Genomic DNA, 144179 nt, shown 5'->3' on the forward strand with positions numbered 1-144179 from the left:
TGCTCACACATTAATTGTGCAAAGTGCTTTTGAGTCCAGAAACCAGCGAGCAAGCCTAACACAGCTATTTGCCCACACCATCTCTCTGTAGAAATTGCCAAGCTTTCTAGAACCCAAAGCCTTGAGCCTATTTCATAGGACTTACCAATTGTAGTTAGCATAGTATCAAAAGAGTGTCACTTCCTTTATAAACTTTTCAGGTAAGTTCAATGCCTCTAAAGTAAGAATCCATATAAAATTAAATTGAACCACATGAAACTGCAGGTAGTTGTGACTCACAAAAATAATTTAATGTGGCTGAACCTGATACTTTGGAAAAGATTACAGAAGTAACTCAAAAGAATTAAAAAATCAAATCAACAAAAAGTTTAACTGAGCAGATTTAATTTCCCTGAGGTCATATTCCATACAAATACTGTCCATTACAGCAGTGGTTTTCAAACCCAACACAACAGTCTATACAAAGCAGTCATACACCTTGTGAAAATGGTCCGAAGGGGTTTGAGGTGGGCATGTCTAGTCTAGGGGATCCTGACATTACTGGTCCCCAGAACTTACCCTGAATAGTAGCAACATATTAGACTATTTAGGAGGAGTCATAAGAAAATATTTATCTAAAAAGAAATTAGGTGAAAAAAACACTAACATCACTAGTAGAGAATAACCAAAATGTTTCTCTAATCTCTATACTAGAGCAGTCTTTGGTTTTCAGTATTTCTATTGATCTGATTAATTGTAAAGCCTCATTAAATAAAGGCTTTAATTTAAAAAATAAAGTGCTGTGATTTAAAAAATAAAAACTAGGCTATATTTAAGGGCTTCTAAGAAACTTGTTTACTTTTGTTTTGTTTTGTTTTTGTTTTTGTTTTGTTTTTTTAGAGAGGAGAGGGAGACACACACACACACAGAGAGAGAGAGAGAGAGAGAGGAGAGACAGAGAGAGAGAAGGGGAGAGGAGATGGAAGCATCAACTCCCATATGTGACTTGACCAGGCAAGCCCAGGGTTTCGAACCGGCGACCTCAGCATTTCCAGGTTGACGCTTTAGAAACTTGTTTACTTTTGAGTGAAGAAAAGACAATCTTTAGATATATCCTTCTGAAATTCTACTTCATTACAAAAACCCTTGGTTATTTATTGTCCATTGAGTCTAAACTCCATGACAAGTTGATACAGTCCATAAGGGCAAGACCATTTTATATCATATTTCAGTCTCCTCAAAGGGAAAGAGTATTTGTTTAAAAGTCCAGAATTACAATAATAAGTTTATATTTCTCTTATAGTTAGACAAAGGAAAGAACAATCTTCAAACTTCCAATTAATTCTTTATCATAAATATGAGTTTGCCCCACATCCAAATTCTAAAACCACAGAAATATTTTTCTTCTTTACATACAATAAGTACTGAAGTTATAAAATGTTAGGTTATAATATTACTTATGTGTATATTAGGTGAAAACAGGAATAATCCTTGTAGAATGATTAAGAAGATTGACAGGAATGTGCACTTTTGTACTTTGTGTGAGGAAAAGAGGGGGAGTTCCTAAATAATTTTTATTAATAACATGTCATCCAAATAGTCTGGAAGTACCTTACAAATACCTTCCTGCGAGCCTGTCTAACCTCACTCTGGGCACTAATTTTGGAATGGCAGCTCCGTCTAGGCCAGGAAAGGCACCAAAATGTGTCCCTGTAGACCATACAGCTCATCAGTTCACAGGTGTGATAATAAAATAAAATGGTTTTCAACACTAGACACTGTAGAGGTGTGTCCCTCCAATAAAGCCCATCACTTGACACTCTCTATTCTGCATAAAACATTATGGGGTACAATGCTGAGAGCTGGTGAAAATATGACACATCATGATTGCACGCTTTTAACACATACTCCAAATTGAGGTAACTACTAATCAAAACAACCAAGTCTCTCTTCTGGGTTTTATAATAATCAAAACAAGTATGTCTCAGAATGATCCTTTCTCTACCTCCATGAGGAATTGGGAAGGGCTCTTAATGAGGACAAAAGATCCCTGGGCCTCATGTAGGCCCATGGAATCAGTCTCCGGGGGTGCGGCTGGGCAACTCATTTTTAACCAGGTGTTAGGACTTAAGAAATGTCAGACTGGCTTTAAGAAATCTGGTTCTTCACTCTCAAGAATTTTGACAACAGAAGTTCCCTCTTCACTTATACAATTGAATGGGAACCCCAGATGACCATCACTTTTTAAATGAGTTACTTTATTTTTATTTAGAAGGAAAATCCTTGGGTTTCTTCCCTTTTGACACATATCATGTTCTCTAACCCTGTCACTGTTTTCCTAACCTCCAGCTCTTTCCGCTGTGATTTAACCTCACTAGCCAACCTGGGGAGGGAAGACTTTCAGTGTTCTGTTTAGTATCTTCCCTTTGGCTAGGCTCTGACTTCTGATCATCCCTCAGGCCTAAATGCAGAGTTGGAGGCTGACCTGGCCAAACCCACTTGGAAATAAATCCTTTCACTTAAGACTACCCACCCCTTACAAAACACCCTTCTCACATGGCCTCTGTCCCTCATTCACACACCATATATTTTGCTTCTTTGTGTTGTCCAAATCCATTCTATTCACTCTTTAATCCATCACCACCATAGCGAGGTTTGTTTAGTGACATTATGAAAATAGCCACAAAGACTAATGCAGCCCCGAGACTGGGGGGGCCACAAGGGCTGACCTCCTGGGCAACTCCAGAGAGAAGGGGGGTGATGACCCGGCCCACTGCTGTCACTGACTGCCCCACACCTATGAGGGTACCCTTGGCCTGGGGCCCGCCAGCAGTTAGCTGGAGGTCTGTGATACAAGTCCTACCAATGGCAGTGGAGAAGGACAGGAGTGTGGAGGAGAAGATGACAGCTCCCACAGTGGGGGCCAGACAGTAGAGCAGCAGGAGCAAGAAGGTGAGCGCACTGGAGTGTAGCAGGACCTTGTAGCAGTTGTGCTTGTACAGCCACATGACAGGCCCCAGGACTAAGCCAGCCAGGGCCCCCAGTGCACTGCTGTAACTGATGAGGTAGCTTGTCACCTTGGGCCTCATCCCAAAGCGCTCCTCAAGGGCCAAGACAAAATTACTGTAGTACAGCATGACTGCCGTGGCCATCAGCAGGCGCACCAGAAATATGTCCCACAGTTCAGAAAAGATCAGGCTCTTCATGTTTTGCAATGTGATCATAACTTCCTTCCAGGGCGGCCTCGGGCTCTTCTCACTCACCATGCTCCCTGGGGTGGGGCTCGCCTCTTGCACTTCACAGTTTGTCTTTTCTAAAGGAGCATGGTTCTTATGCAATTGCAGCACGTTCTTTGTGCTGCTGACCTTCCCTTCACTCCATGGAAACAGGCAGATGAGACCTGTTAAAATGTATGACTTGTTAAAGCAGGCTGAGTTAGGGCATGGACTGGCAAGAGGTCATTCTACCAAATTCTCTGAATTCAGTGTCTCTGTGGGGGATAACCAGTTACCGGTATTAGGTTACTTCTATATTTTATTATTAGCAGATTTACTAATCTGTATTTTTGAATCTAGTTTTTAACCATTTCCACAGGAGTTCTACTCCATTTCAGTATCAGAATTCAGCAATTCACCTTAAGGAAAAAAAAATCTTTGCCTACATAATACTCACAATTTTTATCCCAGCCCAAGTCTCTGAGGGTTTCCTTTATCCCACCACTTCATATCTAAATTCTTAGGTTTTATAGTTAAAGGCTCTCCTCAATATTTTGTTAATTCTCTATCTACCATCTGACTACTTATCTATTCATCACCAATCCAAACATTGATTAGTAATGCTTTCTAAATGATGAATCCTCTGCTTAACACTAGAAATAACATATTAGCAAACAAGACAAGGCCTATAACAATTCCTGTTCCCCAAGGAACTTAAACCTAAGAGGGGGTGCACAAATGCAAACAGGCAATTAGATTACAGGGTAGGCATGATGCTATGGACAGAGACAACCAGCTTTGATGGGGTATGTGTGTGGATAGGGGCAGCTTGACACTAGGACCTGTGAGAAAGCACCGGCTTGGATCTGCACTTTTGCAAGACTCACGCTGAAACCTGTGGAGGCACCATTCTCAGGGACCATGACACACACCTAACCCAGCAGCTGTTACCCTATTCAGATAATCCCATCTCTGTCCTCATGTGACTGGAAGTGACTGGCACTTTACTGCCTCAGTTGTTTTATTGATCCTATGCCATTCAAGTAGAATGACCCATTCCATGCTCCAAATTTTCTAAAACTAAATTCAAGCTTGTCATTCTAAGCCATCTTTCCTCCCTCAACCCTGTGGTTTTGGTCAGCACATATGTTCCACTTGGGTCAGTCAGTGCTGCTTTATGCTGTTTGCAGCAACTAACCCTGTGTGTGTGGACTCTCCAAATATAGTTCAAGTGGACTACTAACCAGGGGCTAATTTATGACAGAAAACCAATAACACGAGAAAGCTAACGTGGAACTTTCATTTGCTTTTATCCATAAAAGGGCCCTTGAATACATCACAGAAGAAGCTTGATTGCTGATGAATAAAAAGTAGAGTATAATTAAAATAATAAAAATGATAGTGATCACAACAATTAACATTTGTTGAGTGGTTGCTGTATGCGTAGCAGTGGGATAAACAGCTTATATGCAAAATCTCTTCTAGGTCTCATAACAAGTCTATGAGTTTCGTTACTCCGTTTTATAGATGAGGAAACAGAGATAATTACTTAAGGCCCACCCACATGAAAAAGCAGCAGAGCAGAGATTTGAACCCAAGTCTGTTGCACTACAGTTTGAGTTCTTAACCACACACACACAAAAAAAAGTCACTGACAAAAAAGATATGAAAGCCCTTTTTCAGGTGAAGTGGCAGGTCAGAGCAAGGACATAAAAAGCTGAAGGGAAGGATGGGTTGAAGAAAACAGACATCATTGTTGAGGAGAAAAGTGTGACACATGAAATAAGAAAAGAGACACCCACAATGCTCAGCACATGAGAAGGCCCAGTGCTTTGAGACACTGTCATCCAGCCCGTCACTCTCTGCTCCCTCTGCTAGTCTCTGCACCCGCCTCAGCCCACACTGCTTAAGTGAGAAAAATAAATCCCTATTACTTGAAGTGACTGGAGTTGGGGACACTTGCAGCTGAATGTGTTTCTGACTCAGATCCATCGACAGGCTTAGGTGAAGGTAAAGCATTAAACATCACTGTCACTGAAGAATCCAAACCAGAGCTCCAAGCTCACGCTTCGTTTATATACTGACTCTTAACTCCCAGCAGTCACATGTATGATCCTTCCTTTTTAGGAAGGAACCTGGTCACATCAACTGGTCATGTGCTTGAAGTCATATAACTCACATTCACATTGATTCAGACCTCTCCTCCTGGTTGAGGTTAAAGGTTAAACTTCTGGCAGAAAATCATATGAGGACTGAGATTAAACTCATGAACTTTGCTTCTCGAGTCTGATAACCCAGCCCATCCGGGAATTCATCACTCAGCCTGAATCCTGGACTATGTAGACTCAAAAGGTTGTAGTAAAGTAGATCATTAAATTAAGGAACACTGAACAGCATGAATCCCCTTGTTAATAAAGCTGTTTACCTAAAGGTCGGCCACCAGTCTCTGGGCAAAGAGGTCTAGCCTCTTTGCTTTAAGCTTCTGCATCCAAGGAGCTCACAGTCCAATATGTATTCTTTAATTCATCAAATATTATTGAACAGTGGCTATATATGCCTGGCTTCTTGTGGGCAGAGGTGACAGCAGTGAGTAAATCCAACCTTTGTGGGGTTTACTTTCTAATTGTGTATGTTCAGGGGAGTAAGAAAACACACTAAATCATATAAATTCAGAAGAGCTATTAAAAATTAGTTACTTTAAACAGAATGATCAAAGAAGGCCTCTTTAAGAAAGAAAACATTTGAGAATTGAGTGATAAGAAGGAAGAGTCCGTCAAGAAATGTGAGACAAAGAAGATGGTGACGGAGGGGGACATTCCAACAGCCATCTCCCAGGACCAAATCGGATTACAACTTAATTTAAGAACAATTATCTTGAAAAACCAATTTTGGACAAAACTAAGAGGAGTTTTTAACCAAGGATCACCGAAGAAGCCACACTGAGACTGGCAGGAAGGGCAGAGATGGGGAAAGGGCTGCCCCACTCCTAGAAGCAAATGGTACGGTGACTGAGGGTCTGGAGGGACTCTCACTGTGGGGTGGGTTGCCCTGAGAAATGTGAGTCCTCAGCCCCAGGCCCAGAGTCCCACCCTAGATCCCCAGAGCCTAGAAGAGGCACCCAGACAGCATTCAGCTGTAAAAAGAGTTGGGTTTCTGTCCGCAAGAAAGAGATACAGCTCTTGGATGCAGACTCTGTTTTAAAGGGCCCACGCAGAACACCTTGTTGACAGCCACTTACCCAGGGCTCTGATGGGGGAGAGCTGAGAGGACTAAAGTTGCAGGAGTACTGTGTAAAATTGGAGGCCCAAGGAGATACACTGTTGCTGAACCCCTGTGCTGAATCATTCTCCAGGACTACAGTCCCTATCTTTCTTGGTTGGAGCAATCCCCTCTGAGTGGCATCAGCCTGGGGAAAAGCAGCTGCCCCACACTCAGGAGTCTCTCTTACCCCAGGGATGGCAACTGGTCATTCTGAGAGGCCAGGAAACAGGGGCCGTGTCAGTGACTAAGGTTTCTGGTATTGAGACTGGAGCTCCACCTCACGGAAGACTTAGTTGAATCTGTCCAGAGGGTGGGCAGACCACACCTCTGGGTCTCAGAGGCCACACCCACCAGACTCCTGAGGCCTCGCCCTAATGGTCTGTGAACAGTCAGCACAGACTGACACCTAGGGTGAAGGGGCGGAGCCACACCCACCACCCTTCTTAATTGTTAAACTGCCACAGGCTCTAGACTCCACCAAAGGTTTTTTTCAGCAGCTGAGCCCATCAAGCAGCCAGCAGACAGGCTGCAGGAGGCAAGACTCAGAGGGAAATTTGACCGTTTGAGCAGAATTTCCCCTGTGGGTAAAAGCCAACCTAGGAGTGCAGCTTGGTATTTGCATGTGAACCTGGGCACAGAAGAGGCAGCCACAAACTCTGAATTGCTTGTAGCTCCAAAATGGTTGCTGAGGGCCAGTCACGGGCAGTGTCTCCCACTGGTCTGCCCTGGGTTCCTGCTTGGGATGCCCAGGGCTGGCATATCCAGGGGTCAGCTGCAGAAAGAATTGGTTCAGGACCTAACAACCCTTGCTAGAGTATTATCCTAAGGAAAAGCTCCTCACACCTGCCCAGCTGAGGTGAGTTCTATTTTCTGTGATCAGCACCGGCAAAGAGGCTGTCAGGCCATTAGCCGCGGCAGCCATTACAGCTGCCTGGCCCATGCAGGTTCGAATTTGATAAAGACAGACGGTAATGAAACAACAGAGCCAAGAACTAGTGAGCCATTACCTTTAATCCTAGCTCACACCCGGCGGGTGAGAAATACACACAGTGGGAAAACACTTCCCTTTCCATTCAGGGCTCCCAAAGCTACTGACTTATTCGAGTATTCCTAGAATCAAAGATTTCTACCTTACCAGCCTTATTCACCTCTGTTTCCTATCTCCCTTCTCTCTGCACAAACTGGCTTCTACTTCAGCACTCTGCCATCTTGGCTACCTCTCTCCTGCAATGCCAATTTCAGAAACCCAGAGAGAGCAAGCCCCTGGTCTGCCCCCATTCTACAGTGTAAAAATCAAAACCTTTAAGCCAGGGATTGGGAACCTTTTAGGCTGAGAGAGCCATGAACACTATATAGTATTTTAAAATGTAATTCTGTGAGAGCCATACAACAACCCGTGTATGTTATGCATTATCCAATAAAAATTTGGTGTTGTCCCAGAGGACAGCTGTGATTGGCTCTAGCCACCCACAACCATGAACATGAGTAGTAGAAAATGAATGGATTGTAATACATGAGAAAGTTTTATATTTTTAACATTATTTTTTTTATTAAAGATTTGTCTGCGAGCCAGATGCAGCCATCAAAAGAGCCACATCTGGCTCGTGAACCATAGGTTCCCAACCCCTGCTTTAAGCCAAAATACAAATAAGAAACTCTCTGATACAAAGTCACTTATCTGAGGCATAAATGGAATCTTTATTATATGCGGCTTAAGTGTCTGTTTGTCATCGATAGCTTATTGGTTGCTTGTGTAACTGTACTAGCCAATGGGGTGAAGTTGCCACAGGTGAACGCAAATTGAGCGGGTCAAGGGGAAGGTGAACATTTGTTTGCATTGGCAATCATCTGTTTTACATAAAAACTACGTCTTAACATAATTTCTTTTAAGAATGCCTCCTAGAAAATACAGCACTGAAGAGGAGAGAAAAGGAGCTAAAGCTGCACAAAAACGGCTTTCTCGACAAAAAGAAACCACTGAGCAGAGAAAGATAAGGCTTGCTTCAGTCGCAGAGCAAATGCGTCTTTCTCGGCAAAATGAGACTGATGAGCATAGAGAAACAAGGCTTGCCTCAAATGCAAGACAAAAAAGCCTGTCTCGACAAAATGAGTCCCTTGAACAAAGGCAGGAGAGAAATGCAAAAAAATGACAGAGTAATGTTGACCGAAACGCTCTTAAGAAATGTACCACCAGTGGTTTCCTTCATTGCACTCTACTTTAAGCAATTAAGCAAGTAGAAGGGGGAAACCCCGTGGGGCACTAAGCAAAGGGGCATCCTCGCCGCCTGCCCTGGGTAATTCAGTTTGAATTAGCAGACACCTTTGCACAAATCATTTTAATTACAATTTATAATATCTAGAACAGCAGTCATTTCGTATGACCACCAGGCTTTCTAGTTCCTCATAAGAGTGCACCACCCACATCATGCAACAGTTAAGGGTGTGGGGAAAAGCTTAGTGTTGAGAAGATCTTAGTATTAAAAGGGTCTTAAAACTAAGCCTTAGGCTATAAGGATCCTGCCTGTTTACAGCCTGTCTCCCACACCCAATGCAAACTATAAGCGAGCAAACATATACATTATATTTGCGAACTTATTTGACCCATAGAGGCCCATGTGCATTGGATAGGGTGGAGCTTCACAGTCAGCCAGCTTGGGCATTGGATATTCTGTCCTGCCGGGCTAGATTCCACAGGAGGAAGGGAGAGAGGCTTGGAGCATGAACATTTAAAGTGTAGGTCCCTGTGAGTCTATTGTTGGATCTGGTCAAGGGGCTTAGCCACCTTTGGTAGGGGCAAAGTCAGCCCCAGGAGAGGACTCTCTCAGTCTTCCTCCCTGAGACCTGGGTATCAACAGCTGAAAGAACTTCTGCAGAGGGGATTGTTGGCCACACATGGTCAGAAATTGCAGCTCACTTTGTTGGGGAGAAATAAAATTTGAGTATCCAGCAGTGGCTGAGGGATCAAGCTCTGCAGTAGGGGCCACATTTCCTGTACTGAGCTCCTGACCAAGAGACTCCTGAAGTAGGAGGTCCCACAAATGTTGTATTCACAACCACAGCTGCCCTAACCCACCTAGCATGCAACCTATAGAGGTGTTGGTTCGGTGAGGGCAATTTGAGCCCACACTAGTCTTACTATAGAAGACTCTGTGGGAAGACCAGGAAGCTGCAAGAGAAGAAGCAGCTGAAAAGTGGAGACAAATCATACAGAGCTTAGGGCATTTACGGAGCTATGGTCATTTCTAAGCAGGAGGAAGCTGATCCTTATACAGAAGTTGGCCCCTCCCACAGTACACAGACACAGAAAACGCAGACACAAACAGCAAAAAGTGCAGTAGCTGCAGACTGGTAGCCCACAGTGGGCTACCAGCAGCACACTCAAAGGTGGAGTCTAGCAGGCACCAGACACTATGGAGAATAAATATACCCAACAGGACAGACATTGCACAGTGTGTAATACACATGATCAAGGTTGACCCTTAGAGCCAGCCAGCCTGAAGGGATTAACTGTACCCACAAAAAGACCAACTGTATCTAATACATGCAATAAGAAGGAAAATAGTAACCTCAAGAAGCATTACTAGAACAAGGAAAACAAGTGGCCTGGAGGACAGTACCACAGAGCCCATCTTCTTCATGAAGACCACACAAAAACTTGAAAATCAGACAGTGCTACCTAATACACACACAAAAGGGGCAGAGAGAGAAATGCAACCGAAATGAATCAACAAGAGAAATCCCCAGAAAAAGAACTGAATGAGATGGAAGTAACCAAAACACCAGATGCAGAGTTTAAAACAATGGTTTTTAGGATGCTCAAGGATCTTAGAGCAACAATAGATGGACAATAATGAGCACCTAAATAGAGATAGCAAGCATCAAAAACAAGACTGAAATCATAAAAAAGAACCAGTCAGAAATCACAAATACAATATCAGAGATGAAGACTACACTGGAAGGAATTAATAGCAGGCTGGATAAAACAGAGGACTGAATCAGTGATTTAGAGGTCAAGATAATTGAAAGCATTGAAGCACAGCAGCAAAAAGAAAAGAGGCTCAAAAAGCCTAAGGAAACTCTAAGAGAGCTCTGTGACATGAAGAGAAACAACATCTGTATCATAAGGGTTCTTGAAGGAGAAAAAACAAACAAAAATAGAGAACCTGTTTGAAGAAATGATAGCTGAAAATGTTACTAAATTGATGAAAGAAAAAGTCACGCAGGTTCAAAAAGCACAGAGAGTTCCATTAAGAAGAAACCCAAAGAGGCCTACACCAAGACACATCATAATTCAGCTGTCAAAGAGAAAAAGAAGGAATACTAAAAGGTGCAAGAGAAAAACAGTTAATTACCTACAGAGGAGACCCCATAAGGATGACATCTGACCTCCAACAGAAACACTTGAGGCCAGAAGAAATTAGCAAGAAATATCCAAAGTAATGCAAAGCAAGACCCTATATACAAGATGTCTTTATCCAGCAAGGCTATCGTTTAAAATTGAAGGAGAAATAAAAAGATTTCCAGACAAAAAAACACCTCAAGGAATTCATTACAACCAAACTAAGATTGCAAGAAATGTTAAGGGGCCTGCTGTAAAAAGAGGTAATAAGGAAAAAGAAATCAAGAAAAAGAAGAAAGTAGATTTAAAGAATAAAATGGCAATAAACAACTACATAACAATAATAACCTTAAGCCCTGGCCAGTTGGCTCAGTGGTAGAGCATCGGCCTGGCATGCAGGAGTCCCGGGTTCGATTCCTGGCTAGGGCACACAGGAGAGGGGCCCATTGCTTCTCCACCCCTCCCCCTCTCCTTCCTCTCTGTCTCTCTCTTCCCCTCCCGCAGCGAGGCTCCATTGGAACAAAGATGGCCTGGGCGCTGGGGATGGCTCTGTGGTCTCTGCCTCAGGCGCTAGAATGGCTCTGGACGCAACAGAGCGACGTCCCAGAGGGGCAAAGCATCGCCCACTGGTGGGCATGCCGAGTGGATCCCGGGCACATGCGGGAGTCTGTCTGACTGCCTCCCCAATTCCAGCTTCGGATAAATAAAAAAATAATAATAATAATAACCTTAAATGTAAATGGATTAAATGCTCCAATCAAAAGACATTGAGTAGCTGCATGGATAAGAAAACAGGACCTGTACATATTCTGTCTTCTACAAGAGACCCACCTCAGAACAAAAGATACACATAGACTAAAAGTGAAAGGATGGAAAAAAGTATTTCATGCAAATGGAAATAAAAAAAACGCTAGGTAGCAATACTTATATCTGACAAAATAAACTTTAAAACAAAGGCTATATAGTAAGGGATAAAGAAGGTCACTACATAATGATAAAGGGAGCAACCCAACAAGAGGATATAACCATTGTAAATATCTATGCACCTAATATAGGAGCATCTAAATATATAACTCAGATGTGTTGATGGACATAAAGGGCGAGATCAACAGCAATGCTGTAATAGTAAGGGATTTTAACAACCCACTAACATCTCTGGATAGATACTCCAGACAGAAAATTAATAAAGAAACAGCACTTAAATGACACACTAGATCACCTGGATTTCATAAATATCTTCAGAACGTTTCACCCCAAGGCAGCAGATATACATTCTTTTCAAGTGCTCATGGTACATTCTCTAGGATAGACCACATATTTGGACACAAAACAAGTCTCAATAAATTCAAGAAGACTGAAATCATATCAAGCATCTTCTCTAATCACAATGGCATGAAGCTAGAAATCAACTACAAAGGAAAAACTGAAAAACATTCAAATGCTTGGAGGCTAAATAGCATGTTATTAAATAACAAATGGCGTAACAATGAGATCAAGGAAGAAGTAAAAAATTTCCTTGAAACAAATGAAAATGAACATACAACAACTCAAAATTTATGGGACACAGCAAAGGCAGTCCTGAGAGGGAAGTTCATAACATTATAGGCATACCTTAAGAATCAAGAAAAAGCTCAAATACATAACTTAGCCCTGCATCTAAAAAAAAAATGAAAAAAGAACAAAAAATAAAGCCCAGAGGAAGTAGAAGGAAAAAAATAATAAAGATCAGAGCAGAAATAAATGACATATAGGCTCAAAAAACAATACAGAAGACCAATGAAACCAAAAGATGGTTTCTTGAAAAGGTAAACAAGATCAATGAACCTTTAACCAGATTCATCAAGAGAAAAAGAAAAAAGACTCAAATAAATAAAATCAGAAATAAAAGTGGAGAAGTAACAACTGACACCTCAGAAATTCAAAGGATTGTAAGAAAATACTATGAAGATCTGTATGCCAGAAAAAAGGACAACTTAGGTGAAATGGATAAATTCCTAGAAAGATATAATCTTCCAAAACTCAGTCTGGAAGAATCAGAAACCTAAGGCTCCACAGGCAAATTTTAACAAATATTCAAAGAAGAACTAACACCTATCCTTCTCAAGCTATTTCAAAAAATTTAAGAGGAGGGAAGACTTCCAAGCTCCTTTTATAAGGCAACCATAATCCTCATTCCAAATCTACAGAAAGACACTACAAAGAAAGAAAACTATAGGCCAATATCCCTGATGAACTTAGATGCTAAAATTCTCAACATATTAGCAAACTGGATCTAGTATTACATGAAAAAAATCATAATCATGATCAAGTGAGATTTATTCTGGGGAGGTAAGGCTGGTACAATATTTGCAAATCAATAAATGTGATTCATTACATAAACATAAGGATAAAAATCATATGATAATACCAATAGATGCGAAAAAGGCATGTGATAGAATCCAGCACCCATTTATGATCAAAACTCTCAGCAGAGTGGGAATATAAGGAACATTCCTCAACATGATAAAGGCCATTCATGACAAACCCAAAATCATACTCAAGGGGCCAAAGTTAAAAGCATCCCCTTAAGATCAGGAACAAAGCAGGGGTGCCCCTTTCACCACTCTTATTCAACATAGTTCTGGGATTTCTAGCCACAGCAATGACATACGAAGAAGAAATAAAAGGCATCCAAACTGGAAAAGAAGAAGTAAAACTATCATTGTTTGCTGATGACATGATACTGCACATAGAAAACCCTCAAGTCTCAGTCAAAAAACTACTAAACTCGATAAATGAATTTGGCAATGTGACTGGATATCAAATTAATACTCAGAAATCAGTGGCATTTTTATACACCAACAATGAACTGTCTGAAAGAGAAATTAAGGAAACAATCACCTTCACTATTGCAACAAAAATAATAAAGTACCTAGGAGTAAATTTAACCAAGTAGGAAAAGGACTTGTATGCAGAAAAGTATAAAATATTGATAAAAGAAATCAAGGAAGATACAAAAAAGTGGAAGCATATACCATGTTCATAGATAGAAAGAATGAACACGAATATCCTCAGCAATCTTGAAAAAGAAAAATAAAGTGGGTAGTATCACACTCTGGACATCAAGTTATACAACAAGGCCATTGTACTCAAAACAGCTTGGTACTGGCATAAGAACAGCCATATAAATCAATGGAACAGAACAGAGAACCCAGAAATTAACCCGCACCTTTATGAACAATTGATATTTGACAAGGGTGGTGATAGCATACAATGAAGTAAAGACAGTCTCTTTAACAAATGGTGTTGGGAAAATTGGTCAGCTACCTGCAAAAAAATGAAACTAGACCACCAACTTACACCATTCACAAAAATAAACTCAAAATGGATAAAAGACTTAAATGTAAGTCATGAAACCATAAGCATCCTAGAGAAAAATATAGGCAATAAGCTCTCCGACATCACTCGCAGCAATATATTTGCTGATTTATTTCCATGCGCAAGTGAAATAAAAGACAGGATAAACAAATGGGACTATATCAAACTAAAAAGCTTTTGCACAGCTAAAGACAAAATGAACAAAATAAAAAGGCAAACCATACAATGGGAGAATATATTTGACAATACGTCTGATAAGGGGTTAATAACCAAAATTTATAAAGAATTTGTAAAACTCAACACCAGGAAGATAAACAGTCCAATCAAAAAATGGGCAAAAGAGATGAATAGATACTTCTCCAAAGAGGGCATACAGATGGCCAATAGAAATATGAAAAAATGCTCAACATCACTAATCATTAGAGAATGTAAATTAAAACCACAATGAGATATCACCTCACACCAGTCAGAATGGCGCTCATCAACAAAACAACACAGAGTAAGTGCTGGCGAGGATATGGAGAAAAGGGAACCCTCCTGCACTGCTGGTGGGAATGCAGACTGGTGCAGCCACTGTGGAAAACAGTACGGAGAGTCCTCAAAAATTAAAAATCAAACTTCCTTTTGACCCAGCTATCCCACTTTTAGGAATATACCCCAAGAACACCATAGCACAGTTTGAAAAGGAGAAATGCACCCCCATGTTTATGGCAGCATTGTTCACAATAGCGAAGACCTGGAAACAGCCCAAGTGTCCGTCAGTGGACGATTGGATTAAAAAAATGTAGTACATATACACAATGGAATACTATGGGGCCATGAAAAAGAAGGGAATCTTACCTTTTGCAACAACATGGATGGAACTGGAAACTATTATGTTAAGTGAAATAAGCCAGGCAGAAAGAGAAAAATATCATATGACCTCACTCGTATGAGGAATCTGATGAACAATATGAACTGAGGAATGGAATAGAGACAGAGGGGGGATCACAGGATCCAGAAGGAAAGCGGACAAAGGGAAAGGGGATGATAGGGTGATAGATGGGATGAGAGCAGAAAAGCAAATCCTGGAGTGAACGAGGGAGGGTAGTACAGGGAGGGAGATGAGGGAATGTACTGGGAAACATGGGTGACATTAAAATCTATGTAAACACAATAAATTAATAATAATAAAAAAGGAACATCATTAAAATGTCTATATTACCAAAAGCAAACTATAAATTTAATGCAATTCCTATTAAAATACCATGGCATACTTTAAAGATATAGAACAAATATTCCAAAAATTTATATAGAACCAAGAAAGAACACGATTGCCTCAGCAATCTTGAAAATGAAAAATAAAGTGGGTAGTATCACACTTCCTGATATCAAGTTATACTACAAGGCCATTGTACTCAAAACAGCCTGGTACTGGCATAAGAACAGGCATATAGATCAATGGAACAGAACAGAGATCCCAGAAATTAACCCACGCTTTTATGGACAATTGATATTTTATATATATATATATATATATATATATATATATATATATATATATATATATATAATATATAAATATATAGTTTGACAATTGATATTTGACAAAGGAGGTAAGAGCACACGATGTAGTAAAGACAGTCTCTTTAATAAATGGTGCTGGAAAATTGAACAGGCATATGCAAAAAAATGAAACCTAGACTACCACCTTACACCATTCACAAAAATAAACTCAAAATGGATAAAAGACTTAAACGTAAATCGTGAAACCATAATCATCTTGGAAAAAAAAAACATAGGCAGTAAACCCTCCGACATCTCTCGCAGCAATATTTTTGCTGATTTATCTCCATTGGCAAGTGAAATAAAGAACAGGATGAGCAAATGGGACTATATCAAACTAAAAAGCTTTTGCACAGCTAAGGACTCCATGAATAAAATAAAAAGACAACCCACACAGTGGGAGAACATATTCACCAATATGTCTGAAAAGGGGTTAATAACCAAATTTATAAATAATTTCTAAACCTCAACACCAGGAAGGTAAACAATCCAATTTAAAAATGGGCAAAAACTGAATGCTTCTCCAAAGAGGACATACAAATGGTCAATAGGCATATTAAAAAATGTTCAACATCACTAATCATAAGAGAAATGCTAATTAAAACCACAATGAGATACCATCTCACACCAGTCAGAATGGCGCTCATCAACAAAACAACACAGAATAAGTGCTGGTGAGAATGTGGAGAAAGGGGAACCCTCCTGCACTGCTGGTGGGAATGCAGACTTGTGCAGCCACTGTGGAAAACAGTATGGGGGTTCCTCAAAAAATTAAAAATGGAACTGCCTTTGATCCAGTTATCCCACTTTTACGAATATATTTTAAGAATTCTAAATCACTGATTCAAAAGAAGATATGCACCCCATGTTTATTGCAGCGTTGTTTACAATAGCCAAGATCTGGAAACAGCCCATCAGTGGACGAGTGGATTAAATAGCAGTGGTACACACACAATGGAATACTACTCGGTGTGAAAAAGGAAATCTTACCTTTTGTGACAGCATGGATGGACCTGGAGACTATTATGCGAACTGAAATAAGCCAGGCAGAGAAAGAAAAATATATGATCTCACTTATATGTGGAATCTAATGGACAAAGTGAACTGAGGAACAGAATAGAGGCAGAGGTGGGGTCACAGAGAGCAGAGGGACAGCTGACAAAGGGAAGGGGGATGAGGGGATGGGATCAGAGAGGGTGAAGGGATTAGTGAAACTATATATACATAACACAGAGATACAGGTAACCAGACAGCAAATCCTAGAGGGAAGAGGGGAGGGAGTTAGGGGGAGGGGGGCTAAGGGGTATAAAAAGGGACACAGGGATGGGGGTGAGGGAGTTATATTCAGTGGGACACTTGAATCCATGTAAACACAATAAATTAAAAATTAATAAAAATTATAATAAAAATTATAATAGTTCAAAAAAATAAAAAAGAAACGTGAGAAGAATGTTGCAGATAGAAGAACAAATTACAATGCCCTCCTGTGGGAATAGGTCTGGCATATGTGAGGTGGACCAGTAGCCAGTGCAGCTAAAGCATGTGGAGGAAGCAGAGGGAGGGGCTGGGCCAGCCCAACACTGTGCAGGCTGTGAGACAAGCACATCCTTTAGCATGCCAGGAGCCCGCTGGGAGGTCTGCAGCAGGAATAACATGGTCTTTTATTTTTCAATAAGGAGTCTGTCTTATTCTGTTTTAAGAAAAACAAATTATAAGGAGATAAAATAGGCACTGGTCAGTATGAATGAATAAACCAAACAATCTTTTCATGATATAATGGCAACTTACCAGCATTGAAAATGAAGACAGAAAAACAGAGGATGCATGTTAGATAAAATCCACCATCTAGTTCAATAAGATAGCCACCGACCATGGGCCCCAAGATGAAGCCTACACTAGATGCTGTGTTTAATTGTCCAATGACTAATGGCCGTTCCTTCTCTGGAACCAAATCAGAAAGTAGAGCCCTTGAAATGGACAGTGTGTGTTTAAAAATACCTGCAAGGAGACAAGAAACATGTTCCGTAACATTTTCAGGATTAAACACATATTGCTTGTGATCCAGCACTTTACCTCTCTCCCTGATGAAGTTCTGATCCATTTTTCTGAACCTCTAAGGCCAGCCAACAGGTTCCATGCCACCATGACTGGACTCCTGGTCTAGCCCCACCATTCTGGTTTGTCACCTTGTCTCTGCTAATCAAGCTCCTGAATCCTCAGCCTGCCCACCTCCCGTCATAACATCCCAGTGTCTCTAGTCCTCTCTGCTATCCATGTATAACTCATGGTGGGTTCTAAACAGAAATTTATTATTAGTTATTCATGAACTCAGGGAATAAACATTTTTCTGCACCCCTACTGTATATCAGCATAGACCCTGACCATGAGAGTAATACTACAAGGAATAGAGAAGGGAAAGAAAAGGCAAATATCCCTGTCCTTGCAGTCTGCAGCGGTTTGAAGGCCAGAGGTGCTATGGTGAGAAATGGAGCAAGGAGGAAGGACAGTGCATGAGTGAAAATGTAAAAATACAATGACAGAGTAGTCATTGAACCAGTACCACTGATTTTATTCCAGCAAGAAGCTTGTGAAAGTGTTGACTAAACAAATTGAGAGCTGTGATAATACTTAATAAGGGATTAAAGTGTATGTAACAACTTTATATTTCTCATACTTCTGCTGATGTATGTGACTTGTATGCACCCATACATAGAACAAACACACTCATCAATGAAGACTGGCAAATTCTGGTGACATCAGTTGCTTACTTTTTTGATCAAGACATAGTAGGTTCTACTAATAAATGCTGCTGGCAGGTCTGCCTGACAGCTCCTAACCATGATGGGGCGCAATGGTTTCCAGTGATCTCCTTGAAGGAAAGCACTACTCTGCATATCATTACACAAAGCAGGTCATTCCATATTAATATAACCCTTTGAGTAGTATGAACGTTCATGTAGGTCCTTGTGCCTCCTGACCATCCAGAGTAAAAAAAAAAAATAATTTTTAAAATGTGTAAGGCAACATTAAAAAAAGACAAATGTATGTTCTTCTTGTTTCCATAAGTTGGTTATCAAACAAACATGATTTTAAGTTAATAAAACTGGAACTGGAACTAATATCGTTTTTTGAAAGAAAAAAAAAACAACACTCCCAGTGGTCAGCGAGCATGAAAAAAACTCACTACTCAAAGTGATAATAATTCTCCATATAAGTCTCCGCATTTCATGACAAATACAGGTTCTATTTATCTCTCATCTGTTTCTTTTTAATTATGAACAGTCTTGCCACTGAACAGTGGAGAATATTATACTGTAGAAGGACACACTGCCACCTAAACCAAGAACATAAAACAACTTGTGACATCAAGTGCGCACAAAATAGCTATCAGTTGGATTCCCTGTTAGTGGCAGGGTTTGTTAGGATGATTGATCACATTTAAGGCAAACACCTTCATAAACCATTTTCTTAAATAAACAATGACAACAAATAAATGACATGGATTTTGAAAGGCGAACACAAAAGATTCGCCCATTCAGGTAGCAGTGTCTGTCAATGCTCTAATGAGTAAGGTGAAGAAGAAACACAGAAACTCTAGGGCTCTAACCACTAAGAAAGGTAGAGGGAATTAAAAGTTCCCATAGTAACCACCTACCCACTTCACCACCAAGCATTCACAAGCAGTATTTTAATGAATGAATAATATAAAAGCTATTTCAAAAATGGAAGAGACACTCAAGAGCAGTTTGGAGACAAAACTAAGCCATGAATCACAACATCATCATCCTAGTGTCTGCCCACAAAGTGATGGCCAGGTTTACAGAAGGCTGCAGGAAAGCTACCACGGTCAGGATCAATTTGAAGTCAGGAAATTCAAAACCATAAGCCCACTGAAGCCAGAATAGTAACCACAATGCTAGTCAAAGACATTTAACAAATTCTAGATGCTGAGGGCTTTGCACTCTGTCTCATACAAGGTTTGAAGCTATGGACAACTTAGCAAAGTCTGACTGGTGCTAAGTGCTCAATCAAACGTGGCTGTTGGGAATTACTGTTCTAGTCTGAATCATCTTAATGCCCTCTGTATGTAAGTTCTAATCAAAGAGGCACTGATAAGCAGGCCCAGCCTTTCTCTATACCTATAAGTGACTTATTTTGAAGGAAAACACAGAGCAGCAAGAACTCACCAACAGGGACTCTGGCGAGGGCAAACAGAAACAAATTGGTAGATGCTCCAAGAATAAGATAACCCAGGGCACTGAAAAGAATGCAAAGCAGCAAGGAAAATCGTCTTCCAACCACATCACTCCAGCATCCCTGAGAAAGGAAACACAATGAGTCCTTTGACTCACTATAAAATAATCACCAAGAAAATGCCCCTCCCCCAATACAATCCAGTGGAAAACAGCAGGAAATTTGGGCTAAGATCATTACATGCTCAATTCTATTATACCATTATTCAGTAAATTATTTTCTCTGGTCTTATACAAGTTGAGTGGGAAAGTATAACAGTTTTCTTTACACCCCCCCCCCCCAAAGGCTAAAGTAACAAAGAAAGCATCTGTGATAATCTGGGAGCTAAGAATGGTTGGAGAAATGGCAAAGTATACTTTTTAAAGTCTTATTTTCAGCCCTGACCGGTTGGCTCAGTAGTAGAGTGTTGGCCCAGCATGTGATGTCCTGGGTTCAATTCCTGGTCAGGGCACACAGGAGAAGCAACAATCTGCTTGTACACCCCTTCTATCCCCACCCCTTCCCTTCCCACAGCCATGGCTCAAATGTGAACAAGTTGGACCTGGGAGCTGAGGATGGCTCCATGGCCTCGCCTCAGCCACTAAAATAGTGGCTGAGGCCCAGACGCATAGAACAGCAGCCCCAGAAGGGGGTTTCTAGGTGGATCCCAGTCAGGACGCATGTGAGAGTCTGTCTCTCCACCTTCCTGCCTCTCACTTGATTTTTTAAAAAAGCCTCATTTTCATTTTCATTATCACTTTATGCATCTCAATTCCTCAGTAAGTATCTTCAGTTTAGAAATCTAGAAAATACTGAAAAATTAAATATCAAAATACTTCACAATCCTCAAATCTACAAATGTTTCTAACAAAATATACTAATACAGTATTTTGTAACTTTTTCCAATTAATAATAGATTTTGAACATCATTTCATGTCATTGAAAATTTGCCCTAATGTTTTTCTGTTCTCTAATGTCATGACAACCAGGAATTTTATCATTAATTTTGTCAATTCAATAGATTAACATGATTTCTCATTGTTCTAATGTGAATTTCTTTGATTACTATTGAAAGGCAACATTTCCCACATTCTTTTTCTTTGTTTTACTGATATAACTGACATATAGCACTGTTTAAGTTTAAGGTATACAGCATGACTTGACTTACATATATTGCCAAATGATTAACACAATAAGTTTAATTAACCCATTATCTCATCTGGATATAAAGAGAAGGAAAAAATGCTTTTTCCTTGTGCTGAGAACTTCTAGAATTTACTCTCAACAACTTTTTTTTTAAGTTTTCCCCTCTTTTACGTTTTAAGATTTTATTTATTCATTTTAGAGAAGAGAGGGAGAGAGTAAGAGAGAGGCGGAGGACAAGCAAGAAGCATCAACTCCTGTCAAGCCCAGGGTTTTGAACTGGCAACCTCAGTGTTCTAGGTTGATGCTTTATCCACTGTGCCACCACAGGCCAGGTCATGTTTCAAATGTACCATTCAGCAGTGTTAACTATAGTCACCACGCTATACATTACATCCCCAGACTTAATTATAACTGGGAGTTTGTACCTTTTGAACACCTTCATCCAATTTGCTCACCCTTGCCTCTGTTAACCACAGATTTGATATCCTTTTGTTAAAAATCTCATTCAAAATTGAATGTTTATCATTTTAAGATTCCATATACCATACATGTGAGATCATATAGTACTTGTCTTCCTCTGTCTTACTTTACTTAACTATAATGCCTTTAGGTCCATCTATATTGTCACAAATGGCAGGATTTCCTTCTTTTTATGACTGAATAGCATTCCACTGTGTGTGTGTGCAGACATGTGTGTGTATGTATAAATACAAACACATCTTCTTTATCCATTCATCTTTTTTTTAAGCAAGAGAGAAAGAGGGAGAGGGACAGACAAGAAAGTAGAGAGATGAGAAGCATCAACTCATAGCTGTAGCACTTTACTTGTTCATTGGTTGCTTTCTCATATGTGCCTTAATTGGGTGCTCCAGCTGAGAGCCAGTGACCCCTTGCTCAAGCCAGCGACCCTGCACTCAACCAGGTGAGCCCACTCTCAAGCCAGCGTCCTTGGGGTTTTGAACTTGGGTCCTCAGCATCCCATGTCGACATTCTATCCTCTGCACCACCACCTACCTGGTCAGGCTGGATGAACACAAGTTGTTTCCACATCCTGGCTACTGTAAATAACGCTGCATTAAAAATAGGGGTGCAGGGACCTCTTCAACATAGTGATTTAATTTCCTTTGTAAATATTCCCAAAAGTAGATTAACTTGCTGGATTATATGCTAGTTCTATTTTTAATTATTTGAGGAACCTCCATACTGTTATTTTCACCAACAGGGCTTGAAGGTTCCTTTTTCTCCATATCCTCATCATTATTTATCTTGTGTTTTTGGTGACAGCCATTCTATCAGGTGTGACATGATAGCTCATTGTGGTTTTGATTTTCATTTTCCTAATTAGTGATGTTGGGCACCTTTATTCAGGTATTTTGCCAATTTTTTAATTGGATTATTTTTCTGCTCTTTGGTTATTTGAGTTCTTTATATTTTTTTTGGATATTGATCTGTATCAGATATATGGTTTGCAAATATTTTACTTCCATTCCAGAGTTGCCTTTTTATTTTCATGATTGCTTCTTTTGCTGCATAGAGGCTTTTGGATGTAGTCCCACTTGTTTATTTTTTATTTTACTGCTTGTGCTTTAGGTATCATATACAAAAAATAATGGGCCTTTTTTCCTGGTTTTTATTTTCCCATTTTTTTTTTCTATGAGTTTTGTGGTTTCAGGTCTTTCATTTAAGTCTGCCAGTTATAATTCTCATATGTGGGACACTTCAGAGTCCTGCCAAGCATGGCTGCCTTCTGAACCTCTCTTATTGCAAGTAAGGAGCTTGGTGACACCACAGAAATGGTTCAGAGTGAAGGTGGCCTAGGGGGAAGCTTGGTAGGTGAGTGACTAGCTAAGCTCTCCTAGTGCCCCTCTATGGAAGTCTGAATGTGAGGCACACAGAATGTAAGAGAGTGCTCACAGGGAGAAGTTGAGAGACAGAGAAGACCTAAGCAGAAGGCAGTGAAGAAGAAAGGACAGAGGAAGGTGGTGGTTTGCTCTGTGCTCTTTGGTACCTAAGGGGTAGGTGTGTGTGTGTGTGTGTGTGTGTGTGTGTGTGCACGCGCGCGCGCGCGCATGCCTGTATGTGTAACCTCAGATACCTCAGGAATAAAGGGCTACCTTCCTAGCTCATTCTTTACTTATTTTTAGTATTCCACAGAAACAGCTTAGATAAAACCAACTTGTAGGCTAAAAGTTGTGGCCTTTAATGATGCAACCAGAAGTCACTGGAGAGGCTTCTGAGAAAGTTCTTTTAAAAGTGGGGTAGGGTACTCGCAAACACTCTTCTCCTCTTCCTCCTTCCATCTTTCCTACTGAGAACATTCCCACAGTGCAGGAGGTTGAGCAGGACAACGCAGGAGGCTGTCTCCAGCAGCACCTCAGACCCTTTGGGCAGCCTTGGTGGTCAGCTGCATGTTTTTCTGCTTAACTTTTGAAGTGCTCTGTTCTGTGTGGATGGACAAAAGCCTGACGGAGAAGCCCCGCCCAACTACAGTACCTCCACACCGAGCCATTTTATACACTGATGTTCTGAGTCACACTTTTTTGAAAAAACTATCTAGATAAGAACCACTAAACGCTATCATAGTGATAGAGTACTGTCTGAGGGAAGTCAAGAACAGGGTCTCCAGCAATGTTTTTCTGGTCTGGCTAGAAGTGGTCAGTACAGCATCCTGTTTCTTCATTCCTCAGTGATACTTAATGACTTTCCCCACTTTCTCAAATTAACCGTGTCACAAAATTGAGACTTATGGATATAGATAAGAGTGCAGTGGTTACCAGAGGGAGAGGGTGCTGGGATGGGAGGGGCTTAAAGAAAACCAAATGAAGGGTGACGGAGGACAATTTGATTTTGGGTGATGGGTATATAACAATCGAATGTCAAAATGATCTGGAGATGAATTCCCTAAATCTATGTGCTCTAGTTGACTAATGTCACCCTGTTAAAATTAATTGTCTAAAAAAAAGTATAAAAAAAATTAACCATGTCATCTGAGCCTGCCTCTCAGCCTTGCAAAAGCCAACTACTGCTGTTTGTGCCCCTTTTCCATTTTCATGTGTTTTTCTTTTTCTTAAAGATCCCAAACATCTCTTACATAGGATATAAATAATTATAAAATTCCTTTATAAAATATTTGAGGGTAAATCTTCCAAAACACTTTCAGCCCTATATAAATAGCATCAATCCTTTTCCTTAGTTTTCATTTCAATGGACTTTAGAAATCCCCCATGTTATTTCTACCTGGATATTTCCTTGTGTTCACAGGGCAGTGAGTGATATAATCTGGTAGGTACAGCCTGGGCCCTGAGCTAGGCTATCTGGGTTAAACTCTGAACTCTGAACATTCCTCATGCCACAGATATATTAGTTGACATAATTACACATGGCAGCATATCTCTAGGCCTGTTTCTCTATCTGTAAAACTGTAATAATAACAATATCTGCGTCAAAGATTCATTTCCCCCCTCAGTACTTGCTACATGCTCTCTATAAAATCAGTCATTAAAGATACACACCACCAGAGATGTTGTTATGAAGACTGAATGAAATAAAGGGCTCAGAAAAGGGTCTGACACATAATAAGTAGTTAGCAAACACTAGTCATTTTTATTAAAACTGATAATATTAAAATAGCCAAATCTGACAGCATATATTTTCTTCATAAAGATTTATTTTTAAGAGTAATATTTTAATAAAACTTACCATTAAAGTATTTGTAAAAGCATTAATTGAAAAGAAAATGTTTGCTTGGTATTTCACCTGTATGATTTCTAAGGAGGTTATTAAATTACAGCTACTAGGTAAATAAAATGTGCTTTGTAAACCCAAATATGAGGATAAAGGATTATTTGAAAAAGACGGACAGGCAACAGCTGGCAATAAAAATACATTCATAAAATGCTACTATGTGCTAGGTGCTCTGATTACTACTGGTGACAAAGCCTGGTCTTTATTCTAAGGAATGTTAGAGTCTAGTAGGAGAAAGACACTTGACTGATTAAAATACTCTCTGACTTAACTGATCTAATATAGATACACATAGCAACTATTTTGGTAGTGAATTTCCAAATAAAAGAGAAAAGCTGTTTACTTAGCTTCTGTAAATTCTTCTTTCAGAGGGAAGAATATGAAATATGTCATGGTGTCCTACAAGTAAGTGCATCAGGCTCCTGTGCAATCTGATAGTCATTATTGATTTAATGTTTTAGATCTTTAAGGTAATGACAGGTGACTTAGATTCTGGATACTGAGATGAGGTGTCTTTGTCAAATTATTTAGTTTGTAAGTCTAAATTTCCTTCTGTATAATAAAGAGAGATAATTACTTTGAAAATAAAATTATTAGTGTTACACAAATTTAATCTAGGAAAGACTTAAAAAAAGATAAACCATGGAGTAGCTATTTAGTTACCTAAGAATTCATTACATAGCCCTGGCCGGTTGGCTCAGTGGTAGAGCGTCGGCCTGGCGTGCAGAAATCCCGGGTTTGATTCCCGGCCAGGGCACACAGGAGAAGCGCCCATCTGCTTCTCCACCCCTCCCCCTCTCCTTCCTCTCTGTTTCTCTCTTCCCCTCCCGCAGCCAGGGCTCCATTGGAGCAGGGTTGGCCTGGGTGCTGAGGATGGCTCAGGCACTGGAATGGCTCTGGTTGCAGCAGAGCGAAGCCCCAGGTGGGCAGAGCATTGCCCCCTGGTGGACATGCCGGATGGATCCTGGTCGGGCACATGCGGGAGTGTCTGACTGCCTCCCTGTTTCCAACTTCAGAAAAGTACAAAAAAAAAAAATTAAAAAAAAAAAAAAGAATTCATTACAAAATCTGACTGAATTTCTTTTCTTTTTTAAAACATATTTAACGTGCAAGCCTTTCTTGGGAAGCACAGTACAGCAATTTAGACCAAGGTCATGGCTGATCACTCCATGGGAATAAACTGACTGTTTTCTCTGAAGTGCCCAGACCAGTAGACACTGAGGTCAAAGACCAGAGTGGCATAGCAGAATTCAGAAAGGAGAGAGAAGGGGAGAGTCAGTTAAGAATTCTGAATTTCAAACAACTAAGTGGGCAGAAGTGGGAATTGCAAACCCAGCTGTAGGTCTTTCGTCCTCATGCTCTTGATATATAATCAACCACTACGAATGGCTCCTTCTGTCCATACACTTTAGTTTCATAATTAATAAGCCATGTAGTCCAACATGTACAACTTCAAACAGAATCCTAGAAGCATAAATGAATTTTGACTATTGTCAAGTAATTAAAATGAAGGATAAACCTGATAATAAACATTCTTTATCCAAGTCAAAAATTAGCAGGGAATCATAGAAGGACATGGTACAGTTTAAAAAGTGGACTCTTGTTCTGATTCAATGTGTTCTTTTCAGAAGATGCCATCTGACTCTTATAAGTCAATGGCAACTAAGATGCCAAATGAGAAAAGAGGTGACTGAGGAAAACTTTTTGATATAATAACAGTAGATACCACAATCATCTGCACCTCTACTCTGGTTAACCTCCAGTTCCGTTTTACCACAGCCATGCTGGCTGGCACTCAGAGCACATGAGTATGCCAGATAGATGACAACTTACCACCAATGGACTAGAAAAGAGCTGCAAAATGCCATAGGAGGAGCCTGCAAGAAACAGGAACAACATCAGTAAAATCAGCTAGACCTATCACAAAACAGGATTAAAGGGAGTAAAAACTACATAGTAATTAACAGAAAAATCTTAGGGGAAAAAACAGATAATTTCTAAAAATGAAATTACCTCATACTTTTTTTTTCAATTGAAAAATGTATAAGTAATGTAATTGTTAATAAAAGGTCTTCAAAATAAAGTTAAGCGGAAGAGAGACAAAAATGCAAATGTTGCTCTTAGGGACCTAGAAAGATAGCCTTTCCACTATGTGATGAGTGTGTAGTTTCAACAGAAAAGACTATAGAGAGTACACAGTGAACTCTAGGGAAATTGTACTAAGTCTTAAATTTTTCACATTTTCACATGTCTCTAATATGATATTTCACAGTTTTCTCAAAATGCTTTAGTTTTATAAAGAACTTACAGAGTTTTATAGAGTGCTTTGACCTCTATTATATCACATGTCTCTTCTGCTCTTCATAAAAATCTTAATGCTGCTGGATGGTCCAATATGTAATTCTAAGTACAATTTTGAGCAAATACAAATCATGGCATGGACCAGGACTTACCAGATATTATGCACAAAACTGTCCCAAAACATCTGCTTATCCAGCTTATGAATTATCAAGTCTGAATTTTTCATTAATTAGCACCACAGCCCTAAGCCCTGCTAGTTCCCATCTCTTTGGTAAATCAGTGAGTCCTAGATGGAGATTTTATGCTACACAGGTAGAAATACCTTACTGCCTTCCAAGGTGGTGTGGGAAGAGTGCAACCAATCTGTGAAGGCTTAAGCCAAATCCCCTTCCTTTACAGTATCGATTTCTGTAGATTACATGTCTTTGGTCTCTCACATTAGGTGACAGGTTCCTGTAGGCAGCTCACTCCTGGGAGAGGCTAAATAAGCACTTGCAACAGCACTGCTGATATGAGGCATGAGGATAACAAGAAATCTCAAAACTTCTCAGAACGTGGGTAGTCTACGAAAAGACTAATCACATTCGTTCTAGGGTAATATTTTTAAATATTTCAGAAACTCATTCTATTGCATTTTCAATTGCCTTTGTGTAGTATTTAGCTATAAGACTGATATGTTTTCAGGTACTTAGTTCAGGGGACTTAAAATTCACTGCTATGAACATGTGCAGTATTAATTAATCACTCACCTACTATGCCAGCAACTGTTGGGCTCGCTCCAAGAGACTTGATGTGAAGGCTCAATAAAGGGACAACCATGCTGACACCAAACAAATCCTAAATAACAAAACACTGATGCACTCAAATTAGAAACAACAGTCTAAATGTTTTTTTAAAGTGGTGACCTTATTACAAACTGATTTTCCTAATAAAACCACCATCTAAAACTTTGAACACATACGACATCACAATTGTAGTCTGTTCTATGATACTCATCAGGTTCAAGTGATCAAGGATCCAAATACAATGTTCTAGAGCAGCCGCTGTCTGTAAATGTGTGGACCACCCTGACCTAGAATGCACGTTAACTTTAGCTTCTTTGTAATAATTGCTCTTTAATGCTAAAAGAGGATGTGCTACTATTAGTTCCTCAAAAAACAAACAACAACAAAGAAAAAACAATTTGTATGGGTAATGAAGTAGGAAAGGAGGTAGGGATGACCTGTATTTCTTGACAAAGCAACAGTTTCTTCCTGCATTTAGGAAAGGGACCTGATCAGTGCTTTATAGCAGTGGTCCCCAACCCCGGGGCCACGAACCGGTACTGGTCCGTGGGCCATTTGGTACCAGTCCACAGAGAAAGAATAAATAACTTACATATTTCTGTTTTACTTATATTTAAGTCTGAATGATTTTTTATTCTTACAAAAAATGACCAGATTTCCTGTTACATCAGTCTAAAACTCACTCTTGACGCTTGTCTCGGTCACGTGATACATTTATCTGTCCCACCCTAAAGGCCAGTCAGTGAAAATATTTTCTGACATTAAACCGGTACATGGCCCAAAAAAGGTTGGGACCACTGCTTTATAGGGTTAAAAGGTATGATCTGGAAACAAAGTCTCTGCGCTGAGGTCTCACAGCAGGTGCCACTCGCAGCCCCACCACCGCTCCTGGACTTCTAGGAAAAACCCCGGTAACCTGGGCTGCCCGCGACCGCACTCACCAGGAAGCCCACCAAATACAGGCAGGGCAGCAAGAGGCGGGCCTGCTGCGCACTCAAGCCGGGAGACCGCACCTTGGCCAGGGTCTTCGGCTTCTGCTGCACAGCTCTCCTGTCGTGGAGGCCAGCCCCGGGGCGAGCCCAGGCTGCGGTCCCCAAGCCCATTCCCACGGGAGGAACACCGCAACACGTTCCAGAAGCAGGGAGCCCAAGTCTCCAGGCCAGCCCCGCCCAGCCCCGCCCCGCGCGCCAACCCCGCCCCCAGCGGCAGCAGCGCGTGGGCCTGCGCAGAGGGGAGCACCTCTGGGTGCCTCTCTAGCCGAGGAAGGCTGTACGGAGGGTGTGTGGATGATTGTGAGGGTTTTGTTTGTTTGTTTGTTTTACAGGGACAGAGAGTCAGAGAGAGGGATAGATAGGGACAGACAGGAACGGAGAGAGATGAGAAGCATCATCAGTTTTTCGTTGCGACACCTTAGTTCATTGATTGCTTTCTCATATGTGCCTTGACTGCGGGCCTTCAGCAGACAGAGTAACCCCTTGCTGGTGCTAGCGACCTTGAGTCCAAGCTCTTGAGCTTATTTGCTTAAGCCAGATGAGCCTGCGCTCAAGCTGGTGACCTCAGGGTTTCGAACTGTGCCACTGCCTGGTCAGGCCGGATGATTCTTTGTGTTTTATTTTTCACTTCAGTATTGTATTTTCTTAGCTCTTATTGCTTCTTTTTTTAGTGCTTTTGAAACAATGAAATTTTTGAAAGTCTGCTTAACTAAACATACAATACAGGTGATGTATGATAGAATTGTACATCTGAAACCTGTGTAATTGTAGTCACCAATGTCATTCCAATAAATTCAATAGAAAATAGAAATAAAAACTTGCAGAAAAGGAGATCTGGGCTGAATGCCAGGCCTACCTCTTCCAGAATGGGGGTGTACTAATGTTTTGAACAAAACAAGAAATTATTTTGTCCAATAATGTTTGGCATAATTGTATTGTTGTTTTCATCTTCTAAACACTCAAAATGACCACTTCAGTAAGCATTGAATTGAGAGTGGCAAGAATGGGTGGTGCCTTGGGTCTCTAAATGGGTAGGGAAGGGCCCTGAGACGCAATCCATCAAAGGCCCCCCCAAATCTACCCCCATTCTTTCTTCCACCAATCTTTGGAATTAGGAAAGACCAGATTGAAGCTAAATTCTCACTCTATTACCTTTGGGGGTGCCTGCTGCCCTGCCCAACCCTTCTCTAAAATCCACCTGGTTACTGCTTCCGCAGCCAGCTGCAGGAACTACACCAATGGCCAGGAGGCTGCTTGGTGGTACCAACTCACTAAGAAAATAGGTGGTTTGCTGAAACCAGCTCAGCAATGGGTGTGTGCAAGAGGAAGGTGCTGCAGGACTTAAGAAAAAGCACACAAGACACAACATAAAGAAAAGATGGGTACAGGGGACTCCCAGATCTCTGCAGCCCCATCATATTTATTTGTTTCTTTACTCATCAAGTAAATTAGCAGAACATGGGTTCAGGTGCAAAGAAGAATGATTAACTAAAACCTTTCAGTATTGCAGGAAATGGCTATAGGGATCAGCTGCTTCCTTTAAACAATCTTATCAGTGCTTGCCTGGGCAGCGTTCTGACCCCACAGGACTTGGTGTTCCAAAGTCCGAACATAAGACTTGTTACAAGGCAGCATTTCAATCTCCTGCCATTATCTGACAGGTGGTATGTTGTCTCTGTTAAGAAGGGGATCCTTTTAGTGGTTTGGATGCTTTGCAGAAGAAGTTTTTCCCCTCCTAAACTTCCTTAACCTTCAAGAGTGAGAATACCATCAGTAGGTACATAGGGACTTAGCTGTATTCAGTCATGCAAGTAGCTTCCAATTGTGATACCTGGTTGTTAACTACCCAGCCCATTCCAGTACAGTACTGGAAATGGAAAGTTAGAACATGAAGGCAGGATGTGAGTATGGAGGAGGGAGGGAGGCACACATAGAAGGGCACATCTACTCCTCAACTAGGCTTCTGGCTATTTTTTTTTTTTTTGTATTTTTCTGAAGTTGGAAACTGGGAGGCAGTCAGACAGACTCCCGCATGCGCCAGACCAGGATCCACCCGGCATGCCCACCAGGGGGCGATGCTTTATTGCAACCAGGGCCATTCTAGTGCCTGAGGCAGAGGCCATGGAGCCATCCTCAGCGCCTGGGCCAACTTTGCTCCAATGGAGCCTTGGCTGTGGGAGGGGAAGAGAGAGACAGAGTGGAAGGTGAGGGGGAGGGGTGGAGAAGCAGATGGGTGCTTCTCCTGTATGCCCTGGCCGGGAATCGAACCTGGGACTCCTGCACACCAGGCCGACACTCTACCACTGAGCCAACTGGCCAGGGCCCTTCTGCCTATTTCTATAGCCAGCTTAGATATTTTAAAGACTCTTTGTCGGTCAACCATACTTGGTAACTTCAGGTTAACTATAAATTACAAGCCCAAAGCAAATTCCACCCTTCAAGCAAGAGATTTCCTACTCCTCTTTGGGGTGATGTGTGAAGGAAGAAGGTGCATGTACCAGGTGGCTGGGTTCCCTGTAAGGCCTGATGCCATGGCCATGCAGGTTTACAGTGGATTTGGGCAGACAGTAAGGAACTGTGGAGCCAGAAAATGATGGGCCATACCATTTATTAGTCTTGCAACGGCAGAAGAGCAGTCAGGGAAAACCGCTTCCTTCTCTCTGTCCAGACTCACAAGCCAAAAACAGGAGCAGGGGTTTTGGGAGGGACCCCCTCCCCGACAAACAATGGCCCCTCCTAAAGGCAGCAGGCAATCTGCAATTTGCAATCTGCCATGCTGAGGGCAAGCATTCACAGCCTTGCATAAACTATACACACATGGCGCTGCCCTGTGCTCATGCACCAATCAGGCAAAATATGAAGTGAGCAAGCCTAACACACAGAGGCAGATTTAATAATGGCTGGTGCACCAGTCACACGCTCTGAGCCCCGACTTCTGAAGGGCCCTGCAAAACCCAAACTTTACACTTTTTTCTAATGACACCAAGTTTGGTTTCATTTGTGCAATTTTTACATTAAGAGTGCATAGAGAGGGGTATGCAACATAATTTAATGACAAAATAACCTAGACATGTTTTCTTTGAATATATGTACCCTGATTTATTAATGTCATCCCATTACCATTAATAAAAATTTATTTAAAAAAAAAAAAAAAAAAGAGTGCATAGGGTGGGGGGAGGGGGAATGGGGTGAAGAAGGAGAGAGGGTTTGGGGGAGGGGAGGGGCACAAAGAAAACCAGATAGAAGGTGACAGAAGACAATTTAACTTTGGGGGAGGGGTATACAGCACAATCAAATGTCAAAATAATCTAGAGATGTTTTCTCTCAACATATGTACCCTGATTTATCAATGTCACTGCATTAAATTTAATAAATAAAAAAAAGAGTGCATAATATTTTTTATTTATTAAAAAATACGGTTAACATGCATTTTTATTTTCTCTGTTTCTCCTTTTTTAAGGGGTCTGATATTTTCTTCTACACCTGGGGCCTCAACCAACCTTAATCTTCCTCTGCACTTGTAAAACACGTGTTTGCCCCACACTCCCCATCTCCAGCCTTTTTTCCCACGTGTTGCTCCCTCTCTCATGAGCCAGCACAGACTTATGTGTTTGTGTGTGAGAGAGAGAAAGAGAAAGAAAGAGAGAGAAGCAGCAGCATCCCAATCAATCCCAGGGCAAGTTTTGGTTTTGTTTTTCCAGGGCAAGTGGGCTGGTGAGTAGGCCCACAAGGGCCTAAGGAGGTCAGTAAAGGTTGTAACGAATAGTAGCGGCCAAGAATACACTTGAATGAGAAACACCTTACACTTGATGTGAGGGGGCTTCCTTGTGCCCTCCTCAGTTCTTACACCTATGTTCCGGAGTTAGGCCGTAGGTGAATTCTTCCCCCAAGCAAGGGGTGAACACAATTAGTTTTCTGGTGAGACACTAATGACCTGGTCAGAAAGGCCATTCCATAGGGTGGCCAAAGGTGGGAAGGGGGAGAAGGGAGGAAAAAGGGACCCACGTGCCCTCTGGATTCTCACTGCAGTTCTTTGCTGACAGCAATCTCCTACCTCGGCTTAACTGATAAAGGAAATGTGTAGTCCAAAATTCTCTCGGATGCCTGGAGCAGTTTGGAGGTCTCTGGCTTTTCCTTTGGGGTGAAAGTACACTCCCTGGAAACAACCTGGACTTCCCCTTGACCATCCCGAGGCCACAAGGGTCCTTGGAGAGGCAAAGCTGGGCCGCTAGGGCTCTGACCTTCCCCTTTGTTTCCTTCTCGGTTTTCCTGACAGGTTCAGGACCACAAGTGACTGTCACAGCTTCTACCGAGCCTGAGTAAAGCTCTTCGAGGCCAGAAGCCACCTCCACGCCTCAAAAAGCAGGCAACAAAATCTTACACTAAGGCATACAGGTGTGAGGATGGAGAAAATGCAGGTTCATCTCAGAAGTCCATTGATTGGAGCAGAAGGGGCCCAGAGCCGGAAATTGACTAAAGGATTTGGGTTCCATGATTGGTTGAGTGAGCATCATAGTCCTGGATTGCCAGGAAACAGCTGGCGCTTCTCTAGCTGCAGCACGATTGGTCTAGACCATGCCTGCTTTGGTCAGTGTTGCCTGGAGACAGCTCACAGGTGCCCAGGGCTGTGTCCGCTCAGGCTGAGGCCACTTCCCGGGGTGCTGGCCCAAGTCTGAACAATGAATTCACTCCCTCACCCGTTGCCAGGCTGAAAGAGTCATGGCTTATGGCCAGTTTTTTCTCAATTGCCTCATGTAGAGCTTCGTCTCACTGGTCTCGGCCAGCATGTGGATGATGTGGGTCTCGACATCGGCATCCTGCATACCAGTCTTCTGGATTTCATCGGCAGGCTGGTTGTTCTTCCAGTACTGGTGCCAATTTCTCTGGCTGTTAGCCCCCGGAACCGTAAACGTTCACCTTGTCACATGCATGCAGGGCAAAAAGGACCAACATCCAGCATCCCTGTAGAAGGGTAAGGCAGATAATGCTATGTCCAGCTGTCATGGATGTACTTGAAGGCTGGGTTGTAGATCTGGATCTTTTTTATCTACTAGATGAAAGGACTTCACTGAGGCATGGGAAATTGGCTCTGCCCTGTGGACAGGGTGCTGGTTATCCACAGAAGGTACTAGCCTTGAAATCACCAACAGAAAGCTGACGTTGGATGACAGATTCTTAGAACTCTCAGAGTAAATGAAATGGTGGTTGGCTATGCTGCCAACATCTTGCTGAAAGCCCCCAGTTGGCATCCGATTCATTCTCATGAAGTTGTGCCCCTCCACATCTGACAGGCACCACGACACAGCACTGGCTCTGTTGGAGGTCCCAGAAACAGTAGGGGTCCTTCCTTGGGACTATCTGGAACAGCTTCTATAGCACCTTGTTGGCTGTGCCACTTGAACTGAGGCTGCAACATCATCCACCATCTTTAGACATCAGGGAGCAGACCCATGTTCTCTGGAACCCAGACAGCAGAAATGTTGCTTTCAAAGTGGCTGTCAAACCAAAGGCACTGACCTTGCCCATGCATCGGTGGCAGACACAGCTCTTGCCAGTGAGCCCCTCTTTGCTGAGGCTCTGCAGGCCAGCATAAACAGGCACCATAGTCACCTGGTCGGTGCTCCCCCAAAGCTCCCAAGTCCAAGTAGGGCAGGGTGTCCATGCTGTGATGGGATCAGGACAAGAGCAGCGACATGATGAACATCAACAGGAAGGCCACAGAGAGGCACCATACCAACATGGAGCACTTTATGTTTCAAAGCGCGGTGTCATTATAGTCTGCTTGTTCTGACCCTTGATGCAAAGGGCACAAGGGCATGTACTGCAAAGTGGACAGTGGCAGGAGTCCCAGGCCACACCTTCTCTTAAGGCAAAGAGAAGGTACATGGACAGGAGTAGCTCCCTTGTCCCTGAGCAACTTGGGTCCCTGCTTCATTGAGTCTCCGTGAGCTAAGCCACAGATGCTCTGCCTCTCCTGCTACAAGCCTGGCAAGGGGTAGGTCAGTCTATTCCAGCCTTCCAGTCCATTGGGGTTGCTGGCTGCAGCAATGGGGGTCCCTCTCTTTGGTAGCTTGCAACAGTACAGTCTGGAGTAATCGGGATCCTTGTGGTTTATGAGGAGATGCTGAGGCAACCCCTTGTCTCTTGCTGCAGGGAATTCCTTGAACCCCAGTTACAGCTATGAAGATGTGGGTGTCAAGCATTCTTGATTCCATGCAAGAGGTGTCTGCCCTTTCTATGGTCCTCCAGGCTCCACCCCTCTACCAGGGGAGAGGAAACAGGCCCCCACCCTAAGAGAAGAAACCAGAATGCTCTATGGATGTCACAAAACTATGCTGCAGAGACCAAGATCCTCCTTGTGTTAGTTAGGTTTTGCCCTTCTGCTTCCCATCTGAGGTACAGGTCCCAAATGCAGTCTCCCAAAGGGTAGTAGAGCTCTTGCTGAAATGGAGTCCTCTGAGGCCTGGGCACAGCTACTGCTTGATGAGGTGCTGCTTTGAACAAAGCTTGGATCCACAGAGCATGTGCCAAGCTTCCCGCAGAGGATGAAGCCTTCTTCCTGGTGCTGCTGGCTGACAGTGAGAAATTGCTCTGCCCAGCCCCACTCCCCAGAAGCCAGCGTCCTGTACTGCTGTCTTGCTCTTAGCTTCTACTAGCAGCATTCCCTTGGCAGGTCCCCCTCACCTGCAGGTGCCTGGTTGCCTCAGCATGAACTGCGGGCCACACTCTGCACTCCTGCAGCCACTTGGCTGGTGCAAAAAGCCACTGCCACTACCAACGATGACCTAATTAGTTCTTTATTACATTTTCTAACATTTTGCTAAAGTTCTCACTGAGTTCTATTCTACTCTCAAGTTTGGTGAGAACCCTTATGACTACTCTTTTGTTATCAGGCAAATTATCTTTATTTTCTTAGGGTCTTTTTCTGTTTTTCTTAAATTGCTTCTTCATTTGGAAAATATGCCTCAGTCTTCTCATTTTGTTTCACTTTCTATGCTTGTCTCTATGAACTAGACGAATAGAAATCTCAACAAATCTTGAAAAAATTGATTTGTGTACAAGTGATCTGTGTAGACTGTGTGCTGGGTGGTTCTGGCAGGCTGGTTGGAACTGGGGCAGGGCATGTGTGTGTGGCACCTGGGGTGCCTGCTGGTGGGGCCCAGTGGACGTCGAATGGCACATCCCAGTATGTGTGAGTATGTGGTGGTACCCTTTTGGTCCAGCTGGCTGGGGCTGAAGTGGGCTCTGGGCCATGCAGCCCAGTGTGCATGGGCACACAGGAGCCTTCACTGTTCAGGTAAGAACAGGCTCTGGGAAGGTAGCTGGGAGCCTTGTACATCAGCAGAGCACCTGGATATGGTTCACTTGCATTATGTCGGTTGAGGGGGAATGTAAACAGTGGTGCTCACCGGTACCTCTGATCCTTGAGAGACCCCACAGATCCCAGAGACCTCCTGTAGTTCCTCACATCTCTACAAGCAGTTTTTCTTTTTTGTTTATTGTGTAAAATCTGTTCAATCACCCCTCAGTTGTGTCTGAGGAGATGTTGTTCTATATGTGAATGTATATTTAATGTGTGTGTGTGAGGGGGCAAGTTCAGCTGTCATCTTGGACCCTCCTCTTACCTAAGACATTTTTTATCATCACAATTAGGGGTGTGGTACTATCATCTATTGCAGGGGTCGGGAACCTATGGCTTTCAAGCCAGATTTGGCTCTTTTGATGGCTGCATCTGGCTTACAGACAAATCTTTAATAAAAAAGAATAATAATGTTAAAAATATAAAACATTCTCATGTATTACAATCCATTCATTTCCTACCACTCATGTTCATGGTTGCGGGTGGTTGGAGCCAATCACAGCTGACCTCCGGGACAACACCAAATTTTTATTGGATAATGCACAATGTCCACAGTTTGTGGTGAGGTCAGGAAGTAAACTTCCCTCCTTTTAATCAAATAGTCAGCTAGCTAATTGCAGAAACCCTTTTGATGAAGAAGATGGCTAAAAGAAAAAATGATGAGGAGTATCGTACTTTTCAGCAGGAATGGACAGAGGAATTCACCTTTGTGGAGACAGCAGGTTCTGCAGTGTGTCTAATATGCAATGATAAATTGCATCAATGAAACGGTCAAATATAAAGCGGCACTTCGTCACACGCCATACTACATTTGCATCGAAATATCCAGCAGGAGACAGCAGGAGGAAAGCATGTCAAGAGCTACTGTGCAGAGTGCAAGCTAGTCAGCAGCAACTCCGTGTTTGGACCCAACAAGGTGACTGGAATTCGGCTAGCTTTGCTGGTGCTTTAGCAATTGTGAGAAACGGAAAGCCATTCACAGATGGGGAGTATGCCAAAACATTCATGCTTGATGTTGCCAATGAACTTTTTCATGACTTTTCAGATAAAGACAAGATAATCAAATGAATAAAAGACATGCCTCTGTCGGCAAGAACTGTTCACAATCATGCCATCATGATGGCAAATCAAATTGAGGCAACACAAGTGAAGGACATAAATGCAGCACCATTCTTTTCTCTTGCTTTGGATGAGTCAACAGACATAAGCCATTTATCCCAGTTCAGCGTGATTGCAAGGTATACTGTCGGTGACACACTATGTGAGGAAAGCTTGCTGTTTTGCCTATGAAAGAGACAACAAGAGGGGAGGATTTACTCATCTTTCACTGAGTTCGCTAAAGAAAAAAATCTACCAATGGATAAACTTATTTCGGTGTGTACTGATGGTGCTCCGTGCATGCATTGTGGGGAAAAACAGCAGATTCATAGTGCTTCTTTATGAACATGTAAAGAGACCCATCCTAAGTTTTCACTGCATCCTACATGAGGAGGAGCTTTCTGCTCAGATGTGTGGTGAGTAGCTTGGTGAGGTGATGTTGCTGGTCATTTGGGTGGTCAACTTTATTGTTGCCCGAACTTTAAATGATCACCAGTTTAAAACACTGCTGGATGAAGTTGGGAATAATTATCCTGGTCTGCTTCTACACAGCAATGTGCGTTGGTTGTCAAGAGGGAAGGTGCTCAGCCATTTCGCAGCTTGTCTGAGCGAAATCCAGACTTTTCTTGAAATGAAAAACATTGAGCATCCTGAGTTAGCTAACACTGAGTGGCTCCTGAAGTTCTACTATCTCGTGGACATGACTGAACATCTGAACCAGCTCAATGTGAAAATGCAAGGCATTGGAAATACAGTCTTATCCCTTCAACAAGCAGTGTTTGCATTTGAAAACAAGTTGGAATTCTTCATCGCTGACATTGAAACAGGTCATTTACTATATACTTTGAAAAACTGAGAGAGTTTAAAGATGCATGCACAGCAAGTGGCCCTGCTAACATCTTGATCTCCAGCAGCTAGCGGGCTTCACATCTAATCTGCAGTCATTCAAAGTGCGCTTTGGAGTATTTTGTGAGCGCACTCATCCTTTTAAGTTCATCACCCATCCACACGAGTGTGCAGTGGTCATCGCTGATCTGAGTTACATCCCCGTTGACTTTGTCAGAGATTTTGAGCTACAAACTGCTGACCTGAAGGCCTCAGACATGTGGGTGAATAAGTTCAAGTCACTGAATGAAGATTTGGAAAGACTTACACGACAGCAAGCAGAGTTGGCGAGCAAACACAAGTGGGGAGAAATGAAAAAACTTCAACCTGTGGACCAGATGATTGTCAAAACTTGGAACGTGCTCCCGTCACATACCACACACTGCAGCGTGTGAGTATTGCTGTACTGACAATGTTTGGCTCTACGTATGCATGTGAGGAGTCTTTCTCACATCTAAAGAACGTTAAGACCAACCTATGATCATGTTTAACGGATGGAAGTCTCAACGCCTGCAAGAAGCTTAACTTCGCCATGTATCAACCAGACTAGACTACAAAGCCATCAGCAAAACCATGTAGCACAAGAAGTCACATTAATGGTAAGAAGTACTTTATTCATCATTGGTTAGCAACAGCATAACAACATTTTTAAAAGAATTCAGAGACCTACTGTACTTTAAATGTGTTGGTCTTACATAAAATGCACACATTTACTTGTATTTAATGTTAAACATATTGTATGGCTCGCACGAAATTATATTTTAAAATATGTCCTTTTCATGGCTCTCTCAGCCAAAAAGGTTCTCGATTCTTGATCTATTGAGTAGATATTAGAGGTAATGCTACACAATTTCTATTCACAAAACAACAACCTAGTCCCCACAACAGAAAATTACCCTTTATATAGTATCTGTAGTACTGAAGTTAAGAAACACTGCTCTGGTGCTACCTTGTGTTTAAGGTATCAGCGACTTTGTTAGAGCATGTGTCATTATAAGAACTCCCCTTTTGGCTTTGGGTTATCACTCCACACTGTGAATCAGAGACAGTCTTTCTCTTGCAGTTCTAGGTATATTCCATTGTTATTTCTACTTGACACACGTTAGCATGTTGGTAGTTGGCAGGAGAAGAGAACATTCTTGATCAGCCAGACATAGTCTTAGAAAGGGACTTAGACAGGCACTGTGAGCCTGATTCTTGAGGCTGTGGCCTTAACAAGTGCTCCCATCCCTGTTTCAGTTGTAGCATCAGATATTCCAGTTCCTTTCTTAGGTAGAGAGGGTTTTCTTTGTTTTGTTTTGTTTCTGTTTGTTTGTTTTTTTGTTTAATACAATTCAGTTTTTTAGAGCTTGAGTTTCACAGAAAAATTGAGCATGAAGTAGAGTTTTTATATTACCCCTGCATCTAACATGTATAGCCCTCTATGATCAACAAAATCCCTAGTTTATATTAGGTTTCACTCCTGGTGTTGCACATCTGTGAGCTTGGACAAATGTATAATGACATGTATTCACCATTGTGGTGTCATAAAGAATAGTTTTACTGCTTTAAAGTTCTGGATGCTTTATATGTATTTCTGTTTCTTTCTCAGGGAGGGGAAGTTCCTTCTTTCCTCTCTCTCTCTCTCTCTCTCTCTCTCTCTCTCTCTCTCTCTCTTCTAGCTTCTTGTCTTACTTAAATACAAAAGGTTTCCATCATGTGAAAATTTGTTGCTTTTCACCATACAGATTAAGGCTTTTGTTCCAAAGGGGACATAGGTGGGTAGAGTTTGGCAGTGACAACTTTTCTGCTCCCCCAATCAATACCGAGATGAAAGATAATTCTCAAGATTTTCCCCAGTATACTCTGTAGCATATGGTAGGTTTTGTTAAAAACAAACAAACGAAACAAAACAAAGCAAAACAAAAGCAAGTTGATACAAATCTCCTTTAATGGGACCTGCAGGGACTTCACAGCTGAATCCTAGTATACCATAGAATACAAATTCCATCTATGGCCAGCAGATGGCAGTGTTCAGCCCAATTAAATTCATATTACTAAGAATACTATTTGGTCAGCAAAGTATTTTACTGAGCACCTACCTAAAGCATTGTGCTAGGTGTCACGTAGCCATAAACAAAAACAGAATTTCTTAGAGTTTCTTGCCCCTATAGAGGTTATTTGTTGTTCTTGTACTATGTGTAAGATGAGAAGGCTTGTGAATAATCTCTTAACATTGTACATTGTGTGGTCCTATTGTCATATTCAGGAGGGAAGAAGCAGGGAGGATGATTCACAAGAACCAAGAACTATAACACAAACAGAGATTAAAATTTTCATTAGAGTGGTAGAGACATATGGTCATTGTTCAAAGTCTGTTTCAAGAATGATCAGAAGGAAACAATATTAGGGTCATTATTCAGTCTATTGTCTTATATCCAGGAGTAAGGGACTACAATCCCTCACCTGTAATCATTAGGGCCAGATATATTGAAAACTCAGAATTTTGGGAAATCATAAAAAGTAACAATAGGGATATACTGTACATTGCTTACACTCCCAGTAGAACTTGGGGAACCCTGTGAGCAAATATATGTAAACAATCAAATACATGAAAATTCACATTATTGTTTATATACATACTTATGCCAATCAGGTATGTTTTGCCTAAAACTTTTGGTTTTTAGAGATTGTAGATGTTGGAATGGCAAATAAATATTGTGGATCTATAATATTTCATGACAAAAAAGAATCAATCTTAAAATCTCCAAAAGCCCATTCTTTTTCTGGAAAATAATTCCAACTTTGTTAAGTCTTGAGAATCTGATTTTTACATTTGTTTACAAATTTGTTCATCATTGTTGGGTGCTCTAATATGTATATTTTTTTCATTTTATTTTTTTGTGTGACAGAGAGACAGAGAGAGGGACAGATAGGGACAGACAGGAAGGGAGAGAGATGAGAAGCATCAATTCTTCGTTGTGGCACCTTAGTTGTTCATTGATTGCTTTCTCATATGTGCCTTGACTTGGGGGAGTTACATCAGACCGAGTGACCCCTTGCTCAAGCCAGCGACCTTGGGCTCAAGGTAGTGAGCCTGCACACAAGCCAGCGACCTTGGGGCTTTTGAACCTGGGTCCTTCACATCCCAGTCCAATGCTCTATCCACTGTGCCACCACCTGGTGAGACTCTAATACATTTTTTTAAGCTGAAGTGAACTGAAATTAATTTTGTTTTGAGAATGTTTAAATATTTTCACTAGATATTTTCATACTGCAATATCAGATATTATGACATTAGAGGGGAAAACACATACACACAGTTAATAAAATAAAATGTAGGCAATGTCTTTCATTATTTACATAATTCAGCCTTTGTTTGTCAAGTATTATTTAACTTGTAAAAAAAAATGAAGAGGGAATTTACCACACTATCTTGAAATGCTAATGATATTCATAAACTTTAACTTTTAAAACATTAATTTTTAAACTTTATTTTAATGAAAAAATTAAAAATATTTTTTCCACAACTTTTCTAAGTGACAGGAGACTCCAAAAAAAAAAAAAAAGGAAGAAGTTTTCAGGAAGTCAGGAGAATCTCCAAATGAGATTGTGACAGTACAAATAGGCAGAATGAGGAGGAAAAAAGTAAGGATGACCAAAGAATTCAAGAAACTTTCAGAATGGAAAGACGAAATGAAGTCAGGATTCTCAGCTGGGTACATGGCTTCTAATATCTGATTTCATAAAATGCAAGTTGGCCCCAGATGCTGAGGGTGGCTCTATGGCCTCTGTCTCAGGCACTAAGAAGAGCTTGGTTGCTGAGCAACAGAGCAATGACCCAGATGGGCAGAGCGTCTCTCCTAGTGGGCTTGCTGGGTGGATTCTGGTCAGGGTGCATGTAGGAGTCTGTCTCTGCCTCCCTTCCTCTCTCTGAATAAAATTTTTTTAAGTAAAAAAAAAGGAAAAAGAAATAAACTGAACCTGAGTCAGATCTTGAATGCTAGCATAAAGAATTTTATTTTATTCTTTAAAATTTTTTTTTCATCAAGAATGGTCTTCAGCTAAAGGCAGGATAGAAAGAATCCTAATGTATAATGCACCAACTTAATTGACACAATGCTGTATCCACTTCATATTACCTAATAGCCCAAATAATTTTCTGATGCATTGTTCCCATTTTCCCTACAAAAAAAGACTCACAAAGTTGAACAATTTGCCAAGATCACTCATTTAGAAAGAAAACTCTCACTCTCCTTTTTATTAATGTTCTAAATCTCTACATATTTTAGATATAGCTCTAAAAGATAAGAACTACAGTAAAAAAAAATAACAATACTATTATCACATAGAAAGCAATAACAAATGAACAATTAAATATACAACAAATGTTGTGTTTAAATTAGAATCTGAATGTCAATAATACCAGTACAACCCTGTGTATAATTTATCATGTCCTTAAATCACTCTTCTTAATTCAATTAAATTCTCATTCCAAAAGAGAGTCTGCGAGGGTGAATGTGGGCAAGGTACATGTGCTCCTGTTCTTGGCCCAGGTTCACTGTATCCTGGAGGATCACTCCCAAGTCCCCATTTAGCACCTTGCCTCTTCAGTTAGCTATGAGGATATAGAGAATTCAAGGTTGAAAGGTAGCAAAGCTATGGTGGTGACATTTAGGATATCAACGTAGAATCATAACCCACAAATTATTGTAAATTACTTTTGGCAGTGAGACCCCATGAAGACCTTTCTTTGCTTACCTCTGGCCTTTTTTTTCTTTTAATTTTTAAAACCATTTAGAATTACAGTTGACATTATAATATTAGTTCACGGTATATAGCATAGCAGTTAGATATTTATGTAATTTACAATGTGATGCCCCAATAAATTTGGTGCTACCACCTGGTACTATCAGTTTATTTTGAACACCTATGGGTTTGTTTCTGTTTTGTTTCTTTATTTTGTTTTTCAAATTTCACATAAATAATAATATGGTATTTGTCTTTCTCTGTCTGAATTATTTCACTTAGCACAATACCTTTTAGTTCCATCCATGTTGTCACAAATGGTAAGATTTCATAATGGATATCATCAAACACTATAATAAGCATTGAGAATAATTGAGCAAAAGGATTTCAGTCTTATGGTGTTAAAGCTGTATGGTATTTTTCTCAAAAAGAAGCACACAATTGAATGGTTGGAAATAATTAGATAGCTCACATTAATAACTGGTTTAACAAATATATATATTTTTAATGATGCCTATACATTTTTGGATACAGTAAGAAAATCTTAGTAGTTGATAGGTGTAGTCCAGTAGCTCTTTTTTTGTGTGACAAAGACAGAAATTAACAGGAATTGTTATAATAGAAAAATTTTACACTCTTTCTACTTATTTAAAAATCTAGTAATTCGTATGTGTGCATGAGTATATTAAAAATTTCATAGTAATGAATAGATTTTTACCACAAACCATTCAGATACAAATAAAATAAATAAAAACCTTACAAAAAGATTCTTCTCCCTTTCCAAATAATAATATTGTCACCTACAACCATGACTGCACAACCACAACCAAAGTCACAATAATCCTAGGAACAGGTGTACTGGTGAGTATGAGAATGTATTTAGGGTGGCCAGAAGTCTATTATTACAGCCTTTATGTCCTTCATTCTAAGAAATATATATTTTTTCACTTAGCTCATGAAATCCTCAAGGTCAGGGACTATGTATTGTAACCTCAATATCTGATAAAATGCCTGGATCCTTAATGATGATAATGTACTAATTATAGAATAATATTTATATTAATTTATATTTTCTGTCATATCAAATTAACACAAAGATAGTGGCTTATAACAACACAAATTTATGACCTTACAAGTACAAATGTTAGAACTCTCCCAAATGAAGGTGTTGGTAGGGTTACATTTTTCCTGAAGGCTTTCAGGGAAAGTCTTTTTTCTTTTCTCCTCCAGCTTCTCAAAGATACTCACATTCCTTGGCTGTGGCTTCCTTTCTTCATCTTCAAACCAGAAACTCTCTAACCCTTTTTCTGATTGCATTTCTTTCTCTGACCACTCTGTCTAAAAAGAATCACTTCTTTTAAGGATTAATGTGATTAGACTGGGCCTAACTGTATGTATGGTCCAGGATATTGCCATGTAAGGTGACATATTTATAAATGATATGAACTTGTGTAGGATTGCAGTTTGAATGCTTCTGAAGGCTATCACACAGCATCTCAGTAAAAGTGGTGATGTTAATTTCTTAGATTACACCCAGCATATTTTACCAGGCTTCATCTTGAACTTTGGAGCAAGGAACCAGAACAGCAAGGACATTTGGAGTTGTGTCGATCTAAGGGATGTTTAAGGAAGTAGGATGTTTATCTTAGAAGAAAAGAAGACCCATATTTAGGGGTCAAATGTGGTTGTGCTTTGAGGAGGCATGAGGTGATTATTTCCTCAAAATATCAAAAAGTACTGTCATATATGCAATCCGAGGATAGAATAGAATGAGTTAACTTTAGGGAAGCAGCTCTTGGCAGAAATTAAGGCAGAGATATATGAACATTACTGGTGTCCTTAAATTCAATAAGCTGGAAATGGCGTGGTTTGATGAGGTGGGTTGAGCATTAAATGAGGGGTCAGGTGAGATGAACTCTCAAATTTCATTTAAGCTTCACAGTCATTGATTCTAATTTAGAATTCCAATCATGACCTTTCAGCACCTCTAACTGCATATAGCTAGAGTTGACCAAGGCCCTACATTCTTACTGAAGAGCCATCATTTTTCTTACCAAATATACATTTAAAAGAAGCCAAGCAAAATAGGTGGTGAAGGAAGCTGATAGAGTTCAGAGGCCTCTTAGAAGATGCAGTGACTAATTATTATTGAGAATATAAAACCAATAACCATAGGGATAGTACAAGTTTTAAAATATGATACTGATACTTAAAAATATTCTCTGGCATATTCAGACATGAAAAGAAAACAAACAAATCGTAGAAACAAAGCATGAAGACAGTGTAGATTCATTGCTATCAGGCGATTTTTGTGGGTATTAAGTACAACTCATACTGTGAGGAAATTGATACTCATAACCAAAGAATGAACCAGATATTATTTTTCATAATCCAGAATACAATAAATTTTTGAAATTTTTTTTCATCAGTCTATTTTTGAAATGACTATTTGGAGTGACTTATTATTTGGAATGATCTGGGAGCTGCTGTAGAAAGTGCTGTTTTTATGTCAATAGTGTATGCAACATAAAAGTAGATTTTAATACTTTAAATAGTTTGTTACCATAGTAATGGACCTTTTAAGTACACAGCTGAATGTCTAGGTTATAAACCTGAGCTATATTCAGTTTTATCTTAGGCCATTTGATACACAAATTATTTTCTATCCCCAAATGTCCAAATGGAATTAAATTAGTTACAACTTCAACTGCATTCAAGAGAAGTCTCTGTGGTTCTTTTTAGCTGCGATTTATCTGTCTTCAAAGAGTCTTAAGGGTCCTCAGGGTTGTAATGATAGACTAAAAGGAGCTTGTCCAGACACAGAATGGGCCAGTTCTCTCAATAACTTTGTACCATTCCATCAGCTTTCCACTTCTGTGGATTACTCAACAGTAATAATAATCATTTCAGCTGGCTCTTGATACTCCTTTCTACAACTAGGGGAAGGTCAGCTATTTTTTGATCCCCATGGGAGAAAGAAGGCTCCTCAGTCAGTTTCCTAAAATAGCTAGCCATTCTCAGCTGCTGGGCTGGAGTCCCTCCAGGGATGAGCAAAGGGAACACAATCTACTGGCTGCTTGGTAGTGAGAAGCCACTAGAACATGAGCTAGGAGAGCCTTCTTGAGACGATTCTGCCTACTCAAAAATTTTTATTCTTTTTTTGTGAAAAGCTAGGTGTCTGCCATTTTAAATTTTCTTATTTTATTTAAAGAGAATTGAATATGAGACTAAACATTGCTATTTTCTTTGGAGCTCTCTTTGGTGCTTTAGGGGTTTTACTCTTTTTGGTGGCTTTTGGATCAGACTATTGGCTTCTTGTGACTGAAGTGGGGAAGTGTTCAGGTGAACAGAATGTGCGTTTTTTTCCCCCAAACTATTGTTGTACTTGTAGGTGGTGAGGATAGCCTTTGTATCCTCTTAAAATCAGAGAATAGTAGTGGGGTGTCTGTTTCTTCATAGAAGAGATATATAGAAAGCTACTGATCATTACTATTAGAATAAAATACATTACTTTAAATGTTTCCTGGATGTAATAATTGAGATTATGCTTCTTGTGTTGACAAGATACTTTATTTGTGTTCTGTACAGAAAGAGAATGTCACTTTTCACCATGAAGGATTCTTCTGGAGATGTTGGTTTAATGGGATTGTGGAAGAAAATAATTCAAATATCTGGAAGTTCTGGTACAGTAAGTGCACTTTTGCTTTATTTTTTCCTTTGTCTTTAAAATAAAAAGTCAGCAGTTTTTTTTAGATCATATCATTTACAAAGTAGAATTGAGCTCTTAATTGTAGAATCTCGGCATCCCAGTCCGACAGTCTATTCACTGCGCCACCGCCTAGTCAGGCTTAATTGTAGAATCTCAATAGGATTTCTTCAAAAGGTTCATGAAGTGATTGCTGTTCAGTAAGTAAAAATGGCTTTAGCAATAAATATTTTATTTTAACATATAAATAGGAGTTTGGATATTTATTGGAAAACTGAATTATCTGCTGTTTACTTGTTCATATTCAAAATAAACTAATCCTAATAAACAAACAGGTATTATTTTTAGTATTTTTCAGAGTCTCTATTATTGTTACATTGCAAATAAATGATTTTTTATCTTTTTAAAATCCAGAAATAGCAATTTATTATCTCTATACATGACTTCAAAGTTAAAAAATACCTCTTTTTTATAATGAAATTTAATTACCACCTCTGGCAGATGAAAGCTTGCTCTTTTTGAGCTTCAACCAATTTTGTGGGCAATAGCACAACATGTCTTGTTTTTGATCTTTGAATTCTCTCATAGAAACTTTAAGTTCTTTTTCTGAGGTTGAACAACTTCTTAAAAATATGATGCATTCTTTCAACTGTATTACTTATATGTTATTAATCTTTGAAAATCAATTTATTGAAAATAACCTTATCTTATTACATCCAACAAAGAAAAGAACTGTTTGTTACCCTAAAGCTTATTGTGGGTTGAAATTATTTATTCTCCCTATGAAATACTCCTGTGATAAATCAAAGTATGATATTTACACAACAGTCAAGATTATGAAATATGTAATAAAAATATGAGATCGCAGATGACTTAAGCAAATTTCTGGACAAAGTAATGATAAAGTGGCATTTGGAGAAGGATATTTTATAGATGATTTTATAGGCTTTTCAGGTAGAAAAATAAGCATGTGATGTGTCAAAAATTATATAGACTTTGGTATAGTGGAGTAAGTAAGACTATACAAGAGGAAGATTTTGCCAAGGACTTAGAGAAAGAAAGAATATTTCACTCCCCTTTACAATGTATAAAATGAAATCTTCAAGTTTTTAAATAACATAAAAATTATTTCTTGTGGTTTCTTCAAATTCCAAAAATGTATTTGAATTATTAGGTCATATGATCCATCTTTTCCCTAAATATAGGTCAAAGAAGAAATTTTATATTAATTAGAATTGATCAAGGTTAAATGCAAGCTTATTAGATTTTCAAAGCAATTATCATTATTTTTGAATACTTACTATGTGGCAGGCATTGTTAAGAACTGAAGAATATGATTGTGAAAATAAATGAAATTGAGGAATTTTAAGGTGATATCAAAAAGGCATTCTCTGTACTGAATTATGTCATGAGTTAGGTTCCTTGTGTTTTTCAATATGAGATTTTTAGAAAGTCTTCTCCTTTCACTCAACAATCATGTGAATTTGTTGATCAATCCTACAGTTTTATTTAACTTATATAGCCCCAGACTCCTTATTTCTCATCAATTAGGAATAAATCTTTACTCAGTTGCTCAATAACAAATACCATTGTTTTGGTCTCCTTCCTAGCCAATCAGCCAGCATCCAAGAACTGCACACATGCTTATCTGTCACCATATCCTTTCATGAAAGGCGAGCACAATTCTACCTCCTATGACTCTGCAGTTAGTAAGTACTTCTATTTACAGAATGTCTCTGAGAAAAACATGGCTTTCTGAAAGATGCCCACTACAAACTGTTGTGGGCTATGAAAAATATATTTAACATCTATTATTTCAACATTAACTCTTATATCAATCTGTGATATATAAAAGAATAAGATATCATTTTAACATACAATTTATAATTTTCATAAACTATAACTTTGGTCTAAAACTGACTTGCCATTTATAAAGATAAATTTTCAAAAGTGTGTTTTCTGATATAGAAATAGTGATTGATGTTCATTAGGAAGAATTGCTTCTTAAGGGCTTAACTAAGCTACAACTAGTCTTACAATAGAAACTATTGTAGTATATACCATGCTTTTGGAATGCTCTTTTTGCAATTGTTACACATAAAAATCTTATTTTGTTACTTTATTCCTACAAAATGACTGAACTTGTTTATATGTGATAACCTACTAAAGAAGAGTAGTCAGATGTCATTAACTGGGAGCCATGGTTATTAGCTTTCTTTTTCTTCTTTTTGTATTTTTATACTATTTGTTCTATAGAAAGTATATAAACATAGTTTTTCTTGAAGGTACATAATATGTAGTACGTACACCTAGCTTTATAGAAAGTACATGAGATCAGTATGTCAACTTTATTCTCAGCTGGTTTCATGAAGTTTTAAATAAAGAGTATTTATCTTAATCTTAAGACTAAGGATTGATAGGTCATATCAAAGAGAAGCTGTGGAACCAAAATCAAGAGCTCTTAACACTGTGATCAAACATTGAAGTTCCCCTTAGAATGATATTGTCACTCAGTACTGCTATATTTTCCTGAAGAGACAAAAGATTTAACTACTCATTTTTACAATTGATGATGTTGGAAAGTAAACAAATGTTTCCCAAGTTGAAAAAAAAATGAAGAGTAGGTACAGAATCTTCCAATGTCATAAACAGAGCCAAAAAATATTTGTATTTCAAAGAGAATGCATAAAGAATTTATATTAGTCCAGATTATATTATAATATAAAGAACTTATATTAGTCAGGATTCTCCAGAGAATCAGTAGGAGACATATAAAAAAGAGATACTGAAGAAGAGACTTTAAGGAATTGGCTTATGTCATTGTGGAGGGTGGCAAGTCTAAAATCTGTAAGATTCAGAGGAGTCAATATTGCAGTCTTGAGTCTGAAGGCTGGAAACTCAGGTAAAATTTTTATGATCCAGTCCTTCTTCACAAAGTCTCAGTCTCTGTTCTTAAACCTTGAACTAATTGGATGAGGCCTACCCTCATTATGGAGGATAATCTGCTTTACTTGTAGTCTAAATAAATGGTAATCACATCTATCCAGCACCTTTACAGTAACATCTCAACAAGTGTTTGACCAAACAACTGGACATGATAGTCTAACCAAGTTGACAAATAAAATTAACTATGACAGAACCTTCATTATTCATTTATTGTTTTTATCTTTCTGTAAAAGGATGTATTTCCATTCATTATAGTTTTGTTTTAAGTTTGTCAAAGGTTGTAGCATTTACTTATATCACATCATTAACATGACATTTTATGGAATGAAATAGGGTTTGCATAGGAAAATAGGTGATCTGTTCTACCTCTGTGCTTGTTCACCAGGGTTGCTTGTCACAACACACTCAAAAGAATTGTGACCATTGGTGCTGCAAACATGTGTGCTTACTCTTGCAAACATGTAACCTACTCTTTCCTACTAAAAACTGCATGAGATGACCTGGCTGTTTGGCTCAGTGGTAGAGCATGGGACTGGTGTGTGGATATCCCAAATTCCTTTCCCATCAGAGCACACAGGAGAAGAAACCATCTTTTTCTCCACTGTCCCCCTTCCTTCTCTCTCTCTCTCTCTCTCTCTCTCTCTCTCTCTCTCTATACACACACACACACACACACACGTGGTACCTTGAGGTACGAACAGACCAACATACTTTTTTTAAGATACGAACTGTGACTCGGTCTGTATTTTGTTCGAGATCCGAGTGAAATTCCGAGATACGAGTCGTGATTTAAGAAGCTGACGCTAGTTGGCACACTGGCGCACGGGTCCAGTATCGGCAGTTTGATATACGAGTTGACTGACTTACGAGTTCAGTTACAGAAAGAATTAAATTCATATCTCAAGGTACCACTGTGTATATATATATTCTCCTCCCACAGCCATGGCTCAATTGGTTTGAGCAAAGTTGGCTTCTGCCTCTGGCACTAAAAAATGGTTCTGTTGCTGAGCAATGGAGCAATGCCCCAGATGGGTAGAGCATTGTCCCCTAGTGGGCTTGCTGAGTGGATCCCAGTTGGAGTACATGCCGGAGTCTCTCTGCCTCCCTTCTTCTCACTAAAATAATTTTAAAAAACTGCATGAGGAATCTCATTCACATTTGTCAAAACTTCCTGCATCATGCATGACATGGACATTCTCACTGCTAAGAGAAGAGATGGCATAGGAAAGAGTAAAACAAACCATTTTATATTACAAAAAGTTACAAAAAAGGTGTTTCTTCCTTGAAATCTTACTTTTATAAAATAAACTATGACATAGTATAAGGTTGGCTTTCTAGAACATAAATATTAATATTGTTGATATTCATATGTTGAAGTCCTGTAATGACATAGGTATTGTAGGCACCATATGTTTTAAAGTGAATCTGCATATTTGAAAAGTCTGCACCTCCTTGAGATAGCGAAGAACCTTAAAAACAAAGTAACATAATATATGCATAATAATTACTATGGAGATGGATATTAAATGCATGTCAAAATAATTATACTGCAATTACAATTAGAATTGTTATGTAGCACTGTATATAATTACTGTGTTAGTTTTTGAATCTACTGACAAAACTATATTCCAATGACTATGTCATTTTTTTATCTAATGACAAAACCATATTCAAGTTTTATTTTTAAATTATAAAACTCCTCTTTGGCTCATTCACTTTAAGCAACTTTATCAAATACTTTAAATAAAAATGACTGAGGTATGAAGAGGTATGCCCTACAAAAGAGACAGTATATCTACATTCTATTTGTCTTCATGATATTATACAATAATATCTGATATTATATATGGGTGATTTTTTAAAAAAATCATTTCCTTCATCTAAGACAATAGCACAGATTTCATCAAAGGGGTTCTACCTGACTGAAAATGTGTGTTACCTTGTCAAGGGGCCACAGGGTCTTCACTAGCCTACAGAGCTACTCCTTACTTTCATGTAGCTTCATAATTATCAGGCAATATACATTTACCAATTTATCTTGGGTAAATTCAAAGTATTGTTTGTCAAATCTGATGTATCCTGCCCTGGCAAACTATTAGTAAATGGCATGGTATTCTCTTGAGTTTTTACAATTACAGTTAGCCAATATTGAATGAAGTCAGTGTACATAACATAGTAGTGTATTATTTTTATGGAAGGACCGTTTTAGAATTATTGGATGTTACTGATGAAATCATTCTATTTCAGAATATGGAGACTAAGACTAAGACTTAGAGAAACCATGCGATTTTGTCTTGACAAAAATGGTATGGTCATTGCCAGAAGTCATGCAAAGGTTCAAGTCTCTGGGTTCGGTTTATTGATAATCTTATAAACTACAGTGAATGAAAGACTAATTTTAGTGCTTAAAATGGAAAATGTTAAGTGTAAGTATTTTAATTGAATCTCAATGAAAGAACAAATTAAACTCATGTTTGTTTTTATCTACCTTTCTATTTGGTCCTGACCTGTATATTAGTCAGGTCTAATTCCATGTTTCCTTTATTTTCTTTAATCTCAAATATATTATCTAAAATTTAACTATGCTCAAGTCTCAATGAATGGTTGCCCAAGCTTATAGGGAGTGATCTAATTCTAAGTATTGTTTTTTGACGTAGGATTATGTACTGTGAAGTCTATTAAACAATTCTATTACCTTCTGATATCTGCTGGAATTTATATTTTTTAGTTTGTCTCATCCTTAAACTCAGTCACAGTATATATATATATATATTTTAAATATTTTATTTATTGATTTTTTTAGAGAGAGGGGAGAGAGAGAGAGAGAGAGAGAGAGAGAGAGAGAGAGAGAGAAAGGGGAGGAGCAGGAAGCATCAACTCCCACATGTGCCCTGACCAGGCAAGCCCAGGGTTTCGAACCAGCAACCTCAATGTTCCAGGTTGACGCTTTATCCCACTGCACCACCACAGGTCAGGCAGTCACAGTATATTTATTTAGTATCATTTGATAATAATGTGCTGAACATAAATTAATTTTAAAGGTAATTCAATTCCTTAGTAAACTAATCAGTTATGTTTTAAGCTCCCTAGCCCTTGACCACACCTGCATGAAAGTGCTCCCTCTCCTTAACTATAACTCTTTGTTACCTCAGTTTCTTCATTATTTATGGCAGTTCCCTAAAGGTACAGACTGTAACCTACTCATTTATATTACCAGAACTCAGTATAGTACCTGATACTTCTTAGTAGATGCTTAAATATTTGAAAAAAATATATAGATAATATTTTCAGCAGTTAACTATTTTAATTTTTTTTTTTGAAGTGAACTGTTTTTAAAACCAGTTTCCTACTTAGCTTTTCTACTGAGCAGAATATATTGAACATAATTTCCTCTTTTCTGGAGGAGTTGGAACAGACACATTCAGCAGCCTAGCCACAAGGCCTCGTTTGGGTTCCCCAGGAATAGCCTGTGTCCTCCTACCCCAAGGCCTCTGTAGGTGCTATCTGTTTCCCCAAGTGCTTTTTCTCTCTCTTGCACCCCTCATCCATTCATTTCTCTAACAGAGAAGGTTTATCCTCAGTTTTCAAAGGAAGCCTTTCGTGCTGGCAGCCCCATACTCATTAATACTTGTACTAGACCAGGTTCTCCTGTATAAAACTCATGCTTCAATTTGATAATTCACAGCCAAAACTTTAATTATTTACTGTGTAATTATTTTGTTCATGTACTTTTCCCCCAACTCAACTCTAAGCTCCTACAGAGAAATCTTATGTTTGGCTCACCATTGTATCCAAGGTAGATTGAATATTATTTGTAGAATGACTATTTCTTGTTAGTCTTCATTATTTTCCTGTACTGTGGTACGAAGAGTAATGCCCTAAGTAACTATTGATGTATGCAGGAATTTTTTTAAACTTTACTACATGGACTTAGATTACTCTTCAAAATTTTTATTCAGCCTGATGAAGTGGTGGCACAGTGGATAGAGCGTCGGACTGGGATGCAGAGGACCCAGATTTGAAACTCCGAGTTCGTGGGCTTGAGTGCGGACTCATCTGGTTTGAGCAAGGCCCACCAGCTTGAGCCCAAGGTCTCTGGCTTGAGCAAGAGGTCACTTGATCTGCTTTAACCCCCCCCCCCCCCATCAAGGCACATATGAGAAAGCAATCAATGAACAACTAAGGTGCCACAATGAAGAATTGATGCTTCTTATCTCTCTCCCTTCCTGTCTGTCTGTTCCCATCTAACCCTCTCTCTGTCTCTGTCACAGAAAAATTTTTTTTATTCATACATTTTGTAGTTTATAGGTCTTCGAGTTGTTTTCACATGTTAACTGTCTTGCTTTTATTGTCAGTGTTTATTTATTTACTGTTGTGTTCTGGTCCTTTTTTTCCCTCATCCTTATACAATAAAAGCAGGGTGAAGTGAATGATATAAGACTAGAGTCAGGAATACAACTAGGCAAGATATTTACCAACAGCACATTAAGCTCTAAGTAACAGAAAACAGACAGAAGCTACAATATAAGGGCTCTTTTTCTCCCACAATACAAAGTTCAGAGGTAACTGTCATAATGTTACTATCAGGGACCCAGGCCCTTTCAGTTTTTTCTCCCACCATCCTTAGTAGGTGGGCAATCACCATCATGTTGTTCCATTTTTAGAAGAGTATACCTAGAATCTGTCAGTAGGTTCTTATCAATGTGTTGGTCAAATAAGTTTGTAAATATGATATATATGTTTGCTCACTTATAGTTTGTATTGGGTGTGGGGGACAGGCTGTAAGCAGGCCGGGTTGTTATAGCCTAAGGCTTAGTTTTAAGACTAAGATTTTCCCCACACCCTTGATTGATTGCATAATGTGGGGTGGTACACTCTCATGAGGAATCTCATTATGCCTCAGATAAGTGACTTTGTAACAGAGACTTCCTTATTTGTATATTGAATTAAAGGTTTTGATTTGTACACTATAAAATGGGGGCAGATCGGGAGCTTGCTCTCTCGGTTCCTGAGATTAGCATTAGAGAGGAGAGCAGAGAAAGGCCACGTGGAGGCAAGGAGAGGAAGCCAAGATGGTGGAGTGCTAAAAGAGAAGCCAGTTAATTTAGAGTTTGTGCAGAGAGAAGGAAGGAGATGGGGAACAGAGGTGAATAAGGCTGGTGAGCTAGAAACCTTTGATTCTAGGAAACTCAGATAAGTCAGTGGCTTTGGGAGCCCTGAATGGAAAGGGAAGTGTTTTCCCACTGCGTGCATTTCTTGCCTGCTGGGTGCAAGCTAAGATAAAGATGATGACCCACCAGTTCCTGGCTTCATCGTTTCATTACCGTCTGTCCGAATCTAATGCGAACCTGCATGGGCCAGGCAGCTGTGGTGGTGGCCGTGGCTACTGTCTTTACACAATACTTTCCTCATCAGAACTGTGCCACATGAGTATGCTAAGCTGGGCATGAAATTGTTGTCTTTCTAACCACTATTGTCAAGCAAGAAAGGGGAGAAGGTCTGGTAGTGAGGATCGTCCTCAGGGAATCCTATCAGGGCTTCAATGAGGGTGAAACGACAAAGGTGAAAGTAAAATAATAAATGTAAATGATACTTAATGAGCTAATATATAACACTTAATAGACAAATAATAGAAATCTGGAGGATTCTTGCATGGTGAAGATATTTCCTTTTGAAGAAGGTGAAATTCCATTTAAACAATATACAATGAAAGGGTCACTTTCCAAACAAATATTATTTTAGTATATTTCTTTCCAGTCCTTTTTATATGCATATTGTACATAGTTTTAATCATTGGGAATAAAATATATATCTCATTTTTCTATTTTTAAGATAGCATACATCTCTTCAGATTTTTACCTAATGGTTTCTTACATTTTGAATATATTAGATGTTACCTCCACATTAAAAATAATTCATGCATGAAACATTTTTCATGATTTGTATTAATTCTTTGGATTATATATTTACAGATGTGTGAATGGTAAATCAAAAGATAGAAATGGATTTTGTTGTTACTGTGCCATAGCACCAACTTGTTTGTCAAACGGCACAGAGCTGTGGATTACTCCAACTGAGCAATTTGGTAGGAAGGACAGAAACATGAGAATCAAAAGGAGGGGAGTAGTTTTGAAGTGGAGGATGGATATTTAGCTTGGATTTAGGTATATTAAATATGGGTTGATGGTGAAATACCAATTTGAAATTATTTAGCAAATATCTTGATGTGCAAAACTGAATTTCCTGAAAGACTAATTACACAGCAGATACTGATAAAGAATTTCAGAGGTGGTGTTTGATACTACGTAAAACCTTTAAGAAAAAAAATAAGAAAGAAGGCAGTAAAAGATCAATAGTGGTTAGTGGGAGAAGAGAAGACATAAGGACAGCCCATAGAAGAGAAAGAGAAGCATTGAGAAGCAAGACAATGAGCAGCCTGGTCTGTTGTCATAGGGGCTAGTAGAAGGGAGAGTCTCGGAAAAGGGATGCTGGTCCTCATTGACAAATGCAGAGTGAATGAAAATGACAAAGGAATAGGAAGAAATTAGATGACATAATGATAATGCAGAAGTTCTGGAGTTCCTGATAGCTCCCTCCAACAAAAGGCTCAGTCAGCTGTGGGGGCCGTAGAGGCAGTTCTCTCCAGGTGCCTCCTTGTATACCTAAACCCAATGCACTGCTAGTTCGACCTGAGACTACCAGATGTCTACTCTGTATCTAACTCATACTCACTGCCAATTTCTTGGACTGGACTGGAGGGCTCTGCCCTCTTTTTTGATAATACTCTTCCTTCCCCAGGAAACCATTCTATTTTCCTGCACGTTCTGTCACCTAAGGATCCTCCTGAGAGCCAAGCCTTATTCCAGGCTTTCTCTTCCTTCTCTTCTTCCAAGAGGAAGGATCAGAAAGCAGTGAACTTAAAAGGGTGGAACACCAGAATGCTGGGAATGTGAAACATCACAATGGGATGCTTAGGGAGTGGGCTGTGAGGAAGTTGAGACCTTTGCAGTTAACCAACATTTGGATTTGGAATAGCTATGAAAGGAACACAGCATTGTAAAGTCCTTATAAAATAGTCACATATGTGCACAAACAACATCTTGCTTTACTAAACGAGGCAAAATAAGATCCAATATAAAAATAAATTATATTTAACAGTTGTTTTTTTTTTACGTGAGAGGAAAGATAGTGAGACAGACTCTTGCATGCATGCACCTCAACTGGGATCCACTTGGCAACCCCTGTCTGGGCCCAATGCTCTGCCCATCTGGAACTGATGCTTGCAACTGAGCTATTTTTAGCACCTAAGGTGGAGGCACCATGAAGCCATCCTCGGCACCCAGGGTCCATGTACTTGAACCAATCAAGCCATGGGAAAGAGAAAGAGAGAGAAAGGGAGGGGGAGGAGTGGCGAAGCTCCTGTGTGCTCTGACTGGGAATTGAACCCAGGACTTCCATATGCTGAGTTGATGCTGTACCACTGAACAAACCAGTCTGGGCTATATTTAACAGTTTCAAACAGCACAGAAATAAATTAAGATTTGAGTCTACAGTTAATATAACTATTTAAATAATTGAGGAGACATCTGATTTTGGTAGGCTGGCCTGTTGTTTCCAAGTCAGTTACACTGGTGAGCTGGGTCTTATTTATCATTTTTTCTCATGTTCAGATATTCAGACAATCTGGACATTGTCTTAAATTTACCAAATAGTTTTAAATACTGTATTCCACTCAGCTTCAGTTGTGTGTAAAAAATACTACATTGCAAAATGTAATAGAAAATATAATTCAGGCTTTCTTAAGGAGTAATAAATGTCATGTACCTAGATATTTAAAAATACCTTACCATCTACTTAATTTCTTACTATTTGTTCAGACATTTGAACCACATAACTATGGCTAGACACAGCATGATTTTACAAGCTGGATGCAAATCCTGCCTTCTAACTGGCTTTTCACCTGTGTCTCAAGCATGGGCTCCCTTACACTCAGGTTAGAGCCTGGCTCACCGGGCGGCTTGCTCAGCCTCCTGCTGCTGCAGTTCAGGAGAGTACAATTAACTGACTTTTCAGTTCTAAAGTTCCACATTAAAGTTGTAGTTAAAAATCTGTTATTCAGAGGGAATTAATTTGTGTTTTCTATAGTTTATTCATGGACATCTAAGGATTGGTTGGCTTTTATGTAAAATCCTTCCAATAAAGGAGGTGATTGCATTCTGTAAACAAGACTGTGTGGTTATTTATAATAGTGTGTCTTCACTTCCCTTCATGGACGACAGGCCCCAGCCTCTACTGAGACTTCTGGTGATACCTGTGAAAATGTTGGCCACATTCAGAAGGAAAAATTTCCTCTAGTGATAGGGCACCTCTTGGTACTCCAGACCAGGGTTTCTCAACCTCAGTAGTATTGATGTTTAGGACAATTGTATGTTGAGGGACTGTCCTCTGCATTGTAGGATATTTAGCAGCATCCCTGACTTCCTCCTAATAGATGCCAGTAACACCTGTCAGTCAAAAAAATAAAAAAACATCTCCTGGGGTGAGTGGGCACAAATTCACCTATGAGAAGAACCACTGGGGCATTCTAAACATTTATTCCTAGTACTTCTGACCCAGGATCCAAGCTCTTCTTCAGACTTATACTGCCTAACTGTGTGCCCACCTCCAGTTCTGGGACGCGAAGCACATTAATAATGGTTAGTTTCCTTCTGCCTCTCTTCATGCAGAATGTTCAAACCAAAAAGGAGCTGGTCTGAGCCCCTCTCATCTTGAAATATTAATGCTTTTGCTTCAAGCTTTGGATCTTTTTAAAAAAGAGAGTATTAATTAGATTCAATGAAAAATATTGAATATCTACTATATGCTGTGCACTGTTTTTTAGCTCTAAATTCTTGCCCTAATTGAATTTTCATGGTGGTAGAGAGGCAGAAAGTAAAATAAGAGAAATATAGAAGGATGAAGTGTGTGTGGAGAGAATGCCACTATTAAATAGGGTCACTAAGAAGGCCTCATAGAGAAGAAAATGTTCGTTTTGAGTTGGCCAGCCCTGGTTTAAATGGGTCTCTGCCATTCAGCTAAGCCAGTGATTTTCAAGTGGTATGCCACAAGAATTTTTAAAACCAGCAATACCTGACTATTTAGTCAAGGGCACTGACCTCTTTTTCTTTAGATTGTCAAATTTTAAAAATGACAACAGCCAACACAATAGCTGTTTGCTGTGAGTGAATCAAAATTGTACCTATGTGGGCCATGAGGTGAAAAATGTTGAAAATTGCTGATCTAAGCTGTCATAGTTGCCCGATTTCTTTTCTTGGGACCAGATGGATGCTGTGCAGACAGAGCTTAGCACAAGGCCTGGGTCATTGTAAGGGTTCTGCAGGTGTTATAAGTGGCACTTTCAGTCGATGTGTCTATGCTCACTACCTAGGACCACCACCTTCTGGTTTTAGTGTCCTGATCTCCACGAAATTTGCTTTCCTTTCCTCATTTATCAGAGGAAGGTAAGTATAGTATCAATTTCACATAGTTTTAAAATTTAAAGAAAAAATAATACAAAGGCTTAGCAAGGTGGTTGCCATGTAATTGGTATTCAGTGAATGTCCACAATTTTTTGACAACGTACCAATATAGAACACTGAGAATAAGTCATCAGCAGGGCACATGAGTTTATCAGAGTTTCTTCCTAGTGAAACACTTCCTGCTCTGTGAAGTATGTACACATGTGCAGTCAGATCAAGTGTTTAGCAGAATTTCTAGCAAAACGTCAGAGCCTCATAAATAATGGTCATTATCTTTATTATAATCACCATCAACCTAGTGCAAGATAGTTAATATAGCTGTCTTGGCCAAGATTTACCACTATTTATCTGGTAATATTTATTAAAATTTGTTAAACAAATATTTATTGAGAACATACTATCACCAGACACTTTTCTAGGTTCTGGGGAACAGCAGTGAACAAAACAGAAGACATCTCTGCCCTTGCAGAGCTGACATTTTAGTGAGAGGAGAGAGACACAGCAATATAAAATCAGTCAGTTATATAGCATGTTGAAAAAATGACAAGTGCTCTACTAAAACATGAAACATGAAAAGAGGCTGGAGACTAAGGGATCTGGGGGACACCAGTGTGTGTAGTAAAAATTTGATAATATGGTTAGAAAGAAAGTGACATTTGCGTGGAGACTTGAAAGTAAGGAAGTAAGCTATATGATATCCAGAATGAGAGTGTTCCAGATAGAGTAGCATCAGATTCAGAGGCCTCGAGGCTAGGACACACTTGAAGTGTGCAAAGAGCATTAAAGAAGTCTGCACAGCAGAAAAATGAGTGAGGGGAGAGTGGAGGAGATGGTCGGAGAGACAGAGGGTGCCAGGACAGGTTGAGCCAATGTAGGAACCGTGGCTTTTACTCTGAGTGGAATTGAGCAGGGGGCTATGAGGGAAGAGCTAATTTATCTTGCACAAGATTCTTTACAGGCTGCAGAAAGGCAAGGGTGGACTCAAGGAGCCTAGGTGGTTTGCTATATTTTAGAACAGTGGTCCCCAACCCCCGGACCGTGGACCGGTACCGGTCCGTGGGCCATTTGGTACCAGTCCGCAGAGAAAGAATGAATAACTTACATTAGTTCTGTTTTATTTATATTTAAGTCTGAACGATGTTTTATTTTTTAAAAATGACCAGATTCTCTCTGTCACATCCATCTAAGACTCACTCTTGATGCTTGTCTCATAAGTTCGACGATTATATTTAAAAATACCACAGTTTTTACTCCGGTTGCATAATTTTATTTTGTGCATTTATCTGTCCCACCCTAAAGGCTGGTCCATGAAAATATTTTCTGACATTTAACCGGTCTGTGGCCCAAAAAAGGTTGGGACCACTGTTTTAGAGGACTAAGATAAGAATCTTAGGATGGGAATGTTTGTCTGGTTCTGGAATTGTCCTTTAAAATGATTTAACAATCAGTTAGAAAATTATAAAATGGATAACACCTGTAACACAAGACAATAAAACAAAAAACACTTCTGTTCAGGCTTCTATATGCCTTACAATATCAATCCTGGATCCATTTTTTTTTCCTATTTTATATGGTATCTTTCTTAGATGATAAAATTATCTGTACATCAATTTAGGGAGAGGTAATATTTTTATTATGTTGAATTTTCTAATATGTGAATTTATCCTTCAGTTTATTTAGATCTTATTTATTTTCTTTCATCAGCATTTTGTAGTTTTTAGTATGTAAAGCCTAATATGCTTCCTTTGATTTACATCTAATTATATCATTTTGAGCAATTGTATTTTTAATTGTGGCTTGCATGTGTTTATTGATTGTGGAAATATAACTGACTTGTATCTTGTGTTATGAGACCTTGTTGGATTCACTTAGTAGTTCTAGGAAGATATTTATTTTGTAGATTACATGGCATTTCTACATAGATAGTCATGCCATTGGCATAGAGAGAACTTTTTATTTCTTTGCTTTTTTTATATGGCTTTTACTTTATTTCCTTGACTTACTGCAAATATTCAATACTATAACTACCAGTACCACTTTGAATAGCAGCAGTGAGAACAGATATTCTTGCCTTGTTCTTTTCAAATTTTGAATCACAGTCCTTTATCAGATGTATCTTTTGCAAATATTCTTATTCCCTTTGACATTGTCTTCTGCAAAGAAATTTTTTAATATTAATAAAGCCCAGTTTATCAGTTATTTCCTTCATGGATTATTTCTTTACAGTTGTATCTAAAAAGTCATCACATATCCGTGGACATCGAGGTTTTCTGGATTATATTACTTTCTAGGAGTTTTTAATTTTGTGTTTTACTTTTAGGTCTGTGATCTACTTTGAGTTAATTTTCATGAAGGGTATAAGGTCTATATCTAGACTCAGTTTATTCCATGCAGATATCCACTTGTTACAGCAGCATTCTTTGTGTTCCATTTTATTGTCTGTGCTCCTCTGTCAAAAATCAGTTGACTATATTTACATGCATCTCTTTCTTGGCTCTCTGTTGTGTTAAATTGATCTATATTTTCTATTAATTACCAATACCATACTGTTATGGTGACTGCAGCTGTCTAGGAAGTCTTAAAGGCAGGTAATATCAGTCTTCCAACCTTGTTATTTTCCTTTCATATTATGTTAGCTATTTCCAGGTCTTCATATAAACTTTATTACCAATTTGTTGATATCCACAAAATAACTTGCTGGGATTTTTATTGCGATTGTACTAAGTCTATAGATCAAGTTAGGTAGAAGCTATATCTTGAAAAATATTGAATCTTTTTACTCAAAAACTTAGAAAAATTTCTCTATTTATTTATTCTTTGTTTTTGTTTATCAGACTTTTGTGGTTTTCCTCATGTAGATCTTTACATATTTTGTTAGGTTGTTTAGACCTAAACATTTTATTTTGGTGGAATGTTCATGTAAATGGTATTGTGCTTTTAATTTCAAATTCTGTTTGTTCAATGATGATATATTAAAAAATTAATTGACTTTTGTCTAATAATCTTGCATTCTACAACCTTGCTATTGTTAGTTCCTGAGTTTTTTGCATTGATTCTTAAAAATTTTCTACATAAATGATCATGTCATCAAATGAAAAATGACAGTTTTATTTTATCACAATTCATATAGCTTTTATTTTATTTCCTTGTCTAATTGTATTAGCAAGGTCTTCCAGTGTGGTGTTGAAAAGGAATGCTCAGAAACATCCTTCCCTCATTTCTGATCTTAGTGGAAAAGCTTCGAGTTCCTTATCATTTAGTATAATATTAGTTGTAGTGTTTTTGTAAATATACACTACCAATTTGAGTCCAGTTACATTCTTATTGATTTTTTTGCTGGTAGGATCTGCCCATTTCTGATAGAGAGGTGTTGAAATCTTCAACTGGGATAGTGAATCCATTCTTGTCTCCTTTCAGTTCTACCAGTTTTTGCCTCATGTAGTTTGATACTCCCTTTTTAGGCACATATGCATTAAAGAAAAAACTGTTCTTTAATGAATGTATTTATACCATTTATATTTAATGCCATTATTGATATGTTAGGACTTGACCTTGTGAATTTATTTATTTTCTTTCTGTTTTGTTTTTAATTCTCTGTGTTTTTCTCCATTACAATACGTTACTTGATTTTTTTTTTAGAATTCCATTTCATTTTGATTTATCTAGTGATTTTGAGTATATCTTTTTTCTCTACTTCATTCCACTATTCAAAATATCAACTGAGTTTTTGTTTTTAGTTATCATATTTTTTCATTTCTGAAATTTCCTTTCAGTTTATATCTTCTATTTACTTGCCAAAACCTTTTTTTTTTTTTTCTTCAGTGTGGGTCAAGTATGCCCATCTTTCTCTTTGAGACATTTTTGTCATGGTTTATTTATAACCTTTGTTAAATAATACTAAAACTTCTATTCTGTCAGCATTTCTTGCATGATATTTTTCACTGAAGTTAAGATTTTTATCATTCTTTGTATGAAAAGTCATTTTTAAAAAATTAAAACCTGGATTTTTGGGGTATTATATATGAGACTCTGGATTTTCTGTTTTTGTTGGCTTTTTTATATTGATTATAGAAAGAGTGGACATTGCCTCAATAAAAATCTGGTGGGAATGAAGGTCCAGATTCCTGACTTAGTCTATGTTGACATAAGGAGGAGTCATGCTTGATACTACTGCGCAATAATGAGAATTCTAGCTTCCTATTCTAGTTCCATTAATGCCATCCTGGCCAGGAGGGTCAGATTTGGATTATCACGGTTTCTACCATGGCTTCCACTGAAATGGTGGGTATGCAGGGGTGGCCTCATTACTACTGGGTGGTGTTAAAGGTACTGACTCTCCACTAGGCCTCTGATAACACCCTATGGAGGAAAGATGACTCATTTCCACTATGATCTCCTGTCTCAATGATTGGGGGCTTTATTATCTCTGCAGAGATGAAAGTCCTAACTAACTACTTATTCAGCCTTTTCTGCTCCATCCTTGTGTGCATATGTGGTGATGGTAGGGTAGGGGGTAGTTGGGGTATCTTGTTACAGCCTGTCAAGGGTTCAAGGTTAGGCTCCCCTCTTGGTCTTTGCTGATCAGAGTGTGACTGAAGGCCAAAAATGCTTTATTCTAGTATGTTTGACTGGTATAGAGTGGTTATTTTCTAAAAGGTTCCTGCCTTGCTAGGTGCCCTCTTACTTGGTCTTTTAGATAAATAGTTTTGTTGGGGATTTTTTGTCTGTGATTGTCAGCATTTCTTGGTTGCTGGCTTTTTCATATCCATTGACAGCAAGGAATAGGGATTGGACATTGCCACATCCCTTCCTTCTTTGACACCACCCAGCAAGGGAAGGTGGGCTGGGCGTGTCTGCTAAGGGTACCTGAATCTAGACACTCCACCCAGACTTTGTTGAAGTTTTCTACTCTGGTTTTTGACTGAAGTTGTGCAGCTATTATATAATATCTTTTTCTCTTGATATGCCGCCCCTTTCTTGGTACTTTGTCTAGACAGACCAGGTTTTTGTTGGTGGTGTTTGATTGACTACTCTACCTTAAAATATGAGGTGAATAAGGGCAAAAGAAAACATACAATATGGTGTACAGAGATGTATTATAGAATTCAGCATCTGAAACCTGTATTTTTATGTTAACCAGTGTCACCCCAATAAAATTTCCATAAAAAAAAGAAAGAAAGAAAATCCAGGTTACTACTGTGTCATTTCTTGGGTTCCATGGTCCCCAGGTGGTCTGCTTCCTCTCTTCATCTTTCTGAATCTTCTGTTTATTTCATAGATAGTCTCAAGAGATTTTAGTTGTAAGTAAAATAAATAGAAATAAAATTAAAGTGACTTTTAAATATAGTTATTTTAAAATACAGTATGATAAAATTTTATAGTGTTTTTTTCTAGTACTAAAATTTATTGCTTCAAGTCTTTGAGTGACCAAAGCTATATTCACATTAGTAAAGTATTGGTTAAGTATTGTTAAAGGGAGTGAAACATTTTATGGAAAGCAAAGTGTTAGCTTTTTCCAGAGCAACAACTGTTGTTATGCAATATATAGCAGGTATTTGCAGTAACGCCTTGTTATGTTGAGTAGTTAGAAAGGGAAGTCTTCCAAAGAGGTATTCTATCACTGCAAATAAATAAATAAAAACAAATCACCCACTAGACCATGTACACGGCAAGCATGGGGATGCTATATTTGACCTTTTCAATGATTTTTCTGCTTAAAATGGGCAATGTTAGAAGGCTGGTCTTTTTGATTAGAAACTTGGAAATTTAGTTCATTATCAAAGGGAAATATTGACCATCCACTGCTGTGAATGTAATCAGAAGAATTAGCAGTTACTTTTATTATTATTATTATTACTATGAAACAAACAGAAAACCAGGGAGGTTATTTAAATGATTTGTTTTTAGAGAACACACACAAATTGTTGGAAGGTCAGTGAAAACTCAAGGCTGCTAGAAGGCATTTTGGCCACCTCTTTTTTTCAGATTGATTCCTGGAAGAGGCCACGTTAATAGAAAATGCCCAAGAAAGGTCTAGGCACTGTATTTAGTGAACACTGAATTTGAACACCAAAGATCATGTTTCCTGCTAAGCAGGAAAATGTGATTCTCAATGTGTTTGTGAATAAGCAAAGTGCGAATGTTTGTTGTGGAGTCAACGAAGCATGCTTGCCCTGTCAGATGCCAGCTGGGTTCCAGCTCCCTCGTCTGTCCCCACAGGCACTCATTTTACACCCTCTGTGCTGGTCCTCCTTGTGTGTGTAGTTCACATCCCAGATTACGCAGGTCCTTATTCTGAGCCCCAAGTATTCTTCTAAGCCTAAGGCATTTGTCCTCAGGGACAGGCCATTACTCATCTGTATAAACCTCTCACCCTAGAAACCAATGGCTACTTTCATCTTTAAACCTTTATTTACCTTCTAGAAACTTTTTTGGTCCCTTTCTTTTTTATTCCAAGTCTTTGATAATGTTTTCTTCCATTTCACTTTCCCTACAAGTAAAGCTAATTACTATGAAGTGCTGTCAGATTATTTTTGTTGACTTTATCTCATAATATTTTATACCTTAAAAAATATATTAAGAAAATAAAATTTTTACAAGAGAAAAATAAATATGTATTTTTCTGATTTTTATCTCTATTTTTTTTTCATTGAAAATACTCTCCCCTCCCAAAAACTACACTGCACTTTGTCAATCATTTGACTATTGATAGATTGAAGCTCAATGTGAATAAAAAGTCAATATTAATTTAAGTTGTTCGGTGATTTTTTTTTCATATAATTTATAGGGAAAGTTTCATACAATGTAGGTGAGATGTTCCAATGGGAAACAATCTACAAGTCCATCATGCTCTGACTCCTGTCTTCTCTCTCACAGCTTCCTTTAACATTAAAGCTTTCACTCTCTGTGTCTTCACACTAAACTACTGCATACACCTGCTTCCCTCCTTGGTTTCCTGTGCTGTGCTTTCTACTCTCTGCCTCCATTTCCTGCATTTCTGCTCTCTCTGTTAAGAGTCACTTCTTCCTGGCCCTGAGCAGTTGGCTCAGTGGATAGAAAGTTGGCCCGGAATGCAGACATTCCAAGTGCAATCCCCAGTCAGGATGTACAAGAGAAGCAACCATCTGTTTCTCTCCCTTTCCCTCTCCCTCTTCCCTTTCTCTTCCCTTCTCACAGCCACTGGCTCAATTGGTCCGAGTGTTGACCACAGATGGAGTTGCTGGCTGATCCCAGTCAGGGCGCATACGGGAGTCTGTATCTATCTCCTCTCTTCTCACTTAAAAAAATCACTTCCTCCAAAAAGCCTTTTGTAGTATGCCAGGATTGTGTTAAATACCCTTTCTCTATACTTGTGTAATGTATGATAGATGTTTCTTCTTGCACTTCACATAGTGGATAGTCATCTGGTTGTGTATTTACTTCTCTTCTATTAGACTGTTTGATGGTGTACATTGTACTTTTTCCATGTCATGTCACCTGTTAGTGCTCACCTAGCAGAATGTATGACACAGGTAGATTATTTTCAATCAACTGCCAATTTGAGCATCACTGGATGAAAGATTAGAATTCAACTTAATTGTTAATCATTCTTTTGTTGGGTATTTTGACCATGAATTAATTTCTGTTTTGAATGAGTTAGCTTCATTTTGCTCCATGACTATTAAATATTCTACCAACTATGGCTATCTACCTTGAGATTTCAGTGAGAACTGAATGATAAATTATTGATTATTCACTCATTTGCACTTTATTGAGCATCTATTACATGCCCGGCATAAAATTCTTTTGGGTTTAGACAGATGAATGAGATTGAGTCTTTACCTTAAGAAATTCAAGTCAAATCTGAGCAGGTGGTGGTGCAGTGAATAGACCGTTGGACTGGGATGTGCAGGACCCAGGTTCAAGAGGTCCACAGCTTGAGCACGGGTTCATCTGGTTTGAGCAAAGCTCACCAGCTGGATCTCAAGGTCGCTGACTTGAGCAAGGGGTTACTCGGTCTGCTCTAGCCTCACGGCCAAAGCACATATGAGAAAGCAATCAATGAACAACTAAGGTGCCACAACAAAAAATTGATGTTTCTCATCTCTCTCTCTCCCTGTCTGTCCCTATCTGTCCCTCTCTCTGATTGTCTCTCTGTCTCTGTCAAAAAAAAATTCAAGTCAAGAAGTGGAAGTAGCTATGTAAGGAAGGAAAGACAATACAGTGTGTTAGAACCAGTGGCTAACATGTGTTAGGAACACTGATTGAGTCTGAAGACCGGGTACTCTGCTCAGTGCTGCCCTGCATTAACTCTTTCGATCCTCTTGACACTATAAGATAGGTATTATTATCATATTTTAAGGAAGGTTAAAGTGAGGCATGGATAGCTAAGTAACTCACCAAAGTTCACATACCTGGTAAGAAGTATTCTAGCTCTTGAGTACATTTTCCTACTGATTCTACTCTCTGCTGCCTTTTGGTGGCAATGAGGAGGTAGCTGAACTATGTCCCTTCAAGGAGGAAAGTATACTTGATTGGACTTTGAAGCACAAGTAAGAAGGCTGTTTATTCCACTAGGGGAAACAGTACTGCAAAAAGGCTAGAAACAAGATGATAGCATTCCTCTTAGGACATCTCAGCATAATTTCAGCATTTCCGAAGGATGATGTAAAAGGAACGAGAGGGGATTAGATGGAGCAGTAAAAATGTATTTGAAAATCACAGCAAAACATAGACATTAATGGTATCTGAGACTGAGTACAGACAGCCCCGAGTTCAAATTTTGCCCTTGCCATTTACTGAGTGTTTAATATTTGGAATGGAACCTGTCTCTGCCTCATTTGTGAAATACATGTGAGGGGTTGCTGTATCAGGCAAAGAACAGAGTCCCTGTGAAGGCTGAAGTGCTACACAGGTACGGCACCTTCTCAATAAAATTGGGAACTCCGGGGAGACCCAAATGTGCAATGGTTCTTGACCTGGCTGCCCCTTGCACTCTCTCAGAGGGAATTAGCAGTATGGTTGTTGTGCCCACTCTCAGAGATTCCCACTCAGATGGCCTGGTTTGCAATCTTGGTTTGAGTGTGGTGTTAAAGCCCTCCAAGTGTCTCTGAGGTTGACAGAGGGAGCAGCCAGCAGTCCAGACCCTCGGAGGCAGCAAGAGTTATGGGGAGACCTAGCAGCTGGAGGTTAAATGCTAGGTGCTCACCATGCCCAATGGGTCTGGATCTGAATAGCTTTATAAACCCCTGTAAGGAAGGAAGTACTTTTTCCTCTGCCCTTTTAGATTCAAGTGCCTGGGGCCCTGAAGATTAGACTATAAAAAGACATATTAACGTAGAAAAATTTATTATTACTTGTACATCCGGAGGGCTTCATGGGAAAGTAAAGACTCAAGAAAGCAGATAGGCCTGAGGGTTTTTTTACATCTTTTTTAACAACAGAAACCCCACAAAAAAGCTATAAACGTGGAGATGTGACAGGACAAAGGGAAAAGAAGTTTGGTTTAATAGTGGTAAATTGTGAGAAGCTGACTAAGGAATATATAGGGAAAGTAATATATGATAAGGGTTATTTTAGTAAAGTTTGTTTATTTGCAGACCCAACTTGGTGTTCTGGATGGCTGTAAACTCCTCTGATAGAGGAAATTTATGACAGTCCTCGCTTCTCAGACGTTTCTGCTTTTGCTTAATTAAGGAAAACTCCTAGAAGGTTTCTTTCTTGATGTGTTGACTCTGATTTGTTATAATTATTTTTGTAGTGGATTAAAGAATTTCTTATGCTACAGTAGCATGTGTTGGATCGGCATATTCTGACCAACCTCATTTCACTCTAAGGACCTGTTTGCCTCACTGCTGTGGCCACGAGGGTGTGGCGGCTGTTGCTGCTGTCCAGCTACATCCCTGTGACAACCAGCAGGACAGCCGCCACCTCTTTTGCCTCTGGTACTGGGAGGACACCTGCCCAGCACTGGCGAGCCTCCCTTCCCAGCCTTCAAAATTATAAGGTGGAGCAAATGAGATAATGACCGTGCATTTCCTCCTACACCCAGAAAGCTCTACCGTCCTAAAGAAACCCCTCCTTCCCTGCTCCAGGGACTTTCCCAAGGTCACAGCCAGCAGGGAAAGTGAAGGCTCTGCCCGCTGCCCCAAGGCACCTCCTCTGTCTCAGTTACTGCTTTCACTGCCGGTGTTGATAGTAGGGGATAAATAAACGCTGTCCTGTTTCTCCATGTTATTTTCATCCCGAAAAATCAGCGGACTCTGCGGAACACGTGACCCGACTTGGCAGGTCCACGTCACGAGCTCAGACACGGACACACTGTACAGCCTTTCCTTCTGCTTTGGTTTGGCATGACCGTATTTTTAGACCTGCCCAGCTCTGCCAAGACAAGCACTGTATGGAGAGGCCTATATGAAGAGCATCTCTCATAAAGCTAAGGCAGTGTATGATCAGGTTCTCACTTGTGGTGAGGGTGCCGAGAGGGTGGTGAGTTTTATTTTGGCTTTATTTAGAACATTTTATAGCACTTCACACTGTATGTGCTTGAGGATGTGTTTAAACATAGAAATGACTCTATGAACTAGTTTTGTGAGGTGTCTGTGGCAAGGTAGCAAGTTTTGAAAAATGAATAACAGGTTTTTCTTTAAACCACAAATACAATATTTACATTTTATATACAAAAAATAATTTATCAAAAAACTATAAATTTGAAATTGTGATCATGTGGGTTGAATTTTTCCCCACTATACTCTCCGTGAAAGAGGGTTTATTGAATAATATTATGAAATTAAGAGATTTGTTCATATCTTAACAGAACAAACTGTTTGTTGTACAAATGAAAACCTACCAAGACAGTCTTTATTCTTGCTGAATTCACCAAAAGTTATTTCACCTCTCTCTGGACTGCTTAGCTACAGGCTCCAAGTGGATGTCGTAGTAACTACCTAACTCATTTTCCTTCATCTGTCCTTGTTCCTGCCAGTTCATTCTCTCTACAGGTGCAAGACTGATATTCTGATACAAGTGTGGCTATGATTGGTTTGGCTATAATTTCTGATTATTGACCTTCAAGATATCCAGAGGTCTTGAATGATAAGAGTGTGGCATAAAAGGCCTTGACTACCTTTTTAGGTTCCTCATTTTCTCTTCTCCTCATCTACCTGGGTAACAGTTGTGGGGAGCTACTGTTTTTCCCCCAACCATAGAACTCATTCCTCTGATTGAAATGACCTTCTTCCTTACTTCTGTCCAATTAAATACTAGGCGGACACTAAGATCCAGCTCTTGTCCCTCCTCTTCTGCCCTGAAGTAGTGGCCTCTGTGCAACAGCCATTGGGCTCCATGCTCCTCTCTTAGGGTTAGAGTGCTTTTGTGGTTTATAATTGCTTTTCCCTGGCTGGACTGAACTTATGAGAGCAAAAATGATGTCTTACTGTAGCAGTTTTTGGTGCCTGGCACCTAGAATGATATCAAGATACATTTGCTAAATTAAATGGCTTCTGGTGGTCAGCAATGTGCCCATTCACAAGCAAGCTAGCAGGGGCCTTTTCCAATATCCCTTGGAAGATACTCATTCTTCAAGTTCATTTGCTTTTTCCTCTGTCATATCCATTCTGCCAATGAGCTGGTCTAATGGATTTTTAATTTCAGATATTATAGTTTTCAACTCTAAAATTCAATTTAGTTCTTTTTTTTTTTTTTGTAGACTCTATTTCTCTGCTAAGAATTTCTGTTCATTTCAAGAGTGTTCACCTTAGTTTATGGAAAGTGGTTCTAAGAGCTGCTTTAAAGTCTGTTTACTAATTCACACATCTGAAACTTTGAGCTGACATCTATTGATTGCTTCTTCCTCTGAGGATTGGTCAGATTTTCATGACTACTAGTACATCAATTAATTTTGGATTGTATTTTGGACATTTTGAAGATTACACTGTCAGACTCTGCATACTGTTAAAATTATCTAGCAAATATTAATTTGTTGTTTGAACAGGTAATCAATCTGTATGATCTGTTCTTCTGTGATAGTAGTTCAATGGCAGTTCAATTTTCAGTAGATTCTATGCTATTTGGGTCTGTTGGAGTACACACCACTCAAGGTTTGCTCTGTTATTTAGGTGATTTTTTCAGCCCAAAACTGTAATTCAGTTCTTAAAGCTTTTGTTATACTTCTTTGGATATTTTCTCCTCGTGAGCAACTTGAGGAGTAACCTCATTACTTGTGTAGGTTAGAACTCAAAGTTAGAGATTCTCTTCTCCAGCTCTCTCTTGTCTATGGGATTTCCCCCACATTCTCTGGCTTCTAAGATCCACGCCTTACCCCAGTGTTTCTGTTAAGATGGTTTGGGCATTTTTCAGAGTTTTGCCTTTCTTTGTTGTGGCACAGTTCCATGCGATTATACTGCAGTGCAAAGCCACACAACAGGGGTCAAATTCTCCTACCCAAAAGACCAACTCATCATTTAGAATAATAAATGTCCACACCTCAACAGAGTTGGCAGCACAGGTCTACCTACTTTTAAAGTTAGCCTTGAGACAGGACTAAGAGAATAAAAAGGGAAAAGTAAACTCAGGGCTTTTCCCCATACATTGGCTTGGAGGGCTCTTTATCTTCTCTATGAGCAGAATGAGGCCTTAACTAAATCTTGTGTTTTGTTTTGTTTTTTTCCTACTTGCACCTTTTACAAAGTTTCCTACGTGGCTTGCCTTCAGGTCAAAACCAGGGGGAGAAAAAAAGGAAAAAACTCAGAAGTCTTTGTAGCTGAGTTGATCCTATTTAAAGAAAAAAAATGTTGAATTTATTGAGGGGACTTTGGTTAATAAAATTATACAGGTTTCAGTTGCATAATTCTATCATACATCATCTGTGTGTTGCACTGTGTGTTCACCACCCCAAGTCAACTCTCCCTCCACCACCATCTCCTTAATCCATTTGTTGTTATTGTTTACTTTCCTGAGTCCTCAGCTAGTTGTTGGGGATATTTGTCCAGTTTTGGTGTGATCAAGAAAGTGGCAGAATGGGCTCCTTACTCCCTGGGCTGCCTCTTGTTAATATTTTTACTCTTTGCACTTCCTATAGAAACTGTCAAGTGATAGAAAATGAAGTTACTGAAAATCAGCAGCATTGGTATGTGAGGTAAATGCTGCCCTTTTAGTCCTGTCTTCAAAATTGAGTTAATCACGCACAAATCCCAGTCTTCCTTCCCCATTCAACTGCAGTGACTCTTCAAATTCCCACCTTCTCATTCCTTTTTCTCTCAGATACCAAGAGTGACATACTTTTTCTTTGCTAAGTGGGCATGTTGAGAAAAAATATTCTTTGCTTTATTATAAAGTTTTTATATTTACATAAAAAGTATAATTTTAATTTGGTTCACTAAGCTTTCCCTTGTTTAAACCAAAAGAAATTTAGTTTAGTGTTTTAGCCTTTGGGAAATGATAAATTTGTTTAATATATTGGTAATTATACTGTTCAACATTGATCATTATTTGGTTACTATGAACATCACACTAAACCCACATCTGTTTATCACCAGTTGCATCTATTAATTTAAATAAGATATCACTTCTCATTCTGAATCTTTTAAATAACAAATATTAATAGAAAGCAATTAACCTTAGATATATCTAATTTAAAATCTCAGTCTGATTACAAACATTTCCTTTTTTACTTTGCTTGCCATTTTTATTATAAACATTATCTTTGCAGGAAGTAATTAACAATGTTTGTAAATGTAAACTTCTTTCATATCTTTTGCACATTTTATATGAAACATCTATATGTGACCCCATGGGTACTTACTCAAGAGAAATCTTTCTTTTAACACTGTAGTTGTTCCCACTTCTAAAATGGAATTCTGGTCAGAAAAACTGAACTCCCAAAGTATATTAAGCAAGTGCATGGTGCCAGTACTGAGCATGAACTGAAGTCATCTGGTAAGGTTTTCATTTAAAAATAAGGCAAGACCCATAGCCTGGGATTCCACTTGGCAGTGCTATGGATGAAATTGGAAAACTGAAGAGGAAAGAAACTCACTGTGTTACAATCTGTTGTGTTCACAATCTAAGTGTGTTTTTCTTTTCTTTTTTTTTACCCTCGGGTCTCCAGTTTACCGTGGCTTCTGGGTAGTCCTGATGCTCCTGGGAGTGGTTGCTGTGGTGACTGCGAGCTTTTTGATAATCTGTGCAGCCCCTTTTGCCAGCCATATTCTCTATAAAGCCGGAGGAAGCTCATATATTGCTGCAGGTATGTACAATGCTAAGGGTGTGCTTGCTAGCCATGGATATTTTCCTTATCATTATACTTTTTATTTATAGTTTCAGGTATCAAGCTTCTAGCAGTACAAATACAATTATATTCATGTATAATATTTTTTGAATGTTAATTATACTTCAGGCACTTTTCCAGGGACTATGAATTTTGCATGTGCTAACACACTTAATCACTACAACAGTTTTTGCTCATTGTATCCACATTATATGAAAGAGGACACTGGAGGGAAAATCTCTGCTCGGAGGGTCTTTTCACATCTCCTACTCTATTATTTTTCTGTATATGAAATAGGGTCATAAGATGTCTCTCTGTTACATCCCGTTATAGGTGAACTTTTCTGTGTGTTCTGAAAAGGATAGCCTTATGATAATGCTAAAAACTCTCATAATTTGTTTACCTATCGGTAAAAAACATTCTTCCTACATTTAGTTTCCGTAATTGTGGTTCACATGAATTATCTAAATACGTTCTATTTATTATAAAATCTAAAGTTATTTAAGCCAGTTTTCTAACTTGTATTTCTAAGTCTTACTAAAATGACCATAGTACAAATAAAAATTAACTGAACAGGCGAGTCTGGTGAATTTTAAGCCTTTCCATTTCATTGGGAAGTAAAGGCCAGAACACTAACTTGCTTGAAAACATAAGCCTAAGATTATTTGTAAAGATAACAATTATGAAAAATTAGACAAACTTTAGTGTGACTCAGACAAAATTTCACATGACTATGCTGTATTGTATCATCAGATCAGAAGGACAAAGCATTTCTGCATGGGATAGTAGTGGCAGCAAAGGGCAGGAACAGAACGAATAGCGTGGTCAACTTTATCACCACTGCAAACACAGCTCAAGATGTTGCCAGCATGAGTTAATGTTAATAAGTAGCTAGTTAACAAATAGTTTCTTTAAGCACACATTTTACATATTATTGTGCTTAATTCTACAGCAGAAATAAAAAGAATAATCAGATACAGATCCTCGGTTTAAGGAGCTAAAAAAAATGCTCTGAGAACAAGATTCCTGTTTAACTTATTTTGTCCTATGTCTTTTATTTTAACTCTTTTCTTCTCTGGGTTTTCAAAGGTTTTTATCAAGAGCCCAGATTTATACAGTTGAGCTCCTTTTTTTTTTTAAAAAAAAAAATGTGTTAAAATAACATTATAAAAATTAAGATATAATTCACATACTGCAAAATTCACCATTTTAAAGTGTATAGTACAGCTCTGGCCAGGTAGCTCAGTTGGTTGAAGCATCATCCCAACACACCAAGGTTGTGGGTTTGATCCCTGGTCAGGGTGCAAACAAGAATCAACCAATGAATGCATAAGTGAATGGAACAAGAAATCAGCGTTTCTCTCTCTTTCCCTTCTTCTCTTTCTAAAACCAATCAATCAAAAATAAAAAAGTTAAGTGTACAATGTAGTGTATTTGGTATTTTACAAAGTGGCTCAAATATCATCAGTATCTTATTCAGGGGTATTTTTTATCACCTCATCCTCTCCTCTGCTGCTCCCAATGCCCAGGAATCACTGGTCTACTTTTTGTCTATATAGATTTGCTATTTCTGAATATTTCATGTAAATGGATTCACAATATGTAGCCTTTTGTGATTAGTTTCTTTCACTTGGATCTCATAGTTTATTTTTAATTTTTATTTAGAAAATTAACAGGGTGACATTGATCAGTAAGAGTACATAGGTTTCAGGTAAACATTTCTATAGCATTTGAACTGTTGATTATGTTGTGTATCCATCTCCCAAAGTCAAATCATTTTTCATCACCTTATATTTGTCCCTCTGTGCACCCTTCCCTGCACCCTTCTCTTCCCCTCATCCCCTTCCCCCTGGGAACCATTTCACTTTTTATGTACGTCCATGAGTCTCAGTTTTATATTCCACCTATGTGTGAAATCATAGAGTTCTTAGCTTTTTCTGATTTACTTAGTTCATTCAGTATAATGTTCTCAAGATCTATCCATATTGTCACAAATGGCAGTATTTCCTCTTTTCTTATGGCTGAGTAGTATTCTATTGCATATATGTACCACATCTTCTTTTGTGTGTATGTGATGCACAGAGAGAGAGAGACGGAGAGATGGACAGATAGGGACAGACAGGAAGGGAGAGAGATGAGAAGCATCAATTCTTTGTTGTGGCACCTTAGTTGTTCATTGATTTCTTTCTTATATGTGCCTTGATGGGGGGGGGGGGGAGATACAGCAGAGCAAGTAATCCCTTGTTCAAGCCAGCTATCTTGGGTTCAAGCTGGTGAGTTTTGCTCAAACCAGATGAGCCCGCGCTCAAGCCAACAACCTTGGGGTTTTGAACTTGGGTCCTCTGCATCCCAGTCCTATGCTCTATCCACTGTGCTACCGCCTAGTTAGGCTACCACATTTTCTTTATCCAATACTCTATGGAGGGACACTGTGGTTGTTTTCATGTCTTGGCCACTGTGAATAATGCTGTGATGAACATAGGGGTGCATGTGTCTTTATGTACCAATCTAACCCCAAAACTTGGATCTCATAATTTATCATCTCTTTTCTTTAATTTTTAATTTCATAAGACCGAACTCCTCATGACTTAAAACTGAGCATGTTTTTTACTGTGTATTCTTTCTCCCCCAAACCATATTCTACATTCATTTTATTCAAAGGTATTTTATGCTGGTCTTCCCAGAAATAATAGCTCCCTGCTAAAATAAATAAATGTTTGTTTTTCCTCACTTCTTAATTTTGTTTTTAAATCTGTGTCAATAAAGGTAATGTGTAATATGAGTAGTTTAGCATTAACATATCATGAGCAGCACAATTGATTTAAACTCAGAAATATTTTGATCTTGAGTTTGGTCTTCAGGGATTGTGTGTGTGTGTGTGTGTGTGTGTGTGTGTGTGTGTGTGTGTTTATGTTTAGTGCCTTGGAAAAAATGTAATCATTTTATAATGTGTGAGCAATTAATATATCCAACTAGACATTTTAGGGTGTCACTTTATAAGGTATGTAAATGTTGAATCACTATATTTTACATCTGTAACTAATGTAATATTGTGTGCCAAATTATTATTATTTTTTTTTATTTATTTTTAATGGGGTGACATCAGTAAATCAAGATACATATATTCAAAGACAACATGTCCAGGTTATCTTAAAGTTCAATTATGTTGCATACCCATCACCCAAAGTCAGATTGACCTGTCACCCTCTATCTAGTTCTCTCTGTGCCCCTCCCCCTCCCCCTTCCCTCTCCCTCTCCTCCCTCCCCCCCGTAACCACCAAGGACATGGAAACAACCAAAAAGCCCATCAATTGATGACTGGATAAAGAAGATGTGGCACATATACACCATGGAATACTACTCAGCCAAATTATTTTAATAAAAATTTTTTAAAAAAAATTAAATTTGGACAAGAACCTTGTAGAATGATAAAGCATTTGATACATAGTCATCTGCCTGTGACAAGTGAATTTTTCTTTTTTCAGCGAATCTTTCATTGCATGTGGGTATGGGGCTGAGAACCTCCTTGTTCAACTCTTTATAGAAAAGACCCTGAGAGGTGAGAGGTGTCGAAGGTGTTCTGGGAGCCCATTCTGAAAGCCATCGGACTAGACAATTATGAAGACACTTTTCTTTAAAATTTGACTTAATTTCCTTTATGGCACAATTCTTTATTGCTTATTTAGGACTATTTGTTTCCCAGGAACAGAGAAGTATTGTGTTGAACAAGATAAAATATTACTGTTCATCTTATCAGTTCAGGCAGGAAAAATGATGTTCTCAGGAACAACTAAAGTTTACTGTCTAGTAGCAATTTCCACCATGAAACACAATCTTTTAAGCAATAATGGGGCCAAGAATTCATCCTTAAACTTGAATAATTGTTGACAGAAGACTTTTTAGAATCGTTCAATTCTCTATAATTAACATTCCCAGATAACATGAATAGGCAACTTATGTTTTTGAAGTTGAAGAAGGAAACTTAAATTTTATGCTACACAAAGGTGAGGAAAATAAGAAATAAACACTAGGTTTGTTGCTCAGCCAAGTTGTGTCTGTACCACATTTAATACAGAAACATGTGTATAGTTATTTACTGAGTTAAAATCATTTATAATGCTCTCTTTGGTCAGATTTTATATTTTAAAAATAAAGAGGCTTCATTCCATGAACCTAGTCTTCCAAAATTTCTTTGGTTTTTGACCTTATTCCATCATTTCTAACTGAGTTTCCCATGCTTCCCTGTGTTGACCGCTGTGCTCTCTAAGAGGCAGTTGGAATCAGGTACAGCTTGGGCCATGATTGCTGTGGCTCCTTTATCAACGCCACAAACAAGATTGGGCACTCCCTCTTTATTTAGACAGATGGCCTGAAGACAGGGAAAACCAAATTCCAAACGACCATTGATGAGTGTGCACACAGAGAACAACTCTTTGGCATCAGCAAACACATTGTTTTGGGGCATTCCGTGCATGGTTGGACATGCCGAGTTATTGCAGTTGCTGTAAGGGGTGGCGTCCATGGTATTCCTCTTGTTCTAGCAACAGCTCAGAACAAGGCTTGGACGGTGTGTGTGGCCACTCCCTGCACCTGGGCAGATACCTCCCAGGCAGGCTAGGCCATGTGTTCCTCAGGGAAGTTCAGTTCTGGACCAAGAGGGTGACAATTGTCAGGGCATTCCGACATATGCTAAATATGCCTTTCAGTCAGTCTCACCACACACCTCCACAATACCTAATCAATTGGTCAACTGTGTTTGCATTTGTAATGTTTTTAAATTCTGCATCTTCTGTATATTGTGTGTTCACTACCTCAAGTCAAGTATTTTTTCATCTCCATTTATTTCCCCTTTACCCTGAAATTTATTTTAATGTGGACTTCTGGATAACTCTCAGATACAAAGGGGGTGACTCTTATCTTCTCCTAACCCTGCGATATTGGAGGTGATAGGAAATATGCAGAAATAGAGTGGGTAGGCATGGCACTACAAAGAGAGGTATGTGGAGAAAATTATTATAAAGTTGAATATTTATAATGCCTTTGCAAAGAGACATCAATGTAGAAATTCCTATTTATCGGTAAGACTTCTAAGTGTACAAGACAGAATTATGACCTGATCTGGATGCTTGGGACACTGGCATTGGTGATAAGCCACAAACACTAGAAATTGTTATTTTATCAGCATATTAAGGTAGGAAGATTTTTGTCCCACAACTGAAATCACATTTTCCTGAATGGCAAACTGGAATTATATTTTTCTGCTGAATGTAGAGCTTGACAGAGTCTCATCTGGAAAGAGGTGCCTGAACTTGGGCTGAATCCCTTGCTAGCGCTTCAAGTTGGTGAGGCTGCCTAAACATCTTGTAAGTCAGGGAACACCGCAGCCCTTATTCCAGGCCCAAGGTGCATGAGTGGGAGGAAAGGAATCTGTGGTGAATCAGTCCTTTGGAATGCAGTGGAGGCAAAGTTGTGATTTGACTCAGGCCATCTGTGCCTGTAGGGTGTGTGCTCCTTGCCTGACAGCTGTTTCCCAAGCTATTGCGGGTCACCAGGGACATGATATGAGTGTGCGGGGTGAATTGTGTAAGTCCTTTCCATGTGGGACAAACAGCCTGAAACACATCCTTCCATGGCTACTGCTGCTTCCTTCTGGCCTGGAGGACAGTGCTTTGTAAATGTGTAAAGACATGAACCTTCATAAAAAAGTCATGTAGCAAAGGCGAGTGGCTCTGAAAGGCATATAAAGTTCTCATATCTCCAGCCCTGGCTGGTTGGCTCAGTGGTAGAGCATCGGCCTGGTGTGCAGGAGTCTCGGGTTTGATTCCCAGCCAGGGCACACATCTGCTTCTTCACCCCTCCCCCTCTCCTTCCTCTCTGTCTCTCTCTTCCCCTCCCGCAGCTAAGGCTCCATTGGAGCAAAGTTGGCCCGGGCGCTGAGGATGGCTCCATGGCCTCTGCCTCAGGTGCTAGAATGGCCCTGGTTGCAATAGGGCAATGCCCCAGATGGGCAGAGCATTGCCCAATGGTGGGCATGCCAGATGGATCCTGGTTGGATGCATGAGGGAGTCTGTCTGACTGCCTCCCCGTTTCCAACTTCAGAAAAATAAAATAAAAATAAAATATAATAAAATTCTCATATCTAACAGGTAATGCTGACTCAGAAGTCAATCAAATTTGTGGCTTGTTTTCCTTCCTTATTCAAAAGACTCATGGCCCCTGGCCGGTTGGCTCAGCAGTAGAGCGTCGGCCTGGTGGGTGGGGGACCTGGATTCGATTCCCGGCCAGGGCACATAGGAGAAGTGCCCATTTGCTTCTCCACCCTCCCCCTCCTTCCTCTCTGTCTCTCTCTTCCCCTCCCACAGCCAAGGCTCCATTGGAGCAAAGATGGCCCGGGCACTGGGGATGGCTCCTTGGCCTCTGCCCCAGGCGCTAGAGTGGCTCTGGTCGGGGCAGAGCAATGCCCCGGAGGGGCAGAGCATCGCCCCCTGGTGGGCAGAGCGTCACCCCTGGTGGGCGTGCTGGGTGGATCCCGGTCGGGCGCATGTGGGAGTCTGTCTGACTGTCTCTCCCCGTTTCCAGCTTCAGAAAAATACAAAAAACAAACAAACAAACAAACAAACAAACAAACAAAAAACCCCAAAAGATTCATGAAATTTGTAGCAGCTCATCAGTAAACCGCATTTATTTCTGCACGAGATAAGACAGAAAGGATGGATGCATTCCAAAAGAGACCACTCCTCACCCCGTCCCCCTGCTATAGAGAAATACATCTTTCAGACCTTCATCTTCCTCTTGCCGAGAATGAGCACATGGCTCACAGGAGGTGCTCCAGGTCATGCCTAGCTCCTCACATCTCCCTCCAGATAATACAGAACATCTAGCAGTGGGAGCCAGGGAAAAGTGTGCACAGGAAACACAGGCCCAGAGCAGGAAGGGGTTAGGAAAGAACTGCTGATGGAGAGGCAGGGGTTCTAAACTTACACACAACTCCCTGCTTGCACCTGCTGTCTCCCTGTTGATATAGTGAAAGACCCTGGCCATAAACAGCCACTTACCCGTTTGGAAAAGGACAACAGGCCAAGATGACCAGTAGCATTTTTGCCAGAATGGCTTTTCTAAAACTTCTGTGTCTTTCTTTGTGTGCAGGAAGTAGGTTTTCCTGAGAACATCACAAGCATAATTTCCCAGTATGGAGCAGAACATTTCCCCAAAGTCCAGGACTGAATATTTTATTCAAAGCTCTAGCTTGTTAGAGATGGGAAATGGAAAGAAAAGAGTGATTAGTAAAAAACTATGGGTAGTTATATATCAGCAGATATACTTCTTGTAGCAGAACTAGTGTCTCCGATTTTGTGAGCTGTAGAATAGTGGCTTGGATGTCCCTTTTGCTCAAGCAAGAGGCCTTGAAATATACTAGGTCTGCTCTCTAAGCAGGACTAAGGGAGTAAGCCACTATTGTGTTTCTAAACTGCCTGCCTTGCACCCTTACTTTGTGCCTTCACTGTCATATTTGGGAATTTGTTTTGGAAAATTATTGTTTTGCATGCTGTTCAATTATTATGTAGGAAGGCCTTCCTTCAGCTTTTGATGTGGGATCTTAATATCCCTCACCTGAAATTTAAGTGTAGAATAAGTCGACCTTGGTTAATATTAAATAGGAAGAAACTGTAAAGAGTTTTTATTCACAGATATATTTTAAAGCAATATAGCTCACCAAAATTAGGGGATATTTCAAAATGCATATGAAGCAATAAAATATTCCCTAATTTTTCTTAATCAGATACATCTTTGTAAGTTTATTTTTCCTCATAATGCTTATCAGTTGAAATGTGTTAGACTCAGGCCTATTTTGACTTGGTTTTGACTGGGGCACCAATATGGCAAAGGCATGATGCTAAAATGAGGAGATAGGACTCAGAGGAATAATGAAAAGAGGGCACTTCAACTCTGTTCTTTGAGTCTCCAGCATCCCAGCTAGATGAAGGCTTTAAAAGGGAGGGAGAGTTTGAAGAAAGAATGAGGAGACCCAGAGCAATTTCTCTGGAGAGAGCTGCTGCCTGCTTCCAAGTCTCCACCCCGCCTGGGCTTGGCTCATGTGTCATTGCTGAAGGTGTTCTGGAGTTACTGTCTAGCTCCTGCCTTGATAGATCTAGCGAGTGAGAAGCCAGCTCAGTAACAGCTCTGGTGGAACTTCTCTGGAAAAACTTGAACTTCCTCTTGAATGCTCCCTACTACTCTCTCTTGAAAAAATGTATCTGTGCTGTTCTTTTGAGAACTATAGTGACAGGCCTGGCAAATGAATGCTTTTTACTCAAGTGCCATTTTATTATGGAGTTTTCAGGTGTGTCGGGTCACAAATTCTTCCTGACCTATGAATGGGATCTCTGGTTTGGGATTAGGTCTGTCACAGTAGAAAGGCAGAATAAGTTTCTATTTACTTAATTTTCCTTTTCCAAAGTATGTGTATCATTAATAGCTATTGATTGCATTTCTTTGTAAATAATCTATTTCATTCCACACCTTTCCTCCAAATAATTGCTTTGCACAAAAATGGCTATCAGTGAGTGACTAAAGCATATTAGTTTCCCTACTAAATTTTGTTTTGCAGTTTCTGAGGACTTTTTTTTCTTTACATTTTCTTGTGTAGAAAGAGAAACACATAGGTATAGATTCATCTGAATTATCAAACGAACATATGCTGATCCCCAGAAAGAATGTGTACTCCCTATAACTAAAGGGCTGTTGCGGAGGGGCAGGAGATTTGCAAAAAAATGTCCCTGTCATAAATAAGCACAACTCTGGATTCACCTGATGTTATCCCTTCCCGCTCGTTCAGTAAAGAGACTGTGAGGCGACTGGTGCCACCTGGTGGAGAACTCCAATAAGACAATGCAGAAGCTGTTGAAGCATATTTCCCCTTATTTCCCTTTCGAAATCTCATAACTGGAAGATAGAGTGCCAAGTTTATTCTCTTACCTCTAGGCCAGTCCTGAAATAAGCCATTCAAGTGAGAAGCTCTAATGCTTTAAAATATTTTAGGGAATTCTATTTGCAAGCCATTAGCAGGATCTTATGCCAAAGCTTAATAATAACCATGATAATAATACAAACCAATGTTTATCATATGCTCGCTAGATTCCAAAGACCTGGGAAGTGCTTTACCTCCATTAATTCCTCAGGACTGCTTTTTGTAGTAGGCACCGCATTACCTCTACTTTCCAATGAAAAAGCTGAGATAGAAGTAAAAAATTTGCTTAAGGTTGTTTAGCTAGTAAAGTGTCAAGCTTTCTAGACAGTGAATCTATAACCAGGGCGGTCAAAATCCAGGCCTGTTATCTCCAACAGGTTCCTACTTTCTGAAATGCAGTTGTTGTGAGTAAACTCTTCCTTGGCATTAACAAAACCCTGCTTTTCAGATTAAATCCCTAATTATTTGTAGAAATGGATAAACCCTCGTGATCATTCTCTATAAATATGATATTTTACACCTAAAATTATTACACCATTGTATGAAAATAATGAATATTTGAGAAATCCGATAAACATTACACATGTTTGGTGACTAAGTAAAAACATGAAACCAGAAAATGAAAGGGAAGAGATATTTGGTGTATGGGGAAAGTAGTATGACAAAGTATGGGCAGCATGGATTTTTGAGAATCAGATAGATGTAAAGACAACATACAGTCATGAAATTATAACTATATAAACTACTCAGGCTATCTTAAGAAAATTGGGGGAAAATTAGTGGAAAAGAGATTCGGATAAAATGAAGAGTGGAGATAAACTGAGAATTCTTATGGTTATCATTATGCATTAGTTTTACAATTTCTGAAATATGATACATAAAACTGAGCATAATTTAATTATAATAAAAAGCAAAAGCTTATTAATTTAAAAAAGAAAGAACTATTACAAAAACACAATTTTATCTTTAAGATGTTCTGGCTTATTTTCCCAGAGAAACTAATTTTTTTTAATTTATTTATTTTTTTCTTTCTCTCTCTGATATTTAGGATGTTTTATATTGAATTATCTTTCAATTCATTACTTCTCTCTCGTGCTGTGTCTAATCTGTTAATCTATTAATTTATTAATTTTAGTTATTTTTTAGTTCTAATTTTCTTACGGATCTTAATTTTTCAGGTGAAATTCTCCACAGAACCACCACAAGTCAGGCTTCTTTAGTTCTTTTTAAAATTTTTAAACTTCTTTTGCTGCAACTCCTATTAGGAAGTTATCTATCCTCCTCTATTGAACTTGTCTCCTTTCTCTATTTTATGTCTTTTTTGTTCTACTTTATGGATAATTTCCTTAAGTTTTTTTTTTCCAGAGACAGAAAGAGAGTCAGAGAGAGGGATAGACAGGGACAGACAGACAGGAATGGAGAGATGAGAAGCATCAATCATTAGTTTTTCGTTACACATTGCGACACCTTAGTTGTTCATTGATTGCTTTCTCATATGTGCCTTGACCACAGGCCTTCAGCAGACTGAGTAACCCCTTGCTCAAGCCAGCAACCTTGGGTCCAAGCTGGTGAGCCTTGCTCAAAGCAAATGAGCCAGCGCTTAAGCTGGCAACCTCGGGGTCTTGAACCTGGGTCTTCCACATCCCAGTCCAATGCTCTATCCACTGCGCCACTGCCTGGTCAGGCCTTAAGTTTGTTTTGCAACCCTTCTGTTAGGTTTCTTTTACCAGTTCGGCTATATTTTGAATTTCCAAGCCCTTCTCCATCACTCTCAAGGTCAGGTGACCTTCGAGACCACACCTCCGTTATAAGGTGGAGATGTAGCAGCCTTAGACTTATAGGTGGTAAGTAAACCTGGGAGTGCTTCAGGATTCATTACTGTTACAGTCCAGAATTGTTTTTTGTTTTCCACAGAATTCTATATTGTATATAATTTCTTTTGCAAACTTTGAAGGCCCTGCTCCCCTTTACTTAGTATCTAATATGTTGACATTTAGTGATATCTTTTCTATTACCTTGTTAAGTGTGACTTCCTTTTTCCTTCAAAAAAAAATTTTTTTTTTGTGACAGAGAGAGGGACAGATAGGGACAAACAGACAGGAAGGGAGAGAAATGAGAAGCATCAATTTTTCATTGCAGCTCCTTAGTCTCCTTAGTTGTTTATTGATTACATTCTCCTATGTGCCTTGACCAGGGGGCTGCAGCAGAGCAAGTGACCCCTTGCTCAAGCCAGCGACCTTGGGCTCAAGCCAGCGACCATGGGGTCATGTCTATGATCCCACTCTCAAGCCAGTGACCCTGCGCGCAAGCTGGATGAGCCTGCACTCCAACTGGTGACCTTGGGGTCTCGAACCTGTGTCCTCCATGTCCCAGTCTGACGCTCTATTCACTGCACCACCGCCTGGTCAGGCTCTTAATGTTTTTTAAGGCTGTTTTATCTCTAGTTTTCTACAATGAATCATCCTCCTTGGTGGACTCTCTCAGTCTGGACACTCAAGACCTTATTTTTAGTAAACTGTATTATTATTTTTTTAAATAAATGTTAGAGAGAAAAACATAATTTTTTCCAAAGTATTTATGCATTCATCAGTTGATTCATGTACTTGCCCTGACCGGGGATCAAACCTGCAACCTTGGTGTATCAGGACAATGGAGAAACTAATTTTTAATGAAAGAAATAAGGCTACCTTGAAAGTACATTACAATATAAAGACAAGTGTTATTCTTTAGAAAATGTAGAATTGACAAATTTTTCTTTTTCCCTCTTATATATTTTAGCTTCTGAAACAGACCTGTGGGAATCCATCCTGCACTATGCTCATGCTCCCCCTCTGGCATGACACACAAGGCTCCTTTGAAGTTGAGAAACGTCTCAAATACTGCCATTTTTAAGATTCTTATTATATTAAAAGTTAATACATGTCAAAACTGTTTGTAAATATTGTGGCACTTTCAAGTGTTTCCATTTAATACATTAATGTTCTGTGTTTTAAAACTACAACATGAAGGTAATGACCCTATAGATAATTTGCAGATATTTTCCAAAGTCTTGTATGAATTCAGGGCTCAAATCAAATAGTTCTAATGAACTCCAATGTAATCCATAACTTGAGGGGAAGTATCATTCATTCCATATCAAGGCGTCAGATCTCTTGCTAATTCTCAGAAAGAGTCTAGCTCATTTAGGCCCCTAAATTTTGTGCTATAATTCAGAGCTTAGAGATGCTTCCTGAATATCTGAGGGGCAACTCTCTTTCCAAAGGAATTCCAAAAAGAAACTGGGTCCAGGGTTGAATTCTGGTTCTTAGGTTGGGGCTTCATTTCATAAGAGTTCATAACATTCATTTATATGTCATATTTTAGGTGCTTCAAATAATACATAATAAAGTTTGAAAAAATGATTAAAGAATTAAAAATAAGCAGTCACAAAAAATCCTTATGCCCTAAGCACGTGGAGAATTTAATTGCTCAGTGAGCACTATTGAATGGCTGTCAGTTTTTTGGACAAATTGATATGTGAGGAAGATAATATAAGGCAGTTTTTTATATTTTATTTAATTAACTATGCTTTAGTAAGGCTGCATAAGTGTCAGAGGTTAGCTTGAGGAGCTGTGTCTCAGGTCACTTCCATGGCACTGGCAAGCGCAGCACCACGTTATCAGTTTGATATACAATTATATTTTGTAAAAAGATTTTGTTGCCATTTTTTTCAAAAGCATTTTTCTAAGGAAAAGTATCCATAATTTCCAGACTCTATATTTGAGTTAGAAAATTACAAACGAAACTATTCATAGTAGCTTAATTCATAACAGCCAAAACCTAGAAAGAGCCCAAATGTTCACGAACAAATAGATAAAGAGATTGTGGTATATTCATACAATGAAATACTGCTCAGGGGCGAAAAGGAGTACTGTTACTTAGCATATGCTACAATGTGGACGGTTTCTCATTCATGATGAGTAAACACAGCCAGAGAAAGACGGGATGCTGCTATGATTTCACTTATTTAAAGCTCTATGGGTAAAACAATGTTTTATTGTAGTTGTACCAAATAGGCAAACACAGATGCAGCTGGCTGCCTATCTCAACAAAAGTCAAAACTGCGAGTCAGGTGCTGGAGCAAAAGAAAAGAGGTATATTCAGGTTTCGTGACGTGATCTAGGAGAATAGTGGACTGTCCTGTCAAAGACCATTTCCCCTTCTTGCTCACACCTGCAGTTATAATAGGGATAGGAAATGGAGGGCATTTTATATTTTTTTATTTTATTCTACCCAGTTATATTGCTAGCTTTTGTCACACTCGGTGTAAGAACCTCCCCCTGTGCCATGTTGACCAATGGCAGAGACTCCCCATTGCTCTCTGTCTCCAGTAATAATTCTCTCCTTCAAAACTCTGTACCTTGGTAATCTTACAAAGGTAAATGGATTGAGGTCTTAGCCTCTATAGTTTCTTCTTCCTGTCAAGGGGCATAGTCTTGATATTAAAAATAAGCAATCACAAGAAATCCTTATGCCCTAAGCACCTGGAGAATTTAATTGCTCAGTGAGCACTATTGAAAGGCTGTTAGAAGTTTTTTGGACAAATTGATGTGTGAGGAAGATAATATAAGGCAGTTTTTTATATTTTATTTAATTAACTATACTTTAGTAAGGCTGCATAAGTGTCAGAGGTTAGCTTGAGGAGCTGTGTCTCAGGTCACTTCCATGGCACTGGCAGGCGCAGCACCACGTTATCAGCTTGATATACAATTATATTTTGTAAAAAGATTTTGAAGACTATTTTTGTATCTTCTGCAAAAGCCTCTTGAGGGGATATTGTCAGTTTCGCTCTTCAGTGTTCATGTGCAGATCTGCAAAAGAAAATCATTATGTATTTCTTGAGGAATTGCAATTTTTTTAAAAGAAAATAATAGTAAATAGTTTATCAAATTTCTTTTCTGTTCTTTCTTTTGGCACATCAGATATAAGCTTACCATTTCATTAGTGCCACCATCTTTGGCATTCTTATTCTAGCTCCAGACTTGGTCTTTATTTCTATAGTTAGCATGAATTCTCCCCTTGCCTTCCGGGAAGCTCCACCTGGAGAAGCAAACTAGTCTCCTACCACCTCTTTGGCATATTTTCTCTGTTGTAAGATGTTTTTGAATGTCTTCAGGTCTAATATGTTACACCATTTATCAGAGTTTTAGTTTGAGTTATGTCTAAATCTTTTTTTTTTAATTTTTATTTATTTATTTATTTAATTTTTTTTTTTTTATTTTTCTGAAGCTGGAAACGGGGAGAGACAGTCAGACAGACTCCCGCATGTGCCCGACCAGGATCCACCCGGCACGCCCACCAGGGGTGATGCTCTGCCCACCAGGGGGCAATGCTCTGCCCCTCCGGGGCGTCGCTCTGCCGCGACCAGAGCCACTCTAGCGCCTGGGGCAGAGGCCAAGGAGCCATCCCCAGCGCCAGGCCATCTTTGCTCCAATGGAGCCTTGGCTGTGGGAGGGGAAGAGAGAGACAGAGAGGAAGGAGGGGGGGGGAAGCAAATGGGCGCTTCTCCTATGTGCCCTGGCCGGGAATCGAACCCGGGTCCCCCGCATGCCAGGCCGACACTCTACCACTGAGCCAACCGGCCAGGACCATGTCTAAAGCTTTTGACCTTGATAGACAAACTCCTGCTGGTCTCATTTTCTTCTTCTGGAAATAGACACATGAGTAAGCTGATACTATCATCCCTAAAAGTTTATGAATCTCACTTTCTAGTTCTATCTACATGCCGTGTCTGACGCGCCCTATCTCTGCAGTATGTGTTTCCTCCAGAGAAAGAAAAGACAATTTTTTCTGATTCTAATTTCTATGCACTTTAACTTCCTTCATAATGCATTTTTTTTATTATAGAATTCTTTGGCCTTTTCTACACCCACTGAAAGCTGAAATGAGTTTCCTCTGAATTTCTGTGAAAGCATGACTAAGATAGACTGATGAATCCTCTTGAATTTAGGGTCATTTCCCAGTAACTGCCCGTGATTCAAGTTGTAAAGTATATTTCAAAGGCAATTCATTTACTTCTAAGCAATTAAAGATCCAGTTTATTGCTTTTCAGTAACTTCAAAAGTTTTTGATTTGTAATACAGGTGTATATATACTTTTAGGCAAGAATATATTTGACATTTGACTCTATTTTTGAAGAGAATTTTCATTTCTGAGGCTTTCCCTAGGAACACATTTTTAAATTTGTTCTTTTAAAATAAAGTATAAAGGATTTATATAGTACCTTCTTTTCTCATTCTTGTTCTTTAAAATGTTGAGGCCATGCAGTTTTATTCCTCAGTCTGATTTGGCATTGAAGAAGTTATATTCTTTTTGTTTTCATATTGTGATTTTTTTCTATATTGTTTATCTTTAACAATTGCATTCCTAGTGGCCATTTGTGAATGAGTTTGATATCACCTTGTTTCAGAAAATAAAATGACTTCCAAATTGAATGCATGATATTCAGAGGGAAAAGTTTTAAACTCTGTATGAAAATCCATGTACAGTTGTAAGTTTTGAGTGACTTTTCCACACTGCTGATAAGAAAAGCCCCAGCACTCTCTTTGTGTGGCTTAACCATATCTCTGTGGCTTTTTAGTGATCACAGGTCTTCATGGGATTTGAGGCCACATTTTGATTATGTCTGCAGTGATATATCTTGTGAAGATTTATTTGGATAATAATAAATTAATATTTTTCATAGCATTAAGTTGCCTCAGAAGAGACTCTACATCTGGCAGGTGGGCCAAAATCAATAATATTAGTGTTCATTAGTAGTCATAATATTCCACCAAAAGAAGATGCATCTTTCTAGGATTAGGAACACACAGGATTTCTTCCTGTTCCCCAACATGCGCCACACTTATTTATTTATTTATTTATTTATTTATTTATTTATTTATTTATTTATATTTTTCTGATGTTGGAAACCGGGAGGCAGGCAGACAGACTCCCGCATGCGCTTGACCGGGATCCACCCAGCATACCCACCAGGGGGCGATGCTCTGCCCATATGAGCCATTGCCCTGTTGCAACCAGAGCCATTCTAGTGCCTGAGGCAGAGGCCATAGAGCTATCCTCAGTGCCCAGGCCAACTTTGCTCCAATGGAGCCTCGGCTGCAGGAGGGGAAGAGAGAGACAGAGAGGAAGGAGAGAGGGAGGGGTGGAGAAGCAGATGGGCGCTTCTCCTGTGTGCCCTGGCTGGGAATCGAACCCAGGACTCTTGCACGCCAGGCCGACGCTCTACCACTGAGCCAACCAACCAGGGCCTTATTTATTTATTTTTCATTAGTTTACTTATTTATTGAATTGTGTTTTGTTTTTTGGAAATATTTTTTAATTGCATAGAAGTTGCAAGTCTCTTTACCTAGACTCATTTGTTTCACTAGCTGTCCCAACAATGTCTTTTATCACAAAAGGATCCAGCACTGGAACATGAATTGCATTTAGTTGTGTCATTTGGTTCTCCATCAGACCAGTATAAGTCCTTCTTTGACCTTCATGACCTTGACTCTTCTGAAAAGTAGAAGCCTGTGATTTTCTCAAATGTTCTTGAATTAATTTGTCTAATACTTCCTTGTGGTTGGATTTAGGTTCTTTGTTTTAGTTGTAGCGTCATATCAGCAATATTATGTTCAAATCACATCTTATAGGGTGTTAAGTGACATCAAGTTCTTATGTCACTGGTGATGATAACTTTTATTACTTGACTGAGTGGTATTTGCTACATTTCTTTAGTATAAAGTTACTGTTTTTTTCTTTACAATTATTAAGTGTTTTGTGGAAAGGAACTTGGACCCTGTGTAAATATTTGTTACTCATCTAAATTTCATCCACCACTTTTAGTATCCACTTTAGTTTGTTGCCTGAATTATTGCTTAAATGAATGCCAAATGGTGATTTCTTAGTCAACTATTCTTTCTACATTTATAAGTTAGCATTTTATTTTTAAAAAGCTTTCCCTTCTCCTACTTATTTATTCACTCTTTTATTTATATCATTGTGAACACATGGATTTCTATTTTATTCAATGATAAAATAATTTGCCACTATCATTATTTACTTTATAGTCAGATGTCTCAGAATTGGCTAGGAGAAGCCCTATCAATCAGTCTTTTGAAGTAACTCCATCATTCTTTGGGCCCATCTTAATTTTTGGTATAACAAGACTTTCCACACTCATCTTGTACTTTCTGTTTCAATCTGAATTCATCTATTTCTTTGAGATGCCCTGGTTCTTGCTATTTAGAAGCCAAGAGATGGACATTTAATGTGCATCATGCTACCAGGATGTTGTTGATCCCAAACCTTCTCGAGAAACAGAGTCAGGAAGTATATCTATGCATATACATACAGGTATATTTTAACACACACACACACACACACACACACACACACACACTTTTACTTTTTTCTCTCTCTCCATAAATTCACACTGATACATCCAATTACAAACAAATATCATGCAGTTCATTCTCTCTTTCTTCATTTTAAATTTGTAACTACTGCCTGACCAGGTGGTGGCGCAGTGGATAGAGCGTCGGACTGGGATGTGGAGGATCCAGGTTCGAGACCCCAAGGTCGCCAGCTTGAGCACGGGCTCATCTGGTTTGAGCAAAAGCTCACCAGCTTGGACCCAAGGTCGCTGGCTTGAGCAAGGGGTCACTCAGTCTGCTGTAGCCCCATGGTCAAGGCACATATGAGAAAGCAATCAATGAACAACTAAGGTGTCACAACAAAAACTGATGATTGATGCTTCTCATCTCTCTCTGTTCCTGTCTGTCCCTATCTATCCCTCTCTCTGTCTCTGTAAAAAGACAAACAAAAACAAAAACAAATTTGTAACTACCTTTCAGGAAGTGAAGAACATGGCTTCAATTAACCTCTATATAGTTATTTATTTGATCAGTCCACCAGTACTTTACAGTTTCCTGACTGTTGTTTTGACCACATTCTTTATGCAGGACCCTGTCATGAATTTTTGCTGCTGCTCCATCAGTGAAACTATTTGCCTTTAATGTAAATATTTCCCCATATTTGTAAGTTCATTTTCCTTCTCTCCATCTCTGTCTGTGCATGCACACACACACATACATATAAAACACTGGCCATTTAATAAACAGGGAAACACTATTTTACTCCATGGGTAAGCTACACTCATAAACTGATCAGAAATGAATCAAATGGACTTTATCTTCAATTAGTGAACAAGTTAACTATTATAGTGATAAAATGCCTATTATTTCTTACTTACAAGATGTAATTGCTCTTCAAATAACATCAACATTTAAATATCAGTTCATTCTTCCTTATTAAGAAACATCTACTTGATTAGCAACAGAACATATTTTTAAATACTCTAAATTCTGAAGTAGGTTTTGCAACTTTTGAAAAAAAATGTTTATCAGACTACCAGTTTTTACAGAAGCAATTTTATTAATTTTTTAATAAAAATATCTGCAAGCATAAGAGATTCACATCATGCAAGGAAGATAAAAAAAAAACCATACTAACAACTAATAACAAAGTTTGCAATGTGCTTGTATTGCAAATAGTATGCAAATCACTAAGTCAAACCCTTACATTAGCAAAGAACACTGTCTACATATTTGCAAATAAAAAAAAGGATTGAAAGGCAAAGTTGCTAGACAACACACGGCATTGCCATATTGTTGTCAAAATCTGAGCTACGGCTTTTAGGAGCTTGCTCGCAGGCTATGACTTTAATATTTCCCCATGATATAGTTGTTGTTCAGTGGTTAAATTGCTCTATTCTGCTCTCTAGTATTTGCATTTACATTACAGACAACATTGTGAAGAATGTTTCTTGTTAGTGAAGCATCTATGTTGATTCCACATTGCTCTATTGCTTGAATCATGGTTTTGAGAAAGTTTAAGCTTCGATATGGACACACCTTCTCATATTTATGAGCCCTTATTCTTTTGCGTTTACTTGTTAAGGTTGTTTATGAAATTGATGGCCCCAGAGAGAGAAGACATCTTGAATACTTTAAGCACACAATTAGCTCAAGAGGGACGATTGATGGCTAGGCTCTTCAAAGTGACCCTCTCTTGCCCAATATGCCTCAGTCTCGGCTCCTAGTCGCAGAGTTGCATTTAGAGTATGGAGTTTTTATACCTGGTGGGTCAGTTCCTTAAATCAAAGAATAAACCATCTTTGACATGTCTTGATTGAACTTTTAGACAAATAGTAAGTGACTTTAAGTGTATTTTGCTTTAGGACATAATCAAATGCCTCAGGACTTATGGTTAGTGTGTGGGACATGTCGCTCACTCACAAGTGAAATCAGCTTAGCTGATTCTCCTGAGTTTGCAGCTCAGCATGGTCCTGTTGCTACTTTCTGTTATTACAGTCACTGTCACATGGAAAAGTATATGCTTAGTGCTATTCTCAAATTTTAGCATGTATGAAGATTTTCTGTCATACTTCTTGTTACAATCCACTGTCCAATACTAAAATATTTTCTCTATTCTTAACATTTCAACATTTTAAAGAGGTGGATTACAGTTACATTAAAATTGTTGATAAATTGTGATGTTGTCTTCTAGTTAATGATTAAGCATTTTCCTTCCTTACTTCTCCTCTCCCTTCTTCCCTCCTTCCCTCTCTCTTCTTCCTTTATTCCTCTCTCCCTCCCTTCTTCCTCTCTCCCTCCCTTTCTTCCCCTCTTCTTCCCCTCTTCCTCCTCTCCCTTCCTTTCTTCCCTCTTCCTCTTTCTCTTTCCCTCCCTCTCTCCCTCTCTCCCTCTCTGCCTTCCTCTTTTCCTTCTCCTTCCTTCCTTCCTTCCTTCCTTCCTTCCTTCCTTCCTTCCTTCCTTCCTTCCTTCCTTCCTTCCTTCCTTCCTTCCTTCTTCTTTGCTTCACTTATCCTTCTCTTTGTTTAATTAGTTATTAATCTTTAACCTATGGTTCTATGTTCCACAGATTTTTTTCCCCAGTCCTCTCCCTCATTCTTTCAAGGCAGTGTTTATTTATCTTGTAATCAATCTTCAACATATGTATTTAAATTTTTTTTTTTAAAGATTCTTTATTATTATTTTTTACAGAGGCAGAGATAGACAGGGACAGACAGACAGGAACGGAGAGAGATGAGAAGCATCAATCATCAGTTTCTCGTTGCGCGTTGCGACTTCTTAGTTGTTCATTGATTGCTTTCTCACATGTGCCTTGACCGTGGGCCTTCAGTAGACCGAGTAACCCCCTGCTGGAGCCAGCAACCTTGGGTCCAAGCTGGTGAGCTCTTTGCTCAAGCCAGATGAGCCCGCGCTCAAGCTGGCGACCTCGGGGTCTCGAACCTGGGTCCTTCTGCATCCCAGTCCAACGCTCTATCCACTGCGCCACCACCTGGTCAGGCTGTATTTAAATTTTAAAGACTTATTTATATTCTTTTACATTAGTTTAGTGCTCTCATCTCTTTCTTGTCTTGGCTTTTATTTTCATGGCCATATTTAACTGTAGCACTAATTACCTGTGTCATAATAATATAAGAACAGAAAGACCTGAGCTGAAAATCAGCTCTGAAAACTATTAGCTATGTTTGCACATATTTAAAACTGGAGTTAATCGTACCTATTTTGCCATTTTATTATACATAACAAAAGAAATGATGAATTACAGTGCTCATCCCAAACCAGGCATCAGTAGAAATGAATAAATGTTAGAATAAATTCCACCAGGCCAGGATTTTTGACTCGTAGTGTTTGTAAACTTCTAATACAGTGCCTGGCATACAGTAAGTACTCAATAAATATATATCAACTGTTGCCTTGTCATGGTTCTTAGGCTGCTATAACCCTCATCTCAATGCTTTGAAAATTAAACACAAATGATGTGCATATGAGGTACAGAATGAAGGATCTGACACAAAGTAGGTGATTTAGCTAGAATTATAATTTGAGACATTAAATGATTGGTGAGAGTTCTTGGGAAAACATTTTCAGAAAGGCTAAAGGTCTTTTGTTTTGTCCTTCTCAGGCATCCTGTTCTCACTGGTGGTGATGCTGTATGTCATTTGGGTCCAGGCGGTGGCTGACATGGAGAGCTACAAAACCATGAAAATGAAAGACTGCTTGGATTTCACACCTTCTGTTCTGTATGGCTGGTCATTTTTTCTGGCCCCAGCAGGAATATTTTTCTCTTTGTTCTCTGGATTGCTATTTCTAGTTGTTGGAAGGCATATTCAGATACATCACTAATTACATTGTTGCCACCAGGGTTTTCTTGAGAGATTTTAAAACATCATATTTTATTTATATGTGTTTGAGGGATCCTAGTGTGGAATTAATTGATATAACTCTTCAGTTGCTATTTGAACTCACTATTTTACTTATGATTTTCTCTAATAAAAAGGTTCTAGAATATCTCCAGACACAAACATGTTTCTATCTATTTAAGTGCTATAAAAAAAATGTAGTTCTTTAAGGAGCAGGTAACATGGCCTCGCTTTCATTGCACTTGTTAGAGTTCCTGCAGGCTGTAAATATATATAGAGAGGTATAATAATAGCATAATACTATCAGCTGGAACAATACAAGATTTGATTTGAAGCCCCCTTCTTGACATTCTTCTGTTGTTACTTTAAAATAATCTTTGGAGCCTGAAATGTGGTGGCACAGTGGATGGAACATCGACCTGGAATGCTGAGGTCGCCAATTTAAAACCCTGGGATTTCCTGGTCAAGGCACATAGGAAGCAACGAGTTGATGCTTCCCACTCCTCTTCTTTGCCTTTCTCTCTCTCTCCTCTCTCTAAAATCAATAAATAAAATCTTTAGAAAAAATAAAATAAATTAATCTTTGGAGAATAATTAAGAATGGAAAACAAATGGCAAAGAATTTACTCCATTTCTTCTTTACACACTTACATACCCACATCTACATTCACTGACTTCTGTGAGCGAATTATTCATTTAAAAATAGATAGCAGTTTTTATTGTAGCAGGAGCCACACAAACTTATCAGTTAAAATAACAAAGCCTAGAACATACACTTTTCTACTTTCTTATCAACAGTAGTTTGATTCTCTAATTTTATTCACTTAATTGTGCATGCTTATATAAACCTTGAACTATATTTACAAATGGCAGATCTGTATACCAAATACATATAGTGTAGATTGAATTTTTAGACTTGAAGTGGATTAATTATATATTTAATATAGTTAAAAATATGTAAAAACCAAGAATCAGCCTACTGCATAATTATATTTGATATTTTAAAATTTCCATTTAAAATTATATTACTAATATTTTTTAGTTTATAAAAACTTATTGAAACGTGCTTTTAATATGCACAAAATACTTCCATATAACAGCTTCCCTTTATTAAAGACTATGAAATATTAAGTTTTGCAAGATTTCATGGGCTGTATGTAGTTCTTCTGATCATTTGCTTCCCTTAATTATTGTCCCTCAATTTCCTAATCTTTACAACAGGTATTTTAGCATTTACAGATTGTCTATCTTCTTTAATCTGGTTGAAGAAAACTTTTGCTTGTTTTTGCAAAAGGTGGGGAAGTGAAATAATTCTGCATTATTTACTAGTTTAGACATTTTGCGTATCAAAGATGTTCGTTTGGCACTAATTTTAATTGAAATCAAAACATCAGAGAAGCCTAGATCATATTTGCATTTTTGAAACCTCCATGAGGGAGGAGTTTGTGTTTATGAAGGAACAGAGGACAGCATGGTCAGAGGCAGATTAAAGTTCATTGAGGTCTCAGGTACAGAAGAAAATATTGGGCCCCTTACTTTAGAAAAAAGTGTAAAGTTGAGGTTTTGCGGAGCCCTTCAGAAGTCAGGGCCCAGGGCGCCTGCCATTAAATCCACCTCTGAGCATGGTAGTGAACTTTTTTCCCAGGGACAGCATTCTACTCCACAGCCAGCTGTTGTGGATACAGAGACAAGACTGAAGCAGACTTGAGTGACCACTGAGCAGAGGCTGTGGAATAGCGTGACTGTGCTTTACGCCTAGCTGTCCCATGATGAAGATGGAGAAATTGTCCAAGTCTTCTCCACATATTTTCTATTTTCAATCAAGCTTGTTTCAATGGGAGGGATTCCTAGAGGAATAACAAGAGTCTGAAGTATCTGTAGAATCATGAATGGCATTTTAGTGTTTTAGGACAGTTAGGACTTGCGTGTAGTAAAAATAGAAAACAACAAAAATACAACAGTTTCAGGGGTTTAATTGGTTTCTCAAGTCATATCGTAAACAATTTTGTGGTAGTTTCATTTGTTTTTTTTGTTTCATTTTTGTATTGTTTCATTCAGTATTTTACTTTTGGCATGATGATTAGAAAAATAACTGAATTCTGCTATGCATATAGAGTATGATATTAAATTATGGCACACCATTAAGTTATCTAGACAATGATAGATGTATTTGATTAGTTCATGTCATCTGTAAATTCAGTTTCTTTTTTTTTTTTTTTTTTTTTTTTTTTTTTTATTTTTTTTTTTTTTTCATTTTTCTGAAGCTGGAAACAGGGAGAGACAGTCAGACAGACTCCCGCATGCGCCCGACCGGGATCCACCCGGCACGCCCACCATGGGGCGGCGCTCTGCCCACCAGGGGGCGATGCTCTGCCCATCCTGGGCGTCGCCATATTGCGACCAGAGCCACTCTAGCGCCTGGGGCAGAGGCCGAGGAGCCATCCCCAGCGCCCGGGCCATCTTTGCTCCAATGGAGCCTTGGCTGCGGGAGGGGAAGAGAGAGACAGAGAGGAAAGCGCGGCGGAGGGGTGGAGAAGCAAATGGGCGCTTCTCCTGTGTGCCCTGGCCGGGAATCGAACCCGGGTCCTCCGCACGCTAGGCCGACGCTCTACCGCTGAGCCAACCGGCCAGGGCCCAGTTTCTTTTTTTGTAGAAGTTTGGAATGAAGCCTTTTTCTGGTATATTATATGTCATTTAAATTTCTCATACAAGCTGCTTTCAGTAAAGATTTGAATATTTATGAATTCCAAATGGTTACCCTCGCTTTCTAATGTACTTATATGGCTACTGTCTATTTATCACAAGGTAATTGGCTGAATATCTCATGTGCATGACACTTTTACACAGATATACACTGTGGAAGTATTTTGTGGTTATAATGTGTCAGTCACATTAAATCCAGTGCATCTCCTGATCTACCACCAGCAATCATGGAAGGAAGAAAAGTGAGTTGTGTTTGCTGTCATGAGTAAAGTATACTTAAAAATAGCAGATACATATGGTATATTCTTTTTTTATTGATTTAAATTTATTGTTTTTATATAAATTCAAGTGTCCCCCCAAATGCATCTCCACTCCCCTGTGTTCCCTCCACATCTCCTTTGCCCCCAACACCCCCCCTTTTCCTCCACGAATAGCTTTTCTGCTCTCTATAACGCTGTTTTATGTGTATATAATTTCACCAATCTCTTTCCCTTCTCTGATCTTATCCTCTCATCCCCTTTCCCTCTGACCGCTTTCCCTCTGGTCCCTTTGATCCCACCTCTGTTCTTCAGTTCATATTGTTCATTGGATTCCTCAAATGAATGAGGTCATATGGTACTTTTCTTTCTCTGCTTGGCTTATTTCACTTAACATAATAGTATATTCTTATAACAGTCTTATATCTGATTTGGAATAGTATGTTTCTTTTTATTTCTGTATTGGATGTATTTATTAATTTTAAGAAGATTCCAAACAAAGTGTTAAACCTTAAGAGAGTAAATTTTGCATCATAAATTTTTAATTTGACAAATAAGATTATTTTTAACCATCTTAGAAGTGAAACAAGAGGGCGTGAATCAAGCCTTTGACTTTGGTGACAGCTGTGATCTTTCTACATGGTATTTGTTCAGTGGATTTAGTTTGGTTGGGAAGCAGGTCATACATGCATTCAAACTGGCTGAAAACACCACACTGAGAAGCTGAATGATAGTGTTCAATTTAAGGGTTATAAGACTTAAAAATACTATTAAGTTTCCTCTTACTGCTCATTTAATCACTTTTATGACTAATCTATGAAATATATTTATTAAATTTGAAGATTAAATCTATTTATAAGAGTATATGGTATGGAGGAGTTGTCAATGTTTGGTAATTATCTGTCTCCTTATCTATTTTTCATCTATCATCAATACATGTGTGTATTAGCGTGTGTGTGTCTTACAATTATAAGTTGTTCAGATAGAAAGATATAAAGTAAATGATGGAAATTAATTTATTTGAGATGATTAGATTTTTTTAAAAAACTTTATTTTTATTTATTCATTTTGGAGAGGAGAGAGAGAGGGGGGGGGAAGAGCAGGAAACATCAACTTTCAGATGTGCCTTGACCGGATAAGTGCAGGGATTTGAACCGGCAACCTCAGTGTTCCAGGTCGATGCCTTATCCACTGCGCCACCACAGGTCAGGCCGAGATAATTAGATTTTTAAAAATCAATTTCTCTTAAGTGACAGTAAGGTAACTGTTTCCCTGAGCACCATTCCAACTGTGTGAATCCACTAATGGCCGCCTACTCAGTTTAACACATATTTTGATGTATATATTCATAAGACTAAACAAATGAAACTCAGAATACCAAAAGAATTAGGCAGATGTGGGATGCTAAAAAAAAAAGTAGCTGGACATATGTAGGCATATGGGTAGCATTGTGGGGAAAGACCAATAGTGTTGGGCTTATATGGAAAAGAAATAAATATATTTGTGGGTAAGCAGACAGGTTCTCAATTTGATTTTGGTGGGACTCCATCAGAAATTTGGAGGCTCACACACAAGAGATGAGACTAGAAATGGAACTTTTGTTGATTGTCTGAAGGAATTACTTATTTAGACCCCTCAGGGAGAAGTCTGAGGTGTGGTGGGAAACCTAGGTCTGAAGACCTGCACTCTAATCCTGATTTTTAAACTTATAACTTGACAAGTTATTCCGCACTTTGGCTCAGTTTCTTTATCTAAAATATTTACTAGTTTATTCAACAATAGTAATCATGTCACAAATGGTGCTGTATATTTGGGCGTATTTTACTAAGCAAGACAGATATGGTATTTCCATTCTTCAAGCTAGGTTCAGGTAAGGAATATAGACCAAAAATAAGTAAACTAAAGATAACTGAATTTATAAATTGTAGAAATACTCAAAGTAAAATATATGAGACATAATGACAGATAAAACCATGATTGATGGAAGATCAGGGAAATTCTTTCTAAGTAGAAAATTCTGAAGTAAAGGAGAGAATTCTGACTATTCTGACATAAAGATATGAAGGAGACCTCTGGGTGAAAAATGGCAGTAAAAACTTTTCAGGGACAGAGATGACGTCAGAGTAATGGCGGGGTAGGAAGCGATACCGATAAATCTCCCCCAAAATTCAACAAGATTTTCAACCAGAAACAGAAAAACCTATCCTTGGAGCCTCCAGATGTTTTGCAATACACCCGAAGGTATGGTTGAGCGAAAAATTGGCTAAATATATAATCAAACCCTGAAGGAAATACAAAGTAAGAAATGCTCCACTTTCCTCACTAACCTAAACAGGGCGGCATTCACTGGGAACTGAGAATATAGAAACTAAGGCGGGCAAAGGGGGTGAATAGATCCAGGCCGTGGCACAAACGGCCGAACCAGGCTGTGGCACGGAGATCCAAGCCGAGGAAAAACTGTTCCTGTGGCAACGTGGGCAATACAAGCTAACACTCGCGCCAAACCCAGACAAAGAAAGACAAGTGGGACAGCCATTTTCCCCGATTCCCTGGTCGGCGCACGCAGATAGTGGGCGAGAGATTCCTTCCAAAGCCCCGGGAGTGGGCGCCCATGTTATCCCACAGAAAGGCAGAGTCAGAGGCCTTTGTGTAGGCTGAAAGTGGAATCTCCAGGCCACCCCAGAGCCCTGGGAAAGCCGTGCACGGGGAGGGAGTGAGAACTAATTCCAACACTGGAACGTTTCCATGCGGGTGGGGGTTTCACTCAGAGGGTGAGGCAGCCGGCCTCATATCCTGGTCTGTGCGCGCAGATAGTGAGCGAGAGATTCCTCCGAGTGCCTCGGCAGTGTGCACCCATGTTATCCCACAGAGGGGCAGAGTCAGGGGCCTTTGTGTGGGCCAAAAGCGGAATCTCAGGCCGCCCCAGCGCCTTGAAAAAACCATGCACGGGGATGGAGCGAGAGCCAATTCCAATGCTGGAACTTTTCCATGCAGGTGGAGGTTTCACTCAGTGTGAGAATGCCAGCCTGATATCCTGGTCTGTGCACGCAGATAGTGAGCGAGAGTTTCCTCCAAGCGCCCTGGGAGTGGGCGCCCACCCGTGTTACCGGACAGAGTGGTAGAGCCAGAGGACTTTGAGTGGGCAGAAGCCCCACCTGATTATGCTAGCAGCTCTGACTGACTGAGCCTTACCCAGAGCCCTGTGCTGAGTGGGAATAGAGTGGGGAGTTGCCAGCTCTTTGAGCCTCTTACTATCCAGGCAGAGGCAGCAGCAACCTCATAACTGGATTATCAGGCTACTAATTGAGGAAGGAAAGACTAGGAGAAATACTCCAGGAACACGAACTCTTTCACTGGCAGAGCCTATAAATGCTAATGAGCCTTGACTGCCGACGAGACTAAAGCACAATACATGACATCGCCATAGAGACTTATCAACTGCAAACCTCTACCTGAGCGTGCCAAAGGGGCAGAACTCGAGGTACAGAGTCACCGACCAGGAAGAGGGAGAGAAAAGAAAAAGCAAGAAGATAACCTCTCAAAATCAAGAATAATCCGCAGACTTTATAACCTATCCCATTTTATTATATTTGTTCATTTGTTTCTCTTAACTTCATTCTTCATATATTTTATTTTCCTCCTCCAATTTGGTCGATTAACTCTCTGCTGGTCTTACTCTCTCCTCTCCTTGAACTACACTACCCATAAGTGTTTCATATCCCATTATCTTTTCTTTCCTCTTCCTTTCTCTCTATGAGGGTTGCACTCCAAAACCCTTAACTCTCTCTCTCTCTCTCTCCTCTTTTTTCTTTTTTCTTCTTTTAGTGGTTCCCTTTCTCTCTCTCTCTCTCTCTCTCTCTCTCTCTTTCTTTTCTCCCTCTATATTAGTTTCTTCCTTTCTCTTTTATGTCTCCTCTCAATCAAACCTCAATAACGAACAAATTATCTTATCTGGGACTCAAACTTATGTTTGTGGCATTTTGGGGGGTTTTTACTTCACCTTTTAAACTCACTAGCAGTGCTCCCATCCCTGGCTCTCCATTTTATCTAGTTCTTGTTCCACTAAATACAATAGTAATTTTTTAATTTGTCCCCCCATTTTTCTGTTTCCTCCTTATTCCTCTCATCATAACTCTTAGTAAACCAACACCTAAAAGCAAATCATTTTATTCTTGACCCAAATTTTTTCCTTATTTGCTTTTTGTGAGTCGATGCCCCATTCTTTTTCTTTTTTTTGTTTTTTGCCCCTTTATTACTTTTCCCCAATTCAGGCCCTCCATTACAGGCATTGTTTGTTCTATTTAATACAATATAATTCACAGTTCACTACAAGATTTTCTCAAGAAAGAGGGGAGAGGAGAGGAAAAAAGGAGGGGGGGAAATAATTTCCCTTTGTTAAAAATTTTTATTTTATTTTATTTTTCTTTATTTCATTATTAATTTTTTTTTAAAAAAACAACTCTTTTCGATTTTTTATTTTTTTAACTTTTTATTCTTTATTAAATCTCATTAATACTATCAACAAAACCACCCTCAGATGCCATTAAGGAAGTGGAAATCGAATATCATGGATACAAAAGAAAGAGAGGTAACACAGCTAGATGAGGAAAAATCTATGAAGAAAAAATTTAATATATTGGAAACCTTGGAGCTAAATGACAGAGAATTCAAGATAGAAATCCTAAAAATCCTCCGAGATATACAAGAAAACACAGAAAGGCAATTTAAGGAGCTCAGAAAACAACTCAATGAACACAAAGAATATATTTCCAAGGAAATTGAAACTATAAAAATAAATCAAACAGAGATGGAAAACTCAATTCACGAGCTGAAAAATGAGGTAACAAGCTTAGCTAATAGAACAGGCCAGATAGAAGAGAGGATTAGTGAAATAGAAGACAAGCAACTTGAGGCACAACAGAGAGAAGAAGAAAGAGACTCAAAAATTAAAAAAAATGAGATAGCCCTACAAGAATTATCTGACTCCATCAAAAAGAATAACATAAGAATAATAGGTATATCAGAGGGAGAAGAGAGAGAAAATGGAATGGAGAACATACTCAAACAAATAATAGATGAGAACTTCCCAAACCTGTGGAAAGAACTAAAGCCTCAAATTCAAGAAGCAAACAGAACTCTGAGTTTTCTTAACCCCAAAAAATCTACTCCAAGGCACATCATAATGAAATTGGCACAAACCAACGGCAAAGAAAAAATTTTCAAGGCTGCCAGGGAAAAAAAGAATACAACATATAAAGGAAGGCCCATTAGATTATCATCAGATTTCTCAGCAGAAACTCTACAAGCTAGAAGAGAGTGGACCCCAATATTTAAAGTCCTGAAAGAGAAGAACTTTCAGCCACGAATTCTACACCCATCAAAGCTATCCATCAAATATGAAGGAGAAATAAAAATATTCACAGATACAGAAAAGAAGAGGGAATTTATCATCAGAAAACCCCCACTCCAGGAATTACGAAAGGGGGTTCTCCAATCAGATACAAAGAACAAAAAAAAAAACAAAGCCACAAGTAAAAGCTCCAAGAAGAACACAATAAAACCAAATTTGAACTGTGACAACAACAAAAAGAAAGGTGGGGAGAAGATGGAGATTAACAGTAGCAAAGGATGATGGAGTGCAAAAGTACTCACAAAATAGTGCGCTACAATGAACAGGGTAGGAACCCCTTTCATTACTTAAAGGTAACCACCATTGAAAAAACCACCACAGAAGCACATGAGATAAAAAAGATAGCAACAGAAGAAAGATGTATGGAATACAACCAAATAAAAACAAAAGATAGAAAAACAAAAGAGAAGGATCCAACAAGACACAAATAACAGAAAGCAATATATAAAATGGCAATAGGGAACTCACAAGTGTCAATAATTACACTAAATGTAAACGGATTAAACTCACCAATAAAAAGGCACAGAGTAGCAGAATGGATTAAAAAAGAAAATTCAACTGTATGCTGCCTACAGGAAACTCATCTAAGTAACAAGGATAAAAACAAATTCAAAGTGAAAGGCTGGAAAACAATACTCCAAGCAAATAACATCCAAAAAAAAGCAGGCGTAGCAATACTCCTATCTGATAATGCTGACTACAAGACAGCAAAAGTATTCAGAGACAAAAATGGCCATTTCATAATGGCTAAGGGGACACTGAATCAAGAAGACATAACAATTCTTAATATATATGCACCAAACCAAGGAGCACCAAAATATTTAAGACAGCTACTTATTGACCTTAAAACAAAAACTGACAAAAATACAATCATACTTGGAGACCTCAATACACCGCTGACGGCTCTAGATCGGTCATCCAAACAGAGAATCAACAAAGACATAGTGGCCTTAAACAAAACACTAGAGCACCTGGATATGATAGACATCTACAGGACATTTCATCCCAAAGTGACTGAGTATACATTTTTCTCCGGTGTACATGGATCATTCTCAAGAATTGACCATATGTTGGGCCACAAAAACAACATCAGCAAATTCAGAAAAATCGAAGTTTACCAAGCATATTTTCTGATCATAAAGCCTTGAAACTAGAATTCAACTGCAAAAAGGAGGAAAAAAATCCCATAAAAATGTGGAAACTAAACAACATACTTTTAAAAAATGAATGGGTCAAAGAAGAAATAAGTGCAGAGATCAAAAGATATATACAGACTAATGAAAATGACAATACGACATATCAGAATCTATGGGATGCAGCAAAAGCAGTGATAAGAGGGAAGTTCATATCACTTCAGGCCTATATGAACAAACAAGAGAGAGCCCAAGTGAACCACTTAACTTCACACCTTAAGGAACTGGAAAAAGAAGAACAAAGACAACCCAAAACCAGCCAAAGAAAGGAAATAATAAAAATCAGAGCAGAAATAAATGAAATAGAGAACAGAAAAACTAGAGAAAAAATTAATAGAACAAGGAGCTGGTTCTTTGAAAATATCAACAAAATTGACAAACCCTTGGCAAGACCCCAAGGAAAAAAGAGAAAGAATTCATATAAACAAAATCCAAAATGAAAGAGGAGAAATCACCACGGACACCGTAGATATACAAAGAATTATTGTAGAATACTATGAAAAACTTTATGCCACTAAATTCAACAATCTTGAAGAAATGGATAAATTCCTAGAACAATACAACCTTCCTAGACTGAGTCAAGAAGAAGCAGAAAGCCTAAACAGACCTATTAGTAAAGAAGAAATAGAAAAAGCCATTAAAAATCTCCCCCCCCAAAAAAGTCGAGGCCCAGATGGCTATACCAACGAATTTTATCAAACATTCAAAGAAGACCTGGTTCCTATTCTACTTAAAGTCTTCCAAAAAATTGAAGAAGAAGCAATACTTCCAAACACATTTTATGAGGCCAACATAACCCTCATACCAAAACCAGGCAAGGATGACACAAAAAAAGAAAACTATAGACCAATATCTCTAATGAATACAGATGCTAAAATACTAAACAAAATACTAGCAAATCGAATACAACAACATATTAAAAAAATAATACATCATGATCAAGTGGGATTCATCCCAGAATCTCAAGGATGGTTCAACATACGTAAAATGGTTAACATAATACACCATATCAACAAAACAAAGAACAAAAACCACATGATCTTATCAATAGACGCAGAAAAGGCTTTCGATAAAACACAACACAATTTTATGTTTAAGACTCTCAACAAAATGGGTATAGAAGGAAAATATCTCAACATGATAAAGGCCATATATGATAAACCATCAGCTAACATTATATTAAATGGCACTAAACTGAAGGCTTTCCCCCTTAAATCAGGAACAAGACAGGGTTGTCCACTCTCTCCACTCTTATTTAATGTGGTACTAGAGGTTCTAGCCAGAGCAATCAGACAAGACAAAGAAATAAAAGGCATCCATATCGGAAAAGAAGAAGTAAAGGTATCACTTTTTGCAGATGATATGATCCTATATATCGAAAACCCCAAAGAATCCACAAAAAGACTACTAGAAACAATAAGCCAATACAGTAAGTTCGCAGGATACAAAATTAACATACAGAAGTCAATAGCCTTTCTATATGCCAACAATGAAACAATTGAGAATGAACTCAAAAGAATAATCCCCTTCATGATTGCAACAAAAAAAAATAAAATACTTAGGAATAAACATAACAAAGAATGTAAAGGACTTATATAATGAAAACTATAAACCATTGTTAAGGGAAATCAAAAAAGATATAATGAGATGGAAGAAAATATCTGTTCTTGGTTAGGAAGAATAAATATAATCAAGATGGCCATATTACCCAAAGCAATATACAAATTTAATGCAATTCCCATCAAAATTCCAATGACATTTTTTAAAGAAATAGAGCAAAAAATCATCAGATTTATATGGAACTATAAAAAAACCCGAATAGCCAAAGCAATCCTAAAGAAAAAGAATGAAGCTGGGGGCATTACAATACCTGACTTCAAACTCTATTATAGGGCCACGACAATCAAAACAGCATGGTATTGGCAGAAAAATAGACACTCAGACCAATGGAACAGAACAGAAAGTCCAGAAATAAAAACACATATATATAGTCAAATAATTTTTGATAAAGGGGCCAACAACACACAATGGAGAAAAGAAAGCCTCTTCAACAAATGGTGCTGGGAAAACTGGAAAGCCACATGCAAAAGAATGAAACTGGACTACAGTCTGTCCCCCTGTACTAAAATTAACTCAAAATGGATCAAAGATCTAAACATAAAACCTGAAACAATTAAGTACATAGAAGAAGACATAGGTACTCAACTCATGGACCTGGGTTTTAAAGAGCATTTTATGAATTTGACTCCAATGGCAAGAGAAGTGAAGGCAAAAATTAATGAATGGGACTACATCAGACTAAGAAGGTTTTGCTCAGCAAGAGAAACTGATAACAAAATAAACAGACAGCCAACTAAATGGGAAATGATATTTTCAAACAACAGCTCAGATAAGGGCCTAATATCCAAAATATACAAAGAACTCATAAAACTCAACAAACAAACAAACAATCCAATAAAAAATGGGAAGAGGACATGAACAGACACTTCTCCCAGGAAGAAATAGAAATGCCCAACAGATATATGAAAAGATGCTCATCTTCTTTAGTTATTAGAGAAATGCAAATCAAAACTGCAATGAGATACCACCTCACACCTGTTAGATTAGCTATTATTAACAAGACAGGTAATAGCAAATGTTGGAGAGGCTGTGGAGAAAAAGGAACCCTCATACACTGTTGGTGGGAATGTCAAGTAGTACAACCATTATGGAAGAAAGTATGGTGGTTCCTCAAAAAACTGAAAATAGAACTACCTTATGACCCAGCAATCCCTCTATTGGTAATATACCCCCAAAACTCAGAAACATTTCTACGTAAAGACACATGCAGCCCCATGTTCATTGCAGCATTGTTCACAGTGGCCAGGACATGGAAACAACCAAAAAGCCCATCAATAGATGACTGGATAAAGAAGATGTGGCACATATACACTATGGAATACCACTCAGCCATAAGAAATGATGACATCGGATCATTTACAGCAAAATGGTGTGATCTTGATAACATGATACAAAGTGAAATATATAAATCAGAAAAAACCAGGAACTGCATTATTCCATACGTAGGTGGGACATAAAAGTGAAACTAGGAGACATTGATAAGAGTGTGGTGGTTACGGGGGGAGGGGAAAAGGGAGAGTGAAAGGGGGAGGGGGAGGGGCATAAAGAAAACTAGATAGAAGGTGACAGAGGACAATCTGACTTTGGGTGATGGGTATGCAACATAACTGAACGACAAGATAAGCTGGACTTGTTATCTTTGAATATATGTATCCTGATTTATTGATGTTGTCCCATTAAAAAAATAAAGTTAAAAAAAAAACCTTTCAGGGAGCGTGACTAGTGGGAGGGAAGGCCTGAGAGTATAAAAGAGCTTGACCCATCCTCAGAAGAGCAAGGTGGCATGTGTGGCTAAACACTGAGGGGGAAATGTTTCCGATGAAGTTGGAGATGAAGAAAAGCCCAATTGTTCAGAGCCTTGAGCCATTATAGTATATTTTGAAGGAAAAGGTGGAAAGGACTAGCTGGTGGGTTGGATATGAAATGGAGAGAGGGACAATTCAAGACTCACTCCCAGATTTTTTGGCTTAAACAAATGGATAGATGGAGAAAACTGGAATATGACAGGAGAGGAACAGGCTTGAGGGTAAAAGGGATCCATGGTTTATTTTGATGATGTAATGGTTGAATGTTTATAACATGTTCAAGTTGAAAAACTGGCAGATAATTGGATATGGCAGTCAGAAGCTCAGAGGAGCAATCTGAGAGGGAGGCTCACATTTAGGAGTTATCAAATTTAAAGTCATGGGAAAGATGAGACCCTTACAAAAGATGACTAGAGAGAGTAATTCTCTCTACAGAACACCCAACATTTAGAGGATGAGTAGAAGACAGCATGCAAGGTGGGCAAAAATAAACATAGAAAGATTAGTGGGAAATGTGATCTGAAGAGGAGAGCACATTTTTGAGAAGGGCCAAGTTTTGAACTTTATCAGCTCTGCTGAGATGATAAAACAGGGAAAGAAAGGTGAACTTTGGCTATGGAAGCTTGGAGGTCCTCTGTGACAATGACAACATAAATCTTAGTACACTGGTGGGAACAAAAGTCAGCTTTGATTGACTTGAGAAGTTAAGGAGAGGCGATAAAATGGGGAAAGTTTATTGTGCGACCTCTAGAAGAAGACTGTCTTTGAAGGCAAATAAAGAGTCATGGATCTGGACAGAAGAGATTGTGAGGTCTGGAGAAAACATTTTTAAGACCTGGTGAAATGAGAACATGTTTGTACATTTTGAAAATGATTCTGTCCAGACAAGTGAATGATGTAAAGAAGGACCAGGACTAGCATGGTGCTGTGGAGCATGCTGATGTATGCATGGATTGATGATAGCAGCTGTCTCACTTTATAGGAAGTCACATATTTGAAAATACCCAGAATGTAGAAAGCTCTCATTGCATTAAATTTGACAAAAACAAAAAAATTCTACTGCACATTTACCATGTACTAATTCCAACCTTAGTTGTTGGGGTTACAGGAAGTTTGGCAAGTCACCTTGTCTAGGTCAAATATATTGCTTATCAGCCAAGCATATATGTAAACTCCAAGAAGTCAACGCAGTTTGAAAGATAGATATGACAAAATTTTGAGTAGAAATAGAAAACGACAGCAGACTCTGGGCAGGATGTTACTGCCCATCTGGAAGATCGCATCTTGGTGAGATGAAATGCTCCCTGACTTGTTTCTCTAGGGAAGTATTTGAGAAGGAGATTTCTTTCCTGCTTACATCTGATGCCATTAGTTTTATTTCTACCTAATAAAATCCCAGAGAGTATCAGAAAGCCATTCACTGGTAGGATAGGATTGCTGAGCTTCCTTTTTAGAGATCATCAAAAGGCATACCAGATAGTGTGCTAGAACCTGGATCTGGGTTCCGTAGTATTTGTTTTAAGTTATATGCTTTTGATCTGGAAAATACCCTAAGGTAAAAGTAAAAGTACAGTGTATGAAAGAGGAGTGATAAAATAAAACGACCAGAAAGAGTATTTTCAAAGTTGGTTCCATTTAGATTCTAAGAAATTCTTATATTTCTTAATTCATCAGTAGTAAAAGTAGAGGAATTTTTTAAATGGAATGTAGAAGAAGAGTTGGTCTTACTACACTCGATGTAATTAGCCTCAATGACTACTAGTACCATCAGTGAAATATCATACAGCCCCTGGGAATAGGAGCTACACCTTATTATTGTAGATAGTATGGTTTTTTTGTATCTATTGATAGCATTATCAATACACTTGATTTCTGATAATTTATTGGTGCACATGATTGTACATAGAGTGCAAGATGTTCCAAATTAATTTGGTAGCTTCATAAGGTTATTTTAATTATAAAACAGTAAAACTCAAAGCCTACAGTGTTACTACATACCAAAATTTGAGAAAAAATACAGTTTCCAAGGTAAAAATACAGTCTCCCAGACACAATAAGACATAAAAAATATGTTAAGGAAATCTTTTAATGTTCCAAGCTGTTTTTTTCTTTACAAATGTAATACATATTCATTAGACAATTTAGAAAGTACAAAATGGGCAGAAATAAAGAAACACATTTCACCCACAATTGCACCACTCAAGTTGAGCGGTATAAATTGTTCTAATAGGTAATAAGAGAAGGGCACACTGAATAAAGTTTTATAAACTTAATTTTTTTAACCTAATACTACAGCTTTAACAATTTTGTGTCATTGACTATTGCAAAGATTATCTACAGTCTTTCAATACCAGCCAGGCCACTGGGTCTGTGCTCGAGTATTCTAATTCAGAGAGCCTTGGTTTTAGGAGTTACTGCTGCTCTCCATGTGAATATACTTTTAAAGGGGAAATAATAGTAACCATCTACCCTAGGTTATTGTGAGTTAAATAGTCATCAACCCTTGAAAACCATATTAGAAAAATACAGAGTGCTTTCTAAATTTCCACTGAATAAAAAGTCAGACAAGCCTGACCTGTGGTGGTGCAGTGGATAAAGCATCGACCTGGAAATGCTGAGGTCGCTGGTTTGAAACCCTGGGCTTGCCTGGTCAAGGCACATATGGGAGTTGGTGCTTCCTGCTTCTCCTCCCTTCTCTCTCTCTGTCTCTCCTCTCTCTCTCTCTCTCTCTCTCTCTCTCTCTGTCTCTCCCTCTCCTCTCTAAAATGAATAAATAAAAAAATAATAAAAAATTTAAAAAAGAGTAAGACAAAATTAACAATGGTAATAACTCTGATTTTTAAGCACTCCCTGTGTGCTGTAGCTTTTCATACAGTGTCTGACAGTACTTTTCCCACTGGGGAGCTGTGGGAACATAAACTGACAGGGTATGTAACTTACCTAAGGCTACACAGCTAGGAAGATTGGAGATGAGTCTCTAAGTGTTGAAATTCATGTTCTTTCTATCATACCAATTGGATTCTCCCTTGCAGTGGAAGGAAAATACTTTTTTTTAATATTTTTTAATTAACTTTACTAGGGTGACATCAATAAATCAGGGTACATATGTTCAATGAAAACAGTCCAGGTTATCTTGTCGATCAATTATGTTGCATACCCATCACCCAAAGTCAGATTGCCCTCCGTCACCTTCTATCTAGTTTTCTTTGTGACCCTCCCCCTCCCCCTTCCCCTCTCCCTCCCCCACCCCATAACCACCACACTCTTGTCAATGTCTCTTAGTCTTGTTTTTAAATCCCATCTATGTAGGAGCTCCAAAATATATAAGACAGCTATTTATTGACCTTAAAACAAAAACTGACAAAAATACAATCATACTTGGAGACCTCAATACACTGCTGACGGATCTAGATCAGTCATCCAAACAGAGAATCAATAAAGATATATTGGCCTTAAACAAAACACTAGAGCACCTGGATATGATAAACATCTACAGGACATTTCATCCCAAAGTGACAGAGTATACATTTTTCTCCAATGTACATGGATCATTCTCAAGAATTGACCATATGTTGGGCCACAAAAACAACATCAGCAAATTCAGAAAAATTGAAGTTTACCAAGCATATTTTCTGATCATAAAGCTTTGAAACTAGAATTCAACTGCAAGAAAGAGGAAAAAAAATCCCAGAAAAATGTGGAAACTAAACAACATACTTCTAAAAAATGAATGGGTCAAAGAAGAAATAAGCACAGAGATCAAAAGATATATACAGACAAATGAAAATGACAATACGACATATCAGAATCTATGGGATGCAGCAAAAGCAATGATAAGAGGGAAGTTCATATCACTTCAGGCCTATATGAACAAACAAGAGAGAGCCCAAGTGAACCACTTAACTTCATACCTTAAGGAACTGGAAAAAGAAGAACAAAGACAACCCAAAACCAGCTGAAGAAAGGAAATAATAAAAATCAGAGCAGAAATAAATGAAATAGAGAACAGAAAAACTATGGAAAAAATTAATAGAACAAGGAGCTGGTTCTTTGAAAATATCAACAAAATTGACAAACCCTTGGCAAGACTTACCAAGGAAAAAAGAGAAAGAACTCATATAAACAAAATCCAAAATGAAAGAGGAGAAATCACCATGGATATCATAGATATACAAAGAATTATTGTAGAATGTTAGGGAAAAATTTTAAACATATTTGAGTAAAAACAGAAAGATTGCAGTACCTGGTTACATGTTGAATTAATTGCATGGAAGAAAAACCAAATTTCATTAAATGAACTCCTTTTAAATCCTCTGTTGACTAGTACTCACTTTAAGTAGTCTTTGGGCTTCAAGCATAAAATAGGATGAATGGTACAACATGTCAAAATCCTTACGATGTGCTCAATTATCTCGGTGACCTAAAATCCTGTGTAAGGCAATAGAAGTCTGAAGCCACTTTAATGGCTTATGCCATTCTGGGTGCAAAATAGAAAAGTCAGTATTTAGAAATTAGGTATTGCCTGGCAGAAATGGCTTCCTGGTCTTATCAGAAGCCACAGTTCACAGTATTAGAGAGGACAAGCAGATATGTAGTTGCAGAAAGACAGTAAACTTCTGAGTCTAATGCCTCTCTATGTATCCTCAGGCTTGTTACTGAGCTTCTTTATTTTTATTTTCTTACACTATAATTGGACATTGTCAGTCTGCAGCTGGCTTTTAACAGAGCTCCCAGAAACAACAATTAGGGTGGCAGGGTGGAGGCCTTCCAGTTATGAGAGAAGGCTCTGGAGAGAGCTGATGGTAGCCAGCATTAGAATCTGAGTTCCAATGTTAGTAGTATGATGTTGAGCAATTTCATAACTTCCCTATGTCTCAGGCTCCTTATCCATGAAGTGAGGACAGTAAACTATTTATGCGGTGTTTAGAACATTGTCTGTCACAGAGTAAGTGCTTAATAAGTGTTATCTACTATTTGCTTTCATTGTTGTTGTTTTGAGTAACAGTGTTTCTATAATTTCTGATTCAAGACTTTTTATCTTTTCAAAGGCTAGTGGATTCAATTTTTTCAAGATTCATTCCTGTACTCATCTAAAAAGTATCTTACAACTCATTGCCTTTGCTTGTAGGATTACCCAGGAATGTTATAAGAGCTAGCCAAAGTTGGGGAAGTGGGTGGCAGTCATAATATTATGCCTCCTTTAGAGAAAACAAACCACCAAATTAGAGAAAGTATCTCAGAAATTATTTAGGTGGTTTCCCAAATGTTGTTGACCAACCAAAATATATATATTTACATACGTTGAATTTATGCCTTTTCAAAATAGGGAATACATTTGTAGAAAGATAGATAGACCATAGATAGATAGATAGATGATAGATAGATATATAGATAGATAGATAGATAGATAGATAGATAATAGATAGATGATAGATAGATAGATAGATAGATAGATAGATAGATAGATAGATAGATAGATAGAAAGATAGATGATAGATAGATGATAAATAGATAGATAGGCAGACAGATAGATAGAATGAAAAATGGCTCTCCTGCTGAACAACTTTGTTGTCCCTTGTTAGACAGCTTTGCTGTGAAACAGATTGCTCTCATTGCCACAGGAGTATCTCGCCAGCCCCCACACAGTGGTTTAAAGCACAGATAGATTGCTGTACTGCAGTGCTAGGCACGCATGTTCCAACTGGTCTACAACTGATTTAAACAGAACTCAGTGTCAGGTCTTCTTCTTCTTTTCATATGACAACATATATCACAAATTTAATATTTTTTAAATTGAATTTTAGAGAGAAAGGAAGGGGGGAGATATTTGTGGTTCCACTTAGTTATGCATTCACTGGTTGATTCTTGTGTGTTCCCTGACCAGGAATCAAACCCACAACCTTGGCATATCAAGACAATGCTTTAACCAACTGAGCTATCAGACCAGGGTCTAAGTCTTCTTCTTTGAAAATAAATGTAAAGGCATAATCTCTTATGTATTGTTTTCTTTTGTTTTTTAAACAGTGTCTTGGCACCACAGAGAAATATCAGTTAGGTTGTTTGTCTGCTATACTGTATTATCAGACATATTAGCTTTTTCTTCCTTTTGCAGTAGCTTAAGAGCTTCTAAATGCAGAGAAATGCAAATCAAAACTACAATGAGATACCACCTCACACCCATTAGATTAGCTATTATCAACAAGACAGGTAATAACAAGTGTTGGAGAAGCTGTGGAGAATAAGGAACCCTCATCCACTGTTGGTGGGAATGTAAAGTAGTACAACCACTATGGAAGAAAGTATGGTGGTTCCGCAAAAAATTAAGAATAGAACTACCATATTATCCAACAATCCCTCTAGTGGGTATCTACACCCAAAACTCAAAATATTGCCATAAAGACACATGCATCCCCATGTTTATCGCAGCATTATTCACAGTGGCCAAGACATGGAAACAACCAAAGTGCCCCTCAATAGAGGACTGGATAAAGAAGATGTGGTACCTATACACTATGGAATACTACTCAGCCATAAGAAATGATGACATAGTGACATTTACGACAACATGATGGACCTTAAGAATATTATACTTAGTGAAATAACTAAATTAGAAAAGGCTAAGATCATTATAATTTTACACATAGGTGGGATATAAAACTGAGGCTCATGAACATAGATGAAAGTGAAATGATTACCACAGAGGGTAGGGAGAGCAGGGGAGGGTGTAAAAAGGGACAAATGTAAGGTGACAGAAAATGATTTGACTTTGGGTGATGGGTACACAACATAGTCAATAGTTCAAATGATATAGAAAAGTCCACTTAAAACCTATGTACTCTTACTGGTCAATGTCACCCTGTTAAAGTTAATTTTCTAAATAAAAGTAAAAAAAAATTTTTTTTTTAAATACTTCATAAGAAAATGTACCAATAATGTCACAGAACTGGATCATGGAGCACCTGACCCAAAGACAGCCAATCCATTGTCTATCCAAATAATCATCACTTCTGACCTGCAGTCCAGGGCAAAAGTTGGGCAGTCAGGTTTTTTTCCATTTCTCCTCCTTAATTTTCTTTTCCTCCAACTATTGCAAACCCAATATGGATTATTATATATTTTTTTTACAGAGACAGAGTCAGAGAGAGGGATAGATAGGGACAGATAGACAGGAACGGAGAGAGATGAGAAGCATCAATCATCAGTTTTTCGTTGCAACACCTTAGTTGTTCATTGATTGCTTTCTCATGTGCCTTGACCGTGGGCCTTCAGCAGACTGAGTAACCCCTTGCTCAAGCCAGCAACCTTGGGTCCAAGCTGGTGAACTTTGCTCAAACCAGATCAGCCTGCACTCAAGCTGGCGACCTCGGGTTCTCAAACCTGGGTCTTCCGCATCCCAGTCCAAAGCTCTATCCACTGCCGCCACTGCCTGGTCAGGCCCAATATTGATTTTGAGGATATATAAAAAGTTGTTAGTAAGAAGTACAGACAGAAGCCAACAGTGAGAAGCCTTGGCAGTAAAAAACTTTAGAAAGCACATGAAGATTTCAGCCAGCAGCTGGGCTCTTCCATGCAGAGTGTAAAGGAACCCCAGTAACACCAGTTGGTTGTCATGAGATCCAGAGGCTTTTGCTGTTATTACAATTGGTGGCTCTCGGGCTCCAGCTCCAAGAACCAGATCTCTTAGGTATGTCCTGTTCTTGGTTTTGTGAGACTTCCTTTTCCTGCATTATGCATTTTTCTGGAATATTATCCTTCCCCATTTAAACTAGACTGAGATTTTCCTTATTCTTGGCAACCCAAAATGCAAAACCAAAACAGAAAAGAAAATTTTAGGGGCAGCTCTCTCTTGCCCAATAGATCAGTGTCCATATTACCTGCAGAGTAATAGTTGAGGAGTAACAACAAGTATATTCATATTGCTTGTATACCATTGAGGGAATCAGAAAAGCTATCGGAGGTAAAAGTTTACTAGTACTCACTTCTATCTAAAAGTTCATGTCTCTCAGAGAATGCTTGATTCTTAATCTGCCACTGCCATTTGTTGTTATCACTATACAGATGTCTTGTTTTTTTCCTTTTTTTTTTAATTTTTATTTTTTTAATTTTTTTATTTTTATTTTTTTTTGTATTTTTCTGAAGCTGGAAACGGGGAGAGACAGTCAGACAGACTCCCACATGCGCCCGACCGGGATGCACCTGGCACGCCCACCAGGGGGCGATGCTCTGCCCCTCCAGGGCATCGCTCTGTTGTGACCAGAGCCACTCTAGCGCCTGAGGCAGAGGCCAAGGAGCCATCCTCAGCACCCAGGCCATCTTTGCTCCAATGGAGCCTTGGCTGCGGGAGGGGAAGAGAGAGACAGAGAGGAAGGAGAGGGGGAGGAGTGGAGAAGCAGATGGGCGATTCTCCTGTGTGCGCTGGCTGGGAATTGAACCTGGGACTTCTGCATGCCAGGCCGACGCTCTACTGCTGAGCCAACCGGCCAAGGCCTTACAGATGTCTTGTTACTGTTGTTAGCAGCACATGTCTGGACCTTTACCTATTATTTTAAACATCACTATTGTCAGACTTAACGAATCACCCTTTTTTTTTTTTTTTTGTATTTTTTTTTTCCTGAAGCTGAAAACGGGGAGGCAGTCAGATAGACTCCCTCATGTGCCCGACCGGGATCCACTCGGCACTCCCACCAGGGGGCGATGCTCTGCCCATCTTTAGGCGTCACTCTGCCGCAATCAGAGCCATTCTAGTGCCTGAGGCAGAGGCCACAGAGCCATCCTCAGCACCCGGGCCAACTTTGCTCCAGTGGAGCCTTGGCTGTGGGAGGGGAAGAGAGAGACAGAGAGGAAGGAGAGGAGGAGGGGTGGAGAAGCAGATGGGCGCTTCTCCTGTGTGCCCTGGCCGAGAGTCAAATCTGGGACTCCTGAATGCCAGGCCGATGCTCTACCACTGAGCCAACCGGCCAGGGCCAAATCACCCATTTTTGACAACCATTTCATACAAATTACCATTCTTACCCTGTAGACCCAGGCCTCAGAATTCTGCGGTGCTGGGTTGCCGGTATTAAGCCTAACTGTGTGTGAACCAATGAGGCTTTTAGCACATGGGTTTTAAGCATTCTGTGCACAGAGGTGGTCAAAACCATGATACCAGTCCTAATAACAGGGTTGTGAGCTACCCTGGAAAGTAAGCTACTGTTTACAACACTGGAGCTTTGGGAAAGTACATTCTAGTTTTAACCAATTGACAAATAAAATTCTGGAACACAAATCATTTATAAACAGGGTCCCATCTGCATACATTTCCCAAGCAGTCATGTTAAAATAAGAGTGATGAACAATTTCAAATGCAGAACTTCTGGTTCTTGAGATGTCTCCTTAATATGAGTTTCTGCCAACGAATTATGCAGACATGATGTGACCAACGAATACAGTACTTGCAAAGAAAAGCTAGGCACACATTTTGCTACAATGCTCTTATTTTCCATAGTACACAGACCTACATATTCTTATGTATTTTATAAAGGTGAAGTGTGGATGCCAAGTAGGGAAAGCTCAAGAAAACTGTAAAATACTGGCATATTTTATTTTTCTGTGCCCCTGTTTATCTACATTCAGTAGGTAAGAGTGACAGATGAACATCTGGTCTTGATGGGTATAGCGGTTATATATTTCACTGGACTTTATCCACTTACATCCTTTATTCTGCCAAATGTCCCTTTTGTACATAATCAAAACATATTCCAAGGATGTATTTCTGGGTTATGAATTAACCCTTCCATTTCAATGATTCTCCTTAATCTTCTTACAAGTTTTTTCCCTGAAAGGGTTTCCTGGTTTTGTTATTATATTTGTTGCTGTCTATTTTTTTTTTTTACTGTATATATATGTCTACATGTACATCAACCACATTTCACAAATCTGACTAGAGAAGACCTCATCCAACTTAATAAGGTACAGTGGTTTGAATATCATTCTTTGAAGGCCTTAAAGGGTTTAGTTCTAGCCTGATCAGGCAGTGGTGCAGTGGATAGAGCATTGGACTGGGACACAGAGAATCCGGGTTTAGAACCCTGAAGTCACTGACTTGATCACAGGCTCATCTGGCTTGAGCACAGGCTCACCAGCTTAAGCGTGGGATCATAGACATGATTCCATGGTTGCTGGCTTGAGCCCTAGGTCTCTAGTTTGAAGCCCAAGTTTGCTGGCTTAAGCCCAAAGTTGTTGGGTCAGCAAGGGGTGACTCACTTTGCTGTAGCCCCACTCCCCCAGGCTGCAACAAAGAATTGATGCTTCTCATCTCTCTCCCTTCCTGTCTGTCTGCTCCTGTCCCTCTCTTTGTTTCTCACTCTGTCTCTGTCACACACACACACACACACACACACACACACACACGCACACACACACACAAAGGGTTTTGTTCTTAGACAATGTCAACTTTGGGGTTAGATGCCTAATCCAAAGACAGAATCATATACTATAAATGTGTTTAAGATAAGCACTTAGATATAAGCCAAAAAAATCTGGAACTATTGCAGACCACATTTATAATATCATTTGAGGGACAGCTGGGGTCAGTGCTAAATTTTAAATTATCATATGCAAACAAGCAACTTGTTGTGGACTGTTAATGGCAAAAAGCCATTATAGATTTGAGGCTTAGCAAAAGGCTAAGTTCTCCCCCCTCCATCTCCATATTTGGCTTTGATGCTGAGTATTTTCACCCACTCCACTTGCTTCCTTGGGTTGCAGGAAGCAATATACATGCCCTTCCTCTGACTCTTTGTTTGTTTCAGATGTTTGTAAATTTCACTAATGTATCCTGTTTTTGCCTTGGGAGAATTCCTGTCTTAGCCTTTGATGTGCAACTTTCTATCAGGGTCCTTGATTTGCATAGGTCCATATAATAACGCGAACTGGGGCTGTGAGGCACTCAGACACTGCCAGGCAGTTTGAGGAGTCCTCCCAGTCCCATTGGTTTTGTTTTGACAAGTGTGTTTCCTCAATTCCGCATCATTATTTGGAGCTGCGCTGGTCCGCGGCAAGTGGCGCCTGAACAGACGACTTGAGTACGAGAAAACTAAAACTGAAGGAAGGTGACGGAACTCCCCAAAGTAAAGTGCGCACAGTGAGTAAAGAAAGTTTTTGGGGAAAGTGTAGTTGGGAGTAAAAGAATATGAGACAGATAGGGTCAAAAGTAAGGGACCTTTATGTAGGAATGTTTCTGTATGAAGACAAATCATTGTCTGAAGAGTATCAGGATGACCTGGAAACAGAGGGATGTGAATATGAGGATAACTTGGAGTCTGAGGATGACAGGGGGGATGAAAAATCTGTGGCTATGGCTGCCTTAGCTGCGGGGCCTCCACTGCCCTCAGCTCCTTCCTACATTCAATCCTCTGCTCCTCTGTTCCCTTAACAGGCTGATTACCAGGCTTGAAATGTAGGGGAAACAATAAATAATGGCTTTACCCATTTTCCTGTTGTAAAAATGCAGGATGATATGGGGAGACTAGTGTGAGAACATGAACCTGTACCTTTTAAAACTCTGAAAGAGCTTAAACTTGTTTGTGTTCAGTATGGGCCTACTGCCCCTTTTTCACTTGGTTTATTAGATACTATTAGGGCAAAGGCTCTTCCCCCAAATGACTGGAAGGTGATTGCTTGTGCTTGTCTCTCCAGTGGTGATTATTTACTGTGGAAGTTGGATTTTCATGAAGGGGCTGTTGAGGTAGGAGAAAAATCTCAGCATAGTCAACCTGAGCCACCAGTTACAGCAAATATAGAATTTGAGAATGAATAGGAGATTAGGTATTAGGAAAATTTCAGCTTTTTCTGTCATGGGCTGATTTTCTTTAATGTTTTGACTGAGGTCTTCTGAACTATCATTTTGTTTCTTTCTTGTTCTTTGCCTGGAGGTTGAGGCAGGGGACCTGTGTTGGATCTGACTATAGGAAATATCCCAGCAGCTGCCGAGAGCAAATTTTCTCGGGGAGATTTTGTTTAGTCACATTCTTCAGTCCCTCTGTCAGAAAATGCCCTGACTAATATCAGGCAGGCATCTTTCTAATCTGGATGTGCTCTGAAATCCCGGGTTTCTCTCTGGTTTGTCTGGTTCATCTAATTCTTGTCTCTGTTTAGTATTTGTTTAATGTTGTCAAAATATGTCTGTTTTTAAGGTCTGAATTAGGTTTGTTTTTGCATGCAAAAATTGGAAATGCTGGCTCTAATATTTAGAAAAAATAAAATGTTTTTAGAACTTGTAAGGAGCACTCATTTAAATTTAAATAGAATAGAATGTAGATCCTTAAGTCTTACTGATTTGGTTAGTGCATTGTGAGGTATGTTCAGAGTTAGGAGCCAAATAGCAACTTAAGTATTAGGAAACTCCTGCAAATCTTTGTCATGCTCTTTTTACTTTAAATTTTTTGAATACTGATGTACAGGGCCATTCAGCAGCAGAGAGACTCTGGAACCCTACAAGGAAAGCCTTCCCTGAAGTGCGATGGAGGGACCCACTCACAGGAATCTGACAAGGGCCAGACCCTGTTCTCTTATGGGGCCGAGGATATGTGTGTGTTTTTCCTAGGTCTGCTGAAGCTCCTCGGTGGATCCCTGAATGACTGGTGAGACACCATGATTCTAGATGAGAGACTCACTTTTTTTTTTTTTAAATAAATTTTTATTAATGGTAATGGGATGACATTAATAAATCAGGGTACATATATTCAAAGAAAACATGTCTAGGTTATTTTGTCATTAAATTATGTTGCATACCCCTCACCCAAAGTCAGATTGTCTTCCGCCACCCTCTATCTAGTTCTCTGTGCCCCTCCCCCTAACTCCCTCCCTCCCTCCCATGTCCTCCCTCCCCCCACCCCTGGTAACCACCACACTCTTGTCCATGTCTCTTAGTCTCGATTTTATGTTCCACCAATGTATGGAATCATATAGTTCTTGTTTTTTTCTGATTTACTTATTTCACTCCGTATAATGTTATCAAGTTCCCACCATTTTGCTATAAATGATCTGATGTCATCATTTCTTATGGCTGAGTAGTATTCCATAGTGTATATGTGCCACATCTTCTTTATCCAGTCTTCTATTGAAGGGCTTTTTGGTTGTTTCCATATCTTGGCCACTGTGAACAGTGCTGCAATGTCATGGGGCTACATGTGTCTTCACGTATCAATGTTTCTGAGGTTTTGGGGTATATACCCAGTAGAGGGATTGCTGGGTCATAAGGTAGTTCTATATGCAGTTTTTTGAGGAACCACCATACTTTCCTCCATAATGGTTGTACTACTTTACAGTCCCACCAACAGTGAATGAGGGTTCCTTTTTCTCCACAGCCTCTCCAACATTTGCTATTACCCGTCTTGTTGATAATAGCTAATCTAACTGGGGTGAGGTGGTATCTCATTGTAGTTTTGATTTGCATTTCTCTAATAACTAATGAATCTGAGCATCTTTTCATATATTTGTTGGCCCTTTGTATCTCTTCCTGGGAGAAGTGTCTGTTCATGTCCTCTTCCCATTTTTTTATTGGATTGTTTGTTTGTTTGTTGTTGAGTTTTATGAGTTCTTTGTAAATTTTGGATATTAGGCCCTTATCTGAGCTGTTGTTTGAAAATATCATTTCCCATTTAGTTGGCTGTCTGTTTATTTTGATATCAGTTTCTCTTGCTGAGCAAAATCTTTTTGTTCTGATGTAGTCCCATTCATTTATCTTTGCCTTCACTTCTCTTGCCATTGGAGTCAAGTTCATAAAATGTTCTTTAAAACCCAGGTCCATGATTTTAGTACCTATGTCTTCTTCTATGTACTTTATTGTTTCAGGTCTTATATTTAGGTCTTTGATCCATTTTGAATTAATTTTAGTACATGGGGACAGGCTGTAGTCGAGTTTCATTCTTTTGCATGTGGCTTTCCAGTTTTCCCAACACCATTTGTTGAAGAGGCTTTCTTTTCTCCATTGTGTGTTGTTAGCCCCTTTATCAAAGATTATTTGACCATATATATGTGGTTTTATTTCTGGGCTTTCTATTCTGTTCCATTGGTCTGAGTGTCTATTTTTCTGCCAATACCATGCTGTTTTGATTATCGTGGCCCTATAATATAGTTTAAAGTCAGGTATTGTAATGCCCCCAGCTTCATTCTTTTTCCTTAGGATTGTTTTGGCTATTCGGGGTCTTTTATAGTTCCATATAAATCTGATGATTTTTTGTTCCATTTCTTTAAAAAATCTCATAGGAATTTTGATGGGAATTGCATTAAATTTGTATATTGCTTTGGGTAATATGGCCATTTTGATTATATTTATTCTTCCTATCCAAGAACAAGGAATATTTTTCCATTTCATTGTATCTTTTTCGATTTCCCTTAACAATGCTTTGTAAGTTTCATTATAAAGGTCCTTTACATTCTTTGTTATGTTTATTCCTAGGTATTTTATTTTTTTTGTTGCAATCGTGAAGGGGATTATTTTTTTGAGTTCGTTTTCTAATATTTCATTGTTGGCATATAGAAAGGCTATGGACTTTTGTATGTTAATTTTGTATCCTGTGACCTTACTGTATTGGTTTATTGTTTCTAATAATCTTTTTGTGGAGTCCTTCGGGTTTTCAATCTATAGGATCATATCATCAGCAAAAAGTGATACCTTTACTTCTTCTTTTCTGATATGGATGCCTTTTATTTCTTTGTCTTGTCTGATTGCTCTGGCCAGAACTTCTAGCACCACGTTAAATAAGAGTGGAGAGAGTGGACAACCCTGTCTTGTTCCTGATTTAAGGTAGAAAGTCCTCAGTTTTATGCCGTTTAATATGATGTTGGCTGATGGTTTATCATATATGGCCTTTATCATGTTGAGATATTTTCCTTCTATACCCATTTTGTTGAGAGTCTTAAACATAAAATTGTGTTGTATTTTATCAAAAGCCTTTTCTGCATCTATTGATAATATCATGTGGTTCTTGTTCTTTGTTTTGTTGATATGGTGTATTACGTTAACCGTTTTGCGTATGTTGAACCATCCTTGAGATTCTGGGATGAATCCCACTTGATCATGATGTATTATTTTTTTAATATGTTGTTGTATTTGGTTTGCCAGTATTTTGTTTAGTATTTTAGCATCTGTATTCATTAGAGATATTGGTCTGTAGTTTTCTTTCTTTGTGCCATCCTTGCCAGGTTTTGGTATGAGGGTTATGTTGGCCTCATAAAATGTGTTTGGAAGTATTGCTTCTTCTTCAATTTTTTGGAAGACTTTGAGTAGAATAGGAACCAAGTCTTCTTTGAATGTTTGATAGAATTCACTAGTATAACCGTCTGGGCCTGGACTTTTATTTTTGGGGAGGTTTTTAATAGGTTTTTCTATTTCCTCCCTGCTGATTGGTCTGTTTAGGCTTTCCACTTCTTCATGACTCAGTCTAGGAAGGTTGTATTGTTCTAGGAATTTATCCATTTCTTCTAGATTGTTGTATTTGGTGGCATATAATTTTTCATAGTATTCTACAATAATTCCTTGTATATCTATGATGTCTGTGGTGATCTCTCCTCTTTCATTTTGGATTTTATTTATTTGAGTCCTGTGCCTTTTTTCCTTGGTGAGTCTTGCCAAGGGTTTGTCAATTTTGTTGATCTTTTCAAAGAACCAGCTCCTTGTTTTATTGATTTTTTCTATACTTTTTCTGTTCTCTATTTCATTTATTTCTGCTCTGATTTTTATTATCTCCTTTCTTCGGCTGGTTTTGGGTTGTCTTTGTTCTTCTTTTTCTAGTTCCTTAAGGTGTGAAGTTAAGTGGTTTACTTTGGCTCTCTCTTGTTTGTTCTTATAGGCCTGAAGTGATATGAACTTTCCTCTTATTACTGCTTTTGCTGCATCTCAGAGATTCTGATATGTCGTATTGTCATTTTCATTTGTCTGTATATATCTTTTGATCTCTGCACTTATTTCTTCTTTGACCCATTCATTTTTTAGAAGTATGTTGTTTAGTTTCCACATTTTTGTGGGTTTTCCCCCCTCTTTTTTGCAGTTGAATTCTAGTTTCAAGGCTTTATGATCAGAAAATATGCTTGGTACAATTTCAATTTTTGTAAATTTGCTGATATTGTCTTTGTGGCCCAACATATGGTCAATTCTTGAGAATGTTCCATGTACACTAGAGAAAAATGTATACTCTGTCGCTTTGGGATGAAATGTCCTGTAGATGTCTATCATATCCAGGTGTTCTAGTATTTCGTTTAAGGCCACTATATCTTTATTGATTCTCTGTTTGGATGACCGATCTAGAGCCGTCAGTGGTGTATTGAGGTCTCCATGTATGATTGTATTTTTGTTAGTTTTTGTTTTAAGGTCAATAAGTAGCTGTCTTATATATTTTGGTGCTCCTTGGTTTGCTGCATATATATTAAGGATTGTTATGTCTTCTTGATTCAACTTCCCCTTAATCATTATGAAATGACCATTTTTGTCTCTGAGTACTTTTTCTGTCTTGTAGTCAGCATTATTAGATATGAGTATTACTACGCCTGCTTTTTTTTGGGTGTTGTTTGCTTGGAGTATTGTTTTCCAGCCTTTCACTTTGAATTTGTTTTTATCCTTGTTGCTTAGATGTGTTTCTTGTAGGCAGCATATAGTTGGATTTTCTTTTTTTATCCATTCTGCTACTCTGTGTCTTTTTATTGGTAAGTTTAATCCATTTACATTTAGTGTAGTTATTGACACTTGTGGGTTCCCTACTGCCATTTTATAAATTGCTTTCTGTTAGTTTTGTATCTTGTTTGATTCTTCTCTTTTGTTTTTCTATCATTTGTTTTTGTTTGTTTGTGTTCCATACATCTTTCCTCTGTTGCTACCTTTTTTAAGTCAAGTGTTTTGTGGTGGTTTTTTCAAGGGTGGTTACCATTAAGTAATGAAAAGGGTACCTACCATATTCATTGTAGTACCCTATCTTATGAGTATTTCTGCACTTCATCGTCCTTTGCTACTGTTAATCTCCATCCTCTCCCCCCTTTTTTTCCTTTGTTGTCACAGTTTAAATTTGGTTTTATTGTGTTCTTCTTGGAGCTGTTACTTGTGGTGTTTTTTCTTTTGTTCTTTGAATCTGGTTGGAAAACCCCCTTTAGTATTTCCTGGAGTGGGGGCTTTCTGCTGATAAATTCTCTCATCTTTTCTGTATTTGTGAATGTTTTATCTCCTTCGTACTTGAAGGATAGCTTTGATGGGTATAGTATTCGTGGCTGAAAGTTCCTCTCTTTCAGGGCTTTAAATATTGGGGTCCACTCTCTTCTAGCTTGTACAGTTTCTGCTGAGAAATCTGATGATAATCTAATAGGCCTTCCTTTATATGTTGTATTCTTCTTTTCCCTGGCTGCCTTGAGAATTTTTTCTTTGTCATTGGTTTGTGTCATCTTCATTATGATGTGCCTTGGAGTGGGTTTGTTGGGGTTAAGAAAACTCAGTGTTCTGTTAGCTTCTTGAATTTGAGGCTTTAGTTCTTTCCACAGGCTTGGGAAGTTCTCGTCTATTATTTGTTTGAGTATATTCTCCATTCCATTTTCTTTCTCTTCTCCCTCTGATATACCTATTATTCTTATGTTATTCTTTCTGATGGAGTCAGACAATTCCTGTAGGGCTTTCCCATTTTTTATTATTTTTAAGTCTCTTTCTTCTTCTCTCTGTTGTGCCTCAAGTTGTTTGTCTTCTATTTCACTAATCCTATCTTCAATCTGGGCTGTTCTGTTAGCTAAGCTTGTTACCTCGTTTTTCAGCTCGTGAATTGAGTTTTTCATTTCTGTTTGATTTGTTTTTATAGTTTCAATTTCCTTGGTAATATATTCTTTGTGTTCATTGACTTGTTTTCTGATCTCCCTAAATTGCCTTTCTGTGTTTTCTTTTATATCTCTGAGTATTTTTAAGATTTCTCTTTTAAATTCTCTGTCATTTAGCTCCAAGGGTTCCAATATGTTAAGTCTTTTCTCCATAGATTTTCCCACATCTATTTGTGTTACCTCTCTTTCTTTTGTATCCATAATGTTCGATTTCCTCTTTCTTATTGGCATCTGAGGGTGGTCTTGTTGATAGCACTAATTAGAATTAATAAAGAGTAAAAAGTAAAAAAAAAAAAAAAAAAAAAGATAAAACACCCCACAAAAAAAAAAACAGTAATAATTTATTATTTCCCCCTTTTTTCTTTCTTCTCTTTCCCTCCTCTCCCCTCCTCAGGGAAATATCGTGATGACCTGTGAATTATATTATGCTAAATGGAACAAAAACTGCCTATAATGGAGGGCCTGATTTGGGGTGAAGAGTTCAAGGGGCAAAAAAAGGGAGTAGGGACCTACTAAATGCAAAAAAAAAATAAATAAAAAAAAGGAAGAAAATCTTAGACAAGCATAAGATGATTTGCTTGTAAGTGATGGTCGACTAAGAGATATAATGAGAGGGATAAGAGGGAACCAGAAAAAAGGAGGAAAAAAAAGTATAATAAAGAAGAAAAAAATAAAAATAATAAGTAAAAATCTGTTGTATTAAGTGGAGCGAAGACTAAATACAATGGAGACCTTGGGTTGGGAGGAATGCTAGTGAGTTAAAAAGCAACGTACAAAGTACCCAAAATGCCACAAAAATAAACAAACAAACAAGAAAAAAACAAAAACAAAAGCGAAAAAGAAAAATAAAGCCAAAAAAAACCCTTGAGTCCCAAATTAACTAATTTGTTCGTGATTGAGGATTAAATGGGAGGAAAGTAAAATGAGAAAAGAAAAAACGAATAGAAAGGAAAAAATAAGAAAAAGAGAAAAACGAAGGAAGAAAAAAAAAGGAAGAGAAAAAAAACAAAATAAAGCAAAACAAAAAGAAAACAAAAGAGGAGAGAATCAGAGTTAAGTGTTTCGGAGTATAACCTTAAAGGAAGGTGAGGATGAAGAAGAGAAATAAAATGTAACACTCATGGGTAGTGTAGTTCAAGAAAAGGGAAGCATAAGATGGGCAGAGAATAGAAGGACCGAGGTGGAGGAAATAGAAATAATAATAATAAAGGCAATAAGATAGAAGAAACAAACAACAACAAAAAAAAATTAGTAAAGTCTGTGGATTTTTCTTGATTTTGAGAGGTTAACTTCTTCCTTTTTCTTTTCTCTCCCTTTTCCTGGTCAGTGACTCTGTACCCCAGGCTCTGCCCCTGTGTCACACTTAGGTAGGGATTTGCAGTTGATGGGATTCTATGGCAATGTCATATAATTGGCTTTAGTCTTGCTGGTAGTCAAGGCTTGTTGGCGTTTGCAGGGTCCAACGATGAGAGAGTTTGCTTTCCTGGAGTCTCTCTCCTAGTCCCCCCTTCCTGAATTAGCAGCCTGGTGATCCAGCTATAAGGCTGCAACTGCTTCTGCCTGGGGAGTAAGAGGCTCAAAGAGCTGGGAAATCCTCACTCTATCCCCACTCAGCGCAAGGCTTTGGGAAAGGCTCTGGCAGTCAGAGCCTCCAGTGTAATCAGGCAGGCAGGAGTGGGAGTCAATTGTTGTCAAGGTGACTGTTTAGCACCTAGCATTCAGTTGGACCACTCAACCCAGGCTTTCCACACTTTGTAGCCTGTTTTGGTTGGGAAGAAGAGGCACTAGTCTCTGCTTGCGACTAGTGTAGTATAGATCTTATTCTCTGCCAAGTCCCTCTTGTTAGCATTTATCCCTGAATATGGAGGCTCTATCAGTCAGAAGTTGCCCCCGCCCCTTTAGCGAGAGGCACTAAAAAATATCACGCCTCTTGTCTTGGATCGCTGAACTGAGAGAGATCTTATCAATTAGAACCCGTGGGTGCGCAGATTTCATGGGTTAAGCTAATTTCAGTGATTGGGTCCGCAGCTGTGCTCCCGAAGGTATTTCAGGCTGCCTGAGCGCCCCTCCCCCAACGCTTGATTGTTAGCTTGAATGGCTGGGTGAGGTGCCCCGCCCACGAAGAGAATCTCCCAAGTAGGGGAGACCGCCTTGGCGCCTCTCCCGCTCGCCCCGCTGCTGGCGGCTGGGGCGCACCGGGCGCAGGATAATGGGGCACCCTGGGTGTGCGGGACAGTAGGGCGCTCTGGGCGTGTGGATTGCCCAGGGCACGCGCACGAATGGGGTGCTCCGGGCACCGGTGGCTGGGGTCTCTCACTCGCAGTGCTCGGGCCGCTGGGAACGTTAGCAGTGCTCGCTCTGCAACCGGACCGGGCGCGCGCCGGCGGCTGCTCGCCGCTCCCGAGTGTGGGCCGACTCACCGCAGGCGCACTCCCTCCACGGCTCCCGAGTGTGGGCGGTACTTGCTCTGCAACCGGACCGGGCGCGCGCCAGCGGCTGCTCGCCGCTCCTGAGTGTGGGCTGACTCACCACAGGCGTCCTCCCTCTGCGGCTTGAATGAACGTCCCTGCGGTAGCTTCCTCTACACCCTCGTTTCTCAAATTCAAGTGATAACAGTCCTTTCGCTTTCAGTTTGTGTGGAACTCCGGAATGCTCTGAGGATAAATTTTTCTGTTTCTAGTTGATAAATTTGTTGTGATTTTGGGGAGATCTGTCGGACGCGCTGCTCACGGCGCCATTTCTGTGACGTCACTCCAAGAGACTCACTTTACAAGAGCAATTGCATAAGACTTACTATGCTCTCTTCCCTTTCTCAATTATTATCTAATTTTTTTAATGTTTTAGATCATTTTATTTTCCTGCTCCATTGCTTGAAAAGAGGGCAAAAGGGGGGCCTGATGTGAGTATTGCTGAATAGAAATCTCATACAGCCATCTTGAGATTTTTTGAGAGAGATCTCTGTTTAGTATATATCCTTATTACGTTCCTATTAAGGTAGCCCTACTTAAGATCAAGCAGGCCATAGTTTAATCTCTAAAACCCCGGGTTTCACTCTTGATTTGTGTGATTGTATGTGAAGTCTTTGTTTAATGTCTAAGTGTTTTTGTTTATAAGGCCTGAATTAAGTCCTTACATGAAAAGTAATGATGATAATAGTTTTGGAAGTGCCGGCTGTAGTATTGAAAACAAAATGGGGATAATTTCATTTCCCTATATAAATATAATTTTGTTTGGAACAAGTAAAGCGCGCTCATTTTGGATCCAAAAGACTTGCTGGTTTGGCCAGGCTGCTCCAGGCCACAAGTGAAAGGTTTGAAGCAGCATAGATTTACATAATAAAGGTGTAAAGATTTTTTTGCTGTAGAAGAATAATGAAGATCACAATGGGATTTTTCAGTTTTGATATGTACTCTCTAAAGTGCCTGTTAATTAATGTTAAGGGGGTGTTTTGATAAGTGTGGGAATGTTGCTTGAAGGTGCATTTACTCTATTTTTGTTAAAAGTTAACAAAGTCAAGAATTTCTTGCAATATTTGAAGTCAAAATATTGTAAAGTGTGCTTAACATTTGCTTGAAGATTCAATTGTAAATAATAAGAAAGGGGGGGGAGTCATGTCCTGGAGCCCCTGCAGGTCTACCCTATCATGCTTTTTACATCAAACAGTTTCTTTTGAATGCTGATGTACAAGAGATGCCAAAATTTTTGTCCTGCAAACTACTACCCTTTTTTTATTTTTATTTGATTCCAGCTAATAACACTGTTTTGTCCTTTTCTGAATAGCTCCAGATATATAGGCAGATAGGGACTCTCAAGTCCCTCAGCGAGATCTTCTGAGCATGGCTTTTAAGGTACCAAGAGGCCGAAAAAGCCCAAAGGAGATCAGGTAAAATACTAGCTCTTGGCATACGCCCTCAGAGGCTCCAATGCTCCAACTGGAACTTCATCGGGGCCCTGCTTCAATAGTGGAAAGGATGGTCATTTGAGCCAAAGCCTGCCAGGTTTACATGCCTTTGCTGTGAGGAAGAAGGGACACACTGGAAGGTAGGCTTCCCCCTCTCTCCTCTAAGGGAGGGTTCAGTCTCTTCCAGCCCTGCTCCAGCCACCTGTGACCTAACCTTGCCCAGAATACTGGGATTTGCCACTGAAGGCTAAAAGGTGCCCAGGGCCATCGGCCCCTTCTACGACACTGTGGATGAGCCTGGGGTATTTCTTCCAAGTAGCCGGTAGACTGGTCTCATTTACACAAGGGCCATTTAACTAGGTCTTGCCTGAATATTCAGGTTTTTTATTCTTCCCTCGAAGATCTCTGTTGTGGGTATTGATAGTCCTGTTTTCTGCTGCTTTGATTAATATATAGTCTTTCCTTTATTCCTCCTGCCTCAATGCCCCACTCATAGTTTAGGCTAGGACCTACTCCTAATTCAGAACTCCTTTTTTCCTTTTTTGCCAACTTACAAATTTACCTCTGCCACCCAGCTTAGTGTATCCCAAGGTTCTCCTCACCACCCCATGGCTGTAAAACTCCAGTATAGGACCCCTGGGTTCATCTTTCCAGTTTAAAGAAAACGGAAGCTCCGTCTTCATGCGTGCTGCAGATGGTTTTTCCAGTCTACCTGGGTCATTGCCAGCTGGGAGCAGCGGTCATTGGGACTTTGACGCTAACTGCAGAGTGTGGAAGTGTGACGGCAATTCTAGTGCCATGAGGACTTCTCCTGAATGTGGACTTTTCCTGGACTCCTGCTCCTGTGACAGTTTTTGATGGACTGAACTGGGGTTGGGTTGCATTTGCAGAGATTTGGAATGGTGTTGGTGCCAACTTGGACTTGGTGAACACTTTAAGGATATTACTCTTTTATAGATTCTTATTGTATTATTAGCTTAAAGAGTTTGCTTAAAGGCTTTAATCACTGTGATGTATTAGTATACTTGTTTTGGGTATCTGTTAGCATTGGCTATACTAATTTTGTGTTTGTTCTGTATTTTTTTTGTCTGCCTCCAAATTAGAAAATCAGATGAGTGCAAATCTCAGCACACAAATTAAAAAGAAAAGGGAGATATGTTGTGGACTGTTAATGGCAAAAAGCCATTATAGATTTGAGGCTTAGCAAAAGGCTAAGTTCTCCCCCCTCCATCTCCATATTTGGCTTTGATGCTGAGTATTTTCACCCACTCCACTTGCTTCCTTGGGTTGCAGGAAGCAATATACATGCCCTTCCTCTGACTCTTTGTTTGTTTCAGATATTTGTAAATTTCACTAATGTATCCTGTTTTTGCCTTGGGAGAATTCCTGTCTTAGCCTTTGATGTGCAACTTTCTATCAGGGTCCTTGATTTGCATAGGTCCATATAATAAAGTGAAGTGGGGCTGTGAGGCACTCAGATACTGCCAGGCAGTTTGAGGAGTCCTCCCGGTCCCATCGGTTTTGTTTTGACAAGTGTGTTTCCTCAATTCCGCATCATTATTTGGAGCTGCACTGGTCCACAGCAGCAACTCTTACATAACAATAAGCACAGGCTGTCACATTTAATGGAAAATAACCACATTTTCACCTTGGAAAATATATTCTAAAGAGGATAGTAACTGCCTTAAGAAGCTATTAATGACTTATTTTTTTCCCTTTACTCTCAAGAATCACCCAGGAATAAGGTAAATTTTTTATTCTAATTTATGCAATGTAATTTTTGCATAGTTTAGAATGTTTATAACCCGATAACAGATCTGCTGAGTTGAACACAGCCATATTGCGCTGTCGGGAAGACAGGCTTGCTTGACCCACGGGTCATTCTCATCTCTCATGCCTGTGAGTCTTTGAAATATAATCCGGAGATTAATTATGAGAGCTATTTTTATTATTTTGAAACACTAATGGCGTACTTCATGAGAACAATGTAAAAAGAGAGAGAAAGAATTGGTGCCTTTCCAGTATTTGACACAAAAATTGGAACATACAATGACGACCGTGGAAGAGCTCACCGTTTTCAGACACGTAGAGGGAAGAGTGCTGGGTTAGGATTGAAACAGTCGTTTGCTTACTTCAGGTGTAAACCAATTATGGATATACCTTTTAGTAGAAATAACAACCATGTTAAATTTGACCCTTTGCCTCAATTTATTTATTTATTTTTTTCTGTTCCCCTCCCTCACCACATCCAATCTTAGCTCCAGTACTGCCCTGGGATTGTTGTGCATGGAGACTGGAAAATCAAGCTACATGCTTTCTTTCTCTCTCTCTTTTTTAAACGTTTTATTTTGAAATAAATTTAAACTTACAGAGCAGTTGCATAGATAAAATAGAGCACTCCCACTCAACTCCTCACCTGTTTTCTCTAATGTTAACATCTCGTGAAACCATAGTACGACTTCCAAGAACTCAACCTCTGTACGATACCACTAACTCAAAGTATACACTTTTAGTTAATCTCATGAGTCACTCCTGTAATGTTTGTCTATTCCAGGGTCTGATGCGAGGTTCCAACACACTTTGTCATATCTCCTCAGCTTCCTGCAGTTTTGACTTTTCCTTATTTTTTCCTTTTGTTCCATGACACTGATGCTTGAAGAGAGCAAGTACTTTGTCAATTGTCTCTCATTTTATGTTAGTCTGATGTTGTGACAGATTGGTGCTATGGGTTTTGGGAAAGAATGATGTACCCTTCTCAGTGCATTATATCATGAGCCTAAGGACATTGATATATCCTATTAATGGTGATGGTAACCTGGATCGAGTTGGGGGGTTCTGCTAAGTCAATGACATATAACTTACTCCATTTGTGAATGGGGCCTGAGTTAGCAAATTATTGTAGCTAACCTTATGTTAACAATTAGTTTAGTAGAAATATACTTGAAACAACATGTATCTGTTCTGAGTAAGTATTCAATGCTTTGAATCTAATTGGGATTGTATTTTTAATTTCTGTGCTTTATGATTTGTTACTCTGAAAATATAGATATGTCTAAACATTATAGCTTGTAATACCATAGCTCTGGTAATACTATAGCTGTTTTTAGCCATCAATTAGTCAACCCTTGACAGCACTTTGCCTTGGCTCTCACTCAAAGGCTGAAGGATTATCCATTGATGAGTTTTGCACATGAGTAGACCTGAAGAAAGAAACACTGATCCAGTTACAGCCTTAGGAGTTGTGTTTTTTTATCTGCATATGCCACATTTCTGTTTTTTTATTCTTAGCCCTCAAGGTGAAAAAAATTAAAGTGTTGCCTGACCTGTGGTGGCGCAGTGGATAAAGCGTCGACCTGGAAATGCTGAGGTCGCCGGTTCAAAACCCTGGGCTTGCCTGGTCAAGGCACATATGGGAGTTGATGCTTCCAGCTCCTCCCCCTTCTCTCTCTCTGTCTCTCTCTCCTCTCTCTCTCTCTCCCTCTCTCTCTCCTCTCTAAAAAAAACAAAAACAAAACAAAACCCAAATAAATAAATAAATAATTAAAAAAATTAAAGTGTTATCTCCACTCCACTAATTGAAAACAAAAGAAAACAAAGAAACAAAAACAGTAACAACTGATGAACAGATGCTTACAAAGGTTCAAGGACTTGCCAAGGTTATATGGCAATGGCAGTGCAGTGTCAGTTAGAAGATCCAGGTTCTCTAATACTTAGTGTACTGAACTTCTTGGACACTATTTACCCCAGAAATTCAGGGCTCCTGGTGGTCAAGAGCAGTTTAACCTATAAACAGGTGGCTTGAACTCTGAATTTATTACCAAGTTATTGGGAAAGCCTAGAAAAAAAATGTTAATCACTTTGGTTTTTCCACTTGGTAGTTGTCATTTCAGGAATAAAATTCTCCTAGGGTCTATTTCTAATTCAATGTCCAGATGTAAATTGTGCCTCACCTGTTTGACCTGAGGTGTTATTTATGCCCAAATAACACCTCCTAGATGAGGACCCATTGTGCCTGTTACCTCCTTTGGATATTAAAGATAACAATAATAATGAGCTGTACACAAAGCAATTATGGGGGGTGGTATAGAAAATGTTCAATAAATGGAACAGCTCAGGGAAAACCAAAACCAAGGAAAGTGCTATGGAAATGTTAATGCAGTAGTAAGAGTTATGGCTTCTCTGCAACCACCACCAGAGGCCAGGGTAACACAAACACTTGCTAAACATTACCTTCACTCAACAAATACATTAGAATCTAAAGCTGGAAGGGAGTCTAGATACAATAACCACAGCTAACATTTTTAATAGACTTTATTTTTTAAAGCAGTTTTAGGTTTCTAGCAATATTAGCAAAAGCTACAGAAATTTCTTTCCCATATACCCTGTCTCCTTATCCCTTGACACATAGCCTCCCCTATTATCAACATCCCCACTAGAAGGGTACATTTGCTACAACTGAAAAAGCTACAGTGACACATCATCATCACCTAGAGTCCATGGTTTACATGAGGGTTCATTCTTGGTGTCATACAATCTGTGGGTTTGAAGAAATATATAATGACATGTATCCATCATTATAGTCTTGTACAGAGTAGTTTCACTGCCCTAACAATCTTCTGTGCTTCTCCATTTATCTCTCTCCCCTGCTACTCCCTGGCAGCTACTGATCATTTTACTGTCTCCATAGTTTAATTTTTCCAGAATGTCATACATATAGTTGTAACCACACAGTATTTAACTTTTCAGATTGGCTTCTTTCACTGACTAGTATGCACTTAAGTTTCCCCCATGTCTTCTCATGGCTTTTGAGCACTGAATATTATTCCATTACCTGGATGTACCTAAGTTTTCTTTTAATCTACTACCTACTGAAAGGCATCTTGGTTGCTTCCAAGCTTTGGCAATTACACATAAAACTTCTATAAACATCTGTGTGCAGGTTTTGTGTGGGTGTGTTTTTAACACCTTTAGATAAATATCAAGGAGCATGATTGTTGAATCATGTGGTAAGAGTATGTTTAGTTTTATAAAAAACTGCCAATGTGTCTTCCACCGTGGTTGTACCATTTTGTATTCCTACCATCAAGGAATGAGAGTTCCTGTTTTTCTGATCCTCTCCAGCATTTGGTGGTGTCAGTTTTCTGGATTTGGGCCATGCTAATATATGTATATAGTGTTTCTTATTATGCTAAAAGTTTCTGAGTGCTTAATTATGTACCAGACATTGGAGTAAACACTATAAGCAACAATTTCATTTAATCCTTACAGAAATTCTACAAGGCAGGTGCTATGATTTTGTCTCTTCATTTTACAGATAAAGTAAAGGGATGTTTAGAAAGGGGACCTAACTTGCCCAACATCCCATACATATCAAGGACAAGCCAAGTGTTTACAGGAACTACCTCTCAATGTGAAGCAGGGTTCCTGTGTGATCTTGCTGGTCTTTGTGTTCACCCTGCTTTCTAAGAAGGAAGGCATTGATTCTAGATCTGCTGAAGGACTCACTGGAAGTCATGGCTATTTTGAGTAAGACACAGGAAGAGAATCCTCTCTGTGTGCCGTCTACACCTCATACAACTTCTCAGTCACCAATCATGTCAGGATTGGCTTCCAACATAAGGTGTGCATCCTTGGTTTTATACTGAGGAGTCCCGGTATATGATGGGTATTCCAAGTTTATCAGACCCAGTGTTTACTTCAAATGCATTTAATTTAATGCTTACATCAGAAACAAAAGACCTCTCTTGAGTGCAACACATAAACTTAGCACGGCCTTGTCATTTAGTTGAAATTTTGTCTCCTGCCCTGTGCATGCATACCAGCTGCAGAGGAAAGCTCTGTGTTGTTGGTACCTTCCTCCGAAGTTAATTGTTCATTCCCACTTCAATAATACCCTGGAGTGTTTCTAATTTTTACATACAAAATAAAGAATTCTTAGAACATTAGTTCCAATTCAATTCAATTTTGGAAAAAAAAAAGTTAGGCATAAGAAGGTGAAGTATATGGATTTTATTTTTCAGTTAAAGGGGTTATAATTCCAAAAGTGCCAAGAATTAGAAAATTTCTTAGAAAAATCATTTGCATTTTGAATTTAAATTAGAGAACAGAAAAGTACCAACAGTAAAGCATGGACTACCTCCTACAGATATACTATAGAATGATTTGCTTTTGTTAGTAGGATGAGGGCTCTGATCTGGACCATTTGACAACTTTTAAAACTGATGGCCAAGTCAAGGTGTAAGAGGCTGGTCAGTCAGGCCTTGTAGTGACTGTGTGGAGATGCTGCGAGAGGGCTCTGTTGGACTCTGGAGCTGCTGTGATGCCTACTGGATGGAACCACCAGTCCCTACTTGTGACCATGGCTAATGAAGCCATGGTGGCCACTGTGTTAGTTGCATATTCATATGAGGAGCAGAATGGGGCTGATGGGCTGTTTGGGTTCCAGGTGGCTTTGGTGCAGCACTCTCATGCTTCCCAGACGCCCAAGGGTACAGGCTTGTTTAGTCTCTCTCTCTCCCTCTATTCTGGGCTTCCAGGGAAGTTGTTGGTTGAAGTAGTCAAAAGCAACTTCTGAGCTCCCCACTGTAGGATTGACTACATAATCTTCAGGATCTACCTGGGGATCCTTGTTGAAAAAGTATTAAGAATTTCAAGAGCAGAGCACTAAAACAAGTTTGTGCTCTTCTAAGTGTGGGTTCTATATGACTGCACAGTCACTCACCCATGAAGCTGGAACTATCCCAGTGTTAATGTATCTCCTCTTTGTCCAAATCTGTGTTAGTGAGGGACAGTCCTCCATCAACCTAAACTTTCATGTTATCAGAATATAATTAAGTGAAAATGAATAAGGCATACCATTTCAGATTCTTATATTTCAGCAAGAAGAAATACCTAGAATTCCACTTATGGGTTACAAATTTCTTTACATTGGCATCAATAATACTAATTAACATTTTCAGATGAACATTTCCAAATTCACAATATCTTAGTTCCTTTACTTGATAAAGTGAATTATCCAGTGCTGCCTCCATTAATGGCATTCCATTTATATTTTCCCAATTTGATTTAGGTTTGATAAGTTTTAAGTTTCAAAACAGAAAACAGTGATTTAAGAAAGATTTTTTTCCTTAGTCCCACTGCCTGGTGCACTGGACAACCAGTATGATTAGACATAGCTCTTCTTCTCCAGGGTTCTTATTTTAATAGGGAATAAAGCACATAACTATGTCATATGATGAGAGGAGGGCAGGCTTCTTCATGCAGCTGCAGGTGGCCAAGGAAGACTGCCCAGAGAACTCCAGGGCAGAAACTCCTATACACTGTCTCCATCTCTCCTGTCACCTACTTGGTCATTCACATTGCACCTTTGCCATTTCCCAAATGGATAACCTGTTTTTATTTGTCAGTAGTAATATCCCAAGGAATCAAAATCCAGAAAACACTTTTGGAACTGTTGTTGAGGACAACAGGAGGTTTTTTGATGACTTTTTAAATGGGAATGAGGACAGATGCACATTTAGCAACAGTTCTGGGGCTCTGTAGAGCATGGACCTATGTGAGATGACTGTAAGGAAATTGAGCCCCTAAGAGCTTCACAACTGTTCAGGCTGAAAGAACTTGAGACCTCAAATAAGCCATTGGCAGAGAAAAGGTGGCAAGAGAATGAATATAAGATACATTGTGGATGTGAGAAATAAGGGAGAGCAAGAAGTCAAGGATGATTACAGACCCACTGTCTTCTCCTGGGCCATATAAACAAAATCCTGCATTTCACCCCAGATGGCATTGAGTAACTAGCTGTCATTTTCCTTGTGTTCTTTTCTGTTTCTGATAACTAAGTTCTCAATTGATTTTCATCTGTTTGTTTTACTCTCTCCTTCATTTGACCATGAGCATTCTGGTCACAAAGATTTTTCCTTTTGCTTTTGCAACTATGTTTGTTTCAAATGGTGGAAACAGTGGGTGCTAATACGTGCCATTTTCTCACTTATTTGAATCCCAAATTGAACATCAAAGTTTTTTAAAAGGCTATGTGGATTTTCTCTGTTGATTCAAACACTTGGAGACAAAGTAATTTACAACCAGTGCAGCACACGTCTGAGTTAGCACTGATTTCTGATTGCTTTGTGTTTTTCTGATTGCTTTGTGTTTAGCCACTTCATATTATGCCTATTGTGAAGGTCTAAACTCTTCCCTGCACAGCACCCTATCCCAAATACTCAAAAATTGTCTTTTTGGTTTGTTTGGAGCACTATAAAAGCAGAAATGTAAGTGTTAAATATGACAAACATGGCAGACAATAGCATTTCTTGGGTAACTATTAAAATGCCATGAACTTCAAATTTACTGTGAATATAGTTCCTGGACAAACTGTGAAGTGGGATAAGAAAAAAGAAGAAAGAGAGAAAAGAAAAAGAAAACAAACTGTGAAGCCTCCACCTGTGAAGAGCCATGTTTATATTACATTTCTGATCAGAGAGAAGAGTTTGTTATTCAACTGACCAACTGCCAGTGTCCGGTGGTTATTTTCAGCATGAAGCCTCTAAAGTCAGGTGAACAAGTCTTCGAAGGAAGAACAGGGGGACTAGGAGTCCAGATTGGTTTTCTTGGAATCAGTCAGTAAGAATGGGTTTTACAAATTATAATAGGCAGAAGAGAGATTCTCAGGATGCTGCAAACAAAAAAAAAGTGTAAAATTGTTTTGAGGGAAAAGAAGAAATAAGAAATGGATTTAAATTAATTTATAGTGAAAATTACTAGTTCTAGGTGCATCTTTTTAAAAATTTTTCTTTAGAAAATAAAATTTAACAGGGTGACACTGATCAATAAGAGTGCACAAGTTTCAGGTAAACATTTCTATAGCATTTGAACTGTTGATTATGTTGTATACTCATCACCGAAAGGTAAATCATTTTCTGTCACTGTATGTTTGTCCCTCTTTACTCCCTTCCCCCTACCCCCTCTCCTCCAGTCCTCCTTCTTGCTGGTAACCACTTAACTTTTATCTATGTTCATGAGTCTCAGTTTTATATCCCACCTATGTGTGAAATCATACAGTTCTTAGTTTTTCTGTTTTACTTCAGAAGAAGAAACTGAATCAGCATCCTCAAATCATGAAACTAGAGCCTGTAATTTGAAAAGTGGCCGCTAGAGAGCTCATTTCATCCATAAAGAAAATTTTCCATTGAAAACCCAGCAACTTTTCAAGAAGCTTTTTTGGATCACATCTAAGAGGGTAGGGGGGCCTGGCAGCGGGGGGAGGGGAGCTGTTAGAGGAAGTAGGAAGGCAAGGGGTGGGATGGGAGAGAGAGTTGCATCTTTGGGTTAACTTTGGGGAAGGTGTGTGCATAAGTATGAAGTCACCACAGGTTAAGGCGCTGTATTTTCCTGATAGTGTGGCCTCAGGAAACACAGCATATATTCCAGACAGAAATTAAAGAATGTTTATCTCAATATTATTATCCCATGGAGGGGATACAGATTTAACAAATACGCCATTGTGTTCCCAAGGGCCTGTTCGCATAAAATGGGGCAGAAACCAAAGAAAATATAGGGGTATTTCTGAGTCAGATAAATGATATTTGGACAAAGAGAATAGGGGGTCACTAAGTTCATGTCAGGCCATTTCAACATCATAGAGAGGCTGAAACAGAGAGCTGAAGAAAAAAAAAAAAGAAAGGTGATTTTAATATAAGAACCTTTGACAGGCAATGTGTAAACTCCCATTTCTTTTCACAGAAAACAAAGTATTTCCAGAAAGCAGAAATTTCCTAGCAATAGGGGGCATCAGAACTCAAAAGCTCTGATGTCAGGCACTGTCTGTTGGTCATCCTTCATTTTGTTTAATGGCTCCAGCTCCATAACTGACAAATCTTCAGCTCACATTATATTTAAGTGGCTTCCCCTTCACTTCTCATGGTTAAAAATACATTCTATAAATTACTATCAAGCCACGTGAAATATGCAACCAACCACTCTGTTGTCTGCTGTTTTATTTCTACAATATTTTGGCACTTTCCGCAGAAGTTATCTTCTTCTCAGTTCTGCCAGGGGACTTATTTTCAATTTTGCTTGTTATTAAGTACAGTCGCACAGAGCTCCATGGAGATACAAACAGCAGTGTCACAGATGCTGCGTAGAGGAGGGACCGAGTGACTCTAAGCTGATTGCAGAAAAGGGAACTAGAACTGTCACAGGGAGACAAGAACACTTAGGTTGTCCCTTCATTTGTCAGTCCTTTGGAGGGTTTGTTGCTTTGGAACCTGGCTAGAGGGAACCCGGAATAAGGGTGCATTGATCATCCTGGAAGAGCTCAACTCTCCCGGGACATACAAGCAGCCACTTGGAAAAGGACAGGGCAGCCAGCAGCTCATGGCTCACACCCGGTGGAGTGCTGCTGCAGGGGACACCAGGCTGAGCAGCTCTTCCCAGCAGGTGTCACTGTGGAATTATTAAAATGAAAAGAAGAAAAGGAGCTGCATTTTAGTGAGCTGAATACCATATAAAAGACCTTGAACTAAAATTGCACACAGGATAAGTACCTATGACTTGGAAGGATGAAAAGAAAAAAAATCAAAACACTCCCTCGACCATCTTCAATGCTGTGGTAACTGTTGTCTTCCAACTCTTCACTTAGATTTTTACAGTTTAAGAAGCAGAATTATCAACTACACGGACATTCAAAAGCTAGTTATCTACATTTTACCGTGTCAATAGCATTATAAATTATTTGTCCTATTTGCTGTTTGAATAAGCATTTTTTTTTAATTGGGGATGTAAGCTGTCATGGAAGAACTCAGGAATCCAAAAGGCTGATTTGACAGTCTCACTTTTCTAGCTCTACATTTAAGTTACTTTAGATAATTTACATAATTTAGAGCTTTGCAACTCAGTTCCATTACAGGGTAATTGCAAAGGTTGAATAAAATAATAGTCATGAAAGCACCTCGAATGCTTAGTTAAATCTGGATCCAGATGCATCACTGAAACAGTGCTTAAATTTTATTACCTTAATATTTTTATTTCATTTTGAATAGATTCTGTTCATACATTATTAGCCATGTGTAAATTATAACCTTTTGGACAATAACCTGCTTATCTCATTTGAGCCTCAATGTCCACTGACTGTCTCTGCTCAGATGTCCTGCTAGGACTCGAAAGCAAAATCATGATCTTTATGGTCCAATGTCACTTTCTGCTTTCTTTATTCTATTTGATGGTGCTCTCCCCTTTCCCTGAGCCTTGAACTGTTGGGATCACCTCAAATTTTTGTCATTATCTTCTGTATCCAAACAGATATTGAACTGGCAATGTCATCTTCGAATGTCGCACCATCTCCTTTGTCCTATAGCTCGCTGGCAGGATTACAAGTCTGGTGTCTTACCTTAGTGGCTCCTGAGTATGCTGGGGTTTTCTCTAAGCACCACTTCCTGGGCCCACCTTAGAGGCACATCATCAGTATTGGGGGTAAAGGGGCAGAATGAAATGGCTTTAGTATACACACTGTATTCTGTTGGGAATCATCATATACCTTTCTGACCTCAGGTCAATCCTACCTTTCAGTCCAAAGTGCACTTTCTTGATAGATTGCTTATCTTAAAGCCACATTTTAATCTTTTCCCTTCTCTGCTGCATGTCTTCATGATTTCCATTTCACAGAGAAGGGCCTTAACTTAATAGTCAGGTGATGTCATCAAATAGCAAATGTCTGTCACCTGGTATGTATTTACTTATATTCGGTACCTCTTGGTGGTTGTCTGGATCACAACCATGTCCCCTTCTCTAAGGACTGTCCTGATAAATAAAAGGACCACTGGCACTGTTCCTTGGCCATATTTGAGTGCAGGCTTCTGATCCAATGTCTGCAGGCAGATGCTATTTCCAACGAATATGAAATCTTAAATGGAGAGATGTTGAAATTTGAAGTCATGGAAACTGAATGTTATGAATGGTAACTCCTCCCTTCAGAAGTCTTGTTGCTGAGGGTCACTGACAAAGCTAGGTTTTGCCATTCAGAGCCTTAGCTGCTCAGGTCTACCCCATCATAAGACAGTCATTTCTACCCTTTCTCTTCAAGTCACCTAGTCAATCTCTCTTATTAGTAAATGACAGAGGATAGTATAATCTGATAAAATATTGAAAATTTAGTCTATTTTTGATGTAGTGCCAATACCTAATTCATGTTATTTCTCACAATTCCCTGAGAAATTTCTTCTTTAAAACCAGGTAATTCTGCTAATAAATTTCCATCTTTTCTACCTGGAATTGCCTCTCCTCTTTGTTACTCTAGTCTTTCAAATCCCTGATGTCTCAGCCCCTTCCTGAAAGTTCTTTAATCACCTGTGGTATCTCCTTTCTTCTAAGCTGTTATAAACCATTCACTGAACGGTTATCACACATGGGTTTGTAATACCAGTTATTTTTTCATTTGTATTTAGTGCATCTTCCCAAAGTTGCAACTCACTTGGAAGCAGAGAATGTGTTTTGAATTTGTTTTATAATGTTTTCTGCTTAAATGCTTAATGCTTAAATCTTTCTCTAGTACTCTTATTCCTATATCTCACTAAGTGTTTTTCTCTTACTGTACCATGTCTTATAAATATTTATTGAATAAATGGATATTTATTCAATATAATCAGTATAAATATACCTGTTTATACTAATAATTAAAGGGAACTCAGGAATATAGTATTTGTTTTTCCAAAAATGCTTCCAATTATCCATTCTCTCATCAGTTCACATGTAGAGGGAAATGCAAAATTTCCTTTCTAGAATGTCTGCTTTGTAATTGCTCCTGTCAGGATGATTAATGAATAGTGGTTTGTGACCAGGAACCTCTATGGTGACCTGGTGGTCAGCAGAGGCCACCTTGTCTCAGACTTTTTTATCCTTGCATGATTTTTTTTTAAACACAAAATTATGGCTATGGAAAATGACTAAGGCTGCATTATGGAAATATTTGCATACAGATTTCCAGAGCCTGTCGGTAGCTAATTGCATCCAGGCGGGAGGCCTGATTTGCTTACCAGGCCCTCTTGACTGAAAGCGGGGGATGGTCCCTCCAGGCTGAAGCCAGGCCAGTAGCTTGGGACAAATGTCTTTTCTCCTCATGGCTGTCTTCTGCATGGGCTGCCTTGCCTTCTGCTGACACCTCAGGTGAAGACATCTCACTGGTCCTGCAGAGCAAAGGTTAGCGGTGCAGGGAGAGGATGAGGGGCACACAGAGGATGCTGAGCAGTATGCCACTCTGACACTCACATTCTCATGCTGCTGCTCCAGAAGTCCTTGTCTCTCTTCTGAGACCCTAAAGTTACTTGTGGTTGCAACTGCTCACCTCACTTGGTGGAGAGCAGCAAATCTTCTCTGAGGAGGAAACTTGCAATGTCTTGGAGCCAAGGAAGGAAGGTTTTATGTTCTGTGAGCCGATGAAGTGTGTCCATGAACTATGACATTCAGACTGTTCCCTAGGAAGCCACAAGGCGGTCTTCTGCTATTGTGTCCATTCCAGCCTGTATCCAGGTCCTTGGGGGTCACTAGTATACTAGTCCTACTGTGCTGATACATGAGTCACTATTCGTGCACTAGATACATGAGTCACTGTTATATATAATCAAAGAATGTTCTCACGTATCCTTCACCACAACCATACAAGGAAGGTACTCTTGTAAATGCCAGTTTGCAGTGGCAGAAATTGAGGTACAGACAAATTAAGTAACTTATCCAAAGTTGCATACTTCCTACTTTTATAATAAGTGTTCTTATAAGAATAATAAGAATTATATTATTATTAGGATAAAAAGAGTACTCCTTTAAGTACTCATACTAACTCTTTCCCAGTAACTCTATAATTTAGGAACCTCTTTACCAGTATATTAGATTACAGCCTTCTACTTGATTATTTATCAAGTATTTATTGACATGTAGCTCTGTTCTATAAGCTGAAACAAATACAAATAAAAGTCTAAGTGTTTACAGCATAGTTTCTGTGTCTTGTGACTCTTGTCTCTGGCTTAGGTGCACTGCAGCCACAGATGCCCAGCGGGCAGGCACTGCAGCAGGTATTGGGGTGGACGACATGGCATAGTATCAATGGGAACAGTCCCCACGATGCCCGTTTGTCCATGAGTGGTTCCTTTGCTCACTTACCAGGGTGACCATATATGTTTATTTCACTTTCCTGTATCTTAATCATCCATTTCATCTGTAAAGTAGCAATGATCTTAATTCTTTGGGGTTGCTGTAAGGTTTAGCAGAATTCGCGCCTTGTTAGAATAATGCTGGGCACCTTGTGAAGGTGCAGTGAACTGCAATTCCTCTGCACCTCTGTGTATGAATCCACAGCTGGCGCTGATGTAAGAGACTGTCCTTCGCCTCCCGCAGGTCCTCCAACTCCTGCCTTCCTCCAGCACATTTCCCACAGGATGGGCTGGCAGGTTTCGAAAAACCCTGTATGTTTTCCATAGACTGCACATTGCTGTTGCACAGGATTATTCTGGACCTGTTCTGTGCCAAACGCACAGGTGTAGCAATGGATAGGCCAAGTAATTTCCTTCCCTGCTGTAATTGACCGTCTGACGGGAGCGGCGTTTAGTTATTAAACAACTACTCAGTTAGTATTGCAAAGCCAGGCTTCGTAAGGAAATATTCAGGGGCTTCATCTCCGGAGCAGGGGTTAATTCGGGGTGAAGGAAGGCTTCCAGAGGGGCCCATGGTGAATGAAGCGGAGGCCAGAGGAGGGGCTTGAGCTGACACGCGGCGCAGATCTGAGAGGAGTTTCTAAACGAAGGAAGAGACTGGCAGTCCCGGGAGGGGAGTCCGGTGCAAGCAGGATACGGCCTCGCCCCGCGATTTCTCCCAG

The 144179-nt window shown here is 39.1% G+C and overlaps 2 protein-coding genes and 1 pseudogene across 5 annotated transcripts; 1 reads left to right on the forward strand and 2 right to left on the reverse strand.

Annotated features, from left to right (window-relative positions):
• Window positions 1-367: 367 nt before the first annotated feature.
• MFSD9 (major facilitator superfamily domain containing 9) lies at window positions 368-29069 on the reverse strand. Of its 3 annotated transcripts, none has more exons than XM_066377508.1 (6): window positions 28847-29069; window positions 27870-27957; window positions 26653-26696; window positions 19884-20013; window positions 17485-17694; window positions 368-3379 (listed from the first exon to the last, which is right to left on the reverse strand). In XM_066377508.1, exons 1-6 carry the CDS (start codon window positions 29006-29008, stop codon window positions 2598-2600), a joined length of 1416 nt encoding a protein of 471 aa, XP_066233605.1. In that variant the 5' UTR covers window positions 29009-29069; the 3' UTR covers window positions 368-2597. The 3 variants fall into 3 exon arrangements, with proteins under 3 accessions (XP_066233605.1, XP_066233607.1, XP_066233608.1); XM_066377510.1 differs by having other exon boundaries at window positions 27870-27972; window positions 28847-28969; XM_066377511.1 differs by lacking the exon at window positions 17485-17694.
• Window positions 29070-33621: 4552 nt separating this feature from the next.
• Window positions 33622-35100, reverse strand: LOC136398409 (CMP-N-acetylneuraminate-beta-galactosamide-alpha-2,3-sialyltransferase 2 pseudogene; annotated as a pseudogene).
• Window positions 35101-46043: 10943 nt separating this feature from the next.
• On the forward strand, window positions 46044-96527 carry TMEM182 (transmembrane protein 182). Of its 2 annotated transcripts, XM_066377512.1 has the most exons (5): window positions 46044-46321; window positions 46557-46656; window positions 48285-48383; window positions 73225-73362; window positions 94367-96527. In XM_066377512.1, the coding sequence occupies exons 1-5, from the start codon at window positions 46190-46192 to the stop codon at window positions 94585-94587; spliced, it is 690 nt and encodes a 229-aa protein (XP_066233609.1). In that variant the 5' UTR covers window positions 46044-46189; the 3' UTR covers window positions 94588-96527. The 2 variants fall into 2 exon arrangements, with proteins under 2 accessions (XP_066233609.1, XP_066233610.1); XM_066377513.1 differs by lacking the exon at window positions 48285-48383.
• Window positions 96528-144179: the final 47652 nt, after the last annotated feature.

The sequence above is a fragment of the Saccopteryx leptura genome, chromosome 3 (assembly GCF_036850995.1).
Source record: "Saccopteryx leptura isolate mSacLep1 chromosome 3, mSacLep1_pri_phased_curated, whole genome shotgun sequence".
In the NCBI taxonomy this organism is placed as follows: domain Eukaryota; kingdom Metazoa; phylum Chordata; class Mammalia; order Chiroptera; family Emballonuridae; genus Saccopteryx; species Saccopteryx leptura.

Bases quoted from the DNA above. Each gene is read 5' to 3' on its own strand.
- MFSD9 (XM_066377508.1), bottom strand. From the start codon at position 29,008: ATGGGCTTGGGGACCGCAGCCTGGGCTCGCCCCGGGGCTGGCCTCCAC. The intron at 27,958-28,846 runs GTGAGTGCGGTC...TTTGTTATTTAG, and splicing joins TGTATTTGGTGGGCTTCCTG to GATTTGTTTGGTGTCAGCAT. The intron at 26,697-27,869 runs GTGAGTGATTAA...TGTTTCTTGCAG, and splicing joins AACAGTTGCTGGCATAGTAG to GCTCCTCCTATGGCATTTTG.
- TMEM182 (XM_066377512.1), top strand. From the start codon at position 46,190: ATGAGACTAAACATTGCTATTTTCTTTGGAGCTCTCTTTGGTGCTTTA. The intron at 46,657-48,284 runs GTAAGTGCACTT...TCTCCTTCCTAG, and splicing joins TATCTGGAAGTTCTGGTACA to CCAATCAGCCAGCATCCAAG. The intron at 48,384-73,224 runs GTAAGTACTTCT...TCGGGTCTCCAG, and splicing joins CTCCTATGACTCTGCAGTTA to TTTACCGTGGCTTCTGGGTA.